This window comes from Catharus ustulatus, chromosome 8 (assembly GCF_009819885.2).
Source record: "Catharus ustulatus isolate bCatUst1 chromosome 8, bCatUst1.pri.v2, whole genome shotgun sequence".
Classification (NCBI taxonomy): domain Eukaryota; kingdom Metazoa; phylum Chordata; class Aves; order Passeriformes; family Turdidae; genus Catharus; species Catharus ustulatus.
In genome coordinates this window covers 15,278,528-15,422,706 of record NC_046228.1, presented here as the reverse complement: position 1 = coordinate 15,422,706, position 144,179 = coordinate 15,278,528, and the positions used below count along the sequence as shown (strand labels likewise).

The 144,179-nt window shown below is 38.9% G+C and overlaps 2 protein-coding genes across 5 annotated transcripts; one reads left to right on the top strand and one right to left on the bottom strand.

The window, feature by feature from the left end:
• Nucleotides 1-27,014: 27,014 nt before the first annotated feature.
• On the top strand, nt 27,015-36,933 carry ZNF518A (zinc finger protein 518A). Its single transcript, XM_033066638.1, has 3 exons — nt 27,015-27,095; nt 28,793-28,905; nt 31,278-36,933. The coding sequence occupies exon 3, from the start codon at nt 31,397-31,399 to the stop codon at nt 36,032-36,034; it is 4,638 nt and encodes a 1,545-aa protein (XP_032922529.1). The 5' UTR covers nt 27,015-27,095; nt 28,793-28,905; nt 31,278-31,396; the 3' UTR covers nt 36,035-36,933.
• Nucleotides 36,934-41,856: 4,923 nt separating this feature from the next.
• BLNK (B cell linker) lies at nt 41,857-135,028 on the bottom strand. Of its 4 annotated transcripts, none has more exons than XM_033066631.1 (25): nt 134,952-135,028; nt 127,543-127,605; nt 103,877-103,923; nt 71,506-71,571; nt 66,371-66,427; nt 64,316-64,365; nt 63,336-63,376; nt 62,329-62,485; nt 61,060-61,229; nt 60,516-60,597; nt 59,666-59,746; nt 58,239-58,264; nt 57,690-57,718; nt 57,276-57,371; nt 56,479-56,521; nt 53,609-53,636; nt 53,242-53,314; nt 52,637-52,667; nt 51,693-51,735; nt 50,825-50,903; nt 50,384-50,415; nt 47,352-47,431; nt 44,988-45,071; nt 43,822-43,977; nt 41,857-42,597 (listed from the first exon to the last, which is right to left on the bottom strand). In XM_033066631.1, the coding sequence occupies exons 2-25, from the start codon at nt 127,597-127,599 to the stop codon at nt 42,478-42,480; spliced, it is 1,728 nt and encodes a 575-aa protein (XP_032922522.1). In that variant the 5' UTR covers nt 127,600-127,605; nt 134,952-135,028; the 3' UTR covers nt 41,857-42,477. The 4 variants fall into 4 exon arrangements, with proteins under 4 accessions (XP_032922522.1, XP_032922521.1, XP_032922523.1 ...); XM_033066630.1 differs by lacking the exon at nt 134,952-135,028 and adding an exon at nt 132,153-132,253; XM_033066632.1 differs by lacking the exons at nt 103,877-103,923; nt 127,543-127,605; nt 134,952-135,028 and adding an exon at nt 84,671-84,773.
• Between the last annotated feature and the right edge of the window lie 9,151 nt (nt 135,029-144,179).

Sequence of the window (144,179 nt, the reverse complement as noted above, 5' to 3'; positions counted from 1 at the left end):
CTAAATTTATTGTCTCTGTTCAGAAACTAGTTGGTAAACTGGATGCAGTAATGTAGATATGGTTCAACAAGTGGTAAGTAAATGGTAAAAATAACTTCTTTTGCTTCTTTTGCTTCTTTTGCTATGGCTTTGTTAACACAGCTCAAATGCTATCAGCCTTCTTCAGTGCCAGAGCACATTGCTGACTCCTGTTCATCTTGCTGCTGTAGGAGCCTTCAGCTTCCCTGCAGTGCTGGCTGGTCTGTGTTGTGCTCCCTCCAGGATGTTTGCCAGGGTCACAGCATGGTTTACTCTGTATCCACAAAGCAAACAAACAAAAAAACCTGGCCAAATATGAAGAATGGTAAATTTCAGCAGATTTAGGGCTGGGGTAAATCCTGCCAGATCCCACAGGGTTTATGTGTGTTCAAAGTGTTGTGCTCCATTATTCAGAAGTACTGCATCTCAATCAGTTGTGTTGTTAGGGGTGAGCCTAACATGGTTTGGGGCTGCAGTAAGTGGGAATAGTGATTCCCAACATGATCATAGATGACAATGAGATTTGCCATCTCGTTCTGCATCAGTGTCCCATGCATGTGGCCACTTCTGCTTCTGACAGCCAGAGCCCAGGGCGTCCTAATGTAATCTTAGCATCTCACAGTGCTGAAATAATTTGAGATTTTTATATGTTTGGGACATGTTTTACTGTCAGGCACATGGTCATGTGTTGAAGGAGCTGATTAACAGCATTATATCTAGATAGAATAGATGTGCCTTTTTTGAGGTTTATGGACAAGCAGACCTTCACTTCTGCTTCCTAGTATCTTCATGCTATTTAGTGTGTAATCACCAAGTCACAACACATCTAGTCAAGACATGTTTTAATAGACATGAGTCAGTACTCTTTATTTTCACTCATTGCATTGTGACTCATTACACCCACTGCATTATTAAAAAGGCAGAAACATACTTCCATTTGGATATTGCTGAAAGCACTGTGATAACTGGTTTGACAAGTATCTTAAATGATCAATCCATTTGAAAGGATCTCTGGATGGAAGGGTAAAATGAACCTAAAATGTTTGGTTTCACAGCTCGTTGCCAGTGGTACTCCCATCTGAAATTGCCCATTTTGAAATAGAGTCTATTTGGGTCATGTGCTTGACGAACACATGCAGAAAAGCAATGCCTTTAACAAGTAGTTAACAACCCGAGGGAAGAAGGGCTCAGAATAAAGTGTTTTTTCTGTTGAAATTAGTCAGCACTGACTGATTCTCTGACAATAGCAGTATTAAAATTGCCCTTCTCCTCTTACAGCAGAACCTATCTCCTAACTGCTGTGTAAGAGAGGGGAGGAACTGGTGAGACATTGCTCATTTTGCACTTTAATCAACCTCAGAGTTGCGGGAAAAGTGCTATCAAGAGTCAGTGTGCATCTGTGGGCTCTATTTAGTTGCTTTGAACATTGCTGTGACCGTGTGCACAATTTCAAAGGCACTTGTATATTCGCTTTCCCGTCCCACTCAGAATTTCTTTGAAGGACAATGTGTAGGACCCATCTCTTTTGTGCTGCTTGCAAAACGGAGTCACGTTTGCTTAGCGTTTTGAATGCAAAACACTGCATATGAAAACATTATATTAATCTCAGACTGAAATTGGAGATATCAGTATGGTAAATAAACAATATCTGTGAAACACTCATACACTACCATATCTTAAATTTGTACAAGATTCTCTTTGGCAAGGAAACAAACTAGCACTTCATGTTTCTCTTCTCACTAATGGTCGCAGTCTTATGAAATGCCAGCTTGTGTTTTTTCTTTAAGTAGTGGTCCAACAATTTCAAAACAGATGGTAAAAGTCAATCTTTGTGTTTGAATCATTATTTTGCCTAGTGTGTGACTGTGATTAGAGTAGCTATTGCTTGTAAAAAATGAGCTAATTGATACTGCTGGGTGTTTGTTTTGTGAATGTTTGTTTTTGAGAGTAATTTGTAAATTACTCTTTGCTTGAAAATGTCTGTAGAATTCTTTGGAGTTTGCCATTTGAAACTACATCTGTAGTTTGTAAGTTACCATGTTACTTAACTGTAAAACCAAGTGCTATTATTGTTGTTTTTTTGTAAATAACCATCAGAATTGAATTGAACTGAGTTCTAATGTTCCTTTAAAGGTTTCATGAACATAAACAGTGCCTTTTAAAGTTATCCTGAGCATGTATTAGTGTGTTTACTGTTCAAAATTGGCTTTTTGTGTCTCCATGATGTTGTAAGGGAGCAAGAGCTCCAAACTGCAGAAGGTGAAGGGAAATGCACCTCAGCGATGTTGGTGTGAATATGTGACTGCAGATGATTGGGATGGGGGCATATGGTGCAATGGAGTTGGAGAAGAGCGGAAACAGATGATTAATAGGATTGACCATGAACTGGTAAATCCTTAGAGATTGATATTCAAAGTAACGCTCAGACACTGATATTGTGCTTGCTTGGGGTCACCATGGAAAAGTTGGTGGTTCAAACAGCTTCAGGTGTTCATTGTTAGGTCAACATGTCTGCTAGATCACAGGAGCTAAATGTAGAGGAAAAGAAGCATGTCAGATTAGACTGGCTTTTCCAACCTTTAGGTTTTACTGCTTAATGATGTTTATTTAAGGTTTCAGATAAGATATCCATGGTGATAGCTAGAAGTGAAATTAAGAAACCCACCCACATTACTTATAAAAATCACAGGTGTAATGCTGCAGACATGGAGTCACAGATGCTAGAACCAGTTTGGGTAAGGGCTTAACAAAATATTAAGTTCAACTTTTGGATTTGTAAAAGCAGTTTAAAAATGTTCTGCTGCAGAAACCCAAAACTTTCATCTGGCATTAAGTTTCTCTCATAGTTCAGCTTTGTTTAAAATACTTACTGGGTTGTTCTTGTGCTGTTTATGTCAGCAGTTGTCTCCTAGTGTGACAGTTACATTATACAAGCGCAGGAATCACCTGTCCTCTGACAGACCCTGAAAGCTCTTGTAAAAATATAAATCCAGTATAAGCTCTGTAATTTATATTCTTACTACTTCTATCACATCTAAATGTGATCTGTGTAGATCCTTCTATTGTTCAAATTTCTGCTGCTGACTGATCCAACAGCCCTAGATCTGTGGTAGTTCCTGTGGAAGCCTGGTCTTAGCTATGGATAAGAACATTTGCATCCAGGGTATTTGAGTTTCACTTCCTTGTTCTGTAGAAACTGTTAGGTAGCTGTGGCCCAAGTAACTGAGAGACACTTGTGCCATACGATCACTGGACGCAAATAATCCCTTAAATCATGCTCACTTAAATGCTAAAGTGAAATCAAATTAATAATATGAGGTGGCAGTGTACATGAGATAGAGCAACTATTAATGTAGTTACTAGAAGCATAAAGACTATGAAGGCTTAGATTTATTTTTTTTTTTACCATCAACAGAGATTGTTGAAAACTGTTAATTATTTTTAAAAGTTAAAATTACATCCTTATTAATCAATTTTGTGGATCTTTTATACAGATTAACTGAATTCAAAGAAAAAACAAAGGAGAAGTAATAAAAGAATCTACTGGGTTTACTTCTGAGTTCAGATTAGGTCATACTGAATATTATTTCATGGCCTTTCTCTAGTGGTTTGTGAGTATTTTTCCAAAGCCAAAATATACATTTTTGACTGATGAATGGTCTGCAGTTTAATGAGGGCAAGCAGTGAAATACTCTTGAGGTTGCAGAACACAAAGTGGATTGACAGAGCTCTTCAGCATAGCATTATTATTTCACTGTCATTACTCCCTTTGGCTGGGATTTTGTGTTTCTCATGAAACTAGTGAGGTAATGATGAAAAATTTAATAATGGTAATGTACATTTCACTTCTTAAGACATATTTTAGGCAGAGAAAATGAGAGAGCAAGCCAGCTACATACGATCAAATAAATCTCCACAGTAGGAAAAGTGGATACGCAGTGCACGCATCTGTTTTCAACCACTTTCAGATTTGGATTATTTGCAACACAAATCTATATAAATGTATCAAGATTAATTTTATAGTGTCATGGAATCAAAACTTTGATTTAGCTGTATCAGGAGGAGCAGCTAAATGAGGTGAGCAGCATTGTAGAGGAGCATAGCATTTTTCTTGCCTTCTTGTTTTCAGCTACATTCTGAAACAGAGGAATAAATGGTGCAATTACAGCCTGGGTTTTCCTATGAACACCTGAGCTACTTAACTAAGAGCCTGGTATGGAGAGAAAAATGTCGATTTGGAAAATGCAGTTTAACACGGGCTATTTTTCACATCATTTAGAAAGTGTTCTCAGGGGTAAGATTCCGGGGTAATTACTGACGTCTGGCAGGAGCCTTCCCTGGAAGCATTGCCTAATTTTGACCTGCTTCCAAGCAGCTGGGAAACAGCCAGGTTGCTCAGTGGAATTGATAAGACATTCAAAGGCTGTATTGGCATAATTTAAACATGTCATAAGCATGTCATCACCAAGGTTTAATTGAGCGCTGCCTATAATCCAGATTTTAAAAACTGATTCTAGTTACTGCAACAGTTTGCTTCCGCTTCCACTGAAGTCAGTTGAAGTTTAGATACTGAGATTTTTTTTTTCTTAAATTGTCAGACCTGTACAGTCTTTACTAAATAATTTATTACTTTCAGTGCCACATGCAGCAGAAAAAAAATCTGGTACCATTCCTATTCCCAGTTGTAGGAATAGCTTTAATCTGGGTGTAGCTCACTCTCTCACAGAGTGTATTTACCTGGGATATTAATGATACGATTGAGGAAAATAGGTCTTTTAGAAACAGAAGATTGGATAATTTTGTATGCATGCCATTTAAAAGGTTTAGAGAGTACATCGGTTACCAGATCACTAAGATCATCCAACACAGAAAGAGCAGTTACTTAGAAACCCTAAGGATGCTATTTGTGTTAGTGTGGCTTGTGGTTTTAGTGCATCTTCCATCCTCAGTATGTTCCCAGACACTGCCACAGTAACTGCCTGCAGGCTTTTTGCAATATGAATCAAATGGATTACAGAGACTATCAGAGCTACTTTGAAGATCGGTATTTAGGAAGAGCATAGACAAGGACATCTGTGAGAACTGTTGTGACTTCTACTCATGAAACTCTGGCTGAGAATGATGAAGGCTCTGGGCTGAAATTTGCTGAACTTGCCATGGCCCTTTTCCGAATAATGTAACGTTTCTGTTCTAGCACTGCCACTTGCTTTCTAATTCTCCAATGATGCTGTTCTTTCAGCAGTATTCACACTATGTCCTTGTTTAAACAGGAGAGGGAAACAATTTATTAAAAGCAACAAACAAAACTCAAGTCCTCTTCCTAATTCTCTTTATCCCCTGCTGTAGGTTTGTTCCTACTAGCAGAGCCTTTTGAGGTGTATATCTAGAAGTAGCCCCATTCACATTTTTTAAAAGAAGGCATTGAATATTGTTAGCAAAAGTAGCTGGGTAAATTAATATGTACATGTATTAGTTTTCAATAAATGAAGGTGTTGCATGCAGAAACCAAAGTCACTCAGTAATGAATGAGTTTTGTAATGAGAATAAGGAGAAAGCAGCAAAAGCTGGCAGCTTTTTCTTCACAGTAGTTTGATGCAGACCCACAATTTTTTGTGTATTTCTTAAGGATTTAAATTCCAAGACTCAATTGAGAGTTACTGAATAGAAAGCTATGACAGGTTGCAAGTCCTTTACAGGCTCTTGATAAGACAGTGTGATTTAAAACTGCTTGCCCCGTTATAAAAGAAAAGCCAGGTGGCTTCTATGTGCTGTGCCCAAAAACTTAACCAGGTGGATACTGTGAGGAAGCCTGTCAGGTTTGTTTGTGTGCAAAGTAATTTAAAGTACTTTACTTGAAACAGGGTTACAAGACACGCAGTGCTATTGTAAAAGAAACAGAAATTACTGTGTTCACAAGTTGAAAGTAATTTCAACTCCGAGAATGCATGAGAGTGTCTTAGTTTCAGGATCATCTTCATATATAAGTGAACTGGTAGATTTTTGAATTTCCTGTCATTTCAGATACAGAACTGTCCTTACATTTGTGGATGTCTTGAATGTGCCATTGGGATTAGTCACTTCAGCTAAAGGGCACTTGAGAATTTTCTGGCTTTTTATGAATTTATCTACTAGGTACCTGTGCACAAATGTTTGAATTTGATAGATAATGAATCATGTATTGGTTTGAAAAAGGCTGGGATGGATGTCTGGCTCCAGAACATGTATCCTGGAAAGTCTCCCACAATGCTTAAGATTGCTTGGGATCTAGTGAAGGGCTGTGGTCAGAAACTAGTGCTGATAGCAAAGACTCACGTTTGGAGCAATGCAGCCTGTGACTAAGTAACTGCACTCCCAGATAGATTGCCACAGCCTAGGTAGGCACAGTGCAGGGCACTGGTCTCGGGCTTGTGTCAGCTGTGGCTTCAGGTTTGTTCATGCACATTTTTTTCTGTACTCTTCTCCAAGGATCCAGCTCAGTTCCCCTGAAATGCAATGGCAAACACCTTTGCAACTCCCTTGGGTGCCTTGCTGATTTGAACTGCACAGTTCATTAGTAACAGTAAGTGACAAGCTGGTGGCTTGGAGCTCCACTGACTGTGTTCGACTGCAGATCAGAGGCAAATGTATTTGTGTGTGTATGTGTGTGTGAAATTGGGCATCCAGACTGTGAAATGCTGTCAATTGGCAGCAGAGCAATCAGAGAGCTTTTGTTGCTATCTCTTATCTTGAGGAGCTTGTTGTGATCAGTATGTAATCACTGTGAGAAGGAAACAAAAGATCTAATATTCCTTATGTATTTATATACATATGTACACACGAGTATATATCTATTTAATTAGAAATACTTGGATATTTTTCCTGACGATAATTAAATAGTTTATATGATATAAAAAAGTCAACAAACACTGTTAATGTCATTTTCTTTATTCACATAATAGTCCTCCTTGAAGTGATTTTATTTTCCCTTTATTTGGGCATGAATGCTTTAGGGGACAGGGATGAACGTAAGGAAAAAGAAATAGCCCATCAAGCATAATCACTTTTACTTAGTACATTGAAATCTTCAGCCTCGGGGTTCCAGGAGCTGGGGGCAAGCAGGACCGGGTGCAGCAGCAGAGCCCGTGCTCAGCTCCTGGGCAGGATTACGGCAGTGCAAACCTGGTGGTTTGTACCGGCTCAGTGAGACCTGCTCCGGTACGTGCCAACTTCTCAGAACTCCCGCTCCCATCACTGTTGCCAGCCTGGCAGGGATGTCTGTGGGTAACAGATTTGGGGACAAGGCTGCTGTTTCACCTCTAGAGGGACGCCCAGGACCAGAGATGAGGTTCTGCCATACGCAAGCAGCAGCTCCTCCTTTTCCTTCTCTTTTTTTTTCTCCTCTTTTTTTTCCTCCTCTTTTTCCCCCCCTCTTCTTTATTCCCTCTTCTTTATTTTCACCTCTTCGTTTTTTTTCTCTTCGTTTTTTTCTCTTCGTTTTTTTCTCTTCGTTTTTTTCTCTTCTTTTTTTCCCCTCTTTTTTTCTCTTCTTTTTTCCACTTCTTTTTTCTCTTCTTTTTTATTCATCTTCTTTTTTCCCCTCTTCTTTTTTTCCCCGCTTCTTTTTTTACTCTTTTTTTTATCTTCTTTTTTTTCTCTTCTTTTTTTCCCCCTCTTCTTTTTTCTCTTCTTTTTTTTCTCTTCTTTTTTTCCTCTTCTTTTTTCTCTTCTTTCTTCTTTTTCTTCACTTCTTTTTTTCCTCTTCTTTTTTCTCTTTTTCCCCCTCTTCTTTATTTTGCTATTCTTTTTTTCCCCTCTTCTTTATTTTTACCTCTTTTTTTTTTCTCTTCTTTTTATTTCTCTCTTCTTTTTTTCTGCTATTCTTCTTTTCTTCTTCTTCTCTTTTTTCCCCCCCTCTTCTTTTTTTTCCCTCTTCTTTTTCCTCTTTTTCCTCTTTTTCCTCTTTCCTGTTCTGGACAAAGTGCCCCAGGCTTCTCCAGAACAGTAACAATGAAATCCTGAAAGCAGAGGAACTGCAGAAAGCAAAATGCTTACAGGAATGGCAGTGGCAATGTGTAATGTTCAGGGTGGTGAGAAATCCCTCCCGACATGGTTCCAGTGTCTCCTGCTCCATCTCCTCTTCTTCCCCGCTGTGAGACAGAGGCCAGCGTAGGCAGACTGCACCCATGCTTCATGTAGGCAGTGTTATTGCTCCTAGCATTTGTATTTGCAGTTCAAACAACTTTAAAACAGTGTTCTTCTCCAGCCTGACCTCTGCCACCACCGTCAGGGCAGGAGGAGCCCTCAGATGATGGTGTGTGATGGTTATGTGATGTCTGGATGTGCCTGCAGCATTTTTGTCTCTGCATTAAGCATTTGTGATGGGAAATTTCTGCTAGGATCAGTGAGGATAGAAAACAGCACTTCCACAAAAAATCAGAAATTGCTCATTGGCCTCTGATTCAGAATAGAACAAGGTGAGCACGATTTCCTTGTTACTGTCTCTCCAAACTAGTCTGAACTTGCTCTTCAGCATGACTCTTTCAAGCAAAATTCTGAACGGTTTCCTCATACTCTTTGCCAAATGTGTCTCTGTGATCTTTGATTTACTTACTTTTGACAACTACTTACAGTGAAATGCTTTGACTACATTTTCAGCTTTTTGATCTTAAACCTCTATAAATGGGAAGCTTTAGGTACACAAATGTAGTTATATAGATGTCTGGGGTTACAATACAGGATGGGATAAACGGTATCTATACTATCACCATCGTTGAGGGTGGGGGCAGTGATCCTTATCTCCATGGGAGATGTTCTGCTAATGGGCCATCCATTGAAACCAGGCGGGGCATTGTTCTTTATTTTTTCACAACCCATCCTTCCTCCAGCCAGACATTTTCTGCTAATGGCCATTGAGTCCCACTGTGGGACTGATAAAATTACTGCATCCCATTGGAAGTTGCTCCAGCCAGGGGGAAGAGCCCAACATTTCTTACCAAGATAAAAACAGAGGTTTTGGGACACTAAGGGAGCCCCTTTCTTCACTGGACTCCAGAGGAAAACCGGATTTCTCCACATCACCACTGGACCTCCAGAGGGAAACTGCACCTTGTACAGGAGCACTGCTCCAACTGAATCACATCTGTCACTACAAAAGGACTACAGCCACCATTTAATGGGACTGCTACCAACACCCTGCCTGACAGGGTGTCAGGTTATACTCTGACTTTGTCAGGGTTTGGAGTTTGTTTCTTTGTACTATTGTATTTCTATTTTAATTTCCCTAGTAAAGAACTGTTATTCCTAATTCCCATATCTTTGCGTGAGAGCTACCTGATTTCAAAATTATAATAATTTGGAGGAGGGGGTTTACATTCTCCATTTCAAATAGAAGCTCCTGCCTTTCTCAGCAGACACCTGTCCTCCAAACTAGGACAATAGATAACATGGAAAACACTGTAGCCAGTTAAAAGAATTAGTAGAATGAAATTTCCAATAGGCAGAGTCCTTCCTCTTCAGCTCAGAGCTCTGGGCTATGCTTGGATGATCACACAATGCATATTTTTTTAAATTATGTTGATCCATTCTGACTATTGACATAGTTGTGTTCTACCTAAGGTGACTTGGTGTTGAATTTACTGATATTTGTGGAGTTTGAAAGTCTGTTTGCTCTTCATATGGAAGGCTTGGACTAAGCATCTCTTTAGGTTTACACTGAAATATGTATCTGTGTTAAGGAAACTTTCCCTTCCGACCACAGGAGCCGCTCTGGCAGTCACAGTGTGAGCTGGGGCCGAGCCCCCTTCCCAGCGGGAAGCTCCAGTGGGCTCTCCCCAGCTCCGCCTGACCCCCGTCACTCACCACACTCCCATCACACCAGGCTTCCCACAGCACAGCCTCAGGCATCCGAATCCTTAAAATAATTTAATCTGGGCTCAACAACAGAGTAACAGCTCAAGATTGAGCCTTCGAGGAGGGACCCTGCACAAAGGAAACCTTGGAGTTTTTATTGCCTTAAAATGTATGCGGGGGAAGTCCGGGGCCCCTGCTCCTGCTGTGTTTGAGTGTCCGGTGCCCCGGCCGGCGCCACAGCTCCCGAGCCCTTTGTGATGCGAAGAGGATGCTCACGGCATGCTGTGCCGGGCTCCCGGCACCCGAGCTCTACCTGCATCACCCAGCCACCTGCACCGCATCCATCCCAGCCCGCAGGATAGTGCGATGCCTGTAGCCTCTCTGCATCGGACTGGAAAAGACTGAGGGACGCTGGAAAAAAGGGGAGAAAACTTCTACACCACAAACTCTTGAAAATACTGAAGAAGAGTGACTTGGTTGTTAAGATGTTAGACTGGTAATTTGATGGTTTGGATTTACAAGTTAGATATCACTTATATGACCATGGTCATTTAATCTCTCTGAAGCTCCAATTGCCATCACTGCAATGAGAATACTATTACTTATTTTCTGCTGTCTACTTAGGCAGGCTTTCAGATTGTCTAATGCTTTGTGGAGCTCTGAGCACTGCTAAACCTTGAGTTGGTGTAACATGCTGAGCATTGCTGCACTCACTGCTCAGCCCTGCTCTGCTGTGTACACTTCAGCTCTGCTTCCAAAGGAGAATCAAACAACTGGAGAGAAGATGACTTTCCAGTGTGTTTTTATTCTCACCGATGCATTACAGGATGTCCGAGTTTGTGAAGCAACAGCCTAATGTAGCAAGTGAGCAGCTGACTGCAAGGACCAAGTTACCACTTGGTGGTTGCAAAATAAATGATCAGCAAGAAACCAACTGCAAAATTCAGGAGACTTCCCAGCCGTAGATTGTGTTGTGCAAGACCACCAGGTGCTCCAACATCTGTGGGCGTAAGCAGTGAAGTTCATATTGTTTCACTGGTTTGAGTCACGCTCTGGGAAAACCCTCTTTCGGGAGGTCTTTTAGGTGAATGAGCTGTGTCTTCCGGGGCTTGATCAGATACTTCTCACCTCTTCTCCAGTGGGAAGACATAAAGAGGGAGTGAGGGGACCATCGCACAAAGTAAAGGGATGGCTGTAGCTGCCGGAGCGAGTTGGCTGACCAAAGCTCTTTTTTGACTTTCCCTTTTTCTGGAGAAATTTTTCCACGTAATATAGGCCACCCTTCTGGTCTGTCTTACTGCTTCCAACAGTGGGTGATGCAACTTGTCTTTTCTGCACGGCTGGGGGGTTGCTCCTGCTTTTCAACAATGTCATCATGCAATGAATTTTATTTTCCATGAAAACTTTGAAATTGGTTAATTCCTTTCATCAAATAATCAACTCTTACTTGATTTTTTTCAGATCATAATGCTCAAGGGACTTCTTTTTGCAAGCATCTACAATTTTCCCTCCGCTAAATTATAAGAACAACCCAACGTTTTCTTTCTTGAAAACAGCCTCACACTTTTTCCATGCTACCTTTTCATCTTCCTACAGCTACCCTTATATTCAGGCTGTTGCAGGTTGTCATTCTCAGAAGAAAGACAGTGGTGATGAAGGTGGCTGGGTTTTGGTTTTTTTTTTTTTTTTTTTTTTTCTTTCTTTCCTGTCATCCTGTTCTTGCATCCTGTAGATAGAAAGTAACCAAAGAGCAGGAAGCAGTTTCATAGCAACCATGCTATTCTGCTGTCTCTTTTCTGAAGATTATGCAAAAGGAAAGTCGCAGAAAAATTCCAGAGACAGCCCTGTGTAATGGCTTTGCTATTCTCTTGGAATGTTCCTTGGGCATTTCTCTGCTTTTAATCTCTTATTCATCCTGCCATATAAACCGGTCTTCTACCTCTCTCACCTTTATCAGACCATTGGAAAACTCCAACAGCATTACTGTCCATTTTCCCTGAACCTCTTTTGGGCCTGGTGGTTTTCAATTGTCTCAGCTATTTTCAAACCAAGGGACAGTATTACCCTCACTTAGGTGGCAGCAATGTGGGTATCACAAGCAGTTTCAGAGAGCTGTTGTAAATCCATTCTTGGCAGCATATCAAAATGAAATGGGTGTTAGGGATGCCAAAATAACCTGTTCTACTGCCCAACAGGTTTGAAGTCTTCATTATCATGCACTGAATTTGTTACTTGCATTGCTGAACATACAACTCATGCAAGCTTTTACTTGCATGAGTCAGCTTCTACACTCTTGGAAGCATCTGCAGAATTATGTTCTATATCAGTTACATGCTCACAAGAGGCGATTTCTCATTGCTGCTGTGAAGGAAAAACATGTAGGCATTTCTGATTGCTTTGAATTTTATTTACTTTCATATTTAATGTTATAGTCTTGTAATTTTTTCAGGCAGGGTGCCCAGACTAATTCTTTTTTTTAAATTTCCTTGTTACAGAACACTGCATAGAGGTTAATTTCCCTCCAGCCATCTCTGAACTTTTAAATGCTGAAGTCACTGCTTACAAGAACTGACTATTTTATATTGATCTTCCATCCTTAATGCTTCTGCTGCTCTCCTCTGGGCACACAGATCTCTTAGAGGGATTAGGATATCCTTAATGAATGTAGGTTTTTGCCGTTTCACTCTTTCTTTCTTTTCTTTTATTATTTTTTTTTAATGGTTCACTTATTTTTCCTTTACATTCAAGTGTTTCAAGTGCTTCTGGTGGCTTTTTTTTTTTTGTCTGTTTGTATGTCTATTATACTATAAAGCAAATTTCTGCCTGACATTAGGTTATGTTATGATTTGCTGGTTTTCCTTTTCACAAAATCCAGAGAATTTAGAGGAGGAACATAATTTCATGTTCATTTTTGTCCAGTATACGAAAGTAGACTGGGAGTTAAAACTAGGCCCAGTGACCATGGTGCTAAAATCTGTATGTAAATGTTTATTTCCAGTAAAATAAATGGGTCACAGTCTAAAACATTCTGAAAATATTTAGTATTCAGGCGTCATGCATAGACACACCTTCTTTCTCTGCTGTTCATCCATGGTTAATGCTTCTTCCCTGGAGGGTTTCACCTCCAGAACTGAAGTGTCAAATTGCATTGACACAAATGATTGCCAGTGGACAGGTTCAGCCACATGGACAGTAACCCCAGAGGAAGCAAGGGATGGATCAAATATTTCAAATCAACTTTTGCAAGAGGAGATCCAACTACATTCCTGAGACAGGTGTTTGCACTGTAAAATCTCACCTTACTTTTTAAATTTAGATTTTGGACACATTCACAAGTTACTTTTCTATTTTGTTATTTGCTCTTTGTAACAGAGAGGTGCCATGGGAAGCTATGCTGGATATTGTATAGACACATGCTTGAGAAGGGGCTTTGAAGAGTTATAGTACCTTTAATTTTCCATTTGTTTGTCATGTATTTAAATTATGTAGTTATGAAATGCCTTAAATCTATATTAGCAGACTTTCAAGGGAAATGAAAAAACTCTGCAGCCTGAAGTTGGCCTTTTCTCTTCAACAAAGCTAATGAAGTCAATGCAAATGTATTTTCCATAGAGGAAGCTACATTGACTTTCCTGCTGACCCTTTTTTTCATATTGTTTCTAGTGATCTGTACTTGTTTTCTATCTGCTGCCTGCATACCCCCAACTTTACTTAGGATCAGCTTTTTTCCTTCTTCTTTTTTCCCTTTTTTAATTCCCCCCCTCCCCTTTTAACAATTATGCTGAAAGCAGTAGTCAAAACTTGACTATATTGGGGATAAAAATGGAAGAAGTAAACTATAGTCTGGTTGAGAAACTCCAGAGCTCGGGTATCTGGATGACAAAGTCACCAGAATAAGAAGATAATGTTAGTTGTAATTAAAAAGTCTGTTTTCCAGTCTGAGGGCCGATTTAATATCAGGGACAACATCCAACATCCGTAAGTCCTAAAAGCAGCTGTGAACACTTCCCCAAGGAATAACACATGCACTTCCTTGCCCAATTACAGTAAGAGGGTGCTAGGTGGGAATGACACCAAACTGGCTTTGATCCCTCCAACACTTACACTTCTGAAGCAAAAAATCCCGGTAAGTCAGTTTTATTGTTTTGTGAAACAGAACATGGCTCCTGTGAAAACGTATGAGAATTTTTACTGTGGTTTATACGGCATGATTGGGTACATTGGGAAGGTAGAGTGGATCAGCTGGGAAGAGACCACAGCAATTCCAGGAGCGTGTCACCAGGAGGGATAATCCATGATTCGATGGTCAACACAGACCTGCCTGTACAACGAGGGATGCAAAGGGTCCAGACCTCGTGTCAGCAGCCAGTGAGAGGAGTTGTTCACCTCACCGAGTGGCATATGTGGTGTGTGCCACAAAGCCAGAGGCTCCCGGCACCGCTGCGGAGCCGCTCGCTGTGTGCGGGATCCGGCACCGCTGCAGAGCCGCTCGCTGTGTGCGGGATCCCAGCACCGCTGTGTGCGGAGCCGCTCGCTGTGTGCGGGATCCGGGACCGCTGCAGAGCCGCTCGCTGTGTGCGGGATCCCCGCACCGCTGCAGAGCCGCTCGCTGTGTGTGGGATCCCAGCACCGCTGCAGAGCCGCTCGCTGTGTGCGGGATCTGGGACCGCTGCGGAGCCGCTCGCTGTGTGCGGGATCTGGGACCGCTGCAGAGCCGCTCGCTGTGTGCGGGATCTGGGACAGCTGCAGAGCCGCTCGCTGTGTGCGGGATCCCGGCACCGCTGCAGAGCCGCTCGCTGTGTGCGGGATCCGGCACCGCTGCAGAGCCGCTCGCTGTGTGCGGGATCCGGCACCGCTGCAGAGCCGCTCGCTGTGTGCGGGATCCTTGTGTGTGGGATCCCCGCACCGCTGCGGAGCCGCTCGCTGTGTGCGGGATCCCGGCACCGCTGCAGAGCCGCTCGCTGTGTGCGGGATCCCGGCATCGTGGCAGAGCCGCTCGCTGTGTGCGGGATCTGGGACAGCTGCAGAGCCGCTCGCTGTGTGCGGGATCCGGCACCGCTGCAGAGCCGCTCGCTGTGTGCGGGGTCCCTGTGTGTGGGATCCCAGCACCGCTGCAGAGCCGCTCGCTGTGTGCGGGATCCCCGCACCGCTGCGGAGCCGCTCGCTGTGTGCGGGATCCCCGCTGCGGAGCCGCTCGCTGTGTGCGGGATCCCAGCACCGCTGAGGAGCCGCTCGCTGTGTGCGGGATCCCGGCATCGTGGCAGAGCCGCTCGCTGTGTGCGGGATCTGGGACAGCTGCGGAGCCGCTCGCTGTGTGCGGGGTCCCAGCACCGCTGCGGAGCCGCTCGCTGTGTGCGGGCTGTGCTGCTGCTCACGGACCGCTCTTGTGCTGGCAGCAGCAGCACGTGGGGCTGGAGCTGTCCCCCTTCTCACTGGAACACGGCTGGGAGTGTGAGAAACTGCTGGCATTGCACAAAGGGGAAAGGAGAAGGGAGCGGGCCAACCCAAGGCTGAAACAGCAACACAGTAACGAGAGGGCCTGGCAGACAAAAGGTGCGAGGAGGGAGTGCCAGGAACTCCCTGTGGGTGTGAATTTTCAAGGAGAGCAGCAGAGATGTGCACGATGAGGCCGAAACTCTCAAGTGAGGATGTAGTCAGCAAAATGGAAATCAGTGGGGAAAGACTAAAACAGGGCTGGTTGCTTGTTTAAGGTGCATGTGGGGAAGGGATATACAATAAATCAGACAGGGCTGTGGCACGGTCCCTGTTGAGCAGCCCCATACCTGATCACTGTGGCCTGGAGCAGGACAGACCACATATCCCAACAGATTTGCTTTGTTTTCCTGCAGGATTCCTGCCTCTATTAACTGCAGTTTAGTAAGACTTTTGAAAATATAAATTTAAACTTTTTCAGGGGTTTCTTAATCAATAGTGATCTTCACTCTCCTTGAGGAAAATGTTGTCGTACTTGTAGAGAAGTGGATCTAGGTCATAAGGAGAATCAAATTGAAATTCATGATTGATGTTGTTGATTTAAGAAAACTGGAAGGTAACCCTTCAGAGAATTCAGCATGATATTTCACTCTGCATATTGACAGTGCTCTCCACTGCCACGGGTGGCAGATTCAACTGCTGTGTACTTCTGCTCACTGGGATTGTAAGTAGCTTTTATTCACAAAATGAGACACTGAAATTCCAGAAGTAACATGATGCTTCAGTGGCTCAGTCAGCATACCAGGGGACTTCTAGAAAAGGCAGATGTAAAACCGTGTTCTCCAGCATGCCATGCAGCTGCATCTACTATGCAAAGCTTTCTTACCATTGCAGTAATCCCGTCCTGTCCACTTCGTGTTTCCTGGGTGACAGACAGCATTCCTTCACTACACAGCCCCATTCAAATCCATAGTGAGTTGTTCTCTGAAACTGCACCGAGAGCTGCACATGCACAGTGAAGCCAAATTCAGGGGTTCAGTGTTAGCTTAGCTGCTGTTTTCACTTCAAGGAATATAAATAAGCTGACAGTAGGACGAAATAACATATTAACCACCACAGGCATAAAATCCTGACCAAGCATTTCTGCCATTCCATCCAAGGAACGAATCTGATCATACCTATGTCAGCAATCCAGCATCCAATTAGCACTTAAAAGCAGAGTTGGTCCAAATGTTGCTATTATCAACTACTGTTTAAACTACCACTTTTTTATTTAAAAAAATCTCTCCTAATAAGCAGATTTTTGTTGAGATGGATGAAATAAAAAGTTTAAAAGTCTTAGTTCTGTTATTCTTATTTTTTTTTACTTAGTTTTAATTTTGACTTAGTAACTTTTATAAACATAATTTCCCAGCTTTATTAAAAATCCCATAGATGAATGATTCTATGGGACTGCAATATACTGACTCAGTTATGTCATCAGCTTGTAGTGTCAGTCTCACACACAAACTCTTGCCTGTGTCTCAGATTTGCCCCCCAGTTTGTTCACAATAACCATTCCAGGTGAGTCTCCTCCCTCAGGCTCCTAATCAGTAAGTTTACCTCTGTTTCACACATTCCTCAATGGAGATTTCTTGTCTCAGTAGCTTTGCCTAAGTAATTTGTCAGCCACAATGCCCCATCACACAAAACTCTTTTGTACTCATGGCTCGTGGTTCCCCTCCTGCATTCCTCAACAATCACCAGTCTTAATCTGTCTCTGCCACCAATAGCTCCTAACAAAATCCAAGGGGCTTTTGACAGTCCATCCTCTGCTTTTGCATCTTTCTCAACTCACCCTTGATCCTGAACTCGCTTCTAGTTTGATACCTACTTCTCAAAAAAATTCACACAATCTTTATTTTCATTTACCCTACATTTTACAAAGTTAAACAAGAGGCCAAATTGTGGTATCGTGTAAGAGGGAAATGTTATAATTCATTATGAACAAAATTAGAGTTGGAATTACAAGGCTTTTTGATATCCATGGAGTGAAATTCTGTAAGATCATTTGAGAAAGAAGTGAAAAGAGCCATGCTCAACTATTTCCATCTGTAGCTGCAAGGAAGTTTAATTCTGCTCAGGAATAACTATCTTTGAAATTTTAGCTATTAGTCTCTAATAAAATCCCCCTGGGCATATGTAAAAGTAGATACTGCATAAACTTACAGATTGCAAGTCTTGCAGGACTATTGGCCAGGAAGGCAACAGGATTATCCTTGAATTATTGTTTTTTTTGCTTTGTTCAAACTCATGAAATCACCGAATTGGTGAGGTTGGAAAGGAGCCCTGGAGATCATCTAGTCCAAAAACTGTGTTAAGTTGAAATTCTTGAGGATCCTGTCTGCCCCTTTTCTCCAGGTGTCTCTGAACGGCAGCACAACCAACTGGTTCTACCACTCTTCCCAAGTATGGCTGGCAAACTTGCCGAGGGTTTGGGGCACACTGCCCCATCATCAAAGCCTTTAATGAGAAGGTTACACAATACTGCACCCCATATTGTGCCCCTGAGGATTATGTGGGACTCTTATAATTTTATTGCCAAAGTAACAAAGCATTTCTTCACCATTCCCCCCCCTCCCTTTTTTTTTTGTTCCTTTCACTTCTTTATTTTTTTCTGAATTTAATAATAGAACAAAGATTAACTGAAGAAAATTTAGGCTCAGATCAGGCAAATAACCAAGTTGCATGAAAGGACTTTGGGATACACCTGGCAAGAGGAATTTCCTTGATGATATGAAGTCACTGGCAGAGGATCATTGGCAGGTGTGTTTGGGGTAAATGTGGCCAAAATGGTACTTCACCTAAGGGATTATGAACTCTTGGACTTGTCTTTTGCAGTTGTGTAGAACTGATCTCATATTAAAGGACTGCACATAGTTCATCATAGATGCTGCTAAGAGTCTGGGCCTATAAATCTAATCTTTCTAATCAGTTAATCTGATAAATGTCCTTTCTGGAAGTGCAGGAGAATGCTGGTTGCAAGGGAAGAATTGGAATTCTTCTAAAGCCTAATTGCCTCATGATCACCATTATCTTAATGTATGATACAGCCAACAATTGGCCAGGATATGCAGTTCATAGGCCACCTCTTAATATTAGTTTATCCCTGCCAGGAAAGGGAAAGAAGGTCATTAATCCTCGGCAGTATTTATGTGCATAATACTCCACAATAACAATGCAAGCCTTCTCACCATTATTCTAACAATGCTAATTGGGAGGAGTTCAGCAGACTGTCTGGTATTCTCCGAGGTCCAGCTGGTATCAAATTTCTAGCAGAGTTTGCTGAGAAACATGAAGGTCAAGTAACTTCCCCAAGGTTACACCATAAATGGCTCAGCTGGGATTAGGACCCGGATTGACCTTGCTCCTAATCTTTTGCCTAATTAATCACTGTAGTCTCTTTCTGCAAATACTGAACAGGTTCATCTCTGTAGTTTCACCAACAAAACATTGTGGACAAACTCACTTAATTTAGGGGAATAGATTTAATGAGGAGGGAAATAATGAAATAGCATTAGCAAAGCTAACTCATAACTGAAACAGAAAACAATTAGGACTGGATTTTGCTTCTGGGAGATATTATTGTAATGGCTGTGTTGTACTTCTCTTCTTGATCTCTTATGTTTCAAAACTGTGCACATCCACCATTCTCCCTTATCAATTGTCAGTACATATGCTATTGAGAGCATGATGTTTGCTCAGAGTTTTGGACTCTGCATTTATTTATCTTTATTGTAACTCAAGGAAATTGGCTGACTGGAAATGCAGAAACAGTAGCAAGGTGGTTATCACATGGTTTATTTGTCCTTTTGTAAAACTCTGTGATGCAAACACTGCAACATTTTGAATACAAAACTGTTAAATGTAGTTGTTTTACTCATCTTTTGTGTGGGATGGAGTACTCCAAGAGAAAAATCAGCCACCAGAGTTTTTAGGTAGGATGAAGAAACCCTCTGATATTCTCAATCTCTAACTGAAACCCATTGTCAGTATTATGGAGCACAAAACAGTTTATCGTGCCAGCTGGTTTTAATTAAAGGCTTAGTTTCTCCAACACAAAGACACTTCATTACAAACCAATGAACATGTTCACACCAGCAGTCTGCCTGTTTCTGTAAATAGGAACGGGTACAATGTACAAGTCTGGAGAACTGCTTGGAAAGCCTTGTGGGGAACAAGAACTAAAATAATAGCCAACACATGGATTAAGGAGCTAGAAAAACAAAATGGCTTTTTTTAGCCTGTTGCAAAACTACCTCATCACAGTGTAACTGATCTCCTGCCATTAGGAAGTGAAATCCAAAGCCACGGAGCACAATTAAAAGGCAACCTGACACCTGCAGTCTCCAATACACCTTTTGAAATAGTCAGAAAGAGAATATGCAGCTCCCCAAGGGGTTGAGGATGGTATATGAAGGATTATCCATGGCAGGTTCCTGCTTCATATTTAGCCCACTATTATACAGCCTGCACTCTTACATAATGGTAGTTCAATCTCTATCTCCACTCTTCAGAAGTTACTACTTGATATTAGTAATCTCAGCCAAAGATGAATGAATATGGAAGTGGGACTTATTTGCAGTGCAATTACAGATGATTAAATGAAATTACATAGTTGCGGGGTTAAACTCTCTCGTGCTGCTGCCTTTGTCAGACCTGGAGTGCAGCAGAGGATCTGCTAAAATTCAAGATGCAAGATGACACAAAATTTAAGAATTGAAAACCATATTGAACCAACAGATTGCTAGATTTTAGTCAAGGAATAATAATTAAAAATAAACTTGAAACCTTGTAGGGAGCCAATGAAACAGATCAAAATTGGGAAAGATTTCTGCCAATATCTAACTTGATACTATGATGAGTTTTCAAATCAGTTTCCAGAAGATCCAGATAAAATTCAATATGTGATATAACAAAGGTACAAAAAAGTACAAAGGTATGTGAGGAAAATAAAGGAACCTAGTTTCCCATTATATTAAAAGTTGGTATGTATTTTATTAGGAGAGGTTTATCAGCAGCAACTGGAATGGAAATTATTGCTCTGGGAGCAAAGGATAAAGAAGTCCTGTCCTATTATGCATGGAGATACTTCTGCAATTTCCACAGAATTCAACAGGAAGCAAACATTCATGCCTGAATGTTGTTTACTTCTCCCATTTTAATTTAGTATGAAGTGTACGTGTGTATCTCCGGTTAAAATGCAGAAAGTCTTGTCAATGCTCATGAGAAAAATATGTTGTATGAGAAATGTCACCTAGTTCTTGAAAAACAAACTCACTAATTTCCTAATGTTTCCTAACTGATATGAAAGTATGTAAAAAGCCATCGGTCTGTTGGGAAAAACAAATTAATCTATAACAACTAATTCTTTAGGAGTGCACACCTTCACTCCAGCTGATGGATACACTGAAGCAGAGAGGGTAAACAGCCTGACCTGAAGTGTGCAGGTGTGGACATGTGCATCTAGATGGTCAAAACTCATGAGAGGACTCTACTGACAGATAGTCACAACTATTAGAAGTGCAAAAATGGACAGAAATTATAGTGTTATAAAATATATAATGCCATGTCTTATGTTATGGCATAGAACAACTTGTTAGTTTAGATATTTCCGTTTATCTGCACCTTCCAAAAGGGAAATGAGTACCCGCCTTGCTAAAGAACACCAGCGCAGTATCCAGGATGTATTTTGCAATGTTGCATCAGGACAGTATGTGCAATGGTGTGTGGTTTCTAGTTTGTTTGCTACCAAGAGTAAAATCTTCCCCATTTTGAGAAAGGCTTGAGGTTAATCTTGTTTTCTTAGCATTTATGTGCATTAATGTTATTGCAGTTTGCTTTGATTCACATTTTCCTTGGTTTGCCAGTCTCTCTCATCTCATCATGGTCCAGCTCACTGCTCACACGTTACTTGACTGCCAATAAAAAGTGCTGGGGTCATGACTATCTGATGGTCAGGAAGATGCCCATGTCACTCAAGACATCCTGCTTGCTCAGCTGTCACTGAAAATTGTGAAGTCAAGATATCTCCCACACTCAGCTCAGGCACCTCTTTATTACTCATCTGGTCATAACCAGTTTTCCAAAGGGAATTGGTCTCACCTCTGAGAGGCTGGTATAGCCTGTCTTGGTGTACGTGAAATAGGGCCAGATACTCTGGGAAGCTTAATACCTTTTAGTTGTAATTGTGCTCTAGAATCTTACTCTAGAGTGTTTCTTCCTGTCTAAAATTCTGATCCAATTTCCTGCTTTCTAGATCTTGTCCTAGTTCCTCCTCCTGAGTGCTAGATCCTAATCTGCCTTTCATCTGTTCAGCCTTGGTTCTTAGATCTTGCCTCTTTCTTTTCCAGCTCCAGTTTCTGCTTTAAATTAGCTTGCTTGAACTTGTTTCAGCGTGGACTGCTCATGATGCTGAAGACACTTGCAAACACTGAGACTAAAATTATGAGTCAAATGGGATCTTCACTTAACCATGCAAACTTTAGTTTTCATGAGATTAAAACATTTTCCAAGGACAGTGACCGTGATTAAGCAGTGATAGTCTAATCAAGAAATAAGATCTGTAGAAATTCTAGTTCAAGCTACTCATGAAGGTGAATCATTCATCTTTCAGCAGATTATTCATCTTTCAGTAATTAATTTACATGTGGCAGAACCATAAATACAGTGATAAACTTTAAAAAACTTAATAAACTTAAAAAAAATTTTTGTTTACACATTTTTAATTGCTTCTTCCTTTTACTGTTCGGCAACGCTTCCCCATTTGCAAATTATCACAATAAAAAAGTCTCTTATTCATTTCACATACTGTGAAGGGAGAGAGATGTTTTCTCCACAAGTTTCCAAACCAGATTCAATAAGTTCTTAAGAATGTTTTCTCACTTGAACAACAGACCCTTTGTACGCAAGTGATCAGAAATTGTACTTGAAAAAGCTATGCTGAGACTAAGAGTATGAATAAGGATATTCATTATAACTGAGCCTCTTAACTGGATGTGTCCATCTGGTGGCTGTATTAAAATAATTAACAGAGGGAGCTGATGTACGGGTCTATTTAGCAGAGCATCATTTGCCCAAAAGCAAGATTCCAACAGAGCTGTAGAAGATAATGGCAAATGCTGCTATTTCCCAAGCTGGCTTGAGAAACTTACTGTTACCAAATTTTGGCATGGTTCTATTTCACCCTTCTTCCTGTAGAAATATAAATTAATTTAAATTCTTGTTAGATTGAATGCTGTAGTTGTTTTCATTCAAACTTTTATTCCTAAAGTTTTAACAATTATGATTCAGATAGCTCCAAGACTGATTTGTGCCATGAAATTCACAAAGAAAACAAAATTATTGACTTCCTTCATTGTTGCAATATTGCTTTAGATGTGCAGGTGAAGACATGAAAAAGAGTTCCTAGATGTTCTGATATTAATAATGACACCTTTAGCTGTCATCATTAAGGCTGTTATGTTTATAAGATAATGTATCTAGAAAAGGAAGCCTTAACAGTATGTTTTCCTGCTGTTCTGCTCTAAACAAAAGTAGGCTATTTATAATAAGAAATACAGAGTCAAAATTTCAGTGACATATGTCACTGAGAGTGACATATAGGCAACCACACATTGCTAAATAGTTCATCATCAAAACCAATAATGTAGTATATTAGGAACTGCTTGAAAAGGCAGTTTTCTTATTTTCACTGTGTACTGATGTTTCATCTTAGAAATATGGAGCTTCTCTTACAGCCCTACAGCTTATTTACATGAGCATTGTTTGAAGTACACTGTACTTTGTGAAAGAAATGAGCTATGCCTAGCCAATGTATTATTTATTTAAGTGACAAGCACAGTTTGGAGATTTTTGTAAGCAGATCAGTATGAAATACTAGACTTGAAGAATGAACTCAAAGGCCCCACCAAAAGGCTTTTATGTAAGAATTCACCAGTAAAATGTTTAACACAGAAAATCAAGTTAGCACTTTTCAAGAGTGAAATGGCACAGAACAGAAAAGAATGGATGTATTTTCTTTGAAGCCTCCATTTGAACTGTGCTGTTTACCTGTAAGATTACACTTTCTATTATAGTCATTACAAGAATTTGAAGCAACCACCTAGCAGTAAGATGACTCAGACTTATTGTTATTATCACAACAGATATCTTCTAACTCCTGTGAACCTGATATTTTCAAAAAGAAATAGAATGTTAATTCTTTCTTTCTTATCATTCAAAGACTGTCCTGCTGGGTAGTCTGCCTACAAGGCTAAGTAAGACTGTCAATTCCTAAACATAATTTTCCTACATTTGAGTATGTTTAGTCCCAGGTTCCTTCCTCCATGAATTTCCAGCCTCTGCTACCTGTAATATTGCCCACCCAGTTCTACCATGATGACAGGCATATTTTTTTATACACTTTTCATGGACATATTCAGAACTTGCTGTCTTCTAGAGAAACAGGATCACTGCAGCTGTTCTGGCAACAGTGAGTAGCAGCTCTAGCTGCCAAGCAGTACATAAGAATATGGTTTACAATCTCATTACATACAAGCCAGGAAAGAAAGATCAATTCATTATATTTTATAAAGTATATATTTAATACATTTATAGATAACAACATAGAAAAATGTATGACAATAAGTTGTATTTACTGTCACTAAAAGCCTCAAAGTGATTCAGAATTTTATCTGCTATAATTACGCAATGATTTAGTCAACATTGTAAGAATACTATCAGAAACATAAACTCTTCCAGAAAACCTTTCCAGCCAATAGATGAGCACTCAGAATTTCAAACCACTGGAGAAAAACCAAAATGAATTTGCATCTGTAAGAACAGACTTGTGGAGTTTTCTGCGTTTCAACTCTTCTTTATGAAATATGTGTGAAAGACTGTCAAATTGTCTCAAAAATATCAGAAGAAAAGATTTTTGAACACAATTAACAGCAGCAAAGCCAGTAGAATCACAGCTAGGAGTTTCAGTGCAATAAAGAATGATTATGTCTGAGATGTAAGTTTTTACTTAAAAGTGATGTTTTAAGTCAAAGAACAGAAGACATATGGGACACCAATTTTTTACAAGATTTATAAGTTGAATGAAACTACCGATCTACAACAGACTAATGCTAATGAGACGTAGTGGCAAGCCCTGCCATTGTTTCCAATTCAGATGCACAGAGTAATGTGATGTAATGCACACTGGGACAGTACAAATACCCTTAAAGCTTCCAAAATACTACACAGCTTACATATTTTTTTTGGATACAATAGCCAGTGCTCAGCAAAAAACCCCACAAAACAAATACCAGCAAACCCAAAACCCACCAAACACAAAACTTGACTGCAGATGTCAGAGATATTTTTTTTGTTTGTGAAAAGTGAAAACTGTTGTGGGATATTGTGTTTTACAGAACACAAACTGTCTTGCAGTTGAACATCATTTTCACAGGATGTCCCAAAGAAAAGTGGACCAAATTCAATTTAGCTTTTGAAAAAGAGTGAAGGACTAGAATATTATGTGGATCTCATGTCACAATTCACACCACATGAGGTTCAACTGCCAGCATCAGAACAATTTCTGGATGCCTTTGGAAGACTTTGGTCTTCCTTGGATTTCCTTGATGGCTTTCAGTTTAGTTTCTGCCCTGAGTAAAAAGGCATTTTTTTGTCTTCTTTGGTCCTCTCTTCAGTAGTAAGGCAGCCTCTTATGTCATAGTTTATAAGGGGATCCTGGTATTCCTGCACATGGGAAGGTTTTAGACTGTTGTTATTACTGAGAAATTTTTGGGAGCATTTTTGCAGATGATTACTTCCATGACAAATGGGCTCCTTCACAATTTTTGGGAGAAGCTACCATACAATGTCAACATTTTTGGTGGGGTTGCCCATTGCTGTGCTTTTTCATTGGACTGCCACCTTTCCCCCCCATATATTTCTACGCAGATCCTAATCCCAGTAGAATTTTATTAAATGATGTGTTTTGATGTAATCTTTTTTGATTCCTTGATCAATGAAGAATCTCAACGGATATGGTAAATTAGGCATTGGCCTTTCTTCTTCCTTTCTTGTCTCCTGTTGGTGTTATTTCACACAGGTTTTTATCTCTCGTGTTTGGCACTCATATGTGCTCTGAATTAGGAAGTAATAAAATACAGATGAAATATTTGTTCCCATCTTACATGCAAATTCATTGGGATTAATAGTTGACAACATGATGTATATTTAAATTTCACATTAGGAATACTGGCATTCTAACACCAATTTGATACTCTAGCTGCTCTTTAGACTAATGATTTTCATGCATCATTCTTTTCTGTTATTTTTTCTGAATTTAGGGTTTCAGTCAGAACTATGCTGTTTTTCTTTCTTTTTCTTCAGTCGTAGTTAAATTCTCAGATCCTCTACGGACATGTACAATCTCCCCTATCTAGTTAGAAAAATGTAATGAATTAGAAAACAGAAGAATACTTTTCTCTGCTTACTTTTGGCACAGATTCATTGATTTGGGTGTAGTAGAACCATCAATTATATAATTATTTCCTTGAAGATATTTTTTAGGGCCAAGGAATCCACCCCAAAACGGTTTCTATTAATGTTCTTCTACATTAGGACAAAAGGGAAATAAGTGACGTCAATTGGAACAAGAAATTAAAAATACGTTCATGTTTAACATGCCCTCGGTATATGCGCGTGCACTCAAAGACATCAATGCTCCTTCTTATTCTCTTATTTAGTTATGAGTAAATACTGCACTTATTAAACTTCATTGCAATTAGTAAGATGTCACAAGATTTGTGGAGAAAAGTTTAGCTGAATTGCTTGGCTAAATTGTTCACTAGTTAGGCTTCCCAAAGTAAAAAGCTCAAGCTTTCTCCTCTTTGCTTTGATTTTTGATCAGTTTCCTAAGTGGAGAAAGGATTTCCTTTTCAATGACCTCTTCATTCACAATTCATCTTCACAGTCTATTTCTGTCATGGGCATTTGCCCATTTCTGGCCATGGGGCAGCTCAGTTTCCTCCTTCTCACATGCCTTCATACTCTTTGGTGACCTTGCTCTGCGTGTTCTTCCATGTGCATTAAAACTCGGCACAACACGAATTCAGAGCATGCTCTATCAGCAAGCACTGCTGGTGCTGCTCCTAAGCAGAAATGGTACTGTGTCCCTCACAAGACAAGCACTTTGTAAGGACTATCAGCTTTGATTTTGTGTTATTTTGAGCATGTTAAAACAAATTATCTGATCTAATGCGCGTATATTGTCCTGGATGCTTTGGCTGCTGACATCTACAGCCAGCCCTTTATATACTGCGCTACGGCGGTGTCTGTGCAGGTGAGCGAACCCATGTCTGGAGCGCAGCACTAACATGGCGGGCCAGGCCTTCCTTGGCTTATGAGTGTGTTGTGAGGGGCAGCAGCTCGGCCTGCCCCAGCCATTGGCGGCCATTGGCCCAAACACCCCCTCGGGCACAGGAAAGCACACAGCCACTCAAGGTAAGGACGGGCGGAGCGGCGGGGCGCTCCCACGGCCGCGCCACGTGCCCAAGGCGCACACCCAAGGAGCAGAAAGGCGAACGGGACAAGGATGAGCAGGAGCCAGGCAGCCGGACCTGCCGGCCCCGCCCCGCCCCCTGCCCCCATTGGGCCTCGTCGGCCGCCGTCCGCCCATCCCTCAGGTGAACGCGTATCCCTCCGCCGCGGCCGCCCCTCGGCCGGGCTCGCACTCGGCAGTCCCCGGATGGAAACTGTGATGGCGGCCGGCAGCGCCTCGCCGGGCGGTGGCGGTACCCGAGGTAACTCCGCGAGGGGCGTCGGGCGGGGAGGCCCCGCGCGGTGCGGGAGGGACGGCCCGGGGCGGCTCGCAGCGGAGCGGAGCGGGCAGGGGGCGCGAGCGGCCGCGGCGGGACGGGACGGTGCCCTGTGGTGAGGCTGAGACATGAAGTAGTCCGCAGCCGCCGGCTGCGGGAGGCTCGCGGGGCAGCGGGGCTGGGGGCGGGCGGGACCGCGGGGCGCGCCCGGGGCGGCGGAACCGGGCAGAAGCGGCCTCGTGTGCTGCCGCTGCCGAGCCAGCCGCGGTACCGTATCCCTCCGCCGGGCTACGCGCCGAGAGTCGCGGCCGCCCCGGGGCCGTGCGGGCGCCCCAGGCGGGCGGGGGCGGCGCTGCCGCGGGGCTCCCGAGGAGGAGCCGGGGACGGGCGCGCCTCGCTCGATGGTGGCAGCGCCCGCTGCTGTGCCCGCGGTCACACGGAGCTTCCGCGCTGCCACCGCCTCGTCGGCCGCCCCGCGCTTTGTCCCGGCGCTTACCGGCCGCGGCGGCCCCGCTGCTCCCCCGGCAGCCCCGGGCGGGCGGAGGCAGTGTCAGCCCGCAGGTGGGCCGGCGCTGGCCGCGTGCCGCCGCCGCGTTCAGCTGCTGAGTTTGTAAATGGCAGGTTCGCCCTGTGGTGTGAGCTCTGAGAGGGCTTCGGTGTTGGTTTGATTGTTTTGTTTTTTTCCATTTTATTTTTACTAAAGCACTGTTGTACTGGTTAGGTTGTATCTGACTGCTCCATCCCTCTGGGTTTCTTAAGGTCTAGTTTTTAACGTTCCTGTATGTCCAGGTCTTGGGAGGGATTAAGGCACCACTCTAAATTTGCAGGCACTTAGAATGGGATTGGACATGGTATATGCTTCAGTATAATTTTATTTACTTATTTAATAAAATTTAAATAAGTCTACATTTTTTTTTTTGCGAAATCTTGAAGATACTACCTGCTAGGATACCTATTTTGAATGTAATTCAAAATGGAAAAACTGTGAAGGTTATCTAATTTAGCAGCGTCTAACTCATATGTGTAATTTCTCACTAGGTCAAAGTATATAGCTAAAACTTTCTATGCTTTCTTTAAACAAAATGTGGACATACTGCAGCATTTTTAGGGGAAGAAAGTTGTAGCTGAGAGCCTCAAGTGATTACTTAGGCTTGTTCTTAGTGGTTCGGGGATTTTTTGAGTGAGAGTTAACTGTGGCACATGGTTATGTATTTTCAATGTTTGTACTCATTATAGCTGCATTTAAATCTTACTGTGAATGTAATATCGTGCCTCCTTCCCAGGCTTTTGCACAACTTCATAGAAACTTATAATTAACTCTTTGCCATTAAAATTTTTGATTGAGAAAAGATAAGTGCCTTTTGAGTTCAAGTTAAAATTTGATGGACAGAGATACCAGTCACGTGTTTCTATGCTGTTTTTAAGCTATTATGTGTTTATACTTCCCAGCTGTGAATGCCTCAGATGTAGTGGCAAAGCTAAGATGTGATAGACATCGTTGTATTGTGTATATATACAGTATTGGTGTTGCATTTAATGGTGTTCTATGGGAGAAAAGTTGGTTTATTTTTTTGTCTTCAATGTATTAAAAAATCGACATAATGTAAATCTGTGAGGGATTTGTGCTTTTCAGTTTATTCTTTCACTTACACGGTTTAAAATATCTTTCCTTTTGTTTCCAGAACTTTTTTTAGTATTTCTCCTGACTGTGGCCTTTTCTGAGTCTCGCATACTTACCTCTTCTTCTGTGTGTATGGAGAACAGTTGTTGAAGAATTGAAGTATTTTCTTAACATGTAAGTCAGACTTCTTTGAAAGTGGATGTTTAAAGATCCCTGGGATTAAAGAAAACACTTTTTAAAAAATTATTGTTTCAAGTAAATATTTTTATTTTTCATACTGCAGGAGCTTGTTGATAGTCGCATGCTACTCAAAAATGACAAACTTAAGTTTCAAGTTATTAGGTTAATTAATTAAATGAGATCTTGGATCGGGACACTTTGCCAAATGTAAATGCTGCCCAGTTGAGGACCACATTGGCTTGGTATTGAAAGCCTGGGCCTTGTTCTCTGCAGTAGTTTTTCCTCTTCTGATTTCTGTAGCTTTAATTGTAAACATATTTCAGGTTTCAGCGTCTGGCAGTACAACCTTTTAATCAGAAGAATGGGCAGCTACCATCAGGATGATGTATTGCATCATGCAACCTGTAATCTTTGTGTTGCACCTGTGTATTAAAGAAGTTGTTAAAGCAAACAAATCCACATAATTTTTAGTTACTTATTCTTTATGTGGAAGTTCAGCTTGCTTCTATTCAAATAAGGGATATACCATTGGCAAGAGAATGCATTTTAATGCAGTACATTTTTGGTGGAAATGGAATGTAAATGCACATGAGTTGTTATCTTCTCAAAGCTCAAAGTAGGGTAATGTCCCACGTGTTAATCTTTTGTGTGGAAGATGGGGGATTTGAGTTACAAGAAAAATAAGAATCCTGTACCCAAAGTGTTTCCATTTGGAGAGATCCTGAGGAGAGAGTGCATGTCTCTGTGGGGTTTTTTTTGGGGGTAGGATTTTTTTTTGCTTTTGGATTTCAGTTATATGGTTGAAGTCTTGCAGGTCTCATATCTCAAGAGCACAGTAAGTGAATTAACTTGATATTAGAGTCTGTGTATAGTGTTGAAGTCTGCTGTGTTTATTATTTTCAAGAATTGTGCAGAAGTGCGAGTATCTTCTCCAAAGGAATGCATTAAAGCATGTGGTTAAAATAAAATGTTTTGCTTTTCTTGCTACGTTACAAGAGCATGGACTTGAAAATTTTTCAGTCTCCAATTTTTTTGCCAGGTATTTGCATGTCTAATGCTAGATACTTCCTTCTCCCAGACTGTGGGAAAATATTTGAAAGACCTTAGGACCAATGCGTATGATGGCTTGGAGATCTAGAAGCAGCCCTTACACTTAGCCACAGTGAGGGAGAGGATGTGATCATTCTTTCAGTTTGAATGTGAGTAGATAAGATGATCTAAAGAGTTCCGAGTCTGTGTTGCTTCAGGGTGAGCATGAGAGTAGGGGAGAGAGAATCTCTAATCAGATTTCAGCTTACAATTTACTCACTTTTGATAGGAAAGAACAAAGTAACTTTGTGACTTGTACTATGGAAGAAGTTTTTTAGTAATAAGTGTTATACTAGTGAAGAAACAGTTCTTCCGTACTAGTGTTGCTTTTTCAGAATTGAAGTTAATTTTGCTGCTGTTCCAATTCTACTGATTCTGTGTCAACATTCTGTGCAGGATTCTATTCTTGTTCAAGCATAGGCTTGAGCTGCTATAAATTGTTGATGCAGCCTGTTATGGAAACACTGACATGGAATCTGTAGCGAGACAGTGATGCTGACCATAACTGTTTGAGCCTTTTAATCCATAGAGGGGTACTGTAGTCAGTCATGCACTGAAAATATTAACATGTACCCAGGAACATGCAATGAGAAACCTGAGAACATTTATCTGTTGACTGCTTCAGACTTGTGTGATACTAAAGGTAGGCATGTGAAAAATTCGTTGTAGGTCAGTATGATTGGTTTTTTGGTGTTGGTAAAGGTCATGTCACCATTAGTGAAGTAGGTCTTTTATCAGATTCTGATTTTTCTTTTATTCCTTTCTAAGCACAATAGTTACTAATAGAGTAGCACACTTGAGTAATAAAAATATCACATTCTGTAGATTGTGACTTGTTTTTAGTATTTCGGTTAGGTTCAGTTAGTGACCTATGTCACAAAGGAGTTTTTTTATTTGTGTGACATCCCAAATGAGTAATAAACATAGACTTCACTGAAAGTAGGTCTTCGGATTTCTTTATGCTTAGAGGGTGAGGGAGACTCAAAATTTGATGATGTGTATGTTTCAGTAGATATTCTTTAAAATATACTTTTCAAGTTTTATATATATTTTTTGAAAGAACCCCAAACAGTAAACCATCAAAAAGCCCCAACACAAAAAAAGGTTACAGTATAATTTTTTTGCCTCATCTTTTTTTTTTTTTTCAACCCTCAAGTAATATTATAAAAATTAACAACTTCAAATATTGGTGTATATTTTTTAGTGAATTGTAATAGGTGTTCTAATTGCATTAGTTTTAAAAGTAATTATTTGCTTTTCTTGTTTTTTAATTTCAGGAGAATGAAATGGGGAAGCTGTAGAGCTTTGAGAATAACTCAGCGCAGTTGTCTCATTTGCTGCCGGAAGTAAAACTAAATCTCAAGAATTCACATTAAGAAAAGTAAAACCTAAAATCATGTCATCTGAACAGGAACACTTTTTTTGTGACACAAATCAAATCAGTTTCTTAAAACACAATGCTATGAAGAATTTTGCTACAGACATTACTTTGAAAAAAGAACTGGTGAGTGATCCTTTAAGTATGACGATTCAACCAGCAATTTTAGATATCAATCTCACTTATGGACTAAAAAATGTGAAAATTGAGTTGCCCAAGGTGAACATTCCAAATGAAGTATTAATGAAACATGAAGTTGATAGGTTTAGAAAACTCTTTCAGTGTAAGCAGCAAACTGCAAGGAAGTCCTTAAGTTTAGAGAAAATAAGCGGAATCAATCTCAGTTGTTCAGAAGAAGGCCACTTGCAAATTAAACCAGAAGTGCAATTTGAAAAAGGATTGAAAGCTGCAGCAAAGATACTGAATTTCACTTGTACAAAGTGCAAGGATAACATTAGATACAGCCCGAATGACCTGCAGAAACATTTTCAGCTGTTACACTATGGTGAGTTGCCTTTGTATCCCTGTGAGATGTGCAACTTCTCAGCTAATGACTTTCAGTCATTTAAACAGCACAGACGCATCCATCGTAGCACTTTAGTAAAATGTGAGCTCTGTAATGATGAACAGATATACACTTTGTTGGCTTTGACAAAACACTTCATATCAAAGCATTGTATAAATGGACACTTCCAGTGTGAAAAATGTGGGTTTTCTACCTATGATGTGGGTACGTTTGTTCAGCACATTCACAAACATAAAGAGATTCCCTATAAATGTGGAAAATGCCATCAAGAAAACTTTACAGAAGAGGAGCTCCGAAATCATCTTCTTGTTCATACCAGTATGTTTTCCTTTGGTTGTCCTTGTTGCAGTTACAGCACATCACGAAAAGATTATCTTTTAAAACACATCATAGCTTTACACAGAGACCACTTCATTGCAAAAGAAAAACTGGAAAAGGATAAATATGAAAAAAGAGTGGTAAAGACTCCAGCAGGACTGAAACTTGTGTTAAGAAGGTATAAAATGGGAGCATCAAAAAAAATATTCTGGAGACGGAAGAAAATAAGTAGTGGAAGTGACAGTGCCGGGGAAGAAAATACACAAGTGCTAAGAAGTGTGAATAAAATTCAGACAAATGCTGAGGAGCTGAACCAGTGTATGAGAGATGTGGAAACAAATGAAGAGAAAGATCAAACTAAATTCACAGAAAAGCATCATTTTATGGGTGGAATGCTCTCTGCTACTGCTGCACAATACAATAAGGCAGATGATGGAACAAGTTATGGCCTGGGATTATTGAAGAACGCTGTTCATGGGCCAACAGTATTGATGGTTAAAAACAATAAAGTATTTGTTCCAGCGAATTACAGTGCTAAATTTATGGGCTTTAAAATGGTAGATGGAAAACAACATATTGTTATAAAATTACTACCTACAAGTAAGCAAAATGAGTATTTGTTGAGTCAGAAAGTTGATCCTGTTAAAGATGGTTCTGCAACTCCTTTGCTACAGACTGCTGATCCCTGTGGCTTGTCTTCAGGTGCTATACCACATGGAACTGATCAGTCAACCTTCAAGGACAATTGTGTTCATCTGTTAACCTCCCCTCCGTTTTGTCCTGCGCCTCATTCAGGAAATGCAAAAGTTGAAAGACAAAATAACTCCATATTTTATGGTAGGAGTGTTTCTGAAACTGTAGCACCTTCTAATATAGCTGTAGGAAAAAGTCCAAATTATTTACCAATGAAGCTGGACTCAACTGTGCCTCCACATGAAGAGGTAACAAAAGTTGGCACTCAAACTAGTATCTCATGGGAAAACTTTCGTCCTTCGAGTCATCCTCAGGTATTACCACCCACTATTACCAATACCCTTGATTATGACCCTATGGAAATGCCCTTCTTTCCTGAACTGAAAATGCAAAATGGTGGCCTGAATAATAGTAATGGAACTAATAATCTCTATTGTTCAACCTCAGTGGATTCATGTAATGAAGGGTTGTTGTCTTTTCACAACTATTCCAAAACGGACTCTTTGGAAAATCCATGTAGCATTTGGATGTCACCAGATGGCAGATACAAAGAATTTTGCAAAGGAGGTTCTTTTCAAAACAGTAGAAATGAACCTGCATCTTCGCATTCAGAATCGATGAAAGGTTTAAAAGCAGAGAAAGTTGTGTCAGCCGACTCAAATATTAATAAAACTTACAAACACATAAACACTAAGAATAACTGTGTGTCTTTCAAAAGCCAGTCTAAAGGTGGTGTTGACAGCGAGTGTTTTACAGAGGACAAGCATAATGGCCAACAGTATTTGGACACTAACATAGAGCAAGGCTTTCAGAACGTAGCTGAGAAATTCCAGGAAAATGCTTCTGATTGTGTTAACTCTTTTTTAATGCCTAAAATCACATCTGTTTTCTCATTGCAAAGTGAACAGGCGGGTAATTATTTATCGCCTGAGATAAACCAGTTGCTGCAAGATGTGTTAAAAGTAAAATCAACTTCTCAGCAAGAGTTCCACGGAAAGATGAATAACTGTGTCAAACTCCATTCTGATAAGCTGCTTTCTGGTCCTGAGACCAGGAATGCAACCTGCATGCGTTTAAAAAGCTCTGCAACTGCGTGTGGTTTTCAGAGGCCTCCTAACGTACACTTCCCTATATGTAAGAGAGAGTTGAACACAAGATGTAGCACAAATGAAGGTACTTGTTATGGGAGAGAAAGACAAACACCCAAAACATCACTTGATGCACAGGACGTGGACAGATTATCCAGAACTCTGGGTGCTGGTACATTGCTAAAAACTCCTACAGATGAGTTTACACAGCAGTTAGTAAAAGATAAAGTACTGTCTGCAGCTCAAAATCCTAGCAGCTTTTCACCAGTTTTGCCTGTTCTTCAGGAACAGAAGAAAGCCCTTTTTGTTCGGTCCCTTCCGTCACGATTTTTTGTTCCTTTCCACCTTTCTAACCAGTCTAGGCAACAAGTGGTTTCAGGAAAGTCTCTTCCGCCAACCAGTTCATCAGATGGGCATGTTACTAAAGGTGTACCTGCATCTTTTGTTTCAAATAAAGGACCTGGAATGATTCTGACTTTTAGTGGGACAGTTGGAACAGTTGCAAATGCCGCTAATGATAGTTCTCAGGTTTTAGGGGGAATTGCATCCAGAGAATTTGGGAAAATAACCATATCAGCTTCAGAAGTGAAGGGAAAAAATGGCAGTTTTAGAAATGTAAGAAGTTCTTGTAATGGTGAAGTATGTGGTACAGTAAATGACTCATTGAATAGTATGCCATTCAAAGCACCTCTTGTAATTACAAACTCATCAGAGTTGCCTGTGAAAGCAGCTTCTTCTGTGAAGGTGTTATCAGAGCACCAGGATGCTGTCTTTGGTTCTTTGGAGTCAGTAAAACAACAGGAAATTAAACAGGAACAACGTGTTTATGCACTTTCATCTGATGGACAGCAGGGAGCTTTTCTGAATTGTATGACACCAAACAAGCCTGTAGTTCATAAACAAATTCTTTTTCAGGATAATGCTCATCAAAATTGTCAACCAAAGAAAACTGGAGCCATGCAACAACAGCTTTTGCTGAAACTTAAGACTCCTACTTCAGATACACTGTCTGATAACACTCACTCAGTAAGCAACTCGGTGCCCTCACTACAGGTGGATAACTTGCAGTTCCTTACTCCTGCACTAGCACAGAAACAAACTAATCTTAGTTTTAATGATGCCTTAAACTTACCAGGTGGGTCAATGCCAGCAAATGCCTCTTTGGCAAGCTCTAATCCAGCATGTTGTGTTCCTCATGTAGAACCTGTTTATTCTGCTAAATCTGCAGGGACACAGTTGCAAAAATGTTCTGTTGAGAGTACGCAAGTAATAACTGCTACCAAGAGGAATAGCTCTCGTTGTCAGAAGTCCACATGGAGCACCCAAAACAGATCTGCAAAAGTAAAACCTAGTTTAAAACAAGCTGGGTCTAAAAGTTCAGGTGGGCAAAGAAAAAAGAATTTCAAACGTAAAAGGAAGGCTAGTTGCCCAGAACCTCCTAGAAAGAAAGCAATGTTGCACAGAAAGTGTAAGGAAAAGAATCAGGCTGAAATTGTTAACGAATCAGGTAGCCCTTACAAACCAAGGGCATCCAAAAAAACTGTGAGGACTTTGAAATTAATCCCTTTTAATTCTAACCAGCTTGTAAAATGCCCCCGGAGAAATCAACCAGTTGTTGTGCTTAATCATCCTGATGCAGATGTTCCAGAAGTTGTAAATGTAATGAAAACTATTGCTAAATTTAAGGGACATGTTCTTAAGGTTTTATTGTCAGAAAGAACTGTTGAAGCTCTTCTGCAGCCAAACTTCTGCAATCCTTCGGATGTAACTACTGATGATTTTTCTCAAAAAAGATACAGGACAATAAAACCCATTAACCCTGTAAAAGAAAGATTTGTCTTAAAATTGACACTGAAAAAGACTAGCAAAAATAATTACCAGATTGTGAAAACTACCTCTAATAATACCTTGAAAGCTAAGTTTAGCTGCTGGTTTTGTGGTAGAATATTTGACAATCAGGATAAGTGGGTAGGACATGGACAGAGGCATCTGATGGAGGCTACTCGAGGTTGGAATTCATTAAAGGAATGATTACCAGCAAAGAGAATCAATATCATTCATGAAAGTTAAAAAATCAGTTGCATTGGATACACAAGTCATTCTGTTTTGTATGTCAGTATTCTAACTGAGGTTGAAAAAGGATGCAAAGTGCTTGTGTTTTAAAAGGAAGAGTGTATTCCATATTGCCATCAGATTTGAGCACGATCAAAGAGCTTTGTGGTTTAAATAACTTGTAACTAACTGCAAATACAGTTCCATAAAAATATATATTATTTTTATTACTGCTATCATGCTATATTTTTGTTCTGTAGAATGAGTCTTCAGGGCTTTTGTTCTGTACATACTTAAAATCCTTAAACGTGTAAATATTTTTATACTTTCCAGTTACTTGGTATAATTCTTGCACAGAAATTGCACCCCTCCCCCCAGTTTTTCAGTTCTGTGCATGCACTACTAAAACCAATTTTTAAAATCTTTTCAAATACACACAGCTGATATCCTGAGATTTTTGTTATTTTCACTTATTAGCTCTTGATTTTGTTTTTCAGGGATTGAACACTATTATTAGCAAGTGCCTCAAAGATGTGAAGCAGTTTACATTATGTTGACTGTGTACCCATGGGTCCGTATAGGGCCATTTCCCCCAACAGTTTCATTTAAACAAAGCCATATGTGAATGCTTTAAGCTATATTGCTATGCACATGACACTTGTACTATTTCTGTGCAGTTTGTCTACTTTCTTAGTGAAGTATTTTTCATATAAATTAATAAAATGTATTATGATTGTGTTAATATGGTGAGTCAGAATAAAATCGATTGAAAATATACAGTATATATATTCATAATGTATATGGTGTTTAAGAATGGTGAACATTCCTAATCTGTATTGATTTTGTCATTATTAAATTTGCTATAACTTGTGTTTACAGCTTATGACTTTGAGCATTTATAGAAAATATTTATGTATTGCCACAAACCCTATAGGAAGGTCAGGATATGGGGAGGTGCAGAGCACCATTTTAGGCTTGTAATTGCATCGTATCTTTATTTCAGGTGGATGTAATTTGTCCCTATAATGACAATGTTTTCTGCTATTGCTTATTCAGTTATACTGCCTTTTGGGGCACCAGGGGTTTGGCAAAACCAAGGCTCGAGTTACTCTCCACTTATTTTACCAGCCAGTAGGGTAATGTTCTTAGGAGCCTGCTTACTTTCTACTTCCAGTTTTAGGGATAATGAAGAGACACTATGCTTTAAAGTTTTTAGTCTTTATATGAGGACATGTGAACAAAAGACCTTTTAACCATAGTGACTGAGGGTATACAGATGAAGGTCCTTATTTTCCACAGTAATTATGTCTTGAGGCTTTGTCCTCTGGATACTTAATTATCCTCTGTAGGCTGGAAGTTTCAGTCTTAGGTGGGATTGCTCTTACCATATGGCTGGCACCTTTTGCCCAAGTATGAAGGTATAAGCCAGCTTCCCAAAGTATTGATGGAAAAACTGTCAAAATAGAACAGTAGGCATGGAGAGGACTGGGGCATTTAAATCTTGGGGGGTTTAAATTGTATGCAAGCCCAGGTAGTTTTCTGTTACTGGTTCCTTAAGGTGAAAATGAAGATTGCTACCAATGAAACAGCAAGAGGTCATGGATGTCACAGGCATGTCACCACTAACCTGAATTCAACTTATGTTTTAAAAAGTGTTAAAATTACTTAAAAACCACTGTTTCTGTGATTAGATAAATTTTCTTGATATGTGTGTTGGCAGGAAGATCCACACTAGTCTTGCAGCTGGTGAGTTATGTATGGGAGTCAACTGAAAAAGTAAAGGCAGTGTAGTTTGGTGAATAAATATACAGTTGGTATGTGTTGTGTATCTAAACTGGATCATTTTGTGCTGCACAGTGGGCTTGAGCTCTGATCTTAATTTGGCTAGCAACTTTGAAGAAGACCAGTGTAGTGCTGAGGAAGCAGGTTGGAAAGAAACAGCATTAGGAAAGGACAAAAAACGTATTAAGGTTTTTTGACTAGAAGGATCTGTTGTCTGCCTCAGCTTGCTCTTCTGTAATCTGAAATTGAACCTGTGAATTTTGGACGTTGCCTTTGCCTGTGGAAGAAATGTATGTGAAGTTTGTTTCTAAACCTACTTGGTGCAATTTCAGCAAGAATGACCAGTTTTTATTAAAATTTTTTTATTAAAATTGAGATGGAAGTTCTTCTGTAGCATTAGGTGGTTTTCTCTGTATTGATGAATCATGAGAGTCACAACTGTCACTGAAATTTTTTTCTAACTAATTTGTTTTTGTATTAATTTGTACCTTAAATGGTGCTGTGAAAACATTGTAAAGCTAGGAAATGTTGAAATAAGGTTGCTTTATACGATCTTAATTGGCATGCGTCACTTTTTCCATGGACATCCATCTCATCCATCTCATTACCTCTCCCTCCTGGGTAGTGGTTCAATATTTTATTTCCCCACCCTTAATTAGGTGCTCGTATTTAGTGCAGGTTGCTCAATTACTGTTCTAAATATATAATTTTATTCTTACTGCCTTTTCTGTAGTATGTTGTTTGAGGTCCTTAAGAGTTCGGTATTTCTGCAGATCAGGTTTCAGAAAATCTCAAGAGGGACTTCACTGAAATGAAGATCACAATTAATTACCATCAGGAGCAAATTTGGTTGAAGTTACCTGACCTGTGTCATAGTAGATGGTGCAGTAGAAGATGCAGGGACAGTATGTTCAGTTCTTCAGTGAAACATTCAACTACTTTAAGTGTATGAAGCCACCTTTTTACTGGCCAACTCCTGCAATGCTGGTGCATTTCTCAGCATTTGCAGTAAATGGGATAAGGTATCTTACAAATTTCCTACAAACCACAGTTTTTCATTACACAGCTACAGTTTATCTCTGAAGTATTGCATGAACCAAGTGAAACAACTAAGTCCATATAGAAAAATATTCAATGATTGTATACTTAATGCTTGTATTGTAAGGGATATAGCTGATGTGACAAGGTTGCACGAGTAACTTGGAGTATCTTGATTTTGAGTGCTTGATTTGGTAACCATAACATTTAAAAATAGCTTGTAACATTGAACATGGCAAGATAAACCTTAAATTGATTATATTGTTTTGGGACATAAAAAGAGAAGTGCAAGCACAAGGTCATCAACTGTACAGTATCTGTGTTCGACCTTGAAGAGGCCTAAAATTTATCCCATTGTGTATTCTTGGCAAGATGTGTGTATTCATCAGTAATTCATGGTGCCCTTACTCAGTGATTCCAGTGCTTTAGCAGAAATTTGTTACAGAGCAGTTGTTATGGGAGACTTTTATTATTTTTTTTTTAATTGACAGCACTTCCTAATGTTTGCTGCTGATGCTGTTGATTGAACGAAGAATGTCGTTTTATAACTTGTGTGTCTGAACACCTGGATTTTTAAGAATGCAAGTTCTTACTCCTTTCATGGAGCAATATTGTCAGGAATGATCTGTAGTGCTGTCAGGTAGGCAGACAACACTTCTCCTTTGTACATTATTAAATATGACACTTTGCCCTAAGTTCTCAGACAAAAGAATTAGTTCATTTTTAGTTCTAGGTTAAGGGTGTTTTTTTTGTGTGTGTTTCTTTGGTGTGTGGGGTTTTTTGTTGTTTTGTTTTAGCTATTCAGTGAATGACAATTTTATGGAAGGGAAATTAGCTAACAATATCACAATATCAAAGATGAGGGGAGAGGTGAGTTGCTGTGTCTGTCAGGTCAGACTTGATATACCTGTTACCTGATGCATACACATGGTGGCATTAAGATGACTGCTGCCACTGCAACGGCCACACCAAGTCACCATTTCCTACATTCTGTAATGGCTTTTCAGTCCACAGCACTGAGGTTTTTAACACAGCAGGCTTCATCCTGAGTGCCAATTTACATCCAGAATGTAGGAAATGGTAACTTGGTACAGTCCTATACCTGAAACGTGTTTAAACCTTCTCCAGCTAAAACTGTGTTTCAAAATATGTCTGCACCCTAGTCCAAGCTATAACAGATCTGGTTTGGTTATGGAAAGCAGAGTAACCAGCCTGCTTCCTTTGTTCCTGTACAAAACACCAAGTCTAGTAAGTAGGTGATAACATACTGGTGTGTTTCTGCCTGTGTTTTTGGGAGGAAGGGGGTTTGTTCCCCCATGGAGCCTTACTGTGTGCCTAAGAAGTTCTCATTTCAGCCTGATTGGATTATTTTGTGGAATATTGTGTTGCCTGTTAGCTCCCTGCCTTGTTTTGTTGTCAAAACAATAAGGTAGTCCTATAATCATGTAGAACATGGATAAAAAGTAAGGTAAGCTTTGAGGGTGAAGGTAACTGGCCTGTTAATCTAGAGCATATTTGTTATTTGTAGGTCAGCCACAATATTACATGTAGTGCTGAGCACTTAGAGCTCAGGAGCAGCAGTGCTTTAAAGTGCTCAGTGCTAATTACCTTAAAAAAGTGGTACCTAGTCTCTTGTATGAAATACACTTGAATTTCCCTTGTTCATACTGTTTTTTTCCCCCCAGTTCTAGAATGATGGAGATACTGCACACTTAGCTTGGAAAGAATGAAGAACCTAGAGATTTTGAGGAGGAACACAGAAAGGTTAGCAGACAGACAGTTAGTACCAAGTTTAAATACTATGCAGTACATGAGTGAAAGGCAAGGACTACATGAAGCAAAGGAAGTTAAATACTCAGTGGCTACTTTTTCACAGAGTTCTTCCATTGTGAGTATTGCTTGAAATAACTTCTAAAGTGATGCTTAAAGTAGCTAAATAATATAAAAGTACACATATAGAAGGAGTAAATTGAGCTTGAAGACACTGCTAACTTTTTGTTAATTTTGACACCTTGACTTGGCAATTTTAATGTTCAAAATATTTCAGTAGTATTAATCATAGTATTAATATAAAACCAATACTATCTGAGCAATATACTAGACATAGCCCTTATGTAGTACTGTAAATGGTCTGTCATAGATAGGCTTTTGTGCAGTCTGTACACATTGTTTCTTACTAGCCAGTGTCTTCCAACATTACATTTGGGTAAGTATTGCCTGTGTCGCAGAGGGAAGAAGCTGAGATGCCTCAAGGTATGTAGGTAGCCATGTGCTGAGCACTGTATTGGCATACAGTTCTTTCTAGAAGACAGGTGCATGACTTCAGAAGCAACTGATCAAAAGCACAAGAAGGTAATTGCAGAATACAGCTACACTATGGCCCAGAGTGAGTTGCTTGACTCTGTCTTGTCTTCAATGCCTTGAATATAGTCCTAGAGAACACTGCCTAGTTTGGAACAAAAAAGAACAAACTAGGTGTGTATAAAGTGCCAATTTTGTAAAATACCTCTAAGATGGATGAGTCGTCAGGTCCAGTGAAATCACACACTGCTAGAACTAGTTAACAATTGCTCCTAAAAGATTTTAATTGATGCAATTTATACATTCATCAAATTAATTTTCACCACTTGAACGTTTGTGGAAGTTAACTTTGTTCACAATAATACAGTAAGTAAACCACTGTGATAGAACAGGCTATCACATAAAAAAGTGGGGTTTTTTGTGTGTGTGTCTCCATAAACAGTAATTCAGCAAGAACTGAGTGGGTAATTAGTTTAGCAATGATGCAGCGCACCTGGGTCACCAGTAGGCAATTTGAAGACAAAAGATTTGAGAGTCATTAAGCCAAATTATGTGAGTGTGTGTATATATATATGAAGGAGCACATACAAATATATACATTAAAACATCAACGCTAGTGACGATGCTTTCTTGCTGGAAGGGTGCTAAGAAATGCAGTCCAGCAAAGTCTACATACACTATTGAGCTTACAGGATTTTTAAATTTTATTTGTACATTTGAAAATACAAACAAAAATATCTGGGTGAAGCTGAGGGGAAGTACAACACATGTCCATAAATCTAAAACATTCAGGTGGATTTATTGCCACTAATCACAAAGTACAGTTCTATTTTCAACTTGTGCACAGTGGAATATTAAGTCAAGTTGCTCTAATTTCTGGGGCTGTGCACTTTACAAAGAAATTGCTGAAAACAGTGATAATGTGGTAAACATAAATTGATAGAGTAGATCACTGTGGGTATTCTCATTTGTAAAACAAAAATGTCCTTTAAGAAATCTATTTTCAAATAGAAGTCAGAGGACCAGGCTGTGGTATGCAGTTGTTCTTCCTGTGACTTTGGATACCTGTGTTGTCACAGATGACGGTGTATCTGCTTTGGCTTCATGTGTTAAATGTGAACACGTTCCTGATAAAAGTGACATGGGGCTGAACTCTACGAAATGCATTTCTTACTACTCTGTTGGTGCTCTTGAAGAGTGTCTCCCATCATTTTGGATTTTCTTCTTTTAATACCCTGTCCATGTCTTGGTATGTTGAAAGAAATGATTAAAGAGGTCTTCATTTTAGCAGTTCAGTTTGATTAAGAAACTCTTACAATATGTTTCAGTTTTGTTGAGTCTTTTGTGTTGTTTTGGCTGTCAATTAGAACCAGGGAGGTGCGTTGATGATTCTCAACTATTTCAGCAACACTGTCAAAGCGCTGGATAAAGAAAACAAAATAATTAGTGCTGACTTCCTTTAATGCTATAATATTGATAGTAATCACTGCATCTTTTAATCTTTGCTTCTCATGTAATTGAAGAGAGTTAAGCTACTTGTTACCGATGGGTTGCCTTTCAGTGAGAGCACTTCTGATTTTAGTCATAAACAGATTTGATTTAGAGAACAGAAGACCTTACAGGCACCAGCTGTCTCCTCCTTTCCATTTGTGATTGCCACCTCCACAAACTGAACCACTGATTTTGCTGTGGGCCATAGTGAACTGACATTTTGTTTTACCTTACTGTAGTAGGCTGCTCAGAAGCTGTGGCAGATGTGGTTCAGCCACCACAGAGGGAAGGCTACGTCCAGGAGTAACAGGCAGCCATCTATGAGAACTGTTCTGGTTATGCGGTTTTAATATTTGTCACTGTAAATTAGTATCTAGAATCTGCTAGGTCTATTGCTTTTCCTTTTGGACTTTAGTCAAATAAAGACTTTGGACTATCTATTTATCCTGAGGTCATTTTTCACCCTTTGTTGAAGACCAGGTGAGCTCCAGGCTATTACACTTTCTCTGATCTCAAAACTCATGCCTGGGAGGCAGATAATTAGTCTATGTCAAGCCTAATTTCACACTGCTGAAAAACCTACTCTATGCAGTGATAAACTGTTTTTATTGGAATTTGTGTTCCAAGTTTCTGTTTTGCTATCAGAGTAGTTATCTCTGTGGTAGAGCAGATAACCAGTAATAATTTCACTTTTTCCAGAGCTAAAGTTTAATATTTTCTTTATGTGAAAACAGTATTAACAGTAATAGCAATCTCATTTTTGATAGTGTTGGGGGGTTTTGTTTGTTTTTTGAGCATGGCTGTTCTTCCTTTGCAATTTTCCAAGAAACATAATTAGAGTCTTAGATAGAAGGTAAGTGGAGGACCATGAACAGTCAGAAAATTTATCTAGCAGCTGCAGCTCTTATCCTTTTAACTTTTTTTAAACAGCTCCATGAGTATGTTTTCAATTTGATCTGTGTTTTTAGTTACAGTGTACAGGAGCTGTTACAACACTGTTTTCTCTAGCTTGACAGATCAGTCATTATAAAAGGTATATTTTTATCTTCATACATGAAGAATCTTTTTGGTTATAGGGCAATATATCTTATTCCTTGCTTATTAAATGTATATAATTGAAAACTGTTAGGAAAAATACCCCCACATCATCTCACCTCTTCACCACTTTTTTCTCTGCCCAGAGCATATTGTCTTGTTGATTCAATAAATCGTATAGGAACGTTGTACACTCTCCTGTTGTAAAACACAACCAGTGTATATGGTTGCCGTGAGTCCTGTCCAGAACTCTTCCTTATTAGAAAAGATCCATCCTAAAGAGAGAAAAGTAGTCAGTGCATTTGGCTCATTTCTTTCCAACAACTTAGTTTGGTTTTGGCTTAATATTTTAATTTATATTAGCATGAAACCCTTTTTTCCCATCAGAAAAACAATACCAGCAGATGAAAAGTAGCATGTATTCCTGCTAACAGCATCTTGCAAAGGTATCATTTAATAATCACCTTTGCTGTTGCCTGTTCTCTCTCAACCAGAGAGAAAATGACGAAATAAATACCCAGTGGCAGCCATCTGTTGGGGTCCACAGATTGTTAGGGAATAGTTCCTATCAGTGACAGTACGTAGGCAAGAAAGCAGGGAGAGGTGGAGGTACCATTTCTGCAGAGCTGTAGAAAGGAGCTCACCACAGTCAAGCACCTGCACTCCTGACCATGAAGCCCTGTGCTCACTAACCCACAGTAGCCTTCACCTGGTGGTAGCCCCCATGCTCTGCCCTTTTTCCTGCTCTGTGGACTTAGGCAAGAGTGGAAATGTACTTCATGCTGAGGATGCAACTCTATACATGCTCCTCTTCCCTCCTGTGACACTAGATTTTGTACAGAGAGAATATTAAATTTTCCAAATGCCTAAATGTACAGTGTTGCCATACTTAGCAACACCAGGCTTTCCAAATAGCTGTTTTCACATGAGCCACTGGACAGTGGTGGAGACCACTTTAAAGCCACTGGGATTTGCACTTCTTTTAAGCAGGTGTGCATGAGGTAGATGATCTTCGTCAGCTCTCTGGTCTGTAATAGCCTTCTCTGCAGTGCTTTGGTCTTTGAGTTACACTAACGCAACTTTGTGTTGTAGTGAAAGCCAGTGTTAGCTAATGTCACCACAGTAATTGCAGGTTTGACAGTACTTGCATGACACAGTAGTTCTGACCTGTTCACAAAGCCACTGATGATCTTTGAATTCTTCTGGTTGTCTTTTAAATTTATTTATTTTTCTAAGTTTTGGGGTTTTTTCCCCCATAATATAGACATTTTTTAAAATTACCTACCTTGTTTGATCGGTACAATGCATCTTCTGCCATTTTCCTATCACAGGTAGCAGCATACCATACTTTATTGTGAACACCAGCATCCTAAAAAGAGAAGAACACTATTTCATCTGTAAAATAACAATGATAATAATAAAGAATATGGCCTGTAGGGGAGTTACTGCTAAATAATGACAGCTATGAAGAACTAAAGTGCAGAAAACACAGAGTTTAAAAAAGTTTTTGCTGGGAGTTCACAGTTTTAGTTGGATAGAGGTAGGGCAAAGGCAAACTGGAGTGTCAAAACAGTGGTAACAAATTTGTGATAGAAAGCTGATAAATGACAAAAGAGTGATGCCTTGAGGAAAGCAGTCAGGTTCAACTTTTAAAGATGGATATTTTTAAACACAAAAGCTATTTGAATTAAAGAGGAATAAATGTTGAGGAATAAATAGACAATTTAAATGCTGCTCAGTTGTGGGCATGAAGTGCTTGGATTTGGCTGGTGTCTAAGCTTTGAAAATGAAGTTTCCCATATACTTAACACTATTTATGAACACAATCATGATAGTCTCCACCTGGACAGCATGAAGGTTGGGTAAGTTTTTGCTCCAGCTTTACAGTAACAAGCTTAATGATAAAATGAATTTTCACACAGGCTTGTAACCTCTGTACAAAACAGATAAAAGGTTGCACATTATAACTGAGTTGATCTAGCTGACTTACTGCTGCCAGAAAGGGAATGTCTTGGCTTCTCCTTTGTGCTCATTTTGTTGCTCATCTGATCCCATGGTGAGATAATTCACTTTATTAATCTTGCAGGGAAAAAAAATCAAAACAACTTTCCTTTTTTGTTTTGTCTTTTTTCCTGTTTGACTGCCAAGCTGATTTTCTGTCAGTTTAATGACTTGGCTCAACCTGATCAGGAAGGAACAGCAGAGAAGCTGGGAGGGGTGCTGACAGTGAGGAGAGAGCAGACCCTCAATTTTGAGGGCATTGCACTAAATTCTGGCTGGCTGAAGCAATAACATATAATTTTACGTTCAAAAATTTCCCATGTATTTCTCCAGCCACACTATTCATTGGAAAAAGAAAGGGTGAGAGGAATTGCAAATATGGAAGGTACTTGGCCACATAGAGAATGAATCCAGTGAACAAACCTTTTTTCAACAAAAGAAGGAATCAAGGGGTCCCAGACCTTCTACCAGTATTCTGTGGCCTATAATGCAGAAGCAGACAGCTGCTGCAAACATTTGGATGGGAACCAAGCAGAGTGAATGTCATGGGAATGAATGACATCTGTGAGCACCTGTATTGTGCAGGATGCTGCAGCAAATGACACCACTGTATATATGCCGGGAAAATAACACTAGCACCTAAATTTTTTAACAAAATGGATCTTTTGTTAAGCTCTGTTTCTGCCCATGGCTGTTACATAAAGCTGATTACGTAGTCTTCTGGATTGCTTATTTGAAAGTAATTTTTATAATAAATATCTAGTCTGACATACAGTTAAAATTTTTCCAGAACTTCAAATCCTTTGGGTTCTTCACTGTTATATTATCTTTGTCATGTCAGACTTTAGAACACTTTCTGTTACTGGCTCTGCATGATGGAGCCTTTGTTTTACACTCAACAAAACTATTTTTATCTTGTTTGTGACTACTAGGCTTATAAGAATGGTTTTTTGCATTTTGTAGTCTCCCTTCATTCAAAATGAGAGTAAGGGGAATAGCACTGAAATGAAAATAACCTTGCATTTGCTTAGATCGTTCAAAGCCTAATGCTGCAACAAAACATATAAAAAAAAGAATTGGCCATAAACCTGACAGCATTAACTGTAATGAGAAGAATCTGTTTAAAGGAACAGGAAGGAGTTGGACTTGGGAGAGACTAAAACACGTAGGGGAGGCATTGCAGCATCACTGTATTTGCTTACTGTACTATTTTTTTCCTGTACACAATTTGTACAGCTATAAGTTAGAAAAAAGGAGGCAATTAAAAACTCTTCATAGCCATCTATATCAAAGACTAGACTTAAGTACATCACCATGGATTTCTTTGTTTCAATGATGTTGAAAATATGAACTGAAGAGTCAGGAAGACATGAAAATAAAGTTTTTTGTGATTGGTAGAGTGCCAAGATACAATATAATACTACAATTTGTTAAACCTCTCCTATACTATACGTTCTAAGCATATTTTAATGAAAGCTAACATTCAGATTATTTGTGCTACAGAAAAGCCTCATTGCAAAAGGGGGCATAGAAGCCCCCTTTCGGAGGAGGAGTGTCATTTTCTTTTGAAAGGGGATAGGAGTGGAAATACTATTTTAAAGTAAAGGATAAGGAGATTTCTGTTATAGGAATTTAGCTAATATTGTACCTGGTCTGCAGAACTTGAAAGAGGTGAAGTGCTCCTGGGAGGGGAAGCACCCAAAGAATGGTTTGCAGCTTCTGGCACTTCTAGAAAAGAAAAAGAACAAAGTGTAAGTTTTCAAAATATTTTTGCTGACATATGTAATGTCAAGATGTAAGAAATTGATTTGTTACAAGGACTTTGGAAGATCTGGAAACACTTGACCTTTGATATCACTCAGGAAAGCTTTTTTTTCCTAATGGAAATGGATGGGGCCTATGTAAGTGCTGGGACAGTTGCCTGCCCAAAAGGTAGCCTTGCTTATGAAGAGAAAAACAGTCTGGATAACACTTCTGTTATTAGCTAAAAGTAGAATACAGGAAAAAAACCTCTTCTACCACCAAAGTGAATGAATGTAGCAATAGATAAGAAAATGTAGGAACACGATGCAAACAATGCTCAGTCCAGTGTGATAAGCAGGGAGTCAGGAAAATGAATGTATTTCAGAGACAATTATTTATCAATTTAGACTACCTGAATTGTTTGTATGCACATGCAAGAAGTTCAGGCAGCTAAATGGAGAAGCAAAATTAATAAAAAACATTACGATGCTTAATTATAATTAGAATAACAAAGCATAGTTGAAAATAGTTACTAGGGCTGAAATACAGATTTAAGAGTTTAAGAAATCAGAAGCAAAATGTTGAGTAGTGTTGCATAGTAATGATATGATAGAAATAAGTATGGATAATTGCTTTCTGGTAGAACAGAATTTGGTCCAAGAGTACAGGCGTCTGCTATAGATACTTGTGAACATAGCTGGATGCAAAGTAATATACTGGAGCAGATCATTGTAGGAAGTTGAGTGATACTTATTTTGTTATTATGGGAGGCTTTTTTCTTGTGTTTTAGTTATTGAGGAAACAAATGCTACTGTTTCTGGATATGGTGCTCTGCAGACAGCATTGTGAAATCTTCACTAATAAAATTCTGATTTAGATATTGGTTTAGAAAACAATAAGAATGTTATAGACAAGACCACACAGTGATCAGAATTTAAAAATTCAGTTGGACTGGAGAGCTCAAAGACAATTGTGTGAAGTACATTTAGAACTTCTTTTGTAGTAGGGATGCAACTGTCTGGAAGTTGCATCCCAAATGGAGGGGAGACATTGTAGGGAGAAATTCCAGCTCTCAATGAATTAATAATCATCTGAAGAAGGCTATTCAATATTATGGATTTTGGTTTTTCTGTAAAATTTTGACTGACTGGCTGTTGAAGCTACAGCTGAAAGTAGATCGTATGAATAAAGCAAGAACTGCCAGAAATCAGATTAATGAATTAGACTTGACAAAAGGATATTAAAATAAGTAATGAAAGATGTCTTGGCTGTATATAAAAAAGTAAAAAGAGATGGGGCTTTATGCAATAAGAATTTTATTGATTTAAAAAATACTCTAGATGCTAAACAAACAGTTCTGGCACAGAAATGGAAATTTCCACGTTCAAATTGGAAGCAGAGCTTAAATAACTTTAGAACAATTGAACTGATGGACCTAGATAATCTTTACCTGGGAAATTTTAAAAACTGGCATGTGAAATTCAGGGGTGGTAACAGTTATTTTATGTAATTTTCAAGTCAGGATGGTACCAAATGATTAAAGAATACATATATAGTTGCTATACCTAAAGTGGAAAAAGTGACTTGAGCATCTACAGGGCTTTTTGTCTGATTCCACAGAACACAAGGCCCTAGGAGAGAATATGAAGGAAATAACATCAAGATTTGAAAGTAAAGGTACAACTAGCAAGAGAAAATCTTAATCTTAGCCAAGCAGATAAAATGTTACAGCTCTTTCATAAAATAACAGAGTTCTACAAAGAGGGAATGTGGCACTGTACTTAATCTGGACTTCAGAGGAGCATTTGACACTGTGCCACAGGGGAAATAAATACTTTCAATGACAAAGATGGAAATTAGCTCTAAGCCTGTATGGGGACAAAGAAGAGATGGCAAGTTATGCTGAAGGGACATTAGTGATTATGGGACTAGTGGTATGTTTTACAAAGTTGTTACTGGACCTGGCACAGAATAGGATTATGTTAAAGAAAGTTTACTAATTGGAGCATCATTTAGCACCACATGGTGTTGAAGAATAGGTACAGTTCCAGAAGTAGTAAGAATTTATGCTTCAAGTTGAAGCACATCAGTTGTGTGACAGGAGCAGACAAACCTGAGTGCATCAGTCAGGAGCATTAATGTGAACCATATTCTACTTCCTCAGCACAGGAGATATAATTGCTACACGCATCAAGCAAATGTTTCCAGGAAAGAGATACACTAAGAACAGCATGTAAATTTAAGCTACACAAAATGCAGATTTCTATGTGCCATTCTCACCATCTGTTTACAGTGGAAAAGATTTGTTCAGACTGAATAGGTACAGTAAAGGGCTTACAGGAAGGTCAGACAAGTGTCTGCTAACAAGCAACTAGAAAAATGTTAAATCTAATTTACACTTCTGTACAAAGAGGGTTTATACATATATTACCTAATTTGTTTTTAGCTGTGGACTGAAACAAAGTCCATCTTGGAAAGCACTACTTAGAGAAGAGCTTTAGCATTTGCTATTATAAAAATACCTTATTTTTTCCTTCTGTAGAATAAGAACAAATTGAATGCAATAATAATCTGTCTTCCAGGCAACAGAAGCCTGGAGCAGCCCAGAAATGTAATATTTAAAATTCTTCTGTGACAAGGAAGATCAATGGAATCTTTATTATAATGGGAAATGACCCAAACTGCCTTTGCTAGAAATTTTCAGTATTCATAAATGTAAATTAAGCACCCATTTTCCATCAATAATCCTGAGATACTCTCTTAATTTTACTAGCTGAGCTAAGATCCTGGATGCTTGACCTCCTCTTTGTATGCATTATGGGTACATTAACTCCAAATTAATTAATATGCAAGGTATTTTGAAATAATTTTAATTCAAAGATTAATTTGAAACTACAAGTTAATCACATTTTAATTCAAAAACTGAATTATACTTACTTGGCAGAATTGAGGACTTTTGGAGCATAGGCCTGAAATAAATGTCGAGAGATTACAGAAAGGTCTGAGAAGATGTACCCAGTCCTGGTAATACGAAAATTCAGTGTTTGAAGCATGCAGTGGTAGAATGTGTTCCATCTCACTCATTTGTTCATTGAGAAACATGGGTCTGATACAGATATTTAATAAAAATGATATCCCATCCCACTGGTAGGAATTTGAACAAGTTTTAAATCTCCATCACCTTATTACAGATTATATCCCCTCATGCTTTTTGATGATCGTTATAGTATTTGTATGAATTCATTTGCCATGCTTTATTTTTTCGTTACTGTGAGCTCTGAAAAAGCAACAAGAAGGCTCCAGTAAAGAGTGCTCCGCTCTGAGCCTCTCACAGCTGGTGCAGTGAAATATTCCAAAGAGGATGGAAAGGGATCTTACTTTTGGGCACCACTTGGAAGGGGGGGAAGTGGAAGTCCCTGGTTGGAACTGCGCCGTCGTTCTGGTACCATAGGCTTTTCTGCAGTTTGGGAAAATAAACGGTAGAGTCAAGGTTTCTTCAGAAATATTATCCCAGATTAGGGAGTCCCAGTTGGTGAAGGAGGGTTTCTTTTGCTATAAATTTGTTTTTTTCCTTACATGGCAGCCTGCCATCGTGCTGCTTTTTTGGTTAACTAATTCTAGGCAAATATCTGTGCTATGGATGCCTGCAGGGCTCCGTGACATGGAGGGAGGGCGCTGGGACCGGCTGCCTGCAGGAGCTGGGCTGGGCTGGGCTGGCTGGAGCATCCCAGCCTGGAGCTGGGCAGCAGCTCCTGCTGAGCTCTGCCTGGAGGAACCGCCGCCTCACACAGACACAGACACACAGACACAGAGCCACACACAGATACACACACACAGACAGACACACAGACACACACACACAGACACGAGATGGATTTCCCGCCTGTGCCAGAGACAGGCTCTTGCCAGGAGCCGGCTCCACGAGAGATGGTTCTGGCTGAGTTCAGAACCTGTCCCTCCCTTCCCCGTTCTCCACTTCCAGGGCTACATGGGCAGTCTGCTGGTCCATTACTGTCCTACATTACCCCGTCAGTAACCTCAGCAGTTTTACTGAGACTGCTGTCAGAGAACAATGGCATTCAGTGCAACTGAGGCTGCCCAGATCCAGTTTGAAACTGCTAAAACCAAACACCCCTCAAAAACCTACAGTAAGATGAATGTGGTGTTGTTTGTTTCATGCTTTTAGTTTTCAAAAAAAAAATCAGATAATTTTTTTAACTTTTTCACAGCAGTAGCTATAATTTACCTTCATTTGCAGTTAAGGTCTCTCTGGAAGGTAAACACGGTTTCTGCAGTAAAAGAAGGACAACCAACTATTAACTGGCACGTCACTTTTAGAGCAAATGTTCATCGTGTATACATTTTGTGACATAGCTTAGAATTGACAACATCCTAGAAGAATTAGAAGGCAGGGACTTAGCTTATAGCCACTCTGTGAAGAGCCTCTAGTTGTATGACCTTAAAGTTTGGGATTTTGCAAAGAAGATTTGCAAAGAAGCCCAGTTTGTGGGTATAAATAGATGGAGAAAAAGTAAAATCTAGATAGTTCATTCTTATCTCAAGCCCAAAAATGAAAAGTCTATCCCAAATACTTGCAAATCAAAATTTAATTTTCACCCTTACTGAGCTATGCACAGAAATATCTGAACACATTTCTGTTTACTGGATGTTAAACTGTCAGTTTAGCTCACAGTAAAACTGGAACCAATCTTCCAGTTTTAATTTTGTTTTCATTTTGAAACAATGATAATAAACTGCCAGTTTTGAAACATTTTTCAAATTAATTTCTTTCAAAAATTCAACCAGTCCTCTTACTTTCTGCCACAGAAGTTTTGGGATATTTTTTGAATGATGAAATGCTTACTGAAAAATCTGCATATTTCTTGAGCTATCACTTGCATTGAATTCCCGTTCCCCATAGGCAACCCTGTACATTCTGGGAATACTTCTGAATTGCATGTTTTCCCATTTATTTCTCATGTATTCAGTTCATGCACTGTGTTTACTGTTATATCCTAGAGCATTGAATTCAAACATTGCTTTGATCAAAATATTTTTCTGCTTGAGCAGAAAGATCACTGATCTTCATTCATATAACAGCACCCAAATATTTCCTTAAAATTAAGTTTTACAATAAATTAAAAATCTAATAAAAATTTTGGTTGATTATGCAATTACAAGTTAACTTACTGGTGAAATTACTGCATTAGAAGTTTTCTTGCTGAAGTATGGAAGAAAAAGAAAAACAAAGAATTTGGTTATTTAGCAAATACGTGGATTCATTTAACAACTAAGCATCAGTTTAATTGGTTCTCAGGGTATTTCTGTCTAAGATGGGATTCACTGGATACTTGTAGCAGTCAGAAACAAACATGCAAAAATAAGTAAAAAGGGTATCAGATGCAATATGACCACCTAGTAAAGGTACTTACACAAGGAAACAACTCTGTCCACTACTTAACATGACTTGGATGGGGCAGGAGAACTTAATGAAAGCTTTCTGCACTTCTGGGCTGGCATGTGCCAGTGCCGCAGTGTGGGACTGAATCAGACAAGGCAACCAGCATCTGCCACCAGTGGCAGGCACTGAAGGGAAGGCCACTTGGCATACAACAGTATTCCTCCAGAAATAACAAAATAACAGCTTGTCTTTACCTAGTCAGGAGATCTTTCACAAACAGGGATAAATATTGTTCCCGAATTCTAATTGCTATAGGCAAGGATAGTAGTTAGCTCCTAATACACCTATTAAACCCATCCCCATCAAAGAAATATTTTAATCATTTTTTACTCACAGGCCCCTTGGTAATGGAGATGGAGCTGCTCCAGTGGGAAATCTGGATTCTTGTGTATTACTGAACCTCTGACCTAGAGATGCAAGCAACATATTTAGTATGCAACATGAGCTGTATCTGACCAGTGGATTTTCTCATTGCCATTTTAGTGTTAATGTAGTAAAGGTTAAAAAATATCCACTGGTTTATTTTTTTTCTTAACATGTTTTCAGTCTGATTTTACAAGAGAAGAGTTCAGTAATACTTCCTGCTTATTGCTGACTGCACAGATAAAATTTACATTAACACACCACACTGCATGCTGTATTATGGTAACTGGTGGCATACTAGTCCCTCTCATATTGCTGTGTTTTCATCTAATACTTACTTTCATCATTATTGTTTGCTTCATGGTCCTGTAATAGAAAAACAGGTTAAATTTGATAAGAAGGAATTAAAAAAGGAATTACTGTGTTCAGTTTTAAGTCCTTCACTACCAGAAGGACATAGAGGTAATGGAGCAGAGAAGGGCAACAAGGTTAGCAAAAGGACTGAAGCAAAAGTCTTATGTGGAGTGGCTGAGGGAGCTGGGGGTGTTCAGCCTGGAGAAAAGGAGGCTCAGGGGGGCCTTACTGCTTTCTAAAAGTACCTGAAAAGAGGGTAACAAGTCTCCCTTTTCCCCCAGATAACAAGTGACAGAACAAGAGGAAATGGCCTTATGCTTCACCGGAGAGGTTTAAATTAGCTATTAAGAAAAAAATTTTTCACTGAATGGGTGGTCAGGCATGGAATGGGCTGCCCAGGGCAGTGGTGGAACCACCATCCTTGGAAATGTTCAAAAGCCAGTGGATGTGGCACTTTACCGACAAGGTTTAATGGTGAACACTGTGGTGCTGGATTAACAGCTGGAACTTGATCTTAGAGACCCTTAGAGAGATTCTTTCTCAGCCTGAATCATTCTATGATTATTAAATGAGAACTGCATGAGTAATCAATATGGTTGTGGTCTTTGTAGTAATTTTTAAAGAAGCATTTGTACAGAAGGCATACAGTGTCCAGAATAATTTAATGATGTAATTTGAAAAATTTTTAGCAACCATTGAATTTTGAACTTTCATTGATGTTTCAATGAATCTTGAGATTGCTTGTAGTAAGTATTCAGAAAATTTTGTGTTAATTTTGCAGTGAGACCTTTTGGTTCGTGTTTAATTTCTGACCTGGAAGACAGAAAGTTTGCAGGAGATTTGACTATACTAAAAACACATCTTCCAGTGAATGGAGGAAACTGAGTAGACTCTCTTATCACCATGCTAGAATTGAAGAAACCCACCTAATTTCCTGGCTTCTTTTGGAGATGCTTAATTTTGGCTCCCATTTCTTGACTTTTAGGGAATCAAGACTCCCATCTGATAAGTATCTTTCAAAGAAGCACCAGTCATTAATTTGCCTGTCTTCATCTACCCAGCTAATGGCTTTTCACTAATGTTAGTGACAAATGCATCCATTCTCTGGCTGGAGAGATGTAATCCATCACCCAGCAGCTGAGGAAATGAGACATGGCAAAATTTTCCTCCCAGTCAGCTCAGGCCTTTGAGAAGAACAAGGGTTACAGTTCTGTGCACATGATCAGTGTTGGTTAGTGCTGACAACAGATTGAATGGGAGCAGTTGACAGATGTTTCAGTTATTGTTTGGGCTTTGTCAATGTGCTGTAGCCAGAGATGGAAAGGAACAACAGAGCACTAGATAAGCATCATGTATTACCATGTGTTTGTTTAAAATTGTTAAGGAACTTACAAGACAAGCAAAGACCCCAAAATTTGAACTGCTCTGGGTAACCCTTTTCTAGGCTGATTCTTGTGACAAACTGGTGAACTGCAAGCATGCAGGAGCTGAGCACACCCATAGTACAGATGAGTGTCTGGGAGCTTCACCCTGCAGCTGCAACTCACTCAGTGTGTGGCTCCAGCTAAAGGATAGTCTCTTTTTATTCTCTGCAAAGCTAGGATGATACCCATCTCACATGTAAGCTCTGAAAATGCATTAACGGAGAGGTTTCAGCTGCAATATGGCACTTGAGTCTGTTCTGAAGCAGGAGTATTCTTAGTGCTGATCAGATAGTGGAATTTCTGTCCAACATTCTCCCTTCAGACTCAAGATTTTTTTTCTTATCTTGTAGTGGTAAGAAAAGCTGAGAAATCAAACTATTTCATAAAAGAGAAATCCCAAATTTGGCACTGCTTAGGAATTGTTCAGAATCCCACAGGATAAAGATCTAAATGGGAAGAACTTTGTGATGAGGTGGAAGGGAAACTAAAATGCTGATGCTGTTGTACATCTAGAAATTTAAAGACTGAAGAAGTACTCATATACCACCTGCACTGTGTTACCATAACATCTAATCCTATTATATGACCCCAAATTCCTAGTTTTAAGTGTCTAATATAGTTACTGGTAGACTGATTATTTCTTAGGGACAATTCTGAGCATAGGGTTGGGACAAGGTCTGAGCATGGAGCTTTTGGCACAGATGCTGACATAGTTATGTTGCTCTGTTCTTGATAGTTGGCTTCTCATGCAGACCCTCTCAAGCTGGCACAGCTGTGAGTAGAGTTATGATGCAGACCAGTTTATGGAGCTAATTTGTTTGAAAAATAATCTTTTATGATTTGCTTTTGCTCATTTCTGCAGTTGGACAAGTTTCCAAATAGTTTGCTTCAAAAAAACCAGCACAGTGGAAGGGACAGACTAGAGATAAGAGCAGAGGGAGAAGAGGACTGGCTGAAACACAGCCTTAGGACCCAAGGCTGCTAATTAGTCCTTAAAGCACTGCATTTTCTAGTGATACAGGTTACTCAGACTACCCAGTCTGACATTTTAGAAGGTTTCCATTTTCAGAAAGCATTAATCATTCACCATCTGAGAGGAATGAGGCTCAAGGAAAAGTGCTCCAGATTGGGCAAAATCATTCTTTGCTACTTGAAGTAAGGTTCCTGAAGTACAACTTGTATTTTTCAAGAAATTATTTTTGTGGACTTAGACATACATCCCTTAAAACATTTGAACTTTTTCTTGGATCAATACAGATGTCCAGTGCTCTTTTGTCCAAAAGATTAATAGCAACAATCACAACATTAGACGAATCTGACATTTGGTCATCTGTTACTTCATCCAGATAATAAATAGATAATCCATCTATTTATATTTAAAACAGGACTAAATTTAACACATTCTTTTAGAGTGGCCCATTAATACTCACTGTTTTTGGATGAAGACGACTTCTGGGGAGAGGCAAAATATTTCTGAAAAATACACACAGTAAGTTATGATGAATAAGATTTATTTATTTAATTGGCTCAGATAGGCTTAAGATCAAGAGGGAAGGAGGTCTGCAGTAAATGGATTTGATTTCAGCTCTGCACAGTCAGCAGTTGTGGTGATGTTGTGCTATTGGTGTGGAACTAGAAGAGCTTCTGTCCTAGACCTTGGGTCCCCTGTGACTGCACAGGACCTCACCAAACACCCTCACACACAGAATATTGTGGATGCCTCCTTCTGGGGGCACATAACATATTTTGTAAAATAATAGCCTAGAGGTGAGGTAGGGTTATGAAGCAGCTTTCTATGCTTCTGGGGACACAGTAGTGAAGTATGCTGCACACTCAAGTATTCTTTTTCCCTTTTCCTCCAGAGACTTGGGATATAAACCATGGATTTACTGCATCCAGTTTCTTTACAAGCAATCTTGTACAACTGCAAAAATACCTAATTTGCAAGGGTGCAGAGATGGCTAATAGGACCTTAAACTGGCTTGCAGAGATATTTTATCCCAGTACCATATCCCTCAAGGGATATTTCAGAAAATCCTATCCATTTGGCAAACTGGCTTGAATACAGAAGTTCACAAAGCAACGAGAGCTTTGGATCCTCACCTCGTCCTAACATTCCTAGCTGTTTGAGTGTCCTGACAATTGTTTATTGTCTGAAGTCTATACATTAGAGAGAATTTTTTTCTCTGCTAATATTTCCCATTGATCTAAGCTGCTGTCAACTTACCTGGAGGTATCCTGCTTAGGTGACTCTCTGGTCATGCTGTGCATATGAGAGTGCTCTGTATTCTGAGCAGGCATAAACATGAGTGGCTTGGTGAACCTAGTAATGAAACATAAATTAAGAAAGGAAAATTATATTTAACAACAGTGACTATAAAGAAAACATCTCTTTCTTTTCCCCTTTCCCCTCAAAATTCTAAAAAATAACCTTAAGAATATTACTTCTTGGGTTATTGAAATGAACACAGAAATGGTTGGTAATATTTGTGTAGATAATCTGAAGAGATTTACTGTATGTACTTCTTGTGTTACTGTATTTCTTCTAGAGAAAGAATTACTAGACATGTAATATCTAGCTGAGAAAATACATTTTCTGACAGTTTTAAATAATGCACAAACATTCACAGCAGTGGATTACCTGGTTACTGGTGGTGGTGATGGTTTTTCCTGTAAGAGAAAATGGGCTTAATTTTTTTTGGTCACCTTTTGATTCCGTAAAATAAATTTGTATTTATGTTACCACATCAAGATATTGTTTTTGCATTGTGATACAGATTTGTACTAGAGTTCTGTCTGGTAATCTACGTTAGGATGGGAGAGGCAAGAACTCAACATCAGTAAATCTGCTTTGGCCATATGTTATGTCAGTACCAGCAAATGGGAAAAAAATTACTGTGTCAGAACTGTCACTGCTCCTCTGCTGCAGTTCTGCTTCTGTAAAACATTCCCTTAGGCTGCTGCTTCACAGAGTGGATCACTATCACAAAGAACTGGGAAACTTTTCCCTTCCCATTTACTCTTTTGAAATGGTTTGTCAGCTTCTCTGAAAAGGGAGTGTCAGAAAGCTTTAAGTGCAGGAAGAGATTTATTCCCAGTTTTCCCTTCTGAAAGACTGATAATCTTTTCTCACAATCACATTTGTACCCTGCCTGAGGGCAATGGGAGTCATATTGTTGAAAGGCCTCACCTCTTCTTCAGGAACCTCGTAGACTTCTACAGGACAGGGAAGAAATAAAAAGCATCCTTTAGTGTAGCAAAAACATACTGCATGTTACCATAAAAGCTGATCTGAATTTGTCTGATTTGACTTCTGACACTGGAAAATAACTTGGTGAAACTGCTTAGAACTTGAATCAGGCACCAAAACCCTGGAGTAGCAATATCCCCTGTCTTCTAGTTGGAACTTCAGGTGAAGTCACAGGAATTCTGATATACAGTCACTGTATTAATTAAGTTTCCTCCTACTGCAAAATCCTTTTATTGGTTTTTCTTCTCCTTCCCTCCCCCCTGCAAGCACCTGGGTCAGTTTGGAAAAAATGCATTATCACACCTGTACTAGTATTTAGCCTTTCCTTGACTCAGGGAGGAAGAAATCAGGCAAGTCATAAATGCAAGCTGGCTCATTTGCATGAGCATCCCTCCCTGAGTTCTGACTCGCAAGTATATTTTAATTCAGAGATCTTAAAAGAAAAAAACACCAGCATCTTTATCTATGCCCAGTTTCTTCAGTGAAAATAGAATTCTATTTCAGTGAATTTCATGTCAGGTTACATCACTTTACTGCTCCCAAGTGTCTCAGCTCCCACCAGGGGGAGATGTTTTATTTTTCAGTAGCATCTGTCAGGAGCTGGTTGTTGCTCTGATTTACAGAAAGGCTGAAATTGAAAATGGCATTTTAAAATGTCTGGAAAATGACTCACGAAATCTTAAGTAATTCATAAAAAATGTTAGTTTACAGGTGTAGTTTTGTGACTTTAAAGCTAAACACATTGCTAATGAATATGCAAAGCTTTTTAAAGAACCTGGATCATGTCTGAAAGGTTATATCCAAGCAATTAATGAGATAGTGAGGATGCAAAACAACTCTAAATTGGCAGAGAGAGATTAAACAAGAATATCTGAACTTACAAAAGCAAATAGGATTCCTCTTATTTGTTTCTTTTTCCAAATAAAATGCTCTTTACAGAGCCTCAATCGGAACACTCTTATTAAAAGCCACACAAGACATCAGTCTGTAAAGAATTTCTATATGGCTAAGTCTAATGGTCTAAAAGTATTGGGTCTTGATTCTTATGGTGAAATGGGATTACTGACATACTGAGTCCTATAATTCTTTTTGCTATATTGATCCATTTGTGTTCCTCCACTAGAGCAAAAGACTAAAAATATATTAATTGGGGGCAATTGCCTTGTTCTAGTTTTATTCATACTTAAAATGGATTTACTTTTCAAGCTAGACAAAGCAACTGCTACAACATAGAAAAGCTAAAGTGGAACATATTTTTGTTTTACTTTAGTATGTCACAGGGTTAGTGGTGTGAATACATCAGGCATAATTTAATATTCCATAGTCTTACATTATTTTATTCTAACAGCATTGCAAGCTCCACATACCTTGCATATTAGAAGTAAGAGAAGGCTTTGGAGAAATAGGGGGGGCTGGCTTTGTTGTCTTCATAAATCTGTTCACAGGTGCTAAAAACATATTTTATTCATGTACATATATATATATTTATGCACATGTGCATATATACACACATATTTATATATATACACACATCTGTTAAAAAACTAACAATGTAACATTTATACAATAAGAATGAATATTAAATAGGTCCAAATGACAACCTTTTGTGTGACCTTGAATAAATCAACTGAGCCAGAAAGCAGCTCTCATTTTAAAAAACAAATATTATTCAGTATTCCAGGCTTTCTGAAAAGGTTTGATACTGTCAGCAATGTCAGAGAGCAGAACTACATACTCTTCTCTGTTTACTTTTCACCTTTGGGCTGTAGTAGTTTCATTCTCTAGCTAAATATACTTATATAAAAATGGGATTTTAAAAATAAAAATAAAAGCAAAGTCTGTTTTTATCTACTAAAGATCACAAAATGCTTGTTCTTTTCCTGAAATACTTCAGCAAACAGAGAATTTTAATGCTACTGCTCCCTTGGATGAGAAGCCAGGTCATATGTCATAAAAAGCCTCCTGGTTATACAAGGGCTGGACTTTGAAATAGCTGAGTGAGAGGGGCAGAAATTAAACATGTCTTCCAATAAAGTTAAAAATATTTTTGGCCTTGTTATAAGCAAAGGAGCCAATTGCCTTTTTGCAGGCTGTGATCACTTTAATAGCTGCATCTCCACTCTCTGAACCCTAGAAACAGACTTTAATTTGACGCAATTTTTTTCACTATTATTCCTAATAAAGCAATAATTATAAGCTTAAATAACTAAAACTCACATTTTGTAGGTAGTGACATGCTGCTTTCTGTGGGTTCAATATAGTTATCATCATCATTATCCACTGGTACAATGTAGTTATCCTATGAGAAATGCAGAACAAAAATCTATCAGTTAAACCTCCATCATGTCAACACACTCTTGGCACTGAAGCAGTTTACAATAATTGCCATTTCACAGTGACTCCTATTTCAGACATTTATCATTCTATGTGGAAGGGAATCCCAAAGACTGAAAATCCTTTATGAAATGATTCCACTGGTGTGTGGAAGCCCTCTGTTCCCTCTGGTCCTGCAGTAGCCTTTAAGGTGAGTCTCTCCCCATTGCCTGCAGCTTGTTATGGATGATCAGAAGCTACTCCATAGCCTAAACAGCCTCCTTGATACTCAGAGCAGGCATATATCCCCTAGGAATCAGTATGGTACCTGCAGATCACTGTTAGTGATCTACAAAATGATTTGTACTGCAGAGGCCAAGAAAGAGACCAGACCATGGCATTGCTATGACATTTACACAGTTAAAACAAATACATCTGCAAACTTTACCTCATCATCACTGCACTCCTTAGGCTTTGGTGGCACTTTTGGTTTTGCAGCAGGAGATGGCAATGGCATGGATGGCACACATGGTTTCTTTGGTCTGGACATGGCTGGACTGGGTGTACTTGGGAGAGGTTTGTTGATGGGAGGAAGCTGCGGGTTACTGGTGCGATTGTCTTTTAATTTGGTAGAAAACAACAATTTTAGTAAAAATTACACATTAGTCTCTGCACTTTCTCCTATGCTTGTGCAAAAGCCTTTGATGTGGCTGCAGCACAGGTCAAATGGACCTGAGCACAGCTGGACTTGATATTGAGACTTGTGTGCAAGCAGGTCCTAGTTCATTGCTCAGGACAGCAGCCTAACCTTCTGTATCAGGCTGCAAAGGGTGCCCAGCCACTGATTGTTGTATGAACAACTGTTTAACTCCTTGGGGAAAAGGTGGTGGCTGGGTGCTGTAGTGCATATGAGACATGAGAAAAACACACTGGGTGGGACTGGAACATGAATTATGCCAGGTTCTCAGGTGACAAGCAGATAAACTTCTATGAGTACATATGTGGTATTTTAATTTTGATAAATATTCTACAACCAGTAACAGTCTGGTATGATACAAAAATGAAAGCAGGCATGTCAATGTTTCTTTTCTCTGTGTCTCAAATCGTCATCTAACTGAAGCCAACTTTCACTTCAATGCAGCCTATCCATGGTTGAAAAGAATTAAATCAGAAAGAAAAAAAATCTCTTTATACTGGACTGATGTAAGTAAAATCTCAATCCTGTCCCGTTTTTCAGGATACTTATCATCCTTAGTACCAATTCTGAAGGACAATAATGAGTGAATATTTGGGCTACTGTTTTACTGCTTTGGGAATAATGATTGGAGAAACAGAAAATATTAAGAAGGGACCTGTCTAGTCTTATGTGTCTCATCTTTAAGAGGAATTCCTGCATCAATATATATGGATTAATTTGGAGGCCCAAGTTAATAGTATCTCCCATACCTTTGCTTGAATTTTGTCATTAGCAGATGTTTATCAAAGTCTGTAGGATACATTATATGAAAATTATAAACATCACTACTGGTAGCACTAATCTGTTTTGTGTTGTAATAAAAAAAATCATACCCCTGAATGCTTAAAAACTGAATATCAAAATTAAGAGCAAACTCTTGAGGAAAGGACAGATTAGTGCATTTGAGGCCTCTTCTCTTCTGGTACTGATGAAAAAGCAATTATCAAGGTGACATGGTTAACTAGTCCATTCCATAACTACCTGCATATTCACCCCTAGAAATAGGGAATGCAGAGGGAATCTTCTTTTTCTCCTTCTCACTTGGAGGTGGCTCATAGCTGTCATCAGGATTCTCTTCACTGGGGACCACATACATCTCAGAGTCAGAGTGATCATCTGGATTTTCATAATCACTGTCCTAGAAAGACAGAACTTCCCATTTCTCATCTCATAGCAATCTATAACACAAATATCCTCGCAAGAGTGTCATAACAAAATTACAACCATTTACCCTTGGATGGACACATCACATTCCCTTTTAGTGCCTCCTCTTGCAAAGAGGCACTCCTGCCTCCTCCCCTTCTGCTCCTCCCAGGAGCTCCCTGTCTTCTTGCAATCTCCAAGGAGTCCTTTCACCTCAAGAGCTCAGTCTTCAAATTATAGCCCAGTAGCTTGTTTCCCTTCCCAGGACAGTTCCTTTCTAGATCCAGCTGTGACTCTTGATGTGTGTTGTCCCTTCCCCTCCCTTTCCTGTGAAAAGGGTACTCAAGATCTGACTCCAGAAGGAAACTGGTCGCTTCAGGCTGGCAGTTGCACCATTACTTTACATGGCTGACAGCCATGAATTGCTTCATTCTAATGTTTTCTAAAATCTTAGCAGAAGTTTTCATTTTTAGTAAGAAGTAGCTTTCTTCTCCTCACCCCTCCCACCCTTCCTGCCCCAAATAAAACCTCTTACTGATTTCTGAAAACATAGTTCAATTTAGGAAGTCCCTCAAATTGATGCCATGTGCTTACTTATCCAAAAATCTTAGCATTCACGGCTACCACTGACTGTGCTTCTGAAAGTACTTCTAAGTTGAATGTAAAAAAATTGAGGCAGCTAAAAATCAGTGGCTACTTGTGTATTAAACTGATGTAAGAAAATAACATTTCAATAGTATTTAGTTCAACCACAAGTAGATGACTTATAAAGAAACTTCTATTATTATTTCTTGTGCTAACTTGTTGCCACAGTAACCTCCTACTAGCCCAAAATATGTACTTACAAAATCATCTGACCATTGATCCTCTTCATTGTCTGCATGTTCTAAACCAAACATTAGAGTTATTTAAGGAGATGTAATAGTGAAAGCAAATGCTTATCTTAGATTGGTTTTTCAATCTATACGTATCATATTCAGTTAAAAAAGAGTGAGAAAAATTTCCAAAGAGTTCTGAGCAACACATCTGGTTTGGACAGAATAGTAAAATAAATGCCTTCTTGCTCATTTTTGACAAATTATTTCAGACCTGTTGGAAAAGCATTAGAAAATGACAAACTGTGCATGGTCTGAACAGCAGACCGTTCACTTCAACCACAGTGTCTTGCTAATGCATCTCATTTTTAAGTAGGAGTCACAATTTCTAGATAAGGGAACTCTTGCTGACCTCTGGGCCAATCTTCTTATTGTTAAAGTGACAAGACAGCACACTAATTACAAGTGTTTATGTTAAACAGGGGACAGTTACCTGGTAACTTCCAAACTTCTTTTTTCTTCTATTCTTACCTTAACAAGATGGCTGCTAACTTGTAAAAATAGCATGGGCTAGTTTGTGGGCAGTGCTGTATGATAAGCAAGTAGAGATCTACCTTTAAGATAATTCTTGATGTCATCATAGTATTAAGATTTTTAAATTGGAAGTGATGCATTTGTTCAATTTCTTCCATATTTACTTTCGTAGCTTCTGTAAGGAGGGACTGGATGCAAATCCTCCTCCAGTTTTACAGCAGCCTAGATACAGAACTCTGATTAAGACTGATTTTGAAAGAGTGGTTACTTGCTACTCTTCATGCTGGCACAATTAATCTTTTTTTTCTTGCCTTTCATTTCAGAGGTGTGAACTACCTTCAGAGTTCTTGATAATGGTATCCTGTTCTCTCATTAAAAACAAATTATGAGGCAATGTACAACTGAAATACTGTTAGGCATATAGATAGCAAATTAACACAGACATGCAGTTTAAATTTACATTAATACAGCCTTACCTGAAGCATAATCCCTTTGTGGTAGACTTGGCGGTGGCTTTTTTTTAAGCCTGTAAATTATAATTATTACATTTATGATCTCATAAGTAACATTCACTAGAAGGGAGCATTAGCCAGACACATTAAAAAGCTGATAACAAAAGATACCTGCAGCTAAAGAAATACAGATTACCATCACAGATGCTTAGCAAATAGCTGTAGAAGAATGCTTTGAAAATGCTTTGAATGCTAGAAACTGATAAAACAATAAAACAGAATCTGAGATTTTAATTTTTTTTCACTAAGAACATATGTTGAAAGGACAGCTTCCTTGCTCATACCCCTCTTCTTCATTTCCAGAAAGAGATAAAATAGGGGGCAGAGATAAATTATGATCTATTGGAAGATGAAAATCTGTTCAGGTTCTTTATTAAGACGATGGCATAAGAAAGTAGTGTAGCACTCTCCATTTGTATTTTTAGAACGTAATTTTGCATGCACTTTATTTGATGATTAATATTTAAATGTATACCAGGTGTCTCAGTAAAAGATTCTACATTTTTATGATTATTTTATGATGTTATGTCCCTTTTTTGGTGAAAACTGTTACAATCACATCACATACCGAGTGAATCAAAAGATAATTTGTAGAAATACTGAAAGGATCTTTTTGGCAATACAGGCAGGTTCAGATGTATGTTCACATATATATATATCTAGCAAGCAGAAGTACACATGTGCAAACACACACACATATATATATGTATATATGTATATGTATGTATTCATGTATACTCCTCCTTACTAACTTGCAGCTGTCCAAAGAAGACATTGAATTGCAGTTAGTTGAATTATTTCACTACTCTGTAATGAAAGAGATGAATTTGGGTTTAAAGTCAAGCTGAACACTGTATGTGTGATATCACAGGCCAGACTGATGCCTCTGCACAGGGAAAAACTCTTCCTTTTTAGTAGCCAGATAAAACATTAAGATAATTAATGACTTAAAATTATTCTTTAAAGTGACTTTTGAACATTGTCTGACAGCTTCCTTGTAGCACCGATGAGATCTCACCATGGACATGAAGCTTTGTCCACTAAACTGACGACTTCACTCATTATTCAGTCAGGTTGTAACAAATTCATTTGCAAAAATAAGCAAATATTAAAAAGAACCCAAATCCCCAAAGAATTTAAAATGGTTTTTCAGGATCTCTGAGCAATAGAGTTTACAAATGTTGCTTTACTACAGGAATTTGACACTCAGTATTTAGGTCCTGAGCTTGCTGCCTAGGTATCATTGTTCAGGTGTTTGACTCAGGGTGGTGGCATGCTGGCACTACCACATCAACTTACAAATTTTCCTGTCTGCTTTGAGAAATGCTTTGGCTACTTCTGAGTTGAATTAATGGAATTCTGTTGTTCAGATAGTCACCAAAAACACCCCATGCACATGCATGAATCAATGAATAAAATGGTGCAGGCATTGCTAAAACTCAAAAAGCCCAACCCCCTCCAACCAAACAAAAACCAAACCAGGAAGATTACTTTTACAATGTTAACCTTCTTTGTTCATGGCTAAAAACACTAATGATGGATAGCTGTCTCCTCAGAGGTTATAACTTCCTGCACAATATAACTGAGTGCACAAACAGTAAATTAAAAAGCATTCTCAACAGCTCTGCTCTGGTCTTCTGTCCAGGTTAGCACAGCCATGTTAGAAAGAAAATCCCAGGGCCACTGCCAGGGCTCATCTCACATCTTAGGAAGGGGAGACCAAGATCTCTTGATCTACCATGAGTTGTTCGGAAATGGTGGAGACTTGGAAAATAGTGGAACTGAGGCAACAGTAAGAGGCTGACTGGATCATGGTATAAAGTACATGGCTTAAGCAATATCACACATTTCTAAGCTGCATAGCAGAAATCTTCCACACTTGGTACCAGGCCCTGTAAATCCTGGCAGTGGCCCTGGCAGAAAATGTAAATATGTTATAACAAAAGCACATGAGGTACAGAACAGAGGTCTGTGTCTAAGCAGCCTATCATGCTATGGTGCAGCTATGGAATAGCATACCGATCCCAAGTATCTTTCCCAGTTTTGCAAATTAAGGCCACTTGTTCATTTTGGAACCTGAATATCAATAGAAGAAAAGAAATAATGTTTCTGTCACAGAGCTGAAACAGTTCATGGCCACATCTATATATGTTAGAATCTTTTGAAATATGTTATTTATTCTAAAATTCAAATCCACTTAAAAAGCAGTTTTCACAGTACTGGTATGATTTTCTGAGTGCCTGAACTGGAATCCAAGCTCTTTTGAAGTCAGCTGGAGCTTCACTTTACAGGAGCCAGAACTCTACCCAATATGCAAACCATAATACAAGCTCAAAAGACACAACCCTACAGCAAGGTGTGGTTACCCAGCAGACTCTGACCTCACTGTCCACACAGATCCCTGCAGAATGGCAATTGTCTCTGTCCTGTTCCCTGAAGTTAATGAGAAGGGACGGGAAGAATCAAATGCCATCCAACTGAGTGCGCATATTTGAATGTATTTGATCCTAGTACACAAACTGAAGCTTCAACAAATAACCAGGTAGCACTTGAGACATTTCATATAATGGGTTATAGATGCTTCTCACACAAGAATAGAATGCAGGGTACAGAAATTCAGAACAACTTTTAAGAGAATAAATTATTCAATTTTTAAGCAATGTATTCCAAGATTTCCCCCTATAACATGCTGAGATTGATCCAACAAAACATTTAGGCACGTACTTAACTTCTCTAACATATATGGTCCTGTAGGAACTGCAAATATTAATTATTTCAAATTTGTAGCACATTTTTGTTTTCCTGCATAAAGCGAAGTATTTAAAAGAAACTGCAGCAGAGGTCTGGGTGTTTTGCTCTAGCAACACTTGTTTTTACAGGCTACAAAAAGAAAAATAACCAAATATACATATTAGTAGACCTTTACATGTAGCACTTAAATTTTCCCACAGGTGCATTTCCCTACTACTGTTTCTGCTCACTCCCCCAGCATTTAAGATATGCCTGAAAACTCTTTGTTTTCAAAAGCCCTTTGCTTTTTGTATTACTAAATCTGTAGAAAGTCCACTCCCTTCTTAGGAATCATTTTAACCTAACAGTTTTTACAAAAATTATAGTGATATCTTTTCTGAGTTGAGTACTTATAGTATTTATTAGCTTTACATGCTCTAGATCATCACACTTGTGATTACACAATAAATTAATTGAACTTTGCCAGAAACATTTTCAGAGGTCCAAAAGGTCTGATGTGAACAGATAAACTTTTCCTGAACTGTGTTCTCATGACCTAGTGCAATAATTTGTTACAGATTTTGAATTATGCAGCAATTGTACAAGAAAAAATTAAACTGCACGGGATTTTTTTGGGAAAGTATTATTATTACTCTTTCATACATGTTCTTACAATGTGCTATGGCATTTTTAGTAATAAATATCCTGGCACTCAAAACATTCTATTCAGGTGCACAGTAATTTTCATGTTTCTTCAGCATAATAGTTAAAATTAGGAATTACACTTTTTCCTGTTTTCTTTTTCTGAGTGTGGTACAGCTTGATTTTGGTATTTTCTCTTACTGTTTGGTCCATAAAATACCAATTTTCCCTTTGCCAAGGGTTTGATCATGAATGTGTTTTAATTGGAGCTATGCAGGTTGAAGAGACATTTAGTGACACAACAACTATTTTACTGCCTAAATTATAAATGGCACAGAAAAATGGACCACACAAATCTGAAGCAAAGACTTATCCAACTAAAAAGCTGGGTAAAGCATCTTTGTTCCATTTTTCAGGTCACATGGCAAATGTTCAAGAAATGGACATATTTGGATAGTGTGCAGTCAGAAACATGAGTACAAGTACATGGTTTCTGATGACTTTGTGAAGGATGTGATATTACAACAAGGTGAATAAATTGAACTTCTTGTTTCTTATTCAACACAGTAGGTCAACATATACCAAAACTTAGGTGAAGTCCTGACTTTGCTGTACATGCCAACTTCAGTGTAGCCAGGGTTCCACTGAACAAAGCCTAGAGGCTTAAAGCTTATGATGTACAGATGAGTGCTTGTCTTCACAGTGTTTCAAGCATAGGCAACCACCCTACATCATAAAACCCATGATTTCTCTGCTTCCCTGTTCTGTATTACCAAGGATGTGAATATGAAAAAAATGCCCCCAGCTCTCACTATTTATACAATTCTGGCTACAATCACTGCTTCTACACCTGAGTACATAATCCTCCTTGACACTGATCTGCACAGCAGCTGGGACTCAGAGCTGTAAACAGTTTTGCAGGTGATTAAGGGCAAGCAGGTGACAGCTATCCTGTGGTGGCCGATATTTTTATTGCCAGAAAACCTTGAGTCAGAATGGGGAAAAACAGGAACTTTTAAGCAATGAAAAAACAACCTATCTTGGCTGTTACCAGGACTGTTCAGCCTGCCTTCCACAGAGCTTTAAAGACACACATGGATAGTAGATGAATTCCTCCCCACCTGCATCCCACAGAAGAACTACACTGGAGAGCAAGTCTTGATACAAGACCTCTTACATTTCTGCACAATCGAGAGCCAATCCAAATACTGCTAATAAGTCTAATGTTTTTAATGAATATTTGACAATTCTTTCAATTTGTGTAGCAGAGGCTTACAGCATGTATCTGGGTGAAAACTTTAGACTTCAGATAAGCAAGAACACTATTTGAAATTATTTCTACTTGTAATAGGTTTGGTTTTTATTTTCTTTACCAGCATATGGATGAATCTGTGCTACACAAAGCCCATTTTAAATAAAATTTTTCCTGCTTCAGTCATGTTTAGAACCATGACATTTAATAATACTTTAACTGAAATGGAAGTAGTGATAAACTAAATAAACGTGTTCTAGAGAAAGCATCTACAATCAAACAAAAAGCCCCCAAAGGTTGCATTGTGAGGATCACAGCCAGCTCTAGTTCTGTAAAGCTTAGCACCACTTACAGTGGTGTCAATTCATGCTCTTATTGGAAGTCTCATTATGTGCTGGGTTCAAGACTTAAACTCTGAAGTCATATGCAAACATTAGAAATTCTTCAATTAAAAAAAAATAATTCTGATCTTCATAACTTGAAAAAAGATTATTATGACTCAGATGAACCACAGTAACATCAGAAAGTTATGTTTTTATACCTTGGTGTGTATTCTTATAACTGCGAGAGTTGACATGTGAGCTTCGTGCTGCAGCCATACTTTGAGTTTTTATGAGTCTGCTCTTTCATACAGATTTTTTTTTTATCTTGAGTGAATCAAAGAATTGCAGTGCTATAGCAACAATCTTTGACACTTAAGGATGACCTTCCCAGCTTCTGCTACATTCGGTTCATATTACTTCTCCCTTTTCTGTTCTTCCCCTCTTACTCTCTAGGAAGGACCCACAATGACCACAACTGATTAAGAACAGAATTCACATTCAGGTGGCTATTGGAAACACTTTGTCAGCCTCAAATGATAAATCTTAGATGCTACTATTGTTTTTGTCATCTTTCCTCTCTGAGGCTTTTGAACTGAGTCCATTGGAACACTACTAATTACAGTTAAACAAGTATTGTGAAGTAGGGAGCCGCCCTTTATTAAAAAGCAACAACTGTAAGAAATCCTCTTTAACCCCCTCCTCTCCAGAACTCCACCAAAAGCCTTGGACAGCTAGCATCTTTTCCCTATGAGCAGGACCCAGGTGAAAATGAGATTTTTGTAGATGGGTGGTGAACACAGTGGTCACTGTGTTAAAAACAGAAACACAAATTAAATTAAACCCCTTAGTAGTTGAAAGCGGGCCATTTTATGGGAAAAGCTCCTTTTATGCTTGCATGAAAATAACTGTGATTAACTGTGAACTGCAGCAATCTTAGAGTGAAAGAGGATGAGTAAAGGAAAAAATTATCTCAAAAATCTGATGTATCAGGTGTTTTACCATCAGAGCCTGCTCAAGGTCTGTGGGAACAAACACAGCTGTGGAAATGAGAGCACAAAGGAGGGCCAAGATTACTGCTCCTGCCTGGGGAACAGGGGAGCTGGTCAGTCCTGCTGCTCCTAGGAGTGTGTCCCCTCCTCTGGCAGGTCCAGCAGCTGCCCCACAAACACCAGCCCTGCCTGGGCTGAGCCAGCCTGGCTCTCCTGAGCTCTTGCTCAGCCAAACCAGGCAGAGCCCTACTGCTCCTGCCAGCAGCTGACTGATTGCTTCGTATACACCAGAATTAGCTGTTTCCCTTGAACTCAGCCATCATGGTCTCTCTTCAAAAACAATTTCAAACAATGCTTCCACATGTCTTTTATGTATAAGAGCTGTATTTCTGGAATTTAATATGGTTGTCCTGGAAACATTTCAGATAGGGTGTTGTAATTAACTCCTAAAAGTACTTAATACTTTTGTTGCCAATGACCCATGTAAAGAAACACATCTGAATGAGAAAATCACATCCAAATGGAATTTCAATGCAAATGAGCTGTGGCATTAAGAAAAGTGTGCTAAATAGCTAATTGCTTTAAATAGATGTTTGACTGGAAACAGTGAATAGTGTATTCATTTGACAAGGATGCAAAATTACTGGGATTTCTTTCTGTGTATAAATACATATGAATATTTTATGATACTTTCATGCACGTGACACAATCTGCAAGTTGTTTAGCACATCTTACTTGAATAAGGGTGTTAGGTAATGCTGGATTTTGTTTTATGAGACTGAAACACAGGAGGACTTAGCATTTTTATGGGAATTTTAAGTATGATGTCTGACCAGTTGGTTCAAGGTGGAGCTCAAATTCAACTTAATTGCAGCAGGAAGCCTAAACAGTTGCCTAAGGAGAAAGGCATACATGCAAACAATAAACAATGACCAATCCCAGCAAATGTTCAACAAAAAGGCTCTTCACTCAAATACTGTTTTTTTCAAGGCTTCAAACACAACCTATCATTGGACTCCAGTTCTGCAACTCGTTTATGATAGTCTTAATACTGATGACAATTCTGCAGGTTGCAGTCTGAACCAAAGCTCTTTGCAAGCACTGAAGTACATCCCTCTGGAATGACATGGTCCCACCACTGAAGTACTACACACCACCATGCTCCTAATCCCCACTTCCCCACACTGATAAAACTAGGGATTGGCATTGCAAACTTACTTTTTGAACTTGTTTATTATCCCACTTTCATTTTTCTTGATGTCATGCACCATCTTTTGAAGCTTCCTGTAAGATATTAAACAAAGCCAGCATTAAATTACCAAGTGGTTACGCAGCCATTAATATAAATCAAGATAAATATGCCCAATGTATCTTCAATAAGTAGTTAATTGAAGTAGTTAAATCATTTGTGCATGAAGCGTTTCTTCCTTTTTAAGAGCTCTTTAGCATTATTTGTGTTATTCTTCTTCTAAATACAGTTATGTACAGTATAAACAATTTAAGAGTAAGTGCATCAGGAAAAAAATAAGTCCTTGCCTAAATTTATAGTTTAGAATATTTAAATGTTAACATTTTATCTAGAAGTGGTTTTATAACACTGCAAAGCTATAATGGTTATGCCCTCTGATTTCTGACCATACATGGGACACTTAAATAACATGAGAACAATGCACAAATAATTCACAAGCAAGCACATCTTTAACTCCTGCTGAAAACTCAAGCTATTAATTTACAGCAAAATGATATAGTGTTACCTGCTAATATAGAGAAATGAATTACTTATAGTTGTGAGAATCAGGTGTACAGCAAAATGCTCCAAAATTTCCAACAACAGTGTACTACACCTATAAGAGTAGATTGGATTATTATCTAAACTAACCAGATACATTAAATCTGGGGTGAAAAGCTCACAAGAACTTCTGCTTTTCTGTTGTATTTGTTGGGGATTTTTTCCTTAACAGATTCAGGTTCTGGTTCTGCTTGAAACATCAGAAATAGCCATCATCTGCAGTTTGCTGTTTCTGTATTGTGCCCCAGCTGGCACCTGGCAGTGTCTATAAATGAAAAGTAATGAGGAATGAAAAGAATGAGAGAAGATCTAAATGGTTTAGTTCTAGTTTGGGGAGAATGGCTGTAAGTGTTTGTGTTTCTTTCAAAAAGGCTTGCCAGAATTGAATTAGTTAAATTTCTTTCGTTGTTCATCAGAGATAGGACTCACCAACAAAAATCTAATTGTAGATTTATATCTGAATATTCCTTATTGCTCATCACTGACACTAGTATCTTTACATTAGCAAAAATGTTATTCTATTTTGAAAAAAGGTGGGCTTTTTTCACACTGCTGGTTTTATTCTATATTGCCATTTATTTGCTAAAAATCTTCACACATGCATGCAAATAACATCCAACACAAAACTGACAAGTACCTGAACTTGCTTTTCATTTGATCATATTTAGGTGAATTGATTAGAGCATCATGGATGTTCCATGCATATTGAATAAGGCTATAGCTTAAAAGATAATTTTATTACATGTTTCTATTAAAAAGGGGTGCATTTAAATTAGGAAATCACACACACTGGTGCTGTTATGATATTTTTTCCATGCAGATGGACTGCAATGAAAACATTCCCATTTTTTGCATAGTCACATTTCTTAAAAATCTGTGAGTCTTATTCCTTATTCCTTTTCTGGAGGCATTTAGATTTCTAATTACGACTTTGATAAATTAGAGAGTACCTAATATGCATTAGTGTGAATTCTTTCAGTTTTTAAAGTTAGATAGCTCTTATAGGAGTTGTCAAAATACTTGTTTGTTGCCCCTAGAGAATTTAACTTTTTCTGAAGCCTGTGAGATAAGCAGATAACTAGTGCACTAAATGAGAAGTGTAGGAAGTCATCAAGCACAGCTGATCTCCAGTTCAAGTGGAATCCCCTTCGACCCACAGAGTTGGATAAGCTGCAAAAACCAGGCTGTCCAGTTAGAGGCTGAAATTTCTTGAAGTGCCAGGCCATATAAAGGCAACAAGTGAAGAGCTTTAGAAACAGCTGTCTGTCTGATTTGTGATCTTAGAAAGACAGAAGAAAAGATGAGAGCCAGATAGAAAAGTCTATGGCAAGAGGATTCTCCATATCTTAAGGCACTCAATCCCAAACCCAAAGGCCATTCCAGAGCGATGAGAAAAGTGAAGCACAGAAGGGCATTTGTACATCTAAAGTTGTGACTGAATCTACATATCTGACTAGCACTAAAATACTTGCTATATGGCTCTCAAATACTCGAGATTATACTCCAAGCAAAGGGAGTTGTGAAAGGACTTTACCAGAGCACAGCCCCAGAGGAGCCAGGAAATGGGGCTCGCATGGCCCAGTGCAGGCAGCCCTTGTGTCAGGTACATAACTACAATGGCTGAGTCAGGAGCTCATCACCAACTAATGTTTATTCTCTAGTGTTCTCTTGGGATGAGCAGATCCTAGAAATACTCAAGGACCTGCATCAGCTAGTACTGTAAATAAAAATAATGAGTCATGCTTGTCTTACTTTGTGTTGCATATAATTAAAGATAATCAAGAGGTAAACCTTAAAGTTGCTTCTTTAACTACAAGCTCCAGCACTTCATTAAACCTGCTTGGGATCTTTTTATGCATAATCATTTTTGCAGATAGCAGTGCAATCTGTATTGCTGCTGATTTTTGAAAACACATTCCAGCAATAGATATTGTGAGATCCATTTAAACTGTAAATTGTATGGGACCCTTTGATCAGGATCTCATGGCATACAATAGATTTTCAAAGTTCTGCAGAAAATAAGTTTGGAAGTATTTGCTGTAGGTGCTTCTAAAAAATTTTGGGTTTCTTACAAATACATCAGAAATTCTTCATGTTGGAAGGAATAACAAAAAAAGACAGAAACCTAAACCAAAACACTTTTCAGCCTGTGTTGCTATTTTTGTAGCTAAAAACTCCAGTAATTCAGAATTATCACATCTATTGACAAAGGGGCCACTAGCTGTGATACATATGTGAAGGAAGAGGAAAGTTATATCATTGTAAATACCATAGATGCTGAAAGAAGGACTTGATGTGTGACAAAATACCTTGCTGCACTCAAGGACTGGCAGAGCTGCCTCGAGATAAAACAAAATGAAACAAACCCACCCTCTCTTTGATCTGGTCACAGTCAGCTTGTGAGGAATATGTGATGATGAAGTGAGGATGATGGGTAAACCTGGCCTGTGACACATCCCCACCTTCAAACATCACCTGGGAGCCTTTGGCTCTTTTGTGTACACACTATCCTACAAAAGCTTTCCAAAGGTAAAGTAGTTTTTAAAGAGAAAAATGAAGACGAATAAAGTGTGTAATAAGTTTTCAACTCAGATGTGAGATGAGGTACAGAGACTTGTGAAAGAGAAGTCTGTCTTAATTTCAGACAGATTTGTGCAATATGGAATTCTCCCACCATTAAGACTAGTTTTTGAGAAACTGTATTTATGGCTATTTACCAATATGTATTCTGTAGATATGTGTGTTAAGGCTCAGAGCTGTCAGCATGAGTGGCTCCCCAGTGGTCATGGCCTATCCCTGCTCCTGGAAACAGGGAGGGATCTCCTGTTCACCCACTTGTGCACACTGAACCCAGTGCTTTGCACCCTCACTGCACACCTGGCTGTCAGGCTGTTATCTGTGTGTCACCCAGGGAGTGACAGCCCATGGCAAGAGAATTTTCCAGGGTCTCTAGAGGGACAATTGCTTCAGGGTGTCTGCTGTGAGCACTTGGAGCTGAGAGGAGTCCTGCTAGAGTTTTTGGAAGCAGGGCTGACTGCAGCTTCAGTAATGAGTGGTAGCAAAACAAAAACAAATTTTAAATTAGTTACAGGAAATTTTCTATATTACAAGAATACCTATTTCTGTTTATCTGGGATGAAAATTATACCTTCTTACATTTCAGACAGGACTGTCTGAATTACCTGTTTTGCCTCTTGAAAAATCCCCATCAGTACTCACAAACCAGTTTCTTTAGTTATAGAAGAGCAAAATTTTGAACACGATATATTGACAGGCTTGCTAGGGCAGCTTTACAAGCCATATTAACACACTCAGCATGAAGAGACCTGTATGTTCCTTCTCCTCTTCCTCTTATCAGTTAGGTCTTTAACTGATGAAGTTGAATGGTTTTAAAATAGTAAAAATAATTTAAAAAATAAACACACTGTAAATCATAGACAATTTGCATGCCAATTGCAGTTCTTAAAGCTTTTCGGGTACATGTGTTTCTCACTGGCAAGACAATCTGTAGTTCTGTACCTAGAAAGGCATGTTTTGTGAAGATTACTATGTCTATTCACTTAAAGTAAAGGGTAGTGGGTAGGTGTAGGACTCACTTTTGGCTTAAGAAAGATCACATTACAACAAAAAATTGTTGTTTTTCAGAACTTTTGTTGGTTTGTTTGGGCTCTTTTTCAGGCAAATTTAAATAATTGGCATTAGAAACCTAGAATAGGATTTAGTAAGTGAAAATTTAGACTTAAAATATCTCCAAAAATACCCACTTGCCTCAGCTACAAAATTTACAAGAATCACAAAACAGAAAGCAAGGAAGAGTATAATAAAATTTGGAGAATAAAATCTAAATTATTAGAAGATAAAAACCAAAACTCAAAGAGCAGAAAACTAAAAATTATTACAGCTACCTCTATTAATGAAAAGAACCACCCCCCCCACATTAAAATATGAAATAAAGAAAGAACAGCATGTCCAGACCCCTCCTTTATTGGTTCTCACAGCACAATTATTCCACCACCTTCTCCCCAGCTGGTCTTTGTTTTGTGTTTCTATTACCTTTCAGTTTTATAAACAGTTATGCAGGTGACCAAATTATGAAAGAAAGTTTCTGGACAAAGGGAAGACTCCTGCTTCCTTTTGAGGACAGAACTGGCTTAGAAGGGGATTTGTAGAAGTACCACCTGAGACTGTGAAAAGCATGAAGCGTTTATGTTGAAATATCTCCTCAAACTGAATTAACAAACTTGAAAAGGACCACCTGTCCTATGCCAGGCTTCCATGAAAGCAATGCTTCTGCTGTGGTCTCTGTGGAAGAACAGGGATTTTGGTGACTGGGTGTCTTCCTAAGATGTAGGAAGAATATTACCTGTCAGTTCTGTGCCTCAAAGACAAAGCAATTAAATGTTACAAAATAACTCTATCCCCTTCCACTTCACTTCTAATTCCTCGGTAGAAAGCAAAAAGAAATACCAAATATAGAAAGCATCTAATTCCTCATTAGACCTCTTTCAGGTGCTGCAGACACCACATGCACACACCCTTATATCCTATGCTGCCTGGATCAGCAAGAGTGGCAGTCCTTTGCAAGGAAATGCCAGGTGGAAGCAGCCACCTGGTCAGAGTCAGTGTTTTCTATGGTTGTGATATGTGTAAAATGCATAAAAAGGTGTGAGACAGCTGAATCCTTGAGGTGCAGTCAGATAAACCACTTCATTCACTCTGGGGTTTTATCCACCCCTGCAATGGGTTTCTTGGTGGGAGAAGAGGAAGTTTGGAGCTGGAGGTGGTAACCTGTGGCACCAAACCATCCATTCAAGGCACTGAGCCTTTGATCTTTATCTGTAGAGCTATCTCAAAGCTGTGAAGAAAAGTTCAAAGAGGTTTGCTTATCTGGAGAAGTCAATTACAGCTACCTATCTGAGAGGAAGAAAGAACAAGGAATTGCTTTCACCAGTGTTTGGGAGATGCACAAGGGAAATGACAATAGTTTATATTCATTTTGACAAGGGTGTTGATTTTTTAAAATCAGAAACATCCTATCCTGCTCACTTTTGAATCATCCACTATTTTGCCTAAAGGCAAACCCCACAATTAGAGCAGGTGTGTGTTTACATGGTACACACAGAAGCACAGAAAGGCTAAATATTGATTATATTTTTCATCTTCATTTGTCCTCTATGTAATCTTTACAAAAAAGCTGTCAGTCCTCCTTGTACTGGTAAGTACCAATATTAACTGAGTAAATAAAAAATGCAGCATGTAAAGGGATAATACATCCTTGACAGAAATCATACCTAATGTGAAAGTAAACAGTGTAAGTACTTTGAGGTGATTGGGAGTTCTGTATATTGAAAGAGCCCATTCTAGGTTTCCAATGCTAAGCATGTGAATTTGCCTGGAAACAAACAAACAAAGACTCCAAGCTTTGGACTCCTCTTCCCTCTTATGCAGATTGCTCTCCCCTTTATCCCAATTGAATAAAGTGACACTGTAAGGAATACATAAAATAATCAGGTACTATGATTTGTGACTATTACAGTCACTTATTGACATAAAAAGGCAAGTATGTTTTCTGTTCTGTAACTGACCTTCTCTGTTTTAAGCCTTTTTTTTTTTTTTGTTTACTGATCTCTTTTTTGCACCAGCTCTCTGGATATAAGTTAATGCATTATAAAACAAGAAAAAAAACTACACACAGAAGCCACATTCACAAGACTTACTCCACTTTTCTGCAAGGTTTTCAAGCACCAGGAGGAAGCTCAACACATTAGGCTACTGTAAAATAGAGTTCCAGTTAAAACTAAGTGAGTGCTGTACCTCCCTGAAGGATTAGTACCCTACAGCCTGGTCAATGAAGGAGAACAAGGGCAGAAATTTAGAAGAATTAAGTGACTTTTATATTTCAACAAGAAGAGGTAGCAGAAAGGCATTGTAGGGAAATGAATAAAGACAGCATCTGGTATGGACCCAGAATATTATCACTGACAAACACTGCTGTACTCGGGCTGAAAGTGTTCTTGCTCAAGCTACAGAAACATTATCCCCATCACAGGTGTGGGGTGGCACTGACAGGACCCAGTGGAGGCTACACATGAGTCAGTTTTGTTTGTTTTGTTCTGAAGCCAATCAAATGTTGTTAAAACTCTGGAGAAATTCCCTCGCTGGTCCCTATGTCACTTTAATGGAGCCACATGGGCTGCCATTGCAAGGGGAAATTCCACTCTTCTCCGCCCTTGGTGCTTCCCCAGCTATGATGAATCATGGAACTTCCAGCTGGGAAACTAACTTCTTTTTTCTTTTGCCAATTTAGATATGAGCAGGATCAGAGGCAGCTCTGTCCTGTGGTCATTGGAACCCCAGTGCCAGTGAGAGGGCAGAGAGGGGCAAGGTGAGCAGGGGCTTGGGAGGGTGAAAGAAAGGGACCTGCTCTTTTGGCAGCAGCTCAGACTTACGCCAGATTCAACTGGCCATGTAGCTACAGCTTCAGCAGCACTTTGTTGCCTCTGTGCTTCTTGCAGAGATGCCTACAGTATCCATATTCATATTTTAAGATAGGAAAGAAACATTTAGCCACATGGTATAGCCTTTTGTACTAATAGCTTACTTCACCCACTTTCCCCTTGAATTAAGCTTGAAAAACATATACTCATGTTCTTAATACCATTGCCTCAGGATGTATTTTTTCAATTCTTTCTAAAGTATTTACTGTGTAGTAATTTATGTTGAGGTCATAAACTTGTAGCATTGCCCATTGGGCTTTGCTTATGTCTGGAAAATAAACTTGTTCAAAATGTATATACTAACCAATTAGGATAAAGACGCTAACAGAATTTTCAAGCTTCTGTTACTCCTCAGTAATTTATTTCAGCTGGCACAAACCAAACATATTTACATTATATCCTCTTACAGTTGACCAAAAATTTAAGATGATGCCCTAGAGCCAAATGGGAAAATACAGTCCCTTTTAGCCACTGTTTCCCATCAATTTTTCAATTCTCTTGTCTGCCAAGCATATAAACTAATATGGTTTTCTAGTGGGGCTTTTTTGCAATGATTTATGCTTGTCATATTTGCCTTCCAAAAGCAAAGCATCTATCACATATTGATGTCCTGTGCAGTAGGTAGGTTTTGAATGATTCTGTAAAACACAAAACTCTTTTGTTCTGGAATCAACATATCACTGGATACCTGCAATGTCATATTATGATTTAATATCTAGCACTCTACACAGCTGTATGGGGTACATTTATAAACCAATGGTAAAAAACAGTTTTGCCACATTTGCTGGAATGTTGTTTTTTTCCCATGGTCATGAAAATTAATTTATTGAGTTATTTGCTTGGCTCTTGATATTTTATTATTTTACTAAAAAACCCCCAAAAACCTATGTCATTAGATCAAATGTAAATTACTTGCTTCTGCTGAATAACTGACAGTTGGAAGCCAAGGACGGTGTAATTTATGATTTCTATGGTTGACAAATGCTCCTATTCTGGACAGTTATTTTGGCAGAACTACAGTGTCACTACAAACCCTTATTTTATTTGGAAAAGTGTGCATATGAAGAAGTGATAGAATAAGTGCCAATGACTTAATAATTTTGCCAGCATAAGTAGAGTGAAGCTATAGGTGCTATGCAAGCATAGCTGATCTTGTGAAGAGATTACACCCTTACACTGCTGTCTACCTGCAGAGATTAAAGAGGGCATCTCTTATTAGTTTCAATATTATACTGCATCATTTTGTCCACATTACTGTATTTTTGTTTAAAACACACATAGATCACAGTCACATAGAAACATACTTTTCTATAAACAGCATCACAGGCAGGAAATTCTGTGTGAGAATAAATCCTATATGGTGGTTTAGTTTGTTTTTTTCCCTTCCTTTCAGTTTGTGGGTGGGTTTTCTGGGCTTTTTTGTTTTTTTTTTGTCTTGTAAAAATTAGTGTGTTTCAGGTTTGGTTGTTTTGGTTGCTTGGTTGGTTTTATAGCCTGGGGACTGGTCCAGGTTGGATGACATAGCTGGAAAGAAGAAAAGAAGCTTTAAAGGGATTGATAGAATGAAGTGGTTGTGCAGAGAGAAGGGAATAAAGAAGGACAAATATAGATGGGATGGAGACCTTGCAGCAGCAAGGTCAGAGGGAGAAGCAAGAGGATTTGACTGGAGAAGTCACACTGAGTGAAAGAACGGATTTTTACAGTGGTATTTGGGGAAGTTTGCACTTCCTATCTCATTTCATTCCAAAGTTCAGAGATGAGAGAGAGATTAATAAACTATTTAAGCTGACAGAGAACTAGAGGAAATAGAGATTATAAAACTTTATCTTTTAATCAAAATCCTGTGCTCTGTATGGCAAACAGGACCTAACAATTCTACAGAAAAAACTTTTGTTTGTGCTCATCAGCACAGCAAATGTAGTCGGTGACCTCCTTTCCCTGTGCCTGTGAAACTCAGCTTTGAAGACCGCAAATCACTGAACTGTGATTTCATGTGACCTTATGTTCAGCCTACATTTTGGTGGGCTAAAACATGGGTGTGCCACAAAAGCTGCTGTCACCACAGAGTGATACTGTGCCGTGGAAAGCTGTCAGGAGACACTGGAAGCTGAGACAGGAGGTGGCTGTCGGTGGCAGTGGGTGGTGAAGACCAGAAGACCTTCACAGCTGTTAGGTCCTTAGGGCAGATTAGACTTTAGCTGGAAAGAGGAGAACACCAGAGCAGGTAAAAGAGAGAATTGGGATTGCTCAGCCTGGAAAAGGCAAAGCTCTGGGGTGATCTTACTGCAGCCTTTTAGTAACTGAAGGGGGTGTACAAGAAAGCTGGAGAGGAGCTGATTACAAGGGTATGTAATAACAGGACAACAGGGAATGGCATCAAACTGAGAGCAGTTTGGATATTAGAAGAAATTCTTTACTGCAAAGGTGGTGAGGCACTGGAACAGGTTAGCTTGAGAACTTGTGGTTGTTCCATTCCTGGAAGTGTTCAAGGCATTTTGCTTTGAGCAACCTGATCTAGTGGAAGGTTTCCCTGCCCATGGCAGAGGGATAGGACAGGATGGTCCCTTTCAACCTAAACCACTGAATGATTCTATCATTTGCATAGCCTTTCCTCTGGACTCTATGTAACCAATAAGAGGTTGAGATGTTGAAGTTGGATGTTGGCTTCGATGCCTAATTCTGTCATGAGGAACATTCTCTCGGTTACTTTGAAACTCCAGCTTATTTCTTGCTTGAATTTGTTTTTGTTCTTTTGTCCTGTTAAAGTCCTTGAGGCAATAAACTAAGTTAAAATTTGCCTTGAAAAAACAGATTAAGTATCTAAATCTATTTGCTATCACTAAGAGGAATGAATACAACTACCTATAATACAATATTTTCTTACAGCACAAAGCTAGTATTCAGATTTTCTCCAAAAGTAAATGCTCCCTATGGTAAAACATCCTATACATAGGAGGTGCCAGTTTACAGCTAAATATTTCAATCCTAAATTAGTTAATTTTCTACTATACACTTTCAAGAAGACACATTGTCAGAAGATCCTCTGTTAAAGAAAAACGCCTATCAGTTACAGCCAAGCTACCAGTAGAAAATTAGTGAAGACATGAACACCTCCAAGTTTGACAGACAACAGACATTCAGGCCTTAAGGAAATTCCTCTTGATTTTCACAGATTTAGGACTTAAACCCTTCTGTTTAACAAGGGGGACTAATGCCAAATCCTGCAAAAAACCCCAGACACTTGTTCAACCTGAGAAAAGTAAATTGCCAGTTTATTTCCACTTCCTATCAAATGGCATTATGCTTGGAGATATGGATTTTAAGCCTTTGTTTTTGCTGGAGCAGAGACTCACTGCTGCAAATTAATGAAGTCAGATGAAATTATCATGAAACTGTGCTCTTGGAAAAGGTTGTTTGCAATCTGGAACTTGCTGGCTGCATGACCTTAGGCAAGTGAAAGCATGTGGCACACGCTGGTTTGTTCCACGGTTTGCCCATCACCACACTGGTGACAAAGCCTTTGAAAATGACTTGGAGCTACACAGCAAAGCCAGCCACAGTCAGATCATCATTAAGGTTTGTGGTCATCATAAAAAAATGCAGCAAGTCTGAAGAGATACTGTGACACAGTCACATATAGCAGCTAGACATTATTTAAACACCAAGAACCATAGGTTTATAGTCTAGAGAAGTTAAACCACAAAGGACTCTGCAAGGTTAGTGCAAACTTTTCTTTTGAGCTGCTAACTTCCCATTACCCATGCTGCCTAGTGTCCCTGATCATGAGAGCATCTATTTCTGTATGTTTGCGGCATAATTTTTTTCCCTGAAGTTCAGCCTTAAATCCAGGCACACTAGAGCCTGCTATGGCAGCATGGCTATTGCTCATGTATTCACTCCACTCTTTGGGAAACAATTCAAAGTACCAAATTACTTGTATGCATCACAGGTTAGCTTCTCTCACTATAAATAACCAAGCCTTTGAATTAATTTTTCCTGGCTATATGGAAGCAGTTAGAACACACAATGGACTCTGAGGGAATATTTGCATAATACTGCCCATGTCTTATAAGAAACATTATACAGAAATTAATACTGGAATTCCATGAAGTTCCAGCATTCCTGTCCAACTATTACTAAAGTTAGTTGAGTGGTTTAACTGCAAACAATGTTAACATACCACAACATGTTAGGCAGAACACTTATACTTCTTATTGTTGCAATAAACTTAACTAATGGAACATGTTAAGAATTCAGATCTGACATAAGATTTGCTAATGTAACAAAAATCTAGGTCTGGTAGGCCCAACTATACCCATGGAGAATAGCTGACCTTAGCAAAACCACATAATATCTAGTTTTCCAGGTCTACACTTAAAAAAAAAATCAAAAGATCCTCTCTCAGACACTGACTCAACAGTAGTGCTTTTTTAACTTTTGCTGCTACAAAGCAGAAATTTTAAGAAAGCTGTCTTTAAAAATGCAAACTATAATCACATAAATTGAAACTACGTTTGGCAGGAACATTTCTTGGCATTGCATCTTAGCATATGAAGAAAATTGTTTGTGACATAACCATTTAGATCATGTAACATTCAGTACAAACTCTGAACCACCTATGTGTGTTCCATGCAGACAGATGTGGGATTAGGAAGTCAACTGCACTGTCAGCAGTCACAGAGCACGAGGGGGTATCCAGCTGTTTCAGAGAAGGAGGAAAAGGCTGCTGCCATGTTTTGCCAATCTCTTCTGCATATGCATCTCTCTCTTAAATTTATCCTATGAATATCTAGTGATGGGAAGTTCTGCCTTCAGGTTTTAAAATGCTGATACCATAGCAAGATTTTGTATCCACATATCCAGGTTTCTAAGGAGTATTTCAACATGCTCTGGGCGTGTCCACTGTGTGTGGTGAGAACGCTCACGTGCTTGAGAAAGGGGCGCTCCTACATTCCCTGCACAAATAGGCTGAACTGGCCACGAGGAGGAGAGAAAAAGTAACTTGTAACACTTCAGGTTAATACAGGAAAGCACAGCCCTGACAACATTTTAAACAGTTTAGACTGCTTCAGGTGGCAAATTGCAGACAAGGAGGAAATTCCCTGTGTTGTTCTGCTGTCCATTGAGCCTTTCACAGAGCTCCTGCCTGGGTTTAGGATGCAGCCTGCTGGCTTTCACTAGGTGTGCCTGGCTGAGGAGGGAGAGTCACTGCAGCTCTGCAAGTACACATCCCACCAACAATATTTCAACAATATGGAAAGAGTAGGTATCAATAAACTGCATTCCATCAAAATTAGCTTTACAAGGGATTATTCCAGTTTGCATGAAGGTTTCTGGGGAGAAAGACTTGAGAAGGGTCTGTAAGTTAGTACTGAATGCTTAAGTATGACTTATTTTAGGAAAATATATTTTTCAGTATTTCATTCTTATTTTTTTCAGAGAATGAAAAGAATTCCACTTTACTTTGATTTGAAACAGAACTTCTTTTAACTATTCAGAAATACAAGAAGTAATGATGAAAGAGTCTTGAGATGCCAACTGTACCAGCACTTGAATCGAGACACGCTAAAAATACTTCAGTAATGGCCAGCTTCTGCTTTTTTCCTCTCAAACCCTGTATTTAACATTGTACTCCTTCACTTAGGAACATTTCCCGATTTCCAGTTCCCTCTGTTCCACCAGTTCTTTCGAAGATTTGGAAATATTACAGAACTTAACTGCAAAAGCCATCTTCGTAGGACATTAAAGCATCAAGCAATTAATTAAGCTTTTCTAATTTGCATAAGACTCATACATCATAATGAGTCACACACTATTTCCCTACAGCTTTGAAAACAGACACTTTGAAAATATTCGTCTTTGCGCTGCAGGTGAAGCCGACACACATTTTGCTTTGAAATCTGCGTTATCCACTCCAGCCCCGTGTTTACCTTCCGCACTCCCTGCAGCGCCCTGGCCACGGGGTAAAGCCGGGAAAAACTGCGTTTGGCTCTAAAACTCCGCCAACTTCCCCGTGCCTCGGCACTCCCAATGCCCCGCGCTCCGCTGGCCCCGGCAGCCGCGCTCCCGGAGGCGCCGGGCGCGGACCAGCCCGTACCTGAACTTCTCCCCGGCCGGCACCGCCAGCCTGTTGAGCTTGTCCATGCCCGTGAGCGCTGCCCGCCGGGACGCGCTGCCCTCGGCTCGGCACCTGCCGGCGGTGCCGCCGCTTCCCCGGGCCGAGCCGGGCCGGGCCGGGCTCTCCCTCCGCCGGGTCCCGCCGGGTCCCGCCGGGCCGTGCCGCGCTGCCGAGCCTGTCCCGTCCCGTCCGGCCCCAGGCAGCGGCAGGGGAGGGACCCGGCGCTCGGCGCGGCCCCGCCCCGCCCGGGGCGCGCACAGGTGGCCGCGGAGCCGGGAGGAGCCTTGGGCCGCGGCGGGACGGGCCGGGCCGATCCGGGATGGGCCGATCTGGGCCTGCCCTGGCCCGGCGGCACCGGGGGCTGAGGGCGCCTGGGGACGGGCCGAGCCGGGCCCGGGCCCGCTCGCTGTCACCTGCCCAGCCCCGGTGACTTCGCCGGCGGCGGGGAGAGATGCAGGCGCCTCTTCCCCTCCTCCTCCCCGCTGGTCTGCGCTGCTGGTGAATTTGTGCCGGGTGGGAACGTGCTGCGTGGGAACTTTTCCTTGCCCGAGGTTCCCCAGTAAAAGCGAGAGAAAACCATCATCCCCATTCTTTCGAATGTAACTCTAACGAAAAAATTTCTTACCCCTATTTTTAACTAAGGCAGGAGAAAACACTAATGATTCCAGTAACACCGGAAGGCTGTCCTACCCAAGGTGCAGGCAGCTCACTGTTTTATGGCTCTGATATCTCTGAGCCTGGGACTTTATGCCCAGTCTTAAGCTCATCCATATTTTCCTCTATAAAGATGAACTTTGGAGGCAGCCAGTTGTTTCTGAGGGGCAGTGTGGGCAGCTGTTCACATCCAGCCTTTATCCTGAAGGGCTGATTCATTTCAATTCTGCACCTTTGGAGAATAGCCTGCCATAAGATTCTTGTCATTGATAGCAGTATCATTGTGATCTTGGCAGGCTGGTGGTTTTGGTCTCTGAGCTTTCAGCATAGGAATTGCTTGATGTTTGAATATAGTATTTTCAAGGCTGGGCCAATAGTATACAAATGGCTTTTTTGAGGTATCTTATAAACTTTGTGGGCTTTAAGGAATAATATAATGTCAAATGTCATGTAATGAACAAAACTGGAATCCCACATTGCATTGTATCTGGTTGTGGACTGGTCAACTTTGCAATTTTACTCCCTAAAAGTTGTTTTGAAAATTAAATTAACTTTTAATTAGCTAAAATTCACGCTGACAATGTGAAGAAGTAGATATGAATAAATTGCTGTGTCACTTTTCCTTTGGCTTATATTATCTTCTCACTTATTTGAACACATACCAGAATAAGAGATTTGCTCAGTAGGCTCCTACAGTGGTTTCCCTTACTCAACAACTGCCTCTTGCCTGGCTGTCGCAGAAATCCCAGCCTGTTTTCCTCTGGGATCTTTGGGGTCTGTCATCTGCAATGCTGTGCTGGTTTCACCTTGTTTCTTCCTGACTCAACCAAAGCCACGGTTTTAAAACTCTGTGTGCTCAGTGCAGAGGTTTTCTCGCCTGTCCTTGCAGTGCTGTCACCTCCGTGGTCCCAGGAAGGGACGGCTGCTGATGTGTCACGCTCAGGGCAGTCCCTGAGTGCTCAGGGCTTGCTGACAGTTTGACTCACACCGGATTTCTCATCCTGCTCATCTGCCAGCCCCTGTGTTTGTGTAGCTGTGCAGTGACAGGGACTGGGGAAGGAGTCCACTACAAACAATCTAGCAAAAAGTCACAAAAATAGGTGTTGTTAACTGCATCAGTTCTTTGGTTTGATTTGATGCACGGATGTTTGTGAAGGGTACAGCACAGGGTGAGCAAAATAGGTCGTGTGACTTCTTACACTGATACTGCTGCCAAGAAGTTACTCTTAAAAATGTCTTCATTATGCAAGACTTGTTCATGAGATTTTGTGGTACCTGCTTAGCTCTTTCTGGTCTGCCTCCAAGTCAGCCTATCTGGCCATCTGCCCTGGTGCTGAGAAGTCTGGTTTGAGTGCAACAAAACCACTAGAGAAGAGCCTTAAATAAAGAAGGGCATGGCCAAGCCCCTCCAAACCTAGGTTTCTCCTTTTTGCCCAGCAGGTGTTTGCAGAGTCTGAGCTCCTGGCCCGTGTTGGGACTGATTCTGTCTGTGATCAATTGGACTTGTACAGCCCATATGGACAGGGAGATGCCACAGTGTTCAGCTGGCAGGGTGGCCCTGCAGACCTGCACCAGGGATAGGGCAAGGAGCAGGAGTTTCTCCATCCCTCCAGCCTTACTTATCACCCCAAAATAGGGTCTCTGTGGGAGGTGGGGGCAGGGCCTGACTGACTCCCACTGCAGGAAACCCACCCTTCCTCTTCAGGAGCCCTGGGAAAGCCTGGAGGCGGTGGTCGGTTTGAGCCACGCAGCAAACATAATGTCATGCTATTTCTGTAGCTGTAACCCCAGCAACTCTCCCTCTTTGACATAATATGCTCATTTGGATAAGGCCAAAGAGGAACTGGGATTTTTCTTACCACGTGGGTGGCATCTTGACCATAGTGATGGTTAACAAGAAACTCACCCCTCCAGCCACAAGGGCTGTTTTAGGTAGATAGGAATTTGTTTTGAGGGATGCCTGTGTGACCTCCCTGTTCCCTGGCACACCTGGGGCCAGTGGGGATTTTGCTGCTGCCTGCTGAGACATGGCCAGCCTGCCCAGCTGAGGGACAGGCCCTGGGGTGTGGGCAGTAATGGTGTCCCAGAAGAATGTATCTCGAAGTCTTGGGTGAGGCATTTTGCAGAGGTGTTCCCACAATACTGGTTCTTTGGAGCAACATTATTGAAAGCCTTTTACCTAAACTGTATTTTCTAATATCTTGTCTTGGGTTACAATACAACCATCTGTTGAGGGTGGGGGCAGTGATGCTTATCTCCATGGGAGATGTTCTGCTAATGGGCCATCCATTGAAACCAGGCGGGGCATTGTTCTTTATCTTTTCGCAACCCATCCTTCCTCCAGCCAGTCATTTTCTGCTAATGGCCCATTAAGTCCCACTGTGTGACTGATAAAATTACTGCATCCCATTGGAAGTTGCTCCAGCCAGGGGAAAGGGCCCAGCATTTCTTACCAAGATAAAACAGAGGTTTGGGACACTAAGGGAGCCCCTTTCTCCAATGGACTCCAGAGGGAAGCTGGATTTTCTCCACATCACCACTGGACCTCCAGAAGGAAACTGCACCTTGTACAGGAGCACTGCTCCAACTGAGCCACATCTGTCACTGCAGGAGGATGCAGCCACCATTTAATCGGACTTTGTCACGGTTTGGAGTTTGTTTGGAGTTTGTTTCTTTGTAGCACTGTATTTCTATTTTAATTTCCCTAGTAAAGAACTGTTATTCCTAATTCCCATATCTTTGCCTGAGAGCAGTTTGATTTCAAAATTATAATAATTTGGAGGGAGGGGGTTTACATTCACCATTTCAAAGTGAGGCTCCTGCCTTTCTTAGAAGACACCTGTCCTCCAAACTAGGACATATCTGTATATGTATTCTAGTAATCTGTATATATAATGTTTTAAGAACCTCCATCCACACAGACTGTCACTTTTGTGGTTATGTAGATAGGCACTAACTTTATTTTCCTTTATATGGCTGCAAAGGATAGGGAATGAATTCCTAATGCAGGTATGCAGGATTTGCCAGTAAAGTCCCTTGAGAGCATGGCTTACAGAATATACATGCATTTCTATTTTAAATTTTTGATGCTCAAAATGCCATTGTAATTTTGAAAAAGGCCTTCCAAATGCTTGAATAGATTTTCTAAATGCCACTGTCTGTTGCAACATTATTTTCTCTTCAAGTAAAGTGGATCAGTCTGGGTTGGTCTCTCTCATCCTTTCCCAATATAATTCTCCAATCTATCCCCAAATCGATAGATTTTTAAAAGCAACTTCTTTATCATTTGACAAAGAATGTTGATAAAGATGTTCAGAAACATCTCTCCATTAAATATCTCTCTAATAAATACCTTTGTTATTTTCTGCTTTTTATTTCCCACCAGTTCTTTCCTTCCATATGCTGTCTTATTCTGGTGGCATGTTCTGGTTTCTGTTTCAGAGCTGTGAGGCCATTGAGGCATGGTCAAAACCAGACTTGCTGAAACAAACTCTGTCACAAAGACTGTGAACATCCTATCTTCATTTGGTCAAAATTTACTGTGAATTGCCAAGCATGTCCTGTTTAAGGGCTCAAGTCCTCTATATCCTATTGTTAGGATAATTTTTGGTTTGACTTTGAATTTCTGAGTAGATAAAAAACTCCTGTAGCACAGAAACAAAGATAATTTGTCTAAAGCATTTCAGTTCTTTTTAAGTGATGTCCCTAGTTCAGAACAAGCATCTTCATATAGACCAAATTGTAGAGAAATAATTAAGCAAAATCCAGGATTTGGCTGCTATCACTGCCAAGATGGATGCATTTTCTTGCCCAAAGGTTTTTCTCTGACTTCTTTGATGACTGTCTTTTCTTATTTCCACTGAAATTAATGCTCCCTAGTTTAATACCTTCCAGTACATGGTTTGTATGATGATTTTGGGTTTGTCAGGGGTTCCTGCTGAAGCTACTAAATTTGAATATATCAGCTATGCATATCTTCCTTGAAGATTCATAAGTTTTGATGCTAACAGCTTTTTATGGAGACCATTTTTGCCACTGTCTTAATGCAAATTACAGATTATGAGTGTGTGACATATTAGTTTAGGGAACTAATTAGTCTAGGGAACCCAGGGGCCTGTTTGAGCTCCTCATCTGGGTTGATGTTTGAAGCCACATCCTGACTGCAGGTGGGGTGAGGCGCAGTGGTGCAGCAGCATCTACCCTTAGCCTCCTCTGCATGGCAAGAAACCCTAGGAACATGTTCCAGGCAGGAAATCTGGCACACAGGAGAGATGGGCAATCAAGCTGCAGAAAAGAATGTGGAAAGTCCAAGCCAGGGTACAGGTACAGCCTTGGCTCCCAGTTGCCATTTCTGAGCCTCTAGGGTTTCACACAGTTGGAATAAAAGCAGAAAATTTGAAACTCTAGCATAGAGCATAAACATTTGGCAATGAGAAGCTGAATAAAAAGAACTGCAAGTAGATTAAAATGATTTACAGTAAATCTCTTTAATGTTAATTTTTGATGCTTTGAGGAGACAGTGCTGCATCAAAGGATCTCAATCTGTGCATGACTATTCAAGAGGAAGCTACTTTTTACAGATTACATTAATGCTCATAGATATAGTCTAGTGCCTTCAATGTATATAAAACTGCCAAGAAACCTGATTTGCAGTAAGCAATCAGTTTGATTACCAGGTTTCATTTTTATTCATGACATGATCGTATAAGACTTTTACTCTCAGTCATGTTAGGAAACCCATGTCTTAACCCTTTCTCTATTAACAAAGTTTTCTCTCCAACATTATTAGAAGTGATTGGGCCAATTCTTTTTGTTAGAAGTACTTAGGGGTGAAGGATGTAACTGTTCTTGATAGGAAAGAATTAATGGAGAAAATTTAATGTACAATCTTCTCTTGCCAAGTGTGTTCTTTGATTTTGACTTCCCTACTTTTGGGTAATGTGGAGAGTCACAGGATATTGCACAATTTGCTCTTTAAAAGACAGCTTTGTGAGCTTTTGCTTGGCTTTTCCTTTAGGAAATCCTGGCAATAGAGCAGCACTATAAGCTCTCCTGAGAAATACATAAAATAATTGATAATTCGCTTCAAAATATCTGTCTGATTTTACTGTCTTGAGGTCATAGTATTTCACCTAGCCCAGAGGTACTTCTCCATGCCCATATCTGCAGGCTGTCTATTATCTCAGATTGATAATTGCTTCAAAGACAGTATGTATTCAAATATGAAGAATTATATTTAAAAGATGCATCTACTGCTTGAGCTCTGAGCTGGATTAGCACTAAAGAGAGAGCTTCAGCCATAGAAGCACAGTAATGTGAATGTAAATATAGCTGGTCAGTAACAGGAATTTGGCTTGATCAGTCTGCATTCACATGAAAGTTAGGAAATGATTGCCACAGTTCTCTTTTTCACGGCTGTGGAGTGAAAATAGCCCAAACTGGTACCATCTACATCTGCATTGGAGGACAGCCCAAGGCAAACTGTGTGACTCTGAACTGGAATCTGTAGTCATGGTACAAGCTCAACTTTTTCCTAACACAGTGTGCTGTTTGATACTATTTTGTATGTATTCAATTTCTTCTGCTTTCAGAATATCTGTAGGAAGATGTGCCAGCAATGGGCTGTAGTGGTGAAGAGTGAAGGGGAAACAGAAAATTAGCAGTAGACTGTCACATGCTGCCTGTGAAGACTTTGTGCTTGATCATATGGATCTGAATGCAAATTTGTGGTACTTTATACCAGGCCAGAAATGCACTCAAACTCTGTTGTTTAAAACGACGTCAATTCAGACATAGTTTTATGCCCCCTCAATTTCTATTGTGGTGACACACTGCCCACGTAACTTACTCTTCAGTGTCCCATAGCTGGTATTTGGAAAGCATGAGTTTATGGAACGTGATTTCGCATGATATTCTCTATGCTTGCTACTTACTGATTGCTACGAACAGGTGAAACAGTTCTGCTTTTTATTTAAAATAATAGGTCTCTGTTTTTTTCCAACTAATCTATTTCAATTATTTTTTTCCTTTCCCAGGATGCTTATATGCTATTTTAAACTAGGAAACATTTATTGTACATGGAAGTTACATGTGGCCTGTAGCTGTGTCTTACCAGATGGGAAGAGGGTACATTTCTGACTCAGATGTATTTACATAATACTGATTTTCAGAAGTTTTGGTCTTCTCATTGAGGGTCAAATGGCTCAATGCCACAGTGTTGGTTTTGGAAGACTCCTATCAACTGCCCTAGAAATCTAAAACTTTAATCCTTTATCATTTTGGACACCAAATGGCATATGCAAAGGTCTTACAGTACTAGTAATAGGAGATGCATTTGAAAATGCGACTCTAAATTTTATTGAATGGGATTTGGGTTTGTCATTAGGCTCACTGGAGGAAACAGGTCATACATGTGGGCATGTACTGCAGGCAAAGATGTGAAAACAGTAAATTTAGTAGGATTTTCTCATGAAGAGTCTTCCGAGCAAACACATTTTAGCACCTGCTGAGAATGTGTTTTCTTTCTCTGGGGACTGTGCAAAAAGCTGCACTTCTGCTTTTCAGTTTTACTGTCATCTGTTCCATGTGCATGCAGAAACACAAAATTTGCTCCTACAAACACACTAATTATTTATGTCAGACTCAAAGCGTTTGAGATCAGATTGTCTCAGAGGCAGTGTCCTGTGTTGGAGCCAGCTGATAGCCACAGTGACTCTTGGGAACAGTTCTGCTTGTGCTGCAAACCTGATCCCCTTCCAGCAGTCAAGAGTGACTGCAATGGAGGTAACCCTAAGTGGCCAGCTTAATCTCACTCTGAGCCTAACCATGGAAGGGAGGGGGTAGAGACACAGGGTTCTTCGTAGCCTGGAAAGCCATGCTTGTTTCTGACTTCTCTGCAGAGTTTGTATACCCTGCTCTCCCTCCTCACTCCCTGTTGCTGTAGGATTAAATTGGACAAGTCTGCTTTCCCATCCACCCTCTTGTTTGGGGTCTGGATTTACCTTGAGGAGTGCCCAGGAGGCCTTTATGGGAGCAGCTGGGGGTGTTGGGCCCTGGCATTGAGAATGAGATTTAGGACAGGGAAGGATGAGGGAGAAGCAGTGGTTTGTGTCCTTCCTTCCAACAGGTGCTTGTGAGCATCAACCACCGTCCAGGCATGGATGGTGAATGGTCTAAATGTGTTTTGTGTCCCTGCTGATGAAATTGCTCAGGCAAAAGGCTGCACAAACTTTTAAAATTTCAAAGTGAAAGGAATGTCTTGAAATAAGGTTATTTTTGTATAGTGATGTAAAACATAATATGATGCCTTCAGTATCTGGAAAATGCAGAAAAACTAACATTTTTTAAACCACTTCCTTCCTGCACTGGCCTGTAATACAGCTGAAGGGAAGGGGTTGGTGGATGTATTCTCTAACACAGTTTGGTAATCTGCACTTCACTGACCCTGACCATAATTATGCTGTCTGAGCATTTTCCTATTCCTGCTTAAGAACAGGAAAAATAATTTGTCTGCTTTCTTCTTTCATGTGTTTCCATCTGCTTAAGACTGCTCTTTTCTGTTTCCTGGATAACTGGAATTGCCTGTCACTGTGTTCTGGGAGCAGAGATGTCACTGAACAGAAAAAGTTTCAAAAATCTTTTTCACACAGAAATGTAGTGCATTTGAAAACCATCTTCCAAGGAAACAACAACAAAAAACAAACAGACCCCCAAAAAACCCCAGTGGAATGATCAGGGAGATGGGAGACTTCCTAAAGAAAGAAATTATTATCTTAATAAGTATCAAACTAGTATTTGAAATAATAGCAAAAGAATATTTTATGACCAAAGATAAACACTTTAATGGAATACTCTCTTCTGTGGAGAAAAATTGTTCGGACTTGTAACTACAGCCATGAAATTTTTCTGTTGTCTGTAGCTGCAAATTTTGTGGATTATTACTAAGGATATGTTTACACAGTTTGTAACTTTAATTGCATTAAGACCACAAAACTGTAGCAGATGAATTGGAGTCAAACACTATATCAGAGAGGGTTATTATTTTTATAGAAGCTAATGTGAAGCATTTATTGCTGTAGTGCATCATTTAAAGAGTTACTTTACAAGTCTGCGGCTCTATGATCCTGCATCTTTCCACTCTCAGAGGATATTCGGAGTAAATATTTACTATCAAACACTGGATTTCAGAATAACTTCCCTTCAGATTTAAAATACAAAAATTCTGTCAAAAGTCAGAAATGAAAGAAGAAAGAAAATATGACAGAATTCTACACGTAAAGAAACACATATATGTACATTTGAATATCCCTTATACTCCATTGCATTATTTATAAACAATCTTCCATTTTTTAATATAGTCTTCTAATAGAGAACAAGAGGGTCACTCTTGTGAGGAATTTACAATCTAAAATATTTTGTGATTGAAGAAAGTTTCTGACTGTTAGTTTAGAAATAGTATGCATAGGTGAGAAAAGATTTTTAATTTCTGATTGTTAGTGAATTTTACCAATATCTGCAGCATGGATTTAGATATTTAACAACTTTCTCTGTATTGTAGCTATCTGTCTGGGGCTATGGGAAACAGTCCTGTTTGTTTCATCATAATGATGTTGAGTCAGGATTATACTTATAAACATACTGATGAGTGCAGACTAATTTGCTATGCACTGTTTGTAATTTGAAATTACTCACAAGGTGTATGTTATTTGTATAGCTTTTTCTATAAAGTGTTCATAATAGTTAGCAAATAGGAAGACAATACTGATACAGTAGAGTCTTCCAGGGAGAAGTGATTGGTTTTTAAGGTATCTTTTCCTTAAGCATTGTGATTTCTTTCAAGCTTAACCTTTCCTTGAGGTTGGTTAACTTTCATCATTCTGTTCACAGGAGAACAGCTCCTTTTTGAAAAAAATCCTACTCAAAGTATCATGAGGCTTCTAAAGAAATTATACATTCCTATTATTAGTGTCATTCCTGGTGGAACTGGCACTCCCTGAGTTGGATTGCACCGTGTGATTTCATTTGTTTTGGGTGGTCTGTGGGTGTTGCTCCAGCCCAGCAGGGATGTTCTGTTCTCACACGGGTATGGAGGCACCCACCCGTACCCGTTCACTCGTTCTTCTCTTCCTTGAGCACCGGGTGCACGCTGCTGTCACAAATGTCACCTGACACAGCCCTTTGAGCTGACCCAGAATTGCTTTGCTTTAAGAAAGCTGATGCACACAAGGATGTCAGAGTAGAAGGAAATGCCATGGTAGAGGAATGATGTTTTGAGCTTGGTGTAGAGTGAATTCTAAGGCTAAGCCTGGGTGTCTGCTGGAGCTGTGCCCCGGGGCTGTGTTTCAAAATGTTCTTGGAGCATTGTTTGTGAACGAACAACACTTGAAATCTGTCCAGAAAGTGGTGCTTTCCCAGAAACGGGTGCTCCATCCTGTGGACTCTGCAAGGTACATGACAGGTACAGATGTATACAGATATGTTGGTTTTGTCTTAGGCTCATTTGGGAGCTTTTGCATCTTTAATCCTAATGAATTTATTCCATTGTTCATTGTGATTAACAGAGGATCTGAAGCTACAGTCATCCTGATGATGGTAGAAAATTGTTGCTAGAAGGACATCATCTATAAGGTCTGTGAGTAGGAATTAGCTACATTTGTTATTTTGCACTGTTTACTTAGCTGCCTTTTCTGTTTTTAAGGGAAAACCCAATAAAACACCAATGCATGGAGGTATATGATACATAATTAGTACTACTTTTTGTTACAAGCTGAAATTGTTGAAATTTGTTGGTTTATCTGTAATTTTGAATACATTCCTGGGAAGGAAAAATCTAGCAGAGAATACCTCTAAGATTACAGATGTGAATCATACTTCTTTTTCTTTAAAAATAAAAAATAATGCTGAGAAATAATTGACTTTGGAACTCTTTTTCAGAGTATGTTTAAATCTATCTATTTGTGGGCTATATGTGAACAATATTTGTACCAGTAATGTAAGAGGTGGTGGTAATGTTGACATTCCAAGCAGTACAAAGAATTCTCTCCCTTCTGTGTTCTTGAAATGTAGTATCTATTATTTAAAGCAACAGTATGGCTATGTCTAATATTCTTCTGTATTTCTTCAGATTTTTCCCTGAGCCAGAGGAATGAAATGAGGATAAAGGTAATTAATTGTATCAGCCAGATCAGTGAGTTAAGAAAGGATTGGTTACACTTATGCATGGTAAGGTATGTTAACTGAAATGGTAACATATTTTTAGCTTATAGTCTGTATTGTGAGAGCTTGGTAAAATAATAAAAAGCCATGAAACTGTGCAGTGAGGAACTAAATAGGAGAAATGGCAGAACTGTGGTAGCAGGTGTCTGTCAAACTCAGTGCCAGAATTGTGAGGAAGAAACTGAGACCTAATGCTCTGTCAAGGATATCACTGGAGAGTCCCTAAAATATGCAATGGTAGTAGGTAGAGGAGAATGGAAAGCAGAAAAGCTAGTATAAGAACTGTAAAATACATAAAATCTCATTTTGTTTTTCTTCCCAGAATTCTTGGATATTAGAAACAGAAGGAGATTGTCAGGGTTTGAAAAATCAGGCATGGCTTATGGAAGAATAAAATAAAATATTTTAAAAAACAGATTAGGTAATACTGTTCCATTATAACTTTTAGCAACAGTCTCAGTCCAGATCAAAACAGATTTGGACAGGGAGACTGACTTGCTTTCCTACTATGGAGAATGTTCTTTAATCCCTTTGTCCTCTAGGAGCTTGATAAAATAACCTGCAAGATATGGTCTGAGCACTCCTAAACTGTAGCATCCTGCAGGAATGCTGCTGTTTGTGTGGCACAAGACTGGCCATAGTCTGGCTGAAAACAGTTCCCTTCTTCAAGACTTCAGAGCCTATCTGAATTTTATTTCTAAGAATTACAAACAAACATTAAGATTGTAAAGTCAAAGTGTTTATACTGTACTTGGGGGGAGCATGGTGCTGAAGCTGGTGGCGATGGAGCCATCTCTGGAACAAGACGTGGCAGAGCTGCACCATGAAACAAGATATTTCTGGTCATGTCAGCTTCCATTAGAGCAGTGCTGCTGCTTCTGGCAGCTGAGCAGCTCCTGTGCTTCATGGTAACTGCTCAGTCCCTATACTGCGCCCACTGCAAGCATACAGGTGCTCTGAAGCACTGAAAATAAGAAGGCCAGCATGAAGATGCTTCTGACTCATAATTTGATAAATATGTACATTATGATACTATCTGTATTTAGGTGGTTACAGGTGATCTATCCATAGAGGCTCTCTGATGCCCTGAGTTGTGCTGATGAGTGTCAATGCATCTGCATGCAGTTGTGCACAAGTGCTGCCAAGGTAATGCTGCATTCCCCCTATTGCTTGCACTTGGAAAGGGACTTTATAAGGAAGGTGCTAGTAAAAATTTGCATGCTGAGCACAATTTCTGCATTTTTGAGGGGGCAAATCTTTGAAATACATATTTTTGGCAAAGTTGCTAATTCTATGGGTTTCAGACAGTTGGGTTTCAGGTCTTGAATTCTGTTGCACAAGGGGCTGCTGTGGTATTCCTACCAAGTACACTTCATCTTTTCCAGCCCAGCTGCACTGAGCAGCCTCCTCTGAAGCTGTTTCAAGTGTCTGGTTGCTGCAGCCCCAACTGTCTGGCTTGCAGCTGCATCTGACCGTCCTGCTATGGTCCCCTAACTTCTCCTTGCAGTTTGTCTTGTAACTTCTCTACTTTGCTTGTCTGGATGACCCCATTTTTAAGTACTGCAGTTTTCATTGTTTACTATAATCTCAACCTGTTCTATTCTCATTTCTGAACTGAATAAACTTTAAATGATTTGGTTTAATACTTTCCTCTACTATCTTAAAAGTTGTGCACAGACCACCTGACATCAGAGCATAAACATATGAACTAATGAATAAAGCTCTAATGCTTATACAAAAGCAAGAAGTGGTTGTGTTTCCACTCATTTTCACAGAGGCTAGAATGAAATGTCCCTCCTGCAGAGAGCACAAATATATGTTGATAACACGCCGTGAAATAAATATTGTATTTCTTCCAAAAGCTGAGAGGACTCCAGTTTGGGCACTTGGAGAAAAAATGAGCCCAGACATCTGTTCTGTTTTTTGCCCAGTGTGTACTTGAACTGGGGCACATGTGGAATTCTGCTAAAATGAGATTATAAATTAATAGTCCTTCACACTTCATTGCTTGAATGAGCCAGAAGTTATTTTCTTCTGGTTTTGAGTCCCAGGTGCAGCACTTTCTGACTAACAAATATGATTCTCTAAAAGGGAAGAAGGACAAGTGATTTGAAACTACAACAACCTCCTCTCTGTGGTCTGAGTACAGACATGTAATAGAGAAAAGGAAAGCACATCAACTGACTGGGTGGAGGAAAGAGATCCTGTCCAGAAATATGATGTTGGTGAAGAAGTGGTTTGTGATTTGGGCAACAGCTTCCATTTCTGGTCTCTGCTTCTGGTTTTGTGTAGAAACCTAAGCAGGTCATTTGCATACGTGTCCCAAACAGATGATCCATTTCTTCGATTTTTGCTTCCCAAATTGAAATGCTGTGTGGCTGATATTTCATTGCTATTTAGGCAGGTCTAGAGTACTAACAAAGGGAAAGATTTCTACTTTCACAAAAACTTAGTGAGATGAAGCTGAATGTTACAGTCCAGCATGGACTTTGCTTTCAGAGGCTGATCCACTGTTGCTTTTCAGAGGGCTGATAGATCTCTGGTTTGTCTCACTGTTATCAAAAAGTATCTCTGATCTATCTTGCTGAAGGTCCCTAAAAATAAGCATAGTTTCAGTATTAAAGAAACACTTACAACTGTTACCCCACCCCGTCTACTGACATTCCATAGATGGCTGAACATGGTCAGGTAGCATGAAAAGTGATTGGGGAAGGTTCACTAATTCTATAATTTTCTAATTTATAAATTGTCCTGAGCATTAATGAACATTAATGTTAATGTGTAACGGAGAATCATGGGGTCGAAGAGAGGAGACTCTGGAGACTTCTAGGCTTATACTGATTTATATGTTTATATATATATGTGTACATAATCCAGCTGAAGCTGCAATATCTGTGCCTCTGTGCTTTCCTAACTGGGGTAAGGAGGACAAAATGTGCCAAGAGGATATTCAGACAGCTTGAAGCTGTTTCCATCATGGCATCAAGGGTGTTGGGAAGATAATTTGGGATTTTCATTGACATCTTCATACTTTATCAATTCTTTGGTGACTTCCAGATAATATCAACTAGTGTTTAATCTGTTTGAGAATGGGAATATTTTTAATAAGAAGGGACAAAGTTAATTTATTTCATTGGAGTTTCCTGATGCCATTTTCAAGAAAATGGAAAAATCCCTCCAACACTGACAATATGTCTTAACCCTGAGGCCTTCCTCAAAATTACAATAGTGAGAATTCAGTCTAACAGTGGTATGTGCATAAAGAAAACCTTTCTTATATATTCTTTCAGCTCAGCCCAGGGGCAGGAATATAGTACACACAACCACAGGAATTAAACACTGCCAAGTTAGTTCCCACTTTAACCACACCTGCAGTACTGTAGCACAGTAACAGCTGAACTGCCTCCTCTGCTCTTTGAAAAGTAGGAAGACCCCAGCAAATATCTACATGTCAGGACTTGATCAGAGAATACAAACAAACATTTTGTGCATTTTTGTATATTTTAAATTTTGAGGGAACTGTTTTGCTACTATTTCTAGAATCTTTTTCAAAGACTGAATTACATTTTTCAGTGAATTCCAATGATTCTTGTATACAGATGTCTATTTTCTCTCTATTTGGCATATTCTGCCAAACATAGTTTCTAGCTACATCTTTATGCTCCTTAGTTGTGAGGGGGCCTCTCCTCACCCTTGAGTGACTGGTGTCATTGCAAAGGTCTCCTTTGCTCATAGCAGGATGGAAGAGGCACTGCTGCAATGCAAGTGTCTGTTGTGTCCTTTCTGCTGCAGAAGTGTAATATTTTCTGCTACTGTAAAAGATGCCATTGCTTTGCTGAACAAAAATTTCCTAGATCCTCCTGTGAACAGAAGAATATCCAGAATTCATTCTAACCATCAGGCAATGGATGCCTCTCTAAGTATTTGATGCCTGGGCAGACTTTTCTCATAGACTTTCTATGCTAAAAATGTATTTGAGGTAGAATTCAGACACTTTTTTCTTTGGAATGTTTATAGTGTCCTATAGTATGTTTCTATCACATTAGAGTTATGTACTGGAAACCTGTTCTGGTCTCTTTTAGATATCAGTTTTTATTGGGAGGTCCTGCTGTATAAAGAGGTATTTTTTTGAATTTCCAGCCCTGGCCTTTTGTAGTTTTGGGAAGAAGTAGAGATTTTAGTGTCATTTAAGCTACAACAAAACCTAAGGAAAGCAAGGAATCAAATCCACGTATCTAGACATAAAACATTTAGCCTGAGTCAGGATTGGGCTTTAAAGGATATAGGGTAATAAGAAAACATTATGGTATATCTCAAGGATAGGGAAAATCTTTCCTGCTTACTAAGGATAGGAGTAGTTATCTACTGCCTTTGTTTTTCAGCTCACTTTCTGTGGAGTGGGGAAAGTCTAAACGCGGATTGTCTGAACAAGACAAGATTTCTGAACTGCTGGATCTTGCTTAAAGAGACAGCAAAAGCTATTTGTCTTTATTATTTTTTAAAATAAATAGCCTAGTTGTCATAGAAATCTCATTAATTTTATTGGTATTTTTGTTAGGAATTGTCTTTAGTTAAGTGTATGAAAGTGTTGATGTCTGTGTAAAAGCTGAAAAGTGATTTTTCCACATTAAGTTGTTCGTTTTCCCAATAAAGAAATAAAAGAAAAAAGGGAGTAGAGAGGGGAGAACAAAAAAAGGTGTTAAGGTGTAACATTTTTAGTTCTTGCAGTTTGAACTATGCAAGTTCAGACGTCTCAAGTGGAACACCTCAGCATTACAAAGGTAACTTTCCTGGTATGTAACAGATCTTACCACTGAGAATTTATTCATATGATTCAGGAAAAGACATGGCCTATTCTTGGAAGGCAAGGATGGAAAATTTCAGTTTGGAGTTCTTAAAAATTATGATAATGATAAAAAAGGTGTTTGAAACTAATCTAGAAATCCTTCTTAATTACAGAATACTTACTTGATTTAAGAATAGCTAATTTTTCTGCATATGCTCTAAATTCCTGGTGGAATAAAGTAATAACATTTTTCACAGAAGTGAAAATTGATAGATATTTATTTCAATCAAAGGAGATCAAATGCTGCCCACACCATAATTAAACAGAACTTGTAATTATGTATTCTGCAGCTCAGCTCACTTATTACCCAGAATCTTCCATAACTTCATGTTGCTATATACAAATGGTAAACTCAAGACTTGACACCTCAGACCTGATTTTCAGGTGAGGATTTCTCATTTACCTGGAAATCTGTGACAGTCAGAACAGGCTTCTGTATTTGCATGTGATAGAAAATACTGATTTTGTGATGAAAGATTTCAGTCCTGATTTTGTAAAGCAGTCCCTAAAGCTCCCAAGCTGAGAGCAAAATTTATTCTGAGTTTGATCTGGGATGAATTTCTAATCACATTAGCTGTAAAGGCAGCCTTTTAATTTCACGGTCCCTGGGAAGATGAAACTTGGGTAGGCTGAAAGCATTATGAAAAACTTCTGCATAAACATCTGATACTGTAAGTCTTGGAATATCTACACTGAGGTGATGGAGCTGTAATTACATTTCTTTCTTGAGATATGCTTCCAAAGTTTGGATGTTTGTAACTGAGTTATAGCCTATATGCTGAGTTTTGCTATATACAGTTATAAATACCAATCTTATTTGCACAGCAAAACAGCATGTTTGGAAAGGCCTTAAGTTCCAGTATTCTTGTATATCTGTGGTATGAAGTTGATTATGCTACCTGCACTCTCTTAAAGAGTGCTCCTGAAGGTAGCATGATGTTCTGTGTAGTGTTCACCCTGGCTCAAATGTTAGCACTGTCTAAACAAGCCCACGACTGTCAGTGGGACGTTTGAAGCTGCTCTCATGGGAGGTATCTGGAAAGTGCAGTTGTACTGGCGTTCTTGAGTGTGAGCTAGTTCAGTGTTTTGGGTGATCTCAGGCTTTCAGGGTCAGAGTTTATCAACTGAGTGTGCTGTGTGGAGGGAAAAACACAATGGTGCTTGTGCAGGAGGAAAGGCTTTAAGCAGGGCTTGAGATTTCAACATGCTGTCAGGATTGCTGGAAACATGTAAACCTGTGAGAGCAGTTTGTTGCACAACCCTGGCAGCTCCAGAGAGGGTTTGGACTAGTGACTCAGTACTCTGCTGTCCTGTGTTTTAAAGCAGCACCTCTCTTCTGATATTGTTTAGCAAGTGAGGAAGAAAATCTTTCATTATTGCATTTCAGGGGTAGAGCAAGACACTAGTAGAGACTGTACCTTGGTAATTTCACCTTAATATCCAGTAGTTGCTCAGAAGCAATCTGGGTAGACCTGTGCCTTTAAGTGTAGGTGGGAACTGGTTTCTATGGGCTGTCATTAGGTTGTCAAAGCCAATGTTGACATAGTGAGCCCAACAGAATATAGTAAGAGACTTCATGAGAAGTGTAGTGCAAAAAAAGGTTTACTTAAGGGTATCAAAACAGAATTACTATGATAAACTCTTCCAGATAAACCATTTTGTCTTTTCTCCCAGATAATTTTTCCCCTTAGAGAACAAGCACGGTACTGGCTGGAGGGAAAAGAGCCTTGCATTAAGTTAGTGGAGGTGTTTGATGCAGAGGGCAGGGAGGCACGCCCAAGCATGGCTGCAGATTGCTCCTGGTACCCCATCATGAGATGTTCCAGCAGAATGGGGGATAACTATGTGTTTTAGCTCAAAGAGCACTTACAGCCTTGTAGACTCAAAATCTTGTGGAAAACAAGAATACCAAGTGTTGAACTAGAACGGGAAAAGCAAAGAGCTTTTGTTGGTGGTCAGAGAACTTAACTCTTGCTTAATGAAGCCTCATGAAGAAACTTTCATAAAGAGACCTGAAGCCCTGGCCACTGCCAGGAGAATCACAGGATTTCAGTCTGGCAGTATTTCAGTATCTGGCAATTATTAATTTTCTGTTTATCTATGCTTAGTGTTTTGGTCCATTGGGAATTACCTGCTATATGAACATGCTTGAGTAGGCCAGTTCTGTCTTAGTTGGGTCAATGTAGACTGTCTCCAGTTAAACCGTGAGTGCTAGAAACTCAGGCATTTTTTGCCATAGCAAGTAGAACAATGCAAGAGTAACAGATTTTAGAATGGAAGTTGGTACTAAAGATATGGCATCCACACTGTGAGTTTATGGAATTTTAATGCTTTGGACAATGGAATTCATATGGCAAAACACTTTTGTTATTCCAATATACAATTGGAGGATTCAAAACTTGAATGCTCATATCAGTGTAGTACAACTCTTGGCCTCAGTTCTATATATTTGTTTGTTCCAATATTGTAGTAGATCAGACTCATGTATGTCAAAAACAGAAAATGTATCCTTAGTTGACTTTATATTAATTCTGTCTACATTTTGTCTCAAAATGATGTCCTATTAGATTAAAGTGCTTTGCAAAAAAGTCCTTTGATTTTTTGACTCATCTAGTTAATTATTAAATTAAACCCAGAAGAATATTTACTTATGCTCTCAATGAATTCCTATCAATAGGAAGAGGAATTTATTGGGTAAAAATGCCTTCAAGTTTATCCAGTTTCTTACCAATAGAGTGGAATTCAGAAAACAACTTGTAAATAGATCAATGTTTTCCCAGCTAGTGGGGGAGGGAAAGGTACATGGAATAATAACAACCATTAGGTGAAGAACAGCAACACACTGTATTAAACTGAAGTCTTCTTGGTTTCATTGGCTCATAGAGAAAATTCTCTAATATTATTTCTCTGTAGTACTACAAGCGAAATAATATAGTTGAACATTAAGGATATCCTTTGAAATGAACTTGATTTGTCACAAGTTATATGAAGGCATTTCACAACTGTTATATCTATATTTGCTTATTCAGTACTGTATTTAAATTCTATGTAAATTACTTTCAACATAGCACTTTATTAAACTGATCACTTAGATTAATCCCTAAGTATCAGGTGAACCAATTCTGAAAATTTGACCTCAAACACAATACAAGCAAAGATCCTTTATGCTCTGGAATAAGTTGAACTTGTACTTTTACTAATATTATGGTTGTCCTTTTCTGTTTTGTGGAGGAATAACAGCCAGCATCTGTTGCAGAAGAGACTTTTCTGCCAGCTGATCTGAACCACAGCTCTTGTAAACATTCCAGGATCCTAATCCTGAGGAAGTCCCACCCCTGTCAATTAATGTTAAAGTTCACATGATCAGGAGATTTCAATTCTCATTTTTGCTGATTTATTAACAGAGCAACTGCCAGAGTACAAGTGCATTTGTCATTCAATGGGAAAATGGAAAATAATGAGACACTCACGGCTGGTGCATTGTTTTGAATCTGCTCAGCTCATAATCTAATGCATTCTGAAAAGAGAGAAAACAGGTTTTAGAGTTTACATGGAGATCATTTTAGGCAAGAGCAATTAATGAAGTGAAATACATGATATTTTAAAAAGCGAATGAGGGAAAAACCTGAAAAAACCAGTTTTTAGCTTTATAGCTACATGCTTGTCTCGACTTAGTTAATGCTTAACTTTTTGTTACTGGCCTGTTGTAACATTTGTAGAAAGTGGGTAGCACACACGACATTGCTAAACTGGAATTTTGCTGGGCATGTGGCAGATTAAATTAGGCTGGTTAATGAATCATTCAAGAAGTGATAAGCAAGCCATTTAATATGGTCTCTTCACCACAGAATTTCTTTGCATTTTTTCCCCTCAAATCAGCAGATTAGTATAACAATGGCTGAGTGGAAGATACTTTAACAATGGCTGGGATATTATTAACCTCATGTTTGGTCTGTTCTTGTTCTAAAGTTCTGCATGACTTCTCAACCCATGAAAACCTGGTGATGAAACGGAAATAGGATTTGTAGTATTCTACCTTGGCACGTAAAGTGCCCATTCTAGTGCTGAACAAGGTAATTCAGGTATTGGAAACAGTTTTACCAAATGATTTCAGAAGTTTGTGTAGCTCTGTATACCTTTCACCTCAGTGTGAACAAGGACTTCATGCATTACTTTTGATGTTCAAGCTCATGCGCAGCTTGCAGTCAAACTTCTTAAGTCAGAGTTTTAAACTAGTCTAAATTAAACCTTTTTTATCCATGGGTTTGTCTTTAGTGCAAAATTTCTGGACTGTGAAGACTAAGAAGTGAAGTCTCTGGATGGTACCAGGACCAAAGTGTGGGATTGCATGTTTTCAGTCCAGAAATCTTCTAATGCTAATATGCCCCCTTTTTCAGCATAGGTTTCAGTAGAGGATAGGTCAGGCTGGAGACATGTCCATTTAGTAGATGCAATTCTAACCTTCCATCTATTTTTGTGTTGAGAAGTGCAAATTAATTTGTTTATTCCTTACACTTCCTAGGCATACCTACAGCAGGAGTGAAATCTCTGAAATAGATACTTTCCAGTGAACTCAGTGATATTGAGTTCACTGTAGTATGACTGATGTTTGCGCAGGTCCATCTGTTTTTTCTGAATAATGTTCCAGCCATCAGTCCCACACCAAACTATTTTGCCTTTTCTCTCACCATCTCATCAGCATGATAGATGGGTTTGTATCAGGCATACAAATGGAGACACTAATATATGTATGACAGAATATCAAGTGGAGAACATAATACATTCTCAGAGAAAACATATTTCCTCAGTCTATATTTAAATTCCAGTGAATCTCTGCATTTCTTTGACATATTTGTTGTGAAAATATACCATTTCAGACTGTAGAGAAGCCCCTACATTTAATACTTAGCCTGTAATTATACTGTAACAAAAACCAGCTGCATATCTACATGTAGTGGGTATGGTAATTAGCAGATGATCCAGCAGATCTAGAAATCACCGAATTCCTGAGGAAATTTACAACTGTATTGAGCTGTGTGATTGCCATACCGGCCCATCTGGGCTCCTTTGGCTTCATCAGCTGCAGTGGTGACTCACCAAATTGCCTCTGCATATCAATGAGTAGCAGGAGTGGGGCCATTTCCTCACCTCCTCTCGAGCTTTTTAAGTAAGAGGAGTAGAAGGTAGCTATACTTTTTTTGTTGCAAGGGTTTGATTCTTGCTTGCTCCCTTTTCTTTGCAAAATAGAGTATTTAAACCTTTACTTGTGCTCATAAAGATCGCTAGGGAATAATGACTTGGGGATTTCAGAGAAATTTCTTGTGTAACTTTCAGTCCTCCCAAGATGCTGTTTGCTGGAATGTGCTGCCTAAGCACAGCTGCCTTTCCACTCCGGCAAGTGCTGTGTGTATGGTTCAGATCAGGCACTTTTTAAACTTGCAGTGGAGCTTGGTAGAGAAGGGAGCTATGGAACTAAGCAATTCTTTCATCGGGGAATGTTGTATTGAAAGAGTTTTAACCTATTTCTCCACCCCCGGGACAATCTTCAATGAGGGGATGAAGCTATATTTCACTGGGGTTTGAAATGATTGATATCTGAGTCCAGCTGAAAGCTTTTTTTTTTCTCCTTGGGTAAAATGCACTATTGATTAAAACTAAGGGCTGCTGCTGCTCTTTAGCAGCAGAATTCTGGTCCTAGGAAAGAGTACAAAAATATCTTGCAAACTCAACACTTCTGAAATTGCATGGTAGCTTCTGTAAGAAGATGACTAATGCTTCCAGGTTTAAATTAACCGTTGCTTCTGCTGTTGCTTATGATATACGTTGTTAGTGATTCATATTGGCATGAACGGAATAAGTTGCAAATGAACGTGTGTGATAAAGAAGAAGTTAAAGTAGTTTCTTTCCTGGAGGGATTTGAGTTGCCAAATATACAATGAGGAAATAAAGGGACAGATTGTTCTTTAGTTTTTTGGTTGGTTTTTATTTTTTTGTGTTTAGTTTGTTATTTTGTCTGTTTGTCTTGGTTTTTATGTTTGCAGTTTTATATTAGAGCACAATTTAGAAAACATATAAAAAAATCTCTTCTAGTCTGCTGTTGATTTCCTCATTTCTACTGGCTGCTTCATTCACCCAACATCAACTTTTTCAGTAACTCACTTCAGTAGCTCAGAGTAACAAAAATTCCTGGCTTGCAGATCAAGCCAACCAACTTTGTTCTGCAGATAGCATCCTGGAGCGAGAGAAATGCTGTAGTAGTGCAAGTGTTTGAGGTGTGTCTTTTGCTCTTTTACTTGCAGAAGCATGTCTTGGACCCGAGCCTATCCTGCTGTAGCTGCTTGCCACCATGGTGCTGACAAAGGAGATGCCTCGCATCAAAGGAGAAGGTACCATCTGTACAATCAGTGGGCTGGGTGGGATTTAGGGCGTTTTGCAGTCCTGAGGATACCTGGTAGGTGGATGAGTGATAGTGAGGGTGGGTAGGAAGGTAAAGAGAGTGGGGCAAAATGTTGCATATATATATATATATATATATATGTAATGTCTTGTAGCATAAAGGACACCCTCATCTGCCCCAGGCATAGCACTTCTCTAAGGAAGGCTCCTAAGCCGTGAACATTGCTGTCAGCAGTCATGGCACTTGATGTGTTTTGGATTCTGTGTTTGCCTTGGAGTTTTTTTGCCATGCTTTTATGGTTGCTCTGAGATTGCTGTGCAAAGGGATGGTTTCCATGGAGTTCTTGCCTAAGAAAAGTTTTCTAATGTCTTTGGAGATGGTTGTTAATAGAGTTGATTGCATGATATGATGTTTTCAACTCTGTTTTGAAGTTCACTGAAGTACATCTTTCCCCTTCCTTACTTTCCAGCCCTTTCTGGTAGGCAAGCACTTGTATGAGGTGATTACAGCTGCAGGTGCAAAGAATACCTTGAACAGCCCAGGACAGCTGTGAAGGATCAGTAGGAACTTGAAAATGTCAGATTTTGATGTGAATGAGGGGATTCCTTTGACATTATGATAAACAAACATAGTGTGATTCTAGCTAAACTGTCAATATCTGGGCAGTAAGCTTCATGTGAGGTGACAGTCTTGTCATTACATTATAAAAATTCAGAGCTACATTCTGTAACATTGCCAGTTCTGACCATGGACAGCTTTGGAGATGTTTGTTGCTTTTTGTGCATGTATACATATATTTGAATGTAATAATGCATAATAAATTTTACTTCCTTCTAATTTTCTTCAATGGTTTTTCTTTGGGGGGAGGGAGAAAAGAGAGATTTTCTTGACAAAAATTGTTGGGATAAAGTAAATGCATAAGTTTTGTATTCAGTATGACCAAGTTTATGTTAAGACTAGTTAATGAAAACTGTTCCTTAAGGAAAACACCTGTAAAGGACCCTTTTAGGAGATTAGGAGGAATCTACAGCTACATTTTTGACTTTTGAGACAAGAGATTTGAAGTATAAATAAAAACTATCTACATTTAGGAAGTCAGTATAAGTAAAAATCTGAAAAACAATAACATTGTAATAAGCCATATTAGCCACATCCCTTATTAACTGGCATGGCAATCCATCTGTAATTACTTTGGCATTTCTTAGTAAAAAAAAATGCAGTGGCATTTTTTAGTAAATATGTCCTTATGGAATATAAAAATATCTCTGGGAAATAAAAGTAAGATTTCAGTGCTGGCCTCTAGAGACAGAACCTGGGATGCAGACTTTTGTCAGTGATATCTGGCAAAAACTGCCAGTGTGTCAGACTGAGTAAATAATGGAATAAATATATAGAGGAAGTTTTTTTCTTTAATAAAGGAGCTATGCCCCAAGGGGCTAAGGGAGAAGTGGAGAGAAGGTAAATAAAATGTGAGATACTTAAAATTAAAGATCACTTCAGAAAGAATGACATAATGACAGCAATTTCTATTGTGAATGGGGAATTACTATTTTTAAGAGAATTGGCCATTTTAAAGTGTGTAAAACTGACATCTAGTGGTAGCAATAGCACTTTGTGTGCAAAGTGGCTTTACTGTGAGACCAGTTTGCAGCGCAGATTAACAGGTTGTAACTATATTACATGCTAAAATTGCAATTCTCTGTACTCTAGCTGGATGTTACAAAGCATTTCAAACGAAATCTTCCTTCTTTTAGCAATCTCTCATTATATAATGCCAGGCTTCAAGTAATTTTTCTGAATGCATGGCCTCATGCTAGAGAACTGATGAACAGTTCCATTAGAAGAGAAAAGGTTGGAAGGGGCATGAGGGTTAAGAAAAGGTGAGGGTAAGAGTTACAGAACTTCAGGCTCAGTTGGGAAACTCTTTGGCAGCTACCAATCTTGGACCTCTTATAAATGGGCAGGAGAAGTTCAGCCTCAGAACTGTGATGTGTTTCTCAGGCCTGGCATTACTCAGAGTGTAAGCTCCTCTGGGAGAGGAAGCAGGACTTTATGGCCAAAACTGAGATCTCACATTAATTCAGGGAAGATATGTGGGCTCTGAATCGATAAAGCATATCCTTAAATAATTCCATCTTCGTTTGCTGAATCCTGGTTAATATATTAATGTCCAATTCACATTTTTATTCAAAGTGCTTTAAAAAATATTTTTCTTTTCTCTTTTGTCTAGTTTGTTTTTTAGTGTCTTTGATGAAAAAAATCCCTTGCTAAAACTCTGCATGATGCCTACCTCACTGAGGCTTTAATTATCTTTGCCTCCAGTGCCATTATATACATAATATATAAATTACTAATAACAAGCAAAGATATGCAAAAATGAAGTATCAGTTATTTAAAATTTTTTTTTTTTAAAACATGGCTTAGGGGCACCATACCTACAGTCAAAGGGTGCAATTTAAAATGAACATGGAAAAATAGAAAAGCATTATTCAAATCTATCATCCAGAGGATAATATGAAAGAGATCAGCAATAGAAGACTGGGTGAAGACAAAGACAAATCTGAAGGAAGAAGGGGAAAGCAAATGTGCTTCAGTGGCAGTGTAATTAGAAGTGGAGAACAAAAATAGATTATTTTTTCTGGGCTACCAGTTTGTGGCAAGAATTGTCGAACTATATTGGTAAATTTTGGATTGTGTTTATTTTACAGTCTTCTCAATAACTGTTGCAGCTATTTCAGAGATAAAAAAATGTTGGTAGGGTAATTCTAATGCAACATAGCTTTGTGTAGTTTCAAGGCTGTGGTGAATCATATGCTGCATCTATCATTCCATTCCTGTTACTTTCAAAACATGGTGAATCATATTTGTTGAACACAAATGTTGACATTCTGCAGTGAGACTTGAGTCACAGTTATAGAGGTGGTATAAGAAACAGCAGCTGTCATTTCAGATAGGCGAGCCTGGTGCTTTAGTGGGAAAGCAGAGCTGAGCAGCAATCCTGTTTGCTGCAGAGCTGCTCTCTAAGGACAAGATTAGCTGTTAACAGTTGTGCCAGCCAGAGCTTCGAGATGCAATCTTGTCTGTCCTGAACCTGGTAATCCAGTGCAGGTGCTTAACAGTTCTAATAAGCTTTTGACCTTGGGTCTGAGTGGGAGTGGTTGCAATGACATGAGGCCAGTTGTACGTGCAGAGTCACACTTTGTGCTCCCTGGGGCAACTTCTTACCTCTTGGACACTGATGCCTTTCCAAAGTTGTGGTAGCATAAGTCATGCTAGTAGCACCAGAATTGTTAATATTCATGAGATCTCTGAGATTTCAGAACAGCTGTCTCTGCATTTGGCTTACATAAAACCTTGCATAGTACAAATGGAGTTGTGTTGCTGGCAGTGGTGGCAGCAAGGGAATATGTCCAGGATATGCTTGTTGTAAATAGGATGGGTTTCTTGGTCTGCTGTGGATTTGTCATCCATCATGGAATGCTGCTGTTGTTTTGTCCTCAGGCATGCTTGTTGTTAAAAAACTGCTTGTCTAATATTGTGTTGCTAAGAGCCTTGTTCAACATGTAATGGGAGTTTGAGATCTAGATGTTTCCCTTGCAGGAAGGAACAGTAGAGTACTTTATATTCTTTAGGGTAGCTGGAATTACTTTATTACACTGATGGAGATCTGTTTGTAGTACTGCTGTTCTAACACTTCAAAATAGAACCAAGGGGTTTTTGGAATTATTTGACAAAGTTTAATATGCATTGAGCTGTATGGTTCTGAGGATTCTGTACTGCCTCACCTACCACTTTTTTAGCTGTCAAGATATTAGAAACCTGTTTTTTCCTTGACTGAAAGATGTTTTCTTTCAATAGTAGTTCAGTGAGCTCCTGAGGTTTGCATTGTTCTGAGGAAACTGGCTATTGCAATAGTACCATCTTATATTAAGAGCTCAGTGAAACATTAAACTAGTTGACCCTTTATTCCTGTATGTGCTATGAGTGGGTTCACCTATGATTTGTTTATGACCTAAGGCTTCTAAGCCCAGGAACTATTTGCTCATATTTGACTGTTCAAGACTTTTTGAACCTGTTTTACTCAATCTCACATGTGGAATGCATGGTCTTCTCCTTGAAAGCTGGCTGCAGAAATAGCCTTGTTGTAGGACGGGCAGTAAGGTGTGATTTGCAATATAAATCTATTTATATAGTGCATACAATGGGAAGGGTCATGTTATTTTTCCTAGAACATCATGTCCCCATTATTCTTAGGCTGGCCTGATGGAAAGATGAGATGTTTCCAGGGTTCTTTCAAAAATTATACTGTCTTCCTCACTGACAGTGTAATGTTGTGTGGGCCAAGCTCTGTCTGTATTTGCATGTCCTTATTGAAAGGACATTTACTGGAACACAGAAAATAAACCCACTTCCCATATCTTTGTAGTAATGCACCAGTATATGCTTAAGCAAATTGAGTTTTAGTGTTTGAAAGAGGAAGGAAGTTACCACATATAGAAAAAACTGTGACCACCAGGAATTTAGCCTCAGCAAAAAAGCAGCACAGCCTCTGCTGATGTAGGCTGCAAGATCAGGAAGTCTGATTTCTTTTTATGCGAAAAGAATTCAAAGGGGCCAGCTGAAATTCTTCTGGCAGAATCATTTATCCATAAAAATGCTTCATCAATTAAAACAAGTTGTTTTTCAGGGCTTCTTTCATTTCATTGATGATTAAGACTTTATTGAAAAAAGGTAAATTTGATCAGTTTATTTTCATGTTTTTCAGTGTAAGGTAAAAGACCCAAATGAGGCATGTAAACATTACTACCTTAGTGGTTCCAAAGCACTTTATTTTTACTTTTATGGGAAGTTTGCAACTATTTCTTCTGAATCAGAGCAAAGGGAAATACTGAGGTGTCAAAAGTTCCATTTTTGACCACAGCTAAGAATTAAGGCCTGGAAGACTATTTCTAAGTCTCTAGTCAAAATGCCAGTCACTTGAGACCAGAACATGCTGCAGAAATGCCCTCAATATGGAGAGTCCTGCTAGAAGCAGACCTGGTGCTTTAAGAACTGACTTTTCCTCAGGACTCAGCCCAAGGTGTGAGTGCAATATGCTGTTGACCCAGTTTAATGGTGACATAGAGCAGAATTGACAGTGTCAGCTTCTGTTAATAATCTTGCCTTTGTCAGGGCTGAACCAAGTCTGAGGCCAGCTGCTGCTTCCAGCTACCTGAGTCCCCTTCCAGTAAGTGCATGCAGGTGATTTGAGTCAAGTGGTGCCCTTCTGTGTCTAGCTTGTGCTGTGAAAAACAAAACCTGTCTCTTGGCTGTGTGATTATGTGCAGTTTCTTTCCCGTTCATCTTTCTTGCTGAAACAATCTGGTTTTGCTATTTGGTATTTCCTTAAGTGAGCAGACATCTTTGCAAGTATGAAGAAGTCCCTTCAGCTTATCTAATTTGCCTACTAAGGGAATGAGAGGAAGTGAGTGCTAAAATTGTTGCGATGGTGGTGTTTTCAGTATTTGAATATTGAATTGGTAGGAAGAGTAATGCCTGTAAACAGTGGCTGAAGCTGAGTTGGTCCAAGATGCTCTGTGCATTGCACTGAAATACCAAACTCAGTTTTCTGGGTATTGATTCTTTCCATCCTGCTTTCATGAGGGATACTGAAAATGACACCAGGAAATAGCCTGTCAGGAATCAACTCTCAGGTCACTGGTAGCTGAGACTGGCAAGGACTCTTTCTTAGGGCAAGTTAAGTCGTAATCTTAGTTGACTGCTGCTGTACAAGCCAAATAACTAAATACAGGTGGTCCCCAGGTGTGTCTGGCTGTTGGGAGCAGTGGGATCAATCTTGGAGAATTCCAGAAAGTGGGTGACATTGGACCCTTAGCTGTCCCCTGCTGGCCAGGGGCCTGGGAACGCTGCAGATGTGCTCCCTGCTGACACTGCCTGCAGAATCAGCTGCCTTCTGCTTCCATGCATCTAGACAAAAACAATTAGAACAAGAAGTGCTGGGAAACAGCTGAGACCAAAAAAGCTGTAGAGAAGGACTATGAGAATCATCTTACCTCTCAGAGCAAATACTATGGCAGAAGCTGTCAGCAGCAGTTAAGCTGTAACAGCAGTCTTAAAAGCAAAACCTATATGTTCTTGAAAGAAAGAACATCTGCATAATTGTAAGCACATTACATTTCATCAAGGGAACTAGATGTAGCAAATCTTAATTATAAGAATAAATACTCTTACTGAATCAGGAAACCAAATGTGGCTTAGTACGTGCCTGTCTACCCTAAACACTTTGATGGCTGGCTGTCTTCTCTTTGGAAATAAAACACCTCATAAGCACCTTGAGCACCTACATTGAGGAAACAATTTCAAATGCCCACACAGAAATGTGCAGAGTTGTTTGACTTTGAAAGTACTCCCTAGATAGTGGAACAGATTTGCTGTACCTCCTTTGATACTGCTTTAGGTTTTTGAGGTAGTGCTTTAGTTCCACTGTTTAGATTTTAATAATCTCAATGGTTATAGCTATCCTGTATAGGTACTCTTTAATTCAGATAGTCACAAGTATGTAATGTATCTGTAGGTATCTTTAAAATGAGCATTTGATTTGCTTGATTCACATTACCTCAGCCACAGCAAGCAATATTATTAATAGTGGTAATCACTGGCTCCATCAGCAAGATCACCACTGCTGCATTTCAATGACTGAAATAAGTTTGTGTAAAGGTAGACCTTAAGATGCTGTCTGGAAATGATTGCAAGTAGGAGAAAACACCACAAATAGTGATAATTTAGGTAAGCAGCAGAGGTATCAAGATTGAGCACAATTAAGACCTGTTGTTGTGGAGCACACATGCCAGGTCCAAGCTGCTGCAAGATCAGCCTTCACAACTGTTGTGTGTTGGAAAGACTGTCAGCCAATAGTGCATGCAACATGTGGCTCTGGCTCAAACAGAAAGAACTATTTCTGCCCCTGGAGAAAAGCAACTACACATGCCTATGTCTGTAAGTGTCTTCACTTCATTCTAAGTATGAACAAAATCTGTGTTGGGTTATGGCAGTGAGTCTGGATAAGACTTCTGAGGTGGGGAGGAGGACAGGTACAGCACAGAGTAGTTGCCTCTCTCCTGGTCTGTGATAAGAGACCAGGTGTTGCTAAGTGGTTTATGGCTAGGGCAGCCCCAGATTTTGGGAGCCACATCTTGAAGGGGCAAAGCCAAAGGCTAGTACAGTATTGCTCAAAGTGAGCCATGTGACACAAAGAGCTTAACAAACTTTTGCAGTAAGTACTCAGCTACAAAGTGGTTAAGGAGATTTGATTGAAACATCTGCTTTATTTTTCTCAGTTTGGAAATTTGAAAGACAGCCTGACAGAGCATTCCCTCCCCCCCACCCCAATGTCCTGTCTTCTGGGAGGCCAATAAATTTATTAGTGTGCTTCAATGGCTTAATTATTTTCTGGTTTAATGTAATCAACAATGTCTTCTGTCAGTGCAACACATCTGGTGCTAATGATGCTTCTAGATGATAGATGTTGTGGGGATAGTTATCAGGGTAACTTAATTTAAGAGGTTTGATTTCCTTTTACTTCAGCTGTGAAGACCTGAACAGTTAGTGTCATTAGAAAGAAGCAAAGGAAAAGGTGCTTTGGAAGTTTTTCACCTCCTTTATTCTCACATGGAAATTGAATAGGTCGTATAATGACCTATTTGTCAAGTGACATATATCTATCTGATAGATATTAAACTGTTAGATGATTTCAACAGGAAAAAGGAGATCTAGTTTTGGATACAGGATTCAACATATTAGGTTAAAGTTTGGTGTTCCTGTGCATATTTATATTGCTCTACAGACTGTCAGTATGTGAGTTATACAGTGTCGCCTTTTTTTATACTTCTGTATTGCTGCTTGGTCTTTACACACAAACATTTATTTATTTGGATTTCATGCTGGATCTGTATATTTAATCAAAGTCCTGGGGTACCCAGCATGTGCATTTTTCCCTTCCCTTTTAGCGTGATGAATCTTCATAAATGTAAATTTGATCTTTGTCACACTTCACAGTAGCCAGTGAAGTCTGTCTACTTCTAAAGTTCTCAAATCTTCCAAGTATTCAGATTTTATAATCTTACTCTTAGTATATTTGGCATTGATTTGATAGCATTAGATATTGTTCAGGAATGCATGTGAAGCAGACTTCCTTTGGCCCATTCTTGAAGTGACCCAAGTTAATTGTGAGCAGGGCAATTAGCGTGGGTTATAAAAATGATGCCAAATGTCATTGAAATGACTTTTCCCCTATATATAAGTATACATGAATCTCCTTGAGAAAAATCTTTTTCTACCGATTTTTGAAATTTAAATTACAGTAGTTAGCAAGCATAGCTCTTGAAGTGAAATAAATATCAGAATATATATTTAAAGTGTCTAAAAATAAATATTTTTGTTTCAAGGCTTTATAAGTCAATGACCCAACATGTTGTTGACAGCAGAGATTAAATGCTTACAAGAAATTCCAAATTTCCACTGACATACAGACACTCTTTCCTTTCCTGGCAGTTCATAAAACAACACTTGAGTTTCATTATGCTGCCATTGCAACATTTTGGAGCAGTATGTCTTCAAATCTATTACCAAGCTTGTGCAGAGTTCAGAGTGTGGGGAGAAAGGAAAAGCAGCGTGTTTTCTTGGAGAAAAGTTGAGCTTTGAAAGCTACTGGAAGTTTTGGAATGTTAAAGACGAACCAGCTGAGATAGATTAACAGGCAAAAGAGCAAGAGAAGAGGTCAAAACTCTACATGCAAATGTCCTTTCACATCCTAGTAATTTCTGAAGATTCACATGGCTTCAAAAATACGCTCATTCCAGGAAAACAATGCACATATTCTTGAACAGTTCTAATATTAGCCTGTCATTATAATGGTATCTGGAAACCAGTGATATTTATGCTGAGATGAAAGTGACCAACATGTTAACTTTAAATTACTCTACTAACCCCAGTTTCCTTGTGTGTGGGAGTAATTTCTTTTTAGGAAAAAGTCACTGTTGATTAACTTTGTCCCTTTCTCATCCTCAAACCATTGACTAATACTGAAATTCAGCTTAGACTGAATATTCAGTTTTTGTATTTAAATGCTTTCAAGGTTTTAAAGAATTATAGTGCAGTAATGTAGTATTGTTTACATACAGAAGCAAGCTAGGAATTGTATGAACACTGAGCACTAATATAAAAAAACATATGCTGCTCTCTAAATGATTTGATGATTTGTGAAAGTCAAGAGGCAATAATGGATGATTATGTTACATAACAGCCATCCTTACAATTGGGCATATACACTTGCAAAACAGGAGAAGAACACAAAAAGAGAGAACATTTGAATTTTGATACGTCAATTATCAATTGTTGGCAAACGGTTTGTTTATTAGAAGCTAATCAATCCCCCACTGTGTTAAATGAGTTTGTAATGAGTTCGATATCAGTGTGAATCCAATTCTTTTTTAATTGACCAGAAGCAAAATAAAATAACTCTTTTGATAAAACCAGGCAATTTTGATTACTTAAGTTTCTTCATAGTTCAAGAAATACTCTAATTACTGTTTCTTAGCGTGATTTACCACATTCATTCTAGTGACTTAAGCTGCTAGCCAGGACCATATTACTGTCATTTCACGACTATAAGGTGCACCGGATTATAAGGCGCACTTCCGGGTGTCGGCAAATTTCTGTACTTTCGCCCATATATAAGGCGCACTGGACTATAAGGCGCACTTTTTTTGCAGCAAGGATCCGCCACCAGCCCCGCCTGCGCGGTTGCTGGCCGCGGCCCTGCCTGCACCCGGCAGCCGTGGCCCTGCTGGCTCCCCCCACGGCTCACACTTCTGGGTTGGCAAATTTCCGAACTTTGTCCATTTATAAGGCGCACCAGACTATAAGGCGCACTTCCATCAAAATTGTATTCAAAAGGGTGCGCTTTATAGTTGTGAAATTACTGTATTTCAATTATTGGTCCCAACTACTTGTAGCTCTTTCTGGTGCAATAAAAGTGTAAAAATAAAATTCAACTCCCTAATAGTTTAAGATAGTGATTAAATGGATGGCTGTTGTTGCTAAATCTGTATTTTAATTCAGTTATTTTTCTTGGAGGGGAAGGAAGTGCAGGTTTTAAACTTCAAACTTGGAGACTTAGAAAACAAAATCAATTTAGAAACTTGTCCTTTTAAATTAATGAAATTATCCTTGGTGGTGTGTACCTCCTACATAAAGCTAAACAGAAGTGTTGTATTTTTAGTCCAGAAAAATAAACCTTTAGTAATAAAAGTAAATTTTATTTTTGCTTAGTGCTTTCTTAGCTTTTTACATGTGACTGTAATTACCCAGCCAAATAATATACCTGCATAGAATGACCAGATGTCTTCCAGAATACTTAAAGAAGGAAAAACAAATTGTATTTTACTTTCTTTTGCACTACTTGCCAAGTAAGAGACCCTGGCATTTCCCACTCTAATATGTTTATAAAATGACTATGGCTTTTCCACTCTTATCCATGTGTGAGAGAGGGGATCTGAAGCTTATTCAGATGTGTGAGGTGCACAAGATCAGATGGTGGATGCTGGAGAAATTGTTGACCTAACTGATAACCATGCCTTTGCAGAGTGTCACTGAATCTGGGCACTGTTTAACATGACAAAAGTGGCTCTATTTGTCTTTAGCTGATTAAAATTAATGAATCGGGGTTATTTCAAGCTGAAGCTCAACAAAGGCAAAATCTTATCCAAGAAACTCTTCATGTTATGTTGTGGAAATTCAGCTATTGTCTGCCAATATCAAATGATACTAGTTTTATCTGTGCTACCCAAATGGATATTTCTTGCATTTGGAACTAATGTGGTGGTTTGTGTTGTGATGAAAAACATAGGAAAACAGAAAAACCTCCCATGACCTAATTGTTGAGTTCCTCAGTTTTATGTATGTCTGAATTTATTCATGAGAACAGTCACAAAAGTCCTTCAAGACCCAACAGAAAATGTAGCTCTACACTGTCAAGTTCAAGAATACTTAATTGGACAGGGAAAAGGAAGAAACGATAACACCATAAATAATGCATGGTACAGTTCTAAAAAACACTGAATTTTGTCAGTAGAGGACTTTCTGTTTGGAAAGTGTATATATGACCAAATAAACCCCAGACTTTGGGGATGATACTATTACAGAATTTATTTGCACTCTTTTCCTACTGCCTTTTCTAAATTTGGTGCTGTGTTTGTACAGATGCATTTCAGATACTCTGAAACCACCTGAATCAAAAACATTCAGGTAAAAGAATGAAGTTTTGAGGTTGGTTTGTTTGCTCCAGTGAAGAGTCTCTTTTACTTGAAGTGCGATGCTGGCCCATAGAGACACTTCTCCAATCTGCTTTATATATTCTACAGGACCCAGACAATTTAAAACACAAATGAAGTGTTGCATTTTCCCCTTCACAGGAAACTAGGGGTTAAGGGCAAATGTCAGCATTTGCCTTGAGTAGTTCTGAGTGAGTAAAATAGGTCATCAGCTATAAATAGATAACATATGTTTGTAGTCTAATGCCTGCATTTTTTGAACCAAAAAATCATGTGCTTTGTTCATTTGTATCTCATCCTACATTCAGATGGTTAAGCACCCTGACTACTCATATTATGCTGATTAGATGTTCTAGATGTCTAATGGGACATTTAAGTAAGCTTGATAGAAAATCAAGTTTTTACTCTATCAGGGTCATACCATGAGAAATCAACCCCATAGCATTTCTTAGGTTTTAATAATTCTCAGTCTTATGCTTTTCAAGGACTCTGTTGCAACGGATGTAGATAACACCTTTTAAAAGTGTAAATTGCAGTCATGTAGCAGGGGATAAAATAGTTAAACTGTTAAGTGAAAAACCCCAGCTACACAGGAACATTGGAAGAAATAAATAGGAAAGCAAAGAAACAAAATGAAAATATTCCATAGCAGATTGAAAGAATATTAACAAAGAAGTTATAATATATTTTGTACGAATTTTTTGCCTGATTATTAATGTGAAGTCAAATGCTGCAGGTAGGAGTGCATAGAGGGAATCAAATACCCTACAAATAGAAGCTGTTTTTCTGCATTTGACACTAATGTGAATTTTGGGTAGAATTTACTCTTCAGTATTCCAGGGGCCTAAAATAAATGAAATGATTGAAATTCTTATTCTTCTAAGCACTAGTTTTGTAGGACCTCTGGGAATTCTAAATTCTTTCCAACATGCCTCTTCCTGAGCACCAGTGTGTGATGTGGTTTCCCAGCAGTCCAACCCAAACTTCAAGCCAGATTCTCCAATGTAAGGTCTGTGCTTATGCATGAAATTGGCACTGGGAAAACGCATGCAAGATCTCTGCAATTGCATCTGTGTGTGTGTTGTTTTTATTTTTTTAATGTGGGCAAATTCCATGAGTTTTTAGATACGGAAAGACTGATAAATATTTAATAGTGTCTTTTAAGCCATTCTAGGAATAGCTGGAAGCTTTTGCTCTTAGCAGTATGCCAATAACTGGCAGGTCATGCAAGCCATCTGCTGATCATTTTAAATTAAATACAATATTACATTGAAATTCAGAAATCACTACATTACTAGCAACTTATAGGCTTGGTGTTCCTGTTGTGTTTGCTTTTTTTTCCCCCCTTCCCCTTAGCATCATGCTTATTCATAGCAGATGTCATCCTGTAAAAAAACCCGGGATGGCTTCATTTTACTAAGGGAAACTCCCTGATATTTGGTAACTTCCTCAATGCTTCTACTTTCTGTAACCTTGCACTGCAGACTTTGTGGACTTTTATTTTAGGTACCTTAAGCTTTTTAATTCAGCCATAATAGCTCAGTCACCATTAGCAAAATGTGCTCATATCTGAATCTTAGGCTGTGAGTGTGTCTAAGTGAAAATCTAGCAGCAGAACAGTCCTGGCATAATGATCCTCACATAACACCCCTGTGGATGTCCTGGGTGGGTAACAGTGTGCTTGTTTTGCTTTCATTCATGTCACTTTACAATTAGTAGCTTTGTAGTTGCAGTATTCAGACAGATTTCAACAAAAGGGTATTCTGTTCACAGTCCTTTTTCCTTTTTCATTTCTTTTTTTCTTTTTTTTTTTTTTTTAAGTGGAAGTTCCTCAATTTTTTTCCCCAATGATTTCTAGCTCATGGATTAAGAATAGCAGCTTGAAATGTATCTCCTTGGAAATTTATCTCATTTATCTCATGATATTTATCTCATCACCCACCGCCTCAAAATGTTAATATTTGAAGCCATTCCAGGTTCCCTCTCTTTGCAATAGAAACTTAGACTATATTCAACTGTACTCAATGCAATTCCATTTTTTACATGGAAGGCTGATGAATTCCTCCCTTTCTGAACTCAGTAGACACAGACAACTTAAAACTTCAGATTCTCTCCAGCCTATTCCCAAGGAGTTCTTTCTCCCTGCTGTATTGTCTGGTTTTCACAGGATTTTCTTGTTCTCTACAGAATTGTATATGTATTCACCTTTCCAAACCAACAGAGCCATAAGAGTTGTCCCTTTCCTGGAAAAATCCTCTACATCAATTTTTAACTTGTACATGCTTTCTCATGAGAACTGCTAATATTTAGTCTTTGCTGCAGAAAAGTGTATTTTCCCAGAGGCATTTGGAAATATCTCTCAGGTGAAGAGCACTGTGGTGCCCCTCTTCACCAACCCCTTTAAGGATGAAGTAAAGGGTGGAGAATTAGGAATTTATATTATATTTGAAACAAATAATGTGAAAGCAGAAGGACTAAATTCTGATTAGGCATACTAGATTTCTGAAATGGTTAGCAGCTGGTATTTAACAATGGGGGAGTGATTAAAGTTTCTGGCATGGTTTTTAAATGTTACTAATGATTTTGGACATTAGTGCTGTGAAGCAGCGTACACGCATTGTAAAATCTCCTCATCTTTCATGAAGGAGAGAGTACAAAAGCAACCAAAATGAAGATTCATCCAATCACAAATTTTCAAAAGAGGGAGTGTACTTTTATAACTAGGATACTTGAATGAAACAGAAACAGGAGGAAATTAAAAATTACAAAGCCTAAGGCTCTGTGGAGTTTTCCTATTTTTCAGTTAAGGGCTTACAAAGTCCATGTTAGAAACTATGACACAGTGGCTTAATTTCTACAACTTCTAACATTCTTTTTCATGTTCCTTGAACTTGAAAGGTACACAAGACTTAACATTTAAAATGATCAACAAAGAATTCTGTGTCAAAAGATATTCCTTTAATCCATATTTAATGTAATTATGACTATCATGACATTTAGAATTTGATTGAATTGTTGTGTGCTGGAGCTTAAAGACTGGAAAGCAGACAAGCACTTTGCATCCTTTGCAACTACTGCATAAAGCAAACAAAAAAAAAAAGCTCAAATAATTTCTGGCAGTAGTATTTGGAATATGAATAGAAATGCTCTTCTGTCACAGAAAAAAAAATGAGCCACTCCTGTAATAAATATTTTTGCACAGGCTCAGAATTTTTTACTGCAGGATTCCATTGCTGGGTTATGACATTAGATAGTTTTATTAAGTTGCTTTTGAGATATTTGAAAATACTTGGCAGGAAAATAATTCAAAATGATTGGATGAAATTCAGTTTCTAAGCTAACAATCATGGCAATTCAGTGATAATGATGTTTGACTTTGTATCTCAGTCTAATAATTTATTTTGAGTGTTTTATTTGCTCATATTAATATATGTTTAACTAATAACTTGATAGCTAAAATAGTTTGTGTTTTTGTGTACCAAGAATGATGTATATCTTCACAGTGCCCTAGATTTCAGAAATTATATCTACGTTCAGTAATCCAGCTTCATATTTCCTTGTTTTTTTTTTTTTTTTTTCAGAATAAGGATAAATATGCAGTTTTTCTCTTTACAATTGCCTTATGCTTTGATGATGCATGAATATGTAGTGCCCTTGTACTTATGACCTGGTTGAAGATGACTGATCAGCAGCAGAGGTGCTTAGATGTAAAATATCTTTCTCTTACCCCTTGTCTCTTTAAGGTGACTGCCTCTTCTTATGTGATAAGTTAAACAATGTTTGTCTCCTTTCTAAGACACGTTCTTACCATTTTCTTCTTGAAATGACTCTGAGTAACTGATTCTGCTTTCAGCAGCTGTTTCCTATTTGGTTAGAACAGTGAGAAACAGAAGCAAAGCCCTCTGGACTAGGCAGCTGCTGATGTTCAGGGTGACCCAGGGAGCTGCTCTTACCTGTCCCTTTGCTCAGCCCCCCACTGCATCCCTGCGAGAACTGCTCGGGGGGCAAAGCTTGCACTGCTCTGCTCCTTGGTGCATTTTCTTCCTTATCTTTTCATGCTGTGCATCTATCTGCCTGGAGAAGAATTTTTCAGTTTCTTCCTGCCCTGAAAGCTTTCATTTTAACCAGCTTTATTTTCACTGTGTTTTCAAAGTCTGTTAAGTGCTTGCTAAAGGGAGGTGCTGGGATCACTTGTCTTTGCACTAGAGACCAGGCTCTTAAAGTTCCCAGCTCCTACTGCTATCCACTCTTCATTGAGAAAGTGAACACAATCTGTAGAAATACCTGGAAATTTAGGTGCTTCTGAAAAAATACTTTTGATATCTAAGCCACTTCTGCTGCCTCTGACAGGAAACCTTTACATTATGAAGAATGGAAATGAAGAAAGCCTGAAGGAGTGTAAATCCTTGAGGAATGTCAGTAGAAGAAATTTCAATCCATTACCAATAAAACCTTATTAAGGAGCAAAGGGAAGGAGGACCCTGGCTAAAAGAGGAGCAGAAACAAAGCTCCTTGGAAGGTGTTGGAAGGCACTGAAGGCAAGGAGGTTTAGAGGGTAGTGGGTGAAGGGAGGTTCAGTCACTGTGGAATGCAAAGGGTTAAGGTAAAAGGGAAGGTGGCAGATGGTAGATAAATTGGAGTAAGCAATGTCAGAGTAATAAAAATCATGTAAAAATGCAACTAAATTAATGCAGTTATGTGGCCTACTTTAGTTTTGTAGCTGAAGATGTGTATTTTTGTAACACCAATTTTCTGTGGTGAGCAACACTTTTTTTGCCATGGTAACCTTGTGTGCTTGCCAAAGGCAGGGTAAACAATACCTACATCACTTCTGCTTCCAAAACAATTGGGTATGCCAAAACTTAATATTAAAAATTGTGTCATTGCAAAAAGCTTCTTTTATGGCTCTCTGAGCTATGCAGTGCATTGTGGGACTCAACAGTACCTGCACCTTGGGACCATGTTTCTCTGACCTTGCCTAAGCTTTCTATGCTTGCTTGACACCCAGGCAAAACAGGGCAAGACTCTTTTGGCTCTATCTCAGAGGAATTAGCTTATAGGAATGTACTTAGTAAGTCTTTAATTTCTTTTGCTTATGTAGGACCTATAAAAGAGTTTTTCCCCCTCTCTGGAAACTTGAGGCATTCACGGTCTGAATTTTATTCATAAAACTAAGTATACAGGGATGGATGTCAGATCAATCTGAACAGAATCTGATGCTGGTTATCCTTTTTTTCAAGTAGATATCCAAGCCACCTAAACCAATTTTAATGTCTTTCCACCTATTCCCATATCCCATGCTGTGAAAATATCACTCCTATCATTGGGAAATACTCTTTTAGCTGAAACTGGGGAAGGTGGGACTCTGCAAATTTCAAATAGCAACAGAAGAGCTTTAGGTGTGCTGTGTTTGGTTGCTGTGGTCACTGTTGAAAGCAGATGTGGTTCCTGTCCTTTCCTGTCTGCTGCTCCTGCATTGCAGGGATGGGAGGGAGCGCCCAAGTGAGACAGGGGTTGCTTTTTCTGGACAAGAGCTGCTTTTTCTCAGTAGCAATGCTGACAGAAATGGATGTCAAAGGACAGGCTCGGTGAGTTGAACCTGACAAGCTCTGGCAGTGTTTTGCACTGGCAGGGAGTCAGGAATCTCCCACAGGAAGACACAGGTTCAATTTCTAAATATTATTCAAAAATCCCCAGTAGGGTATTTGTGAATAACATGGCCCTGGTTTTCTCCAGGGCATTCCTATTCCAGCCATGCAATTCAGAACACGTTTTGAAAGAGCAAGAAAGAAAAGGAATACATGAAAGTGGTTTAGAATCAATGTCTGACCATTTTTGCTGTGTTTAGATTTCTTTTAGTAAATTTCTATATACAAATCCAATAAGAAAGTCTTCTATTTTCAGTTCTGAAGTTCAAGTAAAACTTCACTTTTATATCTTTTTCAATCTGTTACTGGGAATTCAAAACAGAATTTTAAAAAAAGCATCAAACAAGCAACCTGCGCTTAGAGGGAACTGAAAAGCAGGAGCACAGTGTAGCAAGTTCAGACATTAAAAAGCAAGATAGAATATGATATGCTCTGTGCAATGCAGCTGTGGCTTAATGCTGATTTGCACATTAGGACCAGATTAGCATCACTGAGATGTGACCTGCATATTGAGTAACTATCACAAGTATGGTACTATTGATGAAAAATGAAACTGCATGGTACACTTCAGATCTAATATACCACCCTTTTGTGTTTTTAGATTCTACAGAAGTGTAAAGGAAGAGCTATTACTTCTAAATTTTTATGAAATGCATGTAATTTAGTTTCCTATAAAAGTTCAGTTGGATGCTCAGTATGTTTATAAAACAGAATATGATATTACCATAAAAATGATTATTTTTTAGCCACTCAAAGGCAAGAAATATTCAAAGAAATGACCATATAAATGTTGATTATTTCTATTCTGAAGGCAGTCAAATTGATTTAAGGTGTTTTGGCCAACCTATCACAGCTTTTGTGGCTATAATGTCTCCAAGACTCTGAACACTTTAAACCTCAAAAAGACCTTAGTATTGATAAATGTTTGATCCACTTTCAAATAAAATGCAGTTTGCATTTGACATGAAGGATTTTGTGCAGGATGGCTCCCTAAGTCGTTTTGTGTTAGTTCAGTGGCAGGCTTTAGGATAATTTCATTCTGCAGCATTTTCCCGACATTTAACAACGTTCCTCTTTGGAAAAATTAAAAAGATGAGTGTGCTCATAGGAAAAACAGGAAATAAAGGTACATCTGGTGGGTTGGTGTTTATATCTTTTATCAAAGTACAGTGTGCTGGCTGCAGATCTTTCTTCCCAGGAAAGCTTCCTCCAGTAGTGCCTGGAAGTGGGCTGGCACTGCCTCTGGATTTTGGCATATCTCACTGCCACAAACCACCTGTACTGCATGTGCTGGAGGTGTCAGTGCCACAGCAGGGCTTTGGGGCAGGCTGGAGGAGCCACACTGTAAGAAGGGCTTGTCTGGGAATTGTGAAGGGTGGCATGGGTAGGTGTTGGGGTGGCTCCCCTTGGGCTGCCCCTCCTGCCTTCACAGGCACTCAGATGTGCCTTCTGCAGTGGGAGGGACAATTTTCCAGCCCATGCAAAGGTAAAGCAGTAACTTGGGCTCTCTGAACGAGCAGTGGGAGAAGCTCACTGTGTTATCATGTCAGATACCAGTGTTGCTTTCTTCTTTATCTTCCAGGCTAGAAGGAATTTTCACTTTTCAGTGATTCCTGACAGATCTCATAGCAAAACCAGATCTGTGTCTAAATATTCATCTAACTTTTGTTAGACACACAGAAATGCTGCACATTGTATTGTGAGAGCTCCATGTGTGCCCAGGGTCTCTATGCACATACAATGGCAAACATATTTGCTTTTAAAATGATTATGCAAAGGTAAACATGTCCCATCGATTTAGCAGGTGTCATCAGGCTTGTGGAAGTGTTTTGTTTTAAGGGTTTTGGGCTTAGGTTTTTTTGATTCACTGCTGTGTAGTGATAGATGGCCAGCTTTTCTCTAGTGATTCTAAGCCTAATGTCTAAAGGTGATACTGAGCTTCTGTTTAGATTTTGCGGACAGCAGTAGAAGGAAATCATATGCCTCTTATAACTGAAGGATAAACTGAAGTGCAAACCCTCAGGTTCTTGAAAAAAGCATTTAAGAGGCACATAACAGCTTCAGGACTTTTGGGATTTTTGAATTCTGGACATCTCTACACAGAACAATAGATCAGGTAGAGAATCATGCTATAAGTCATGTCGAAAGAAACTCAGATTTTCTGAATGGAAGTGTCTGCTATCCCGTTACTCCATTTTTCTGTTTTCTATTCCTAAGGTAGCTCTACTAAGGCTGTGCTTTCTAAAACACACCTAGTAGCAAGGAACATCTAATTTCTGGCATTGTACAGATTTCTCATATATTGGGCTAGGAGCTTGGAATAAAAAAATTGCCTGTTGATTTAATTATTTTTAAGTTAATACATGGGTTAGCTTGTACATAGGAGAACAGCATCTTGCAATTACTCAAATAAGGCTATTAATGGCAGCAAAATATAGGTATTTGATTTTTTTTTAGTATTGTCATAATTCTGTTTCAAGCATGCAGATTTATCATGTTAACAATGCTACTGAACAATGCAATTAAAGTCTATATAAAATTTGTAGGAAAGTTTCTACCTGTGTATGACACTTGCCTCAATTTTTCTATAGTGACATAAAAAAAATGTATGTTGCTCATTTTCTCACATATATAGTGCTGTGTTTTCTGCAGTGCAAAATAATCCTTAAGAGTATTTTGAGGAGACTAGATAGTCTGGAGAACATACCAGTAAATGCTTTCATTTTTCATCATACTACTTTTGTATCACAGACTGTCACCAAAGGTCATCCATTGTTCTCCTTGCTTTTTTCACTTGTATTTTGAAAGTTTACCACTAACATCTGAAATTACTTCTCCATCCACTGCTGCTGTAGAGCCGCAGGAAGCCACCAAACCACCCTTAGCTTTAACGTGCCTCTCATGCAGTGACAGAGACTGCAGCACATTTAGTGATCCAATTTATAATGGATGGACGGGACAGGAATCAGTTTGTATTTGACAGCTTTGTTAGTCCTACTACATTAGTATAAATTTTTGGTGAAACCCAGTTTTTCTCTGTGGCCATGCTGCATCTGCAGTCTCATGAATCATGTTGTAGCAGTGAAGCTCTTGTTAGCATTAACAGCAGGTGTAACTCCTGATGCACCCAGGAAGCAGTTCTGTGGAGCAATGCATTGCTAAGGAAACAAAACATCTCTGCAGTGCATAAATGCACCATAACAATAATTTTGCCTTTAAAATAGATTTTAAGGAATTTTACTTCAATAACTATACAAATGGAATTATTGGTAGAGGAATTGCTGCAGTTCAAGGAGTTATTTTAGTCCTCTCTCTTAATTAGTTGCAATCAATTAAACACACTAATACAAAAAATTCTACAGAGATCAGGAAAGGACATTATCAGATTTTTTCAGGCATTGTTTCCAGTATCTCCAAACTTTTATTATAAAATTCACGTACCATTCTGTTCTGGTAAATATTCTTAATCATGCAAGTCTTGTGAAAAAACTTTTATGTAAATGATGGCTTTAAAATATCTGTATTGTTAAAAAACCCACAACCGCTTTACATTTCATGAGATGTCCTCTGCCACACCTATGTGCTGATGGGAGATTCCTCTAGTCAGAGGTATAAACCAACACACTAAAATGCAAAATCAAAGCAATTGATGACTGGTGTATAAGGAAGGAAAATTTCAGGTTATTTCCTGGCACTGTGAGGAATACAATCCTCATGCTGAAATACACCTGAGTGAGAGCATTTATGGAATATTTGCTTACCAAGAAATGAGATCCATTCATGCACAGTTTTTCTACAACCTCAGCAGATTCAGGCATTCCAAACTGTGAGAAAAAAGACAAGATTATTACAATACTATGAAACTTGACATATGTAAACAAACTAATTATTGTTTCTTGTGCTCAAATACTTGAGGTTGTGGAAATTGTTATATGACTTGACAAGGATAATTAGGAAAAGGATATTGAGTAACTCTAATGCTTAGGCAGTGACTTTGGTGTAAGAGATAAGACACAGTATTACCTCTTTCTTAGGAAAAAAGATTACAAGGGATAAGGGCTAATGAAATTGTGAGTGGAGTAGACAAGAAGAAATTAAGAAGCAGCAAATGTCATATAAATGGAGCAAGGAACCCAACAGAAATACTGTGGATTGCTATGGGATAAGAAGCCAGAATTAGAAACAGGTTAAAAGAGATCCTGAGGCAAAAATTCATCAGTAACCATGTCATCCTCCCACATGCCTGTTCACCAATCTCTTTGCTCTAGTGGATGCTCAGCTTCAGCACCAGATATTTGGGCTGTGTCTTACCATGGTGATGGGCATTTCTGGAAAGAAATCAGGTTCAGAAACAGGATTTTTTTTCTGTAACATGGTTGTGGTAGTCATGTTTTTTTAAACAAAGTTGATGTTGATTATAAATGAAAATGAAACCAGAATGTCCAGAAAGATTACATCATGAAGTAGAACTAACTACTGAATAGTGATTTGGAAAAAATGGACACATTGGATTTTCTTTTAAAAAGTGGAAAATAACGGATCAGGGCAGAACATGTTCCAAAAATCTCATGTTGTATTAGATGGCTTAATGTGGCTTTTGAAAGACATTAAGTATTATGCATGGAAAGTGGCAAAAAAGTTTAGAAATATCTTCTTTAATAGAAGTATCTTCTTTTAATGTACCATTGTCAAAATGAGTTTTAGTATTTGTAATGGTTAGATGTAAATGTCTGTATCAGTAGTGACCAAATCAGATGCTAACAGAGAAATAGTGCAATAAGTTCTTCTCATAGACATAGTTTTGTGGCTTTCCTAAGATAATTCTGTATTTCTAGACTAAAAGCTGATAATGTTGAAATATTAATTGTGTATTTTATCTACTTTTTGATATGTAAATGTCCTGTTCCGACACATATTCATATTTTTTGGCCTGTTAGCTGATATGCCTGGGTTTATATTTTTTTTTATTCCTACTATGATTGGGAGAGTCCTGCTTATTTACAATACAGAAAAGATCACAATTCAAAGGAGAGATTTGCTGTGGTTGTTGGACCAGTGATTGTGGATTGTGTGAATTTACCATCAGTTGTACTGGTCTTGGTGGAGAGGCAAAGAATCAAGGCTATGCACTCTCTGCTTCTCTTGGCTTTTCCCATCTATTTCTAGTTTCTACTTCTATCTCCAGATACAGGCTTGATGAGCTGCTTTTGAGCTTTAATTATGACATTAATCAAGCTTTCATGTAAGGAAAAATGTGTTCTTTTTACATGGTTAAATGCTTCAGGCAAGCAGGTATCTTGCTGCTAGTGTTTAGTGATGACCATGGAACCTTGAATTTTCTTGAGATTATATTAACTTTTCTTACACGTATGTTGAGTACTAGGAGAGGGACCAGACTACATAGCAAACGGAGGCCAAGTAGGTAAACTCTGAGCATAGCATGGAGTATTTCAGTGTTGCTATTACAACATAGATGCAAGATGACTGTGAGGTTCATCCACATGGCTAACAGGTGTACATTACTATCCTGACCTATTTATGAGGGAAAATGAAAAATCTGTGTAGTTAATTATTATTTAGTAGTTAAGGTATTGATTTTATACCAAATGCCTTTAATGAGACTGGAAACGCTTAGCAGAATGGCTAGTTGAGACCTTTTGTATTTATGACACAGAAAAATCTGTATCATTAAGACTTAAGAAAATACTGAAATTGCATGCTACATATGTACATACTCATTTTACATATATATTGTGGCATAAGCCTGAGTGTACCTCTTCTAGAAAACCCAGCCTCAGTCACAGAACATGAAAGCTGTTACTTTCCTGAAGGTCAAAGTATTGTTTTCTGTTAAGTGCTCACTGCTTATCTATCTTGTGTTACCTGTATTGCACAGTACTCAAAACCTTCTCTGAACTCAGAATGGTTTTATAAAAATCTGAACTGTTCTACAGGACTCTTTGTTGCCCAAGTACTTCAGAAACACTAATAACTGCTTTCTCTGAGAGCACTGTCTGACATGAAAACTTCATTTGTAAGGGGAGTTGAGGTGCATGAAAAATAAAGCCCCCAGAGTATCTCTAGTGGTTTTTGGTACCTAACTCCAACTGTTTAGATCTAAGAGATATAAATGTATATCTGCATAGTATATATTTTGTTATTTTTACCTTCTGAGCAGAGATGCCACTGTGGTTGTTGCTCTTGCCTTCCACTACTGCAAACCAAACATTTGGGAAATGTCATGCTTTTTCTGGGTGACTTGTATATCATCAGGTGAAAGTGTTGTGCTGGGGCAGAAACAGGGTCTAATATTTCAAGGCAGCATTAAATCAACAGTACTCTGTATTTGTTCTCTGGTTTTCAGCCAGTCCTGGCCTTGTGCACCTTATAATTTCTTTAGTGGCATAGAATAATGCAGAAACCTGCTGGTTTCTCTGCATTGAGAGATTTTGTGACTGGCATGTGAAGAAGCAGTTACAGGCTATCATGATGCATATGTGAAAATGAAAAAATCAGGCCATGGAGGTAATCCTAGTTCTGGCACATTTTGGTGCTTGTTTCTGTATCCTTAACACCTTTTTTTGGGTTCATGCACATGTATGGCCAGTGTTAGGGTGGGGAACTCCAGCACAGCCCCCAGCATGTGGTCTGACTGTGGAAGTGATGGAGTAGCTGTGCTGAGGCTGTCTGGAGTGCTGGCAGTGGGAGCTGACAGCTCTGTCCCCAGAGGCCACAGGAAAATGGCTGGGCCAGCCTTTAATACACAGGATGGCCAAGCACTTAATGTGGTTATATTGTACTAACTGGTTTATTTAGCTGCTTTAATCAGCATTGTGAGTGTATGCACAGACATTAACAGCTTTTTATAAAGTTGGAATAGTCACTTAACAAGTATGAAGCCAGCAGTTATGGTGTGCCTGAAATTTCCCTGGAAGCCTTTGAGTTGTTGAACGATTGTTATTAATTTTCTGTCTTGTATTCTGCATAGAATTGCAGAGTACCTTAAAACCATTCTAACTTCTATAAATTAGCCTGATTTCCTTTAAGCTGAAAGGCTTTGAGCTAATTAATCCTCTGAGTAACTGTTCACAGTACTGAGTTCCCCACCAGCTGATCCATTACCTTTATGGCATGAGTTAATTCCATGGAAGAGGTTAGCTTTCTCAGCGTGGGAACAGTGATCCACCTGTGCTACATCTCCACCGTGAACTGTTTGTGATTTTGTTGTCTTTGTTTTTTTTTTTAATTGTACATAAATAAGCGTATCTGTTTATACACAGGCAAAATGAAAAAAAACAAAAACAAACCCAAACAAACCTAAAATTATAATTTCAAACTGTGGCCTACTTTTTATGTGGCTACAAATGGAACTCCTGTGGGAAGACTTTATAGCATTATTATTTTCCTTGACAAAGACTATATGTTCCTTCAGTTGAAAAGGATGAGAAATCTTAATGACCATGAATTCTCACTGTCAGTGTAAAGAAGGTACTGGAAAAGATTAGTGATCTTATAATTAGAATTAGGATAAATACAAGAAAAAAAGTCCTATATACAAAACATAGAGTAACTTGCATAAAAACAAACAAAAGGGATATAAAATGAGATTATATATCCAATTGCAGGAACGGACTTTAGAAGTTACAGGCAGAACTCAAACCTGAGTCATAGTATTCAGTAAGTTATAAGGAAAAATGTGATAAAAAAGGCTGTATCATGGAGGATATATTTTATATATCTGAGAGGAGATTAGTAAGATAGTGAAAGATGTCAGAAAATGAGCTTGGAATACTTTGTGCAATTCAGGTTGTTTTAGATATACTAGAAAGGACTTTGTAGAACAAAGAAATATACAAGCTAATAAAGGAATGACTCAACCCCCCCCCAACCCCAAAGCTCATGTACATTAAACTTAAGCAACATCTAACAATTACTGTGTGTATATATGCACTGAGAAGAAAAGATGAACAGTAGATTCTTATTGACATGCTGTAAATTTTAAAGCTATATTCAAATATAAAACTCGACATACTTTCTCTTGAAATTATTATTTCTTCCCAGCAGGAAATAAATTTGGGCATGAAATACCTTTTCTCTCATAAAAAAATATTCCTGTGAGAGAACACTTTTGTATGGTTTGTAATGCTGGAGATCTTAGCTTCTACCATGAATTGGATTTCTGTAGAAAACAGGAGAGTACCAAAAACCTCAAGTTATATTACTAGGTGGTGACTAAACTATTTTTAGCACATGAAAACATTTGTGCTAGATGCAGGATAAGATATCTGGTTTTTAAGGATAAATCCAATAAGTGTTTCTGCAAGCTGAATACAGACTGAACTCCCTAAAGTCTTACACAGAGATTCAGTACCTGTCTTAAGAGAGCTGCAACTTGAAAAGCTGTCCAGTTCTCAAACTCCTCTTGAGATGGTAGTTTTGTGGCCATGCTTCTATCCAGGGAGAAAGACTTGATCTGCATGAATAATACTGAGCTCTTGCTTTACTGTTTTTAACTGATGTAGAAATCTGAGGAGGAAGTCCTTTTTGCAACTTTTTTCCTGTTTGCTCACTTAAAGTGAACGCCTGTAAAGGGTGATTTTAGGAAGTACCAATGTTGTTGTGTGAGTGACTCTAGTATAAGGAAAGTGATTGTTATATCAACATATGCACATACCTGTCATTACTGAAAAGGTTGATGTGTCATGTGCTGTCCTTAAAATTTTCCTGCATGTATTTTTACTGTTAGAGTGACTGACAGGTCAGTTGTTGCCAGTGAATACCTTTTTGCTATTTTCTGACTTTGGCAGAACACTGAATCTGGCAAAACTCAACTCCTGAATTTTCAGAAATAAGATAGAAACTCTTGCATCTTAAATTTGGCCTGCTCAGAAAAACCTTTGAGGTGCTTGGCTGGCATATTATGAAAACATTGTTGAATTTCATAGTGCTTTGTAGTGTTCAATGTTTCGTAATGTTGGTTGTGAGTTCTTCCAAGGGAGGCACCATCTTTCTGGATGACAGGAGGCAGCAATGCTCTTTCCACTGTATGCAGAAGAGAGAGGTGCATGCATTCCTTAGGAAATGTTGCTTGTCTGGTTTGAGTGCAGGAGTGATTTTGTCAGTTGTGGAGTCTTCATGGATTGTGAAGGTGAGAGGCAGCTGGGTAGGAGATGTGCGAGTTACAGGTTTAATGGCTGCTTACAGGAAACAACAAAATAACAGATGGCATTAGGTGTGAAACATGAATAATAAGTGCAGATATTTGTCGTGCGGGCTGTTTGCTTACCGAGTAGGTGTAAGCAGTCCTAGTTCAAACACCTCAAAGGCAAATTAAAAATAGTACTTTAAGAATTATGCAGTTCAGTGTGTGCTGCCAGCCGTACCTGCTCCTCCTCCTCTCACTGCCCATCAGGCTGGGAGCATTTTCTGAATTTTCTGAGGAACTGCTCCTGGCTGCCAGCTCTGCCTGCTGTCACCTTCCTGCACTCTGCAGGGTGAGTTGCAGCTCTGCCCTGCCCGCTGCCCCACCTGGCTGTGCCCAGGCGTCCTCTTCCTCCTGCCTGCTTTCTCTCTGCTCTTCCTCAACACTGAATTGTGGCTAGTTCTTTTGTGCTGGCATTGCCTTAATTTATGTTCCAGGCTCTCAGGATGGGACTCTTAAAAGGCCAATGTTTATGCAGTCTGCCTCTCTCTACTGAATGAGGCAGATCTCTTTGGGAAGGTCGTGCTCAGTTTTGAACTCCCAAAGGGGCAGAGCATAGGTGGTTCAACCAAAGGGACTGCAAGACTTGAAAGAAATGTTTTTCCATTTGTGTTTTAGTCAGATTAAACATAATGACAAGAGGGAAAATAAAAAGACAATCAGAGACATGAGGAGGCTCATTTGGGATCCTTACATCTCATCTCTTGGTGCTGATGTTGCCCTTGGTTCGATCGATGCTGTAATTTTCTGTCCTTTAGTGTGCGCGACAGAAATTGAGAATATTGTAATGCACTTCCACTTGCTTTCCATTACCCTCAAGGGGATTATATAAAAAATTGTTTGCTGGAGAATCCCAAATTAGATTACTGATTCTGCTTAGTACCCTCACACTTCTAGTTCCTCTGTGTAATGTATCACCTTCCATGGTGTGATAAACCCAAATAAATATGTGCACTTGAACACATGTTGCCTGTGAGGGCTGTAGTGGGGGAAGTTCTTGAGCAGAATACTGAGGCTTGCAGAGTTCCCCAGATAAAGACACCCACAGAAATGGTTTCTTTCCAACTTTCAGGTGCTTACATAAAATTTTGAAGCAGATTGTAGATACTTAAATGTGAAAGAGCACTAGCCTAGGGCAGGTCAGACTTGCTTGCTACTTGAAAATTCCCTGGAGCCTTCTGATCTGCTGTGTACCCTGGCAGGCTTAAAAATGTATTTGGGTATGTGTGCGGAAAATAATCTGCTATTTAAAAAACTTGTGTCTTACTGGAGGCATTAACACTTTTAATCTGTAGTGTTTACAATTTCACTTCTTCAAAAAAAGGTAGAAATCTGGTTCTATATATTAAGAAATATCTTTTTTTTTTTTTGAGCCCTAATGAAAAAGGACATCTAGTACTTGAGAAGTACCGTATTTCAGAGGAATCTAAATGTGTGCATTTTATACACCAGGAATTTTATCCTCTAAAGAGAAATTCATTCCCATACAAAGCCTGTGTAACAAACAGAGTTAACATAACTTTACACTATATATTGGCAAAAGTTAATTTCCTAGAATCTGAAATGTGCAAGCAACATAAAGAACAAGTTTTTGCAGGCTACAGCTCCTTGGCTTTTTGTAAATTAAGTTCTCAGTTTGTGATTTCATAGACATAGTTAAAAAGCAGTATAAAAACTGTTTCCTAGATCATACCACTGGCATTTATTACTAAATACCCTCTGTATGTTCATGAACAAAAGCACTAAATGTGTTAAACTTATCTCAAAACTTTCAAAGTTCGGCTTTGCAAAACCCCGTAGCAGCTGCAAGAGACTCGTTTTACTGGACATAACACTGGAATACTGCCTTGGGAAAATATACTTAAGCAAGATAGGTCAATGAAATATTACTATACAGGAAATATGAAATGCCGTCCCTGTTTGTGTTTTCCCATTTTATACAAAAATAATGAAAGTAACATGACTTACCACATACTCTTTTATTTTTCTCCCAGGCAGTCATGCTGGAGTTGATTCCAAATAAGTTAAAGGAGCAGTTTCTCATGTCTGCTCTTCCTCCTTAAACTGTCCCATATGTATTTTGTTGTTGTTAGTGTGATTGACAGGCTTGGCATTCATAGTGGGTGGGAGAAAAACATTCTTAAAGTAAAAAACTAGAATATACTCATAGTCTAAATAAGTCTACAAAGAACATTGGAAAATGAAGTCTTGCTTACAGCTATCTGTCTCGAAGTTTGATAAAAGTCTTGCTAATTGGTTTTGTCTTTTTTCTTTTTTTCATTTAACAGGAAATAAAAATAGCAACATAATCAACAGAAATCACAGAGTCTGAAAGGGACCTGGAGAGATCTTGGCAGGGCTTTAGCAGAAAGGCAGGATTAAAAACAACTAGAGGAGATTGAGTCAGTCTTGGAAATCAGTTCGATAACCCATTTTTTTAACTGAGATTTTGGGGATTCATCAGATTCCCCACGTCCTTAAGTGGAGCAGCAGGAAGAGGATCTAGAATAAATTTTGTGCTCTACGGCTGGAAGGAGTAAAAGGAAGTGTCTGTTTGTAAGGATAATTGCTGTCTAAGCACCAGATGGGCTTGACTAGGACATCCTGCTCTTTCTGAAGGAGCAAACCCGGTTTCACGAGCATTTGTTCTTAAGTAGCGATTTGGGAAACTCTTGTTAAGTATTTTCCCTTTCAGCACACTTTAATTTGGCTGTATCTTACTGAAAAATGATGTGTCTAAACTGGTCCCAGTATACTATTTATCCCATGGAAACTACTTCTGGCTCAGTAATATCCTGATAGATATTTAGGAGTATGCTTGTTATGCAGCACATGTTATTAACAAAATCCTGAACACCGTTATAACCAGGACAAACGCCTGTGGAACTCTACTTGGAATACTGAGTTTGGAAGCGATTCACAGGATATATTCTCAATGAGAGTCAGATAACTTATAACAAACAGTGCTTTAATCACATTTCTCTAGTTTGTATGTGATGATTTTTATGTGGGATCTTATTAAAAGCATCAGTGATAATATGGGCTTTGTGCCCCCAAACTAGGTAGCTACCATATTGAGGAAGGAAATGAGACTGGTTTGCCACAGTTTGTTCCTGGAAAATCAGTTTTAACTGCAGAAACAATTTATAGGCTGAACATTTGCATTGCATATTTGTTTGAATTGAAGTTGGGCTCACTGTTCTCTAGTTTGCTCTCCTCCTTCCCCTGTGACATTCAAGGGGAGATATTTGCCCTATAGATATACAAGGTGTTCCAGAGTCTTGTGTTTCCTTTGTGACTGAAGTAGATTGTTTTTTTAATAATTTTGGTAAGTCAATTAAGGAGCTTTTCAGAGGCCAAAGAGAGCTACACCTGCCTAAGAACTTCATGGATCTTTGCCAATCTCCTTATTTTCTGTCACAGTGTTTTCTTCCATCCTTGTTTCTGTGACAGCATTCAGTGCTGTAGCAGGGAGAATCACAGGACAATAGATCCATTCTTGTCCAAAAGTTATGAAAATCTTCATGTTATGAAATGGGCATATGGGTTTCTTCCCACAGTTTTGGTATGTGGCATTTCTTGGGATCACAACAGAATGAGAACCAAAGAAGTCTCAAATGGAAAAAATACTAAAACAAAATTCAGACCCTGAAAAACTTGCTGAGAATGGTTAGTACCATTGCTACACCAAGGCTGTACACCGTTTGAAACCTATCACCTTTAAATCACTATATAGAGTTTGCTGCATATGTATGCCCTTTTTCTATATTTCAGTAATTCTTCAATCCATTTCTGGGGCATGTAGTTTCAACTGAATTTGAATTAGTGCCAAATGCTGGGGGATTTTGTTTGCATGTTCTGTCACATGTGAACTGGATACATGACATAAACCCCATTGTCTCAAGGACAATTGCTCTTTGTGTTATCACTTAACCTTCTGAAATGTTTTGATATGGCTTTTCATTTTAGTTTGACCTTCTCTTTGGACCTAGAAATAGATTCAGCTGCTATTCTAGAGAGCTTTGCCACAATGAACCATGCATTAAAAATGTACTTATTCTCTTAGGTATTTGTTTGTAGTCTGGGTTTTGCGCCTAGTTTTCTTTATCTTTTCAAAACATCATGTTTTTAACTAGTACAATAAAATATAGCACTAATAAAACCACTACCTGCTACAAAAGTGACATCGTGCATTAGAGATTCTCTTTGATTTTTTTGTGAAGGCTGGAATTGATTCTGTAGTGCTTGATTGTGATATCCTTTGCAAGTACTCAGTATTCTTTGCTGTTTAACTGAGACACTTTTTTGATTATTCTTTTGAACACATTGGTGAAACTTGCTGTCTGTTCCTCCAGATTCACATGCTGCCTTGTATAGTTTGCATTTAGACTTTATATAGACTTTTTATAAAACCTTTCCTTTGAAATTCATCTGTGTTGACTCTTCTGATAAAATATGGAAAAATGTGTATGAACAGCTTTCCATCTGGCAACGTTTTTATGCACTAAAACCTAGTGAATAAATTTAAAAACAGAAAATCAGTATTATTTCAGTGTCTTACTTTATTTAAATGAAATTCCTAGGCAACTTAAATTTGAAATACTCTGGATGATGCTTGTTTTAAATTTTTAAAAAAATATTTTATGATGTATTTTGTTAGTATAATAAGTTCTTGTTCAACCACTATTGATTTTTTTTGAGGCTTGAGCATTGATATATGTAGAAAGTATTTTACCATGCCCATGACTCTTGCTATGAAATAAATGGAAAAATGTCAAAGTAATACTTCACCTCTCAGTGGGCATCATTGCATGGTATTTTACAGTGGAAGATCTCAGCAAAGCTGACCCTGTTGGTGCACATATATTGTGTAGAACAGTGTAATGGTACATCATGGTACTGCATTATGTGTGTGTCTGATTCTGACACACAGTTTCCCTTCAAAAACTTGTACCAGGTCAATTCTCAAAGGTCAGAACTTCAGTTCTCCTACTCATTTAGAACAACTGAGATAAATAACTAGATGGGGGGAACAGGACACTGCAAAATCCAGGACCTTTCTGTAGGACAGAAGGAGGTCTGAGGGAAACTGGCTAAATGTTATAGAGAGGAGGGGAGGTCTGAGAACCGAATCTGCAATATGAAGTTGTTTGGGCAAGGTATTTATTGCTTATTGTCACAAAGACAGCATGTGGAAGGAAGGAAGGAAAAGAGCAAGAAGTGATTGTTTTGGGAGGACCAAAGGGTTCAGGGAAGCATTGCTATTCACTATTCAAGAGGGACGGGGTGGAGCGTCCGTGTCAGCTGGCCAGCATCCAGATATTGTTTGGAACAAAACTAAACAGACCTCCTCTCTACTTCCAATCAGCAGATCAGAAAATGAAGTTCTGAGCCTGTTAAATAAAGGCAGATAAAAAGAGGAATTCCAAAGAGGAATGGGAACTTGAAGATAGATTGAGAAATAGATGAAGATAGAGAAATTGAAGAGATTGACTAAAGGGAGAGGGTTTTAGAAGTGGGAGGGTACAAAAAGTAAAGAAAAGGAGACAAGCTGTACAAATCAAGGTTTTTTGATTCATAAATAGGGCTTTTACATGTCTTATGTCCTTAGCCTGCTAACATATATCAAATTTAATGAGCAGAGTTTATTTGACAGTCAACAGAGAATCTGATAAAATCTCAATAAGAAGGACCTTGAAAGCTGAGAGATCTATTTTTTTTTTAAATTCTGGCTGTATTTGGGGAGATATCAAAAAGATATTTCAAGACATACTATATTTATGTTAATAAATTGTAAATGAAAACCTGTCAAGAAGAAAATGACAAACTGCTTTGGAATTTTTCTCATTTGACTCATAAAACTTCAACTCAGAAACTTCATAACCTTTTATTCTAGATACTTTTTATTAGCTTGGTTTTATTTATCATTTAGGTAATGGTAATGCTGTTGAACATCTATCACCATGGTATTAAGTGAAATTATATCTAGGTAAAATGCTCTCATGATTACAGGAGAGATGTGAAAAGGAACAAACACTCAGTGATGGATTGTTTCTCACATCAAATGTGGAGGAGTATTTTATTGTTATATGCTGAATAAAGCCAGAGTTTGGTGCTTATGTCAATTCTCTTTTCATTTTTCTTGTGAACTTGCTTTTGTCAACCTTCCTCCTGCACCTTTAGCATCTCCAGTTCCATTGTCACAGAGTTACTCAAGAAAAACCATGGATTTTCTCACAGGTATTTTCTTTGCACAGTGTCCAAGTGCCTTGTATGAACCAGTGACAATACAAAGTTGTTTCTGATTATTTTCTTCTCTTTTCTAAAGACAGAAACCATCCTAATCGTGTTACTTTACAAGGAAATGTGTGCTGCCTATTGGAAAAATGCTGGGGGGGATTTTGTTGTACCAGGTGGAATTAGTGGGAATGAGGATAGTAGTTGACTTGCTTATGTTGGTACCATTAAACTGTATCTTAAGATTTCTTGCTGCTCCTGGGGAATGTACTAAGAAATGTTTGCCTCAGTGTGTTGTAAACATTTTTGATAAGCTTTTTAGGGGTCTGGATATGAGGTGCTTGGTATGCATCCATGTACTGACAGCATTATAAATATTGCATTTCTGACCTTCAGATTTTCTCTTTTGATCTCTGCTTAAATGATATATTTGCCAGTCTGACACTGCTGACATTCTGTCTGTTTGGTCTAGCATTGTTATACCATGATTCCTTCTGATCCCATTGTCACGGGAATGATATATCTCAAATGATGAATATACTTTGAAGCAATGTGTGGAATAAACACACTGGCTAAACTGCATTTGCAATAGGAGTTTTAATTTTAAAATGCCTACTTCAGTGTACAGTATAAATTATTTACCTAATGTTGATGTATTTGACACTGCTGTTCTATCAGATAGTACAAAGCAGGTTAAGCTACTATTTGGGTGGATAGTAAGTGTCTTAATTATGGCTTTAAGCAGATTTCCCCTTACTTTTGTTTTCCCTTGCACTGCATTGGGCAAATCTGCATTTTCAAGACAAACTGTAGTAGAAATAGAAGCTTCCTGCTTTCCCTCAGTGATGAATGCTTCACTTCTCTAGAAATATTCTTCTCTAGAACTGGTGAATATTAACTTCACTTCTAGAGAAGTGAACCATAAACCACGGAAGTGAGAAATAGAAGAAATCAACACCAAATCTAGAGTTTTGCTTATGCTTCTTTTAGGTTTTTGAACACCTCAAAAGCAGTCCTACCTTAAAATTCCATGCCTGTTTTCAAAAGTTGATTGGAGGTATGACGTGAATAAAAACTTGATAATGTTACCTGCATTCCTGATAAATTGAAGTCTGTTTAGTTTCAAGTATTTTATGAAAAGTCAGTGAGTCAGGGTTTTTTTTACGCATAACCTTCATATCCTTGTTCCTTTGTTATTAAAATGAAATGAGAACTTTAAAAAAAAAAGTTGACAATAAATGTCAGGCTGATAAAAACCTCACCACTGACCTTCAAAACAATGAGATTTGACTATGATATGGTTATCCACTGAGGCCAGAAGTTACAAATCAGATGATGCAATGATGACTTTCATCCTCTGGAACGTACATGTTCTGCATAACATCCCATGCCTCATTTGTCACCTCTTTTCCACTGTCCAGAGCATGATCTATTATTTCTGCTTGCAATTTTGCATCTCTCCATTGTTGGCAGACTACAGCAGACAATTGAATTCTCTGGCAATTCTCTCCCCTTGGTCAGCTGGGCCCCAGTTCACAATGCTTCATATGCTGTGCTGTGAATGTGATGGGCCCATATGAGTGCAAAAACTATGGGAACATACACTGGCCCTGTATCAGCAAAATGAATTGGGATGGCCCACAGCTTATAACAAAGTTATTTAATGTCTTAGTAAAATTGCTTTTTAACTGTATTCGTCTCCACTCTTTCCTGTTGATTAGGGTGGCTGACCTTTAGTTGGAATTTCAGGCACAGAAATAATTTTATTGTTCGTGGTTAATTTTCTGTCACAGCATGTGCTGCAGGAACTCTGATCCAGTGTCTCTGTTGCATCACTGACGTGATGCCTCCAGTGACTGGCCAGCCCAGCTTTTGGATTTCTACTGACAGTTTGCAGGGTACTTACATCAACTTCAGTCATATTTTTTTTTTCCTGGTGTTTAAGCTCAATAACATGCAAGGGGACAATAGCTATCAAGTAATTTTCAGGTTGCACCTGGAAAGCCTCACAACCACTGGCTCATTAAATAATTTATTTTTTTTACTGAGGATCTTGCTCACCTCTTTTTCCCCATAACTTTATCAAGACATCATAAATAATTGCAGATTCAAAAGGAAGCTTGAATTGAGGTATTGAAAGATTTAAGTATCTTAAGAACTGAGGTTCTGCTCTGGATGGACTGAACTCAGGAACTTCATGATACTATAAATATTTATTTTCATTTTCCTTTTTGTTCTCATAACAGATGAATTGACTCATCTCTTTTAACTCTTGCTGTTTCTCACAGCATGCAAACTGCTGTGAAGTCAACACTTTCTGTAGGAGCAGAACAGCAGGAGAGGAAGCCCAGAAATAATGCTGTGTTTTTGGTGAGGGTTTTTTTAGATCAGTCTCCTTCAGATATTTTATCTGTATGCCAGGAAACCTGAGAGCCCAGATTATTCCTTGTCAGACTAAATAGGCACAAGTGTGCTTGACAATCTCTGAGAAGGTGAGGAACATCCTGGAAGGGATATGGAGGCCAGTTATGGATTCTACCCTGCTACCCATACAAATCAGACTAAAAAAATGACCAGACTCCCCTGTTTGATGGGAGCCAATATATTAATTCAGAAGGATTGCCTTCCTGCCTCCTACTTTTTTCCCCCAAGTTTCTGTCAATTTGTCTGCTTTTAGATTACAAACTGCCTGTGGGAGTGGGCTGTCTCCCCCTTCTTGAAAGATCAGAGACACCTCAATAACAAGGTGATTCTGTTGTGGGAAAGCAGCTTTCTGTCTGTTCACCCTGTCTGAAAGACAGAGCTTTCATATTTATTGTGTTTAATTCTCTAACAAAAGCATCCTTACCTGTACTGCCTATAACTAGTAAGAAAATACATTTACAATTAGTTCCCACTATGAACTCCAGTTTTAGAAGCTCAAAAGAATTTCGTGCAACTGCATACAGAAGAATCCTAGAACATCTGCCTTACAAAAGATTATTCTATTCCAATACAGTCAGTCTCAGAGCAAAGTTCAAATTTAGCATTTAATCTAAAATTTCAGTGCTATTTGAAAGCTTCATAAAAGTAGAATTGAGGAGAAATGTTGAATAACCTTCTCTGCTTCAAAAGGTATCATCTTCTTTAAGACTCAGTTGTAAAGTTTTTGCCTAATAGAGGAACTTTGGTTTTTGGATTTAACATTGTTTGGAAACTTGAGAAGCAAAATCAAGTAAACTTCTTGAATGGAGATGACACCACCCCCTTTGTTCACAGAAGAGATGGAAATAGTACTGAGAACCATTTATCAAATGTTATATGGTGTTTCAGTATTGAAGCTGAATTTTTTGGAAGGGGATTTTAGTAGGTTTTTTTCCAAGTTCCCTAGTTGATTTTATCCTTTGTATTGTTTGCACACTTTGAGTGTTCTAATAAATGTTCTAAACAATTTTTTTTACATCAACTCCCACAGAGTATGCTGTAGAAAATTGTTAATCTGATTATTTTGTTTAGATATCTAAATTGCAAATCCATTGCAGATAAAACCATTCGTTTTTATAAACTGAATAAACAAAGATAAAAACACTTTCAGAAAGGATGCCTTTTAGTGAACCGTTTTATTAGAATCATCCCAGAACCACTCAGTTAAAGTTCAGGGAGAAGAATTTGAATCAAATGAAGTGCTGTTTATTTCCAGAGAGGATCTTAATCCTTAAAGTGTTTTGCTTAATGTTGCAGGATCTTCTGGGGGAAGTTAGTGCTTGCTGGTCTTTGCAGTTGCCAGCTGAATTCTGAAGACTTTGCACGAGAGCAGAGCACTTGGCTGGACTGACACAGCACAAAGGAGGTGAAATTATATCACTGTTAATGAATGTTTTCCAGCACATTTTGAGAAGATGAATTTGTGTTAAAAAGAAGTGGAGAGAATCAATGGTAACTATGCATTTTATTGTTTGAATAACATTTCACATTAAAAATAACATCACACTTTCCCCTCCTCAAACTTGATGAGGACATAGCGGAAGAGGGAATGTTGTCTAACACAAACTGCTTTGAGGAATAAGGTATTACAGTCAGTTTTAGCAGGTGGGAGACCCTGTGTATTTTCAGTCATTAATAAGGTGAAAACAGAAACCAGGAAAGACTTTCTGAATGGTGAAAGGCATTTTAAGTTGAATACATTTTAAACTAGGGCAGCTGATCTTATATAAGGTGTAACTAGTAGAGCTTTCTTCTAAAAGATTAGCACAATGAAGTAGCAAATCCATTTTGAAATAGACTGTTTGATTTGAAGAATGAGTAGTGAACCTGGAGGTGAAAGTTATTCTAACCAAACATACAGAGAGTAGGTGTCAGTGGCCACATACACATTCTGTACAGTTTTTTCCATTTCTTCAGGAGAATGTAGTGAATACCATTTTAATTACATTTCATTTCACTGTTCTACATTTGGGTCTTACAGGATTAATAAATATGATTTCAAGTAAGTCACTGCAGTGGCAAATCTCCTAACAACAATGCTAAGATATGTTTATTGTCCAGGGTAAATTCCAATAAGAACAAAACCCTAATCAGCAAATCGTGTTTTAATCAATTATCTTCCTATATATTTATTAGCTGTATTTGTTCTGAAATTTAATAATGATGATCAAAAACACCTTTCAAAGCAAAACAGTGAATGACAATTTACAGCTGCAAAAATCTGCTATCACAGACTTAGTGAAATGAAGCAGTCTCTATGGGTAGCAATACTCTAGACCTATCTTAACTCTGTTGCTGTATATACAGTGCACGTAGGAGGTGCTAGCATTTAGTTAAGAGAAATGCAAAGCACTACAATGTCATGTTGTAGCAGCCCATAAGGGGGAGTATTCAACTGCATTGTATCCTTAGAGTTCAGGAACAGAGAAAGGCAGTTGATCTCCTGTTGACAGTGAAAAGTAATATCCTAAAAGAAGTTTGGCAGTTCTTTAGACT

Excerpts from the sequence above, each read along its gene's own strand:
- ZNF518A (XM_033066638.1), top strand. The coding sequence starts at position 31,397 with ATGTCATCTGAACAGGAACACTTTTTTTGTGACACAAATCAAATCAGT.
- BLNK (XM_033066630.1), bottom strand. The coding sequence starts at position 132,227 with ATGGCCACAAAACTACCATCTCAAGAGGAGTTTGAGAACTGGACAGCT. Across the intron at positions 61,230-62,328 it reads TTCTAGGGGTGAATATGCAG|ACAATCGCACCAGTAACCCG; the intron begins GTAGTTATGGAA and ends CCAAATTAAAAG. Across the intron at positions 53,315-53,608 it reads AGCAAACAATAATGATGAAA|GTCAGAGGTTCAGTAATACA; the intron begins GTAAGTATTAGA and ends TTGCATCTCTAG.